The 121,612-nt window shown below is 43.5% G+C and overlaps 2 protein-coding genes, 134 non-coding genes and 1 pseudogene across 136 annotated transcripts; 120 read left to right on the top strand and 17 right to left on the bottom strand.

Annotated features, from left to right (window-relative positions):
• Positions 1-13,263: 13,263 nt before the first annotated feature.
• LOC127519376 (uncharacterized) lies at positions 13,264-14,937 on the bottom strand. The gene is made up of 3 exons (XM_051907022.1): positions 13,941-14,937; positions 13,726-13,797; positions 13,264-13,618 (listed from the first exon to the last, which is right to left on the bottom strand). The coding sequence occupies exons 1-3, from the start codon at positions 14,626-14,628 to the stop codon at positions 13,548-13,550; spliced, it is 831 nt and encodes a 276-aa protein (XP_051762982.1). The 5' UTR covers positions 14,629-14,937; the 3' UTR covers positions 13,264-13,547.
• A 4,590-nt stretch (positions 14,938-19,527) lies between these two features.
• Positions 19,528-22,481, top strand: LOC127518911 (uncharacterized). Its single transcript, XM_051906141.1, has 2 exons — positions 19,528-19,833; positions 21,516-22,481. The coding sequence occupies exons 1-2, from the start codon at positions 19,586-19,588 to the stop codon at positions 22,090-22,092; spliced, it is 825 nt and encodes a 274-aa protein (XP_051762101.1). The 5' UTR covers positions 19,528-19,585; the 3' UTR covers positions 22,093-22,481.
• Positions 22,482-22,876: 395 nt separating this feature from the next.
• On the bottom strand, positions 22,877-22,998 carry LOC127519462 (uncharacterized; annotated as a pseudogene).
• Positions 22,999-23,473: 475 nt separating this feature from the next.
• trnar-ccu (transfer RNA arginine (anticodon CCU)) lies at positions 23,474-23,546 on the top strand. The gene has a single exon. It is a non-coding gene; the product is annotated as a tRNA-Arg (tRNA).
• Positions 23,547-23,710: 164 nt separating this feature from the next.
• trnav-aac (transfer RNA valine (anticodon AAC)) lies at positions 23,711-23,783 on the top strand. The gene has a single exon. It is a non-coding gene; the product is annotated as a tRNA-Val (tRNA).
• A 123-nt stretch (positions 23,784-23,906) lies between these two features.
• Positions 23,907-23,979, top strand: trnav-cac (transfer RNA valine (anticodon CAC)). Its single transcript has one exon. It is a non-coding gene; the product is annotated as a tRNA-Val (tRNA).
• A 263-nt stretch (positions 23,980-24,242) lies between these two features.
• Positions 24,243-24,315, top strand: trnav-uac (transfer RNA valine (anticodon UAC)). The gene has a single exon. It is a non-coding gene; the product is annotated as a tRNA-Val (tRNA).
• A 1,116-nt stretch (positions 24,316-25,431) lies between these two features.
• trnas-gcu (transfer RNA serine (anticodon GCU)) lies at positions 25,432-25,513 on the top strand. Its single transcript has one exon. It is a non-coding gene; the product is annotated as a tRNA-Ser (tRNA).
• A 124-nt stretch (positions 25,514-25,637) lies between these two features.
• On the top strand, positions 25,638-25,719 carry trnas-gcu (transfer RNA serine (anticodon GCU)). Its single transcript has one exon. It is a non-coding gene; the product is annotated as a tRNA-Ser (tRNA).
• A 1,068-nt stretch (positions 25,720-26,787) lies between these two features.
• Positions 26,788-26,928, bottom strand: LOC127519452 (U4 spliceosomal RNA). Its single transcript, XR_007931850.1, has one exon. It is a non-coding gene; the product is annotated as a U4 spliceosomal RNA (small nuclear RNA).
• Positions 26,929-27,843: 915 nt separating this feature from the next.
• Positions 27,844-27,916, top strand: trnar-ccu (transfer RNA arginine (anticodon CCU)). The gene has a single exon. It is a non-coding gene; the product is annotated as a tRNA-Arg (tRNA).
• Positions 27,917-28,326: 410 nt separating this feature from the next.
• trnav-aac (transfer RNA valine (anticodon AAC)) lies at positions 28,327-28,399 on the top strand. Its single transcript has one exon. It is a non-coding gene; the product is annotated as a tRNA-Val (tRNA).
• A 123-nt stretch (positions 28,400-28,522) lies between these two features.
• Positions 28,523-28,595, top strand: trnav-cac (transfer RNA valine (anticodon CAC)). The gene has a single exon. It is a non-coding gene; the product is annotated as a tRNA-Val (tRNA).
• Positions 28,596-28,858: 263 nt separating this feature from the next.
• trnav-uac (transfer RNA valine (anticodon UAC)) lies at positions 28,859-28,931 on the top strand. The gene has a single exon. It is a non-coding gene; the product is annotated as a tRNA-Val (tRNA).
• A 1,116-nt stretch (positions 28,932-30,047) lies between these two features.
• trnas-gcu (transfer RNA serine (anticodon GCU)) lies at positions 30,048-30,129 on the top strand. Its single transcript has one exon. It is a non-coding gene; the product is annotated as a tRNA-Ser (tRNA).
• Positions 30,130-30,253: 124 nt separating this feature from the next.
• On the top strand, positions 30,254-30,335 carry trnas-gcu (transfer RNA serine (anticodon GCU)). Its single transcript has one exon. It is a non-coding gene; the product is annotated as a tRNA-Ser (tRNA).
• Positions 30,336-31,403: 1,068 nt separating this feature from the next.
• LOC127519451 (U4 spliceosomal RNA) lies at positions 31,404-31,544 on the bottom strand. The gene has a single exon (XR_007931849.1). It is a non-coding gene; the product is annotated as a U4 spliceosomal RNA (small nuclear RNA).
• Positions 31,545-32,460: 916 nt separating this feature from the next.
• Positions 32,461-32,533, top strand: trnar-ccu (transfer RNA arginine (anticodon CCU)). Its single transcript has one exon. It is a non-coding gene; the product is annotated as a tRNA-Arg (tRNA).
• Positions 32,534-32,943: 410 nt separating this feature from the next.
• Positions 32,944-33,016, top strand: trnav-aac (transfer RNA valine (anticodon AAC)). The gene has a single exon. It is a non-coding gene; the product is annotated as a tRNA-Val (tRNA).
• Positions 33,017-33,139: 123 nt separating this feature from the next.
• trnav-cac (transfer RNA valine (anticodon CAC)) lies at positions 33,140-33,212 on the top strand. Its single transcript has one exon. It is a non-coding gene; the product is annotated as a tRNA-Val (tRNA).
• Positions 33,213-33,475: 263 nt separating this feature from the next.
• trnav-uac (transfer RNA valine (anticodon UAC)) lies at positions 33,476-33,548 on the top strand. Its single transcript has one exon. It is a non-coding gene; the product is annotated as a tRNA-Val (tRNA).
• Positions 33,549-34,664: 1,116 nt separating this feature from the next.
• Positions 34,665-34,746, top strand: trnas-gcu (transfer RNA serine (anticodon GCU)). The gene has a single exon. It is a non-coding gene; the product is annotated as a tRNA-Ser (tRNA).
• A 124-nt stretch (positions 34,747-34,870) lies between these two features.
• Positions 34,871-34,952, top strand: trnas-gcu (transfer RNA serine (anticodon GCU)). The gene has a single exon. It is a non-coding gene; the product is annotated as a tRNA-Ser (tRNA).
• Positions 34,953-36,020: 1,068 nt separating this feature from the next.
• On the bottom strand, positions 36,021-36,161 carry LOC127519450 (U4 spliceosomal RNA). The gene has a single exon (XR_007931848.1). It is a non-coding gene; the product is annotated as a U4 spliceosomal RNA (small nuclear RNA).
• Positions 36,162-37,076: 915 nt separating this feature from the next.
• trnar-ccu (transfer RNA arginine (anticodon CCU)) lies at positions 37,077-37,149 on the top strand. Its single transcript has one exon. It is a non-coding gene; the product is annotated as a tRNA-Arg (tRNA).
• A 410-nt stretch (positions 37,150-37,559) lies between these two features.
• Positions 37,560-37,632, top strand: trnav-aac (transfer RNA valine (anticodon AAC)). Its single transcript has one exon. It is a non-coding gene; the product is annotated as a tRNA-Val (tRNA).
• Positions 37,633-37,755: 123 nt separating this feature from the next.
• On the top strand, positions 37,756-37,828 carry trnav-cac (transfer RNA valine (anticodon CAC)). Its single transcript has one exon. It is a non-coding gene; the product is annotated as a tRNA-Val (tRNA).
• A 263-nt stretch (positions 37,829-38,091) lies between these two features.
• Positions 38,092-38,164, top strand: trnav-uac (transfer RNA valine (anticodon UAC)). The gene has a single exon. It is a non-coding gene; the product is annotated as a tRNA-Val (tRNA).
• Positions 38,165-39,280: 1,116 nt separating this feature from the next.
• Positions 39,281-39,362, top strand: trnas-gcu (transfer RNA serine (anticodon GCU)). The gene has a single exon. It is a non-coding gene; the product is annotated as a tRNA-Ser (tRNA).
• Positions 39,363-39,486: 124 nt separating this feature from the next.
• Positions 39,487-39,568, top strand: trnas-gcu (transfer RNA serine (anticodon GCU)). Its single transcript has one exon. It is a non-coding gene; the product is annotated as a tRNA-Ser (tRNA).
• Positions 39,569-40,636: 1,068 nt separating this feature from the next.
• Positions 40,637-40,777, bottom strand: LOC127519449 (U4 spliceosomal RNA). Its single transcript, XR_007931847.1, has one exon. It is a non-coding gene; the product is annotated as a U4 spliceosomal RNA (small nuclear RNA).
• Positions 40,778-41,692: 915 nt separating this feature from the next.
• Positions 41,693-41,765, top strand: trnar-ccu (transfer RNA arginine (anticodon CCU)). Its single transcript has one exon. It is a non-coding gene; the product is annotated as a tRNA-Arg (tRNA).
• A 252-nt stretch (positions 41,766-42,017) lies between these two features.
• Positions 42,018-42,089, top strand: trnam-cau (transfer RNA methionine (anticodon CAU)). Its single transcript has one exon. It is a non-coding gene; the product is annotated as a tRNA-Met (tRNA).
• An 86-nt stretch (positions 42,090-42,175) lies between these two features.
• Positions 42,176-42,248, top strand: trnav-aac (transfer RNA valine (anticodon AAC)). Its single transcript has one exon. It is a non-coding gene; the product is annotated as a tRNA-Val (tRNA).
• Positions 42,249-42,371: 123 nt separating this feature from the next.
• Positions 42,372-42,444, top strand: trnav-cac (transfer RNA valine (anticodon CAC)). The gene has a single exon. It is a non-coding gene; the product is annotated as a tRNA-Val (tRNA).
• Positions 42,445-42,707: 263 nt separating this feature from the next.
• Positions 42,708-42,780, top strand: trnav-uac (transfer RNA valine (anticodon UAC)). The gene has a single exon. It is a non-coding gene; the product is annotated as a tRNA-Val (tRNA).
• Positions 42,781-43,897: 1,117 nt separating this feature from the next.
• On the top strand, positions 43,898-43,979 carry trnas-gcu (transfer RNA serine (anticodon GCU)). The gene has a single exon. It is a non-coding gene; the product is annotated as a tRNA-Ser (tRNA).
• Positions 43,980-44,103: 124 nt separating this feature from the next.
• On the top strand, positions 44,104-44,185 carry trnas-gcu (transfer RNA serine (anticodon GCU)). Its single transcript has one exon. It is a non-coding gene; the product is annotated as a tRNA-Ser (tRNA).
• A 1,068-nt stretch (positions 44,186-45,253) lies between these two features.
• On the bottom strand, positions 45,254-45,394 carry LOC127519448 (U4 spliceosomal RNA). Its single transcript, XR_007931846.1, has one exon. It is a non-coding gene; the product is annotated as a U4 spliceosomal RNA (small nuclear RNA).
• Positions 45,395-46,309: 915 nt separating this feature from the next.
• Positions 46,310-46,382, top strand: trnar-ccu (transfer RNA arginine (anticodon CCU)). The gene has a single exon. It is a non-coding gene; the product is annotated as a tRNA-Arg (tRNA).
• Positions 46,383-46,388: 6 nt separating this feature from the next.
• On the top strand, positions 46,389-46,460 carry trnam-cau (transfer RNA methionine (anticodon CAU)). Its single transcript has one exon. It is a non-coding gene; the product is annotated as a tRNA-Met (tRNA).
• A 174-nt stretch (positions 46,461-46,634) lies between these two features.
• On the top strand, positions 46,635-46,706 carry trnam-cau (transfer RNA methionine (anticodon CAU)). The gene has a single exon. It is a non-coding gene; the product is annotated as a tRNA-Met (tRNA).
• Positions 46,707-46,792: 86 nt separating this feature from the next.
• trnav-aac (transfer RNA valine (anticodon AAC)) lies at positions 46,793-46,865 on the top strand. The gene has a single exon. It is a non-coding gene; the product is annotated as a tRNA-Val (tRNA).
• A 123-nt stretch (positions 46,866-46,988) lies between these two features.
• trnav-cac (transfer RNA valine (anticodon CAC)) lies at positions 46,989-47,061 on the top strand. The gene has a single exon. It is a non-coding gene; the product is annotated as a tRNA-Val (tRNA).
• A 263-nt stretch (positions 47,062-47,324) lies between these two features.
• On the top strand, positions 47,325-47,397 carry trnav-uac (transfer RNA valine (anticodon UAC)). Its single transcript has one exon. It is a non-coding gene; the product is annotated as a tRNA-Val (tRNA).
• Positions 47,398-48,513: 1,116 nt separating this feature from the next.
• Positions 48,514-48,595, top strand: trnas-gcu (transfer RNA serine (anticodon GCU)). Its single transcript has one exon. It is a non-coding gene; the product is annotated as a tRNA-Ser (tRNA).
• Positions 48,596-48,719: 124 nt separating this feature from the next.
• On the top strand, positions 48,720-48,801 carry trnas-gcu (transfer RNA serine (anticodon GCU)). Its single transcript has one exon. It is a non-coding gene; the product is annotated as a tRNA-Ser (tRNA).
• A 923-nt stretch (positions 48,802-49,724) lies between these two features.
• LOC127519447 (U4 spliceosomal RNA) lies at positions 49,725-49,865 on the bottom strand. The gene has a single exon (XR_007931845.1). It is a non-coding gene; the product is annotated as a U4 spliceosomal RNA (small nuclear RNA).
• Positions 49,866-50,780: 915 nt separating this feature from the next.
• Positions 50,781-50,853, top strand: trnar-ccu (transfer RNA arginine (anticodon CCU)). Its single transcript has one exon. It is a non-coding gene; the product is annotated as a tRNA-Arg (tRNA).
• A 6-nt stretch (positions 50,854-50,859) lies between these two features.
• Positions 50,860-50,931, top strand: trnam-cau (transfer RNA methionine (anticodon CAU)). Its single transcript has one exon. It is a non-coding gene; the product is annotated as a tRNA-Met (tRNA).
• A 174-nt stretch (positions 50,932-51,105) lies between these two features.
• Positions 51,106-51,177, top strand: trnam-cau (transfer RNA methionine (anticodon CAU)). The gene has a single exon. It is a non-coding gene; the product is annotated as a tRNA-Met (tRNA).
• An 86-nt stretch (positions 51,178-51,263) lies between these two features.
• On the top strand, positions 51,264-51,336 carry trnav-aac (transfer RNA valine (anticodon AAC)). The gene has a single exon. It is a non-coding gene; the product is annotated as a tRNA-Val (tRNA).
• Positions 51,337-51,459: 123 nt separating this feature from the next.
• Positions 51,460-51,532, top strand: trnav-cac (transfer RNA valine (anticodon CAC)). The gene has a single exon. It is a non-coding gene; the product is annotated as a tRNA-Val (tRNA).
• A 263-nt stretch (positions 51,533-51,795) lies between these two features.
• On the top strand, positions 51,796-51,868 carry trnav-uac (transfer RNA valine (anticodon UAC)). Its single transcript has one exon. It is a non-coding gene; the product is annotated as a tRNA-Val (tRNA).
• Positions 51,869-52,984: 1,116 nt separating this feature from the next.
• Positions 52,985-53,066, top strand: trnas-gcu (transfer RNA serine (anticodon GCU)). Its single transcript has one exon. It is a non-coding gene; the product is annotated as a tRNA-Ser (tRNA).
• Positions 53,067-53,190: 124 nt separating this feature from the next.
• trnas-gcu (transfer RNA serine (anticodon GCU)) lies at positions 53,191-53,272 on the top strand. The gene has a single exon. It is a non-coding gene; the product is annotated as a tRNA-Ser (tRNA).
• Positions 53,273-54,345: 1,073 nt separating this feature from the next.
• LOC127519446 (U4 spliceosomal RNA) lies at positions 54,346-54,486 on the bottom strand. Its single transcript, XR_007931844.1, has one exon. It is a non-coding gene; the product is annotated as a U4 spliceosomal RNA (small nuclear RNA).
• A 915-nt stretch (positions 54,487-55,401) lies between these two features.
• trnar-ccu (transfer RNA arginine (anticodon CCU)) lies at positions 55,402-55,474 on the top strand. Its single transcript has one exon. It is a non-coding gene; the product is annotated as a tRNA-Arg (tRNA).
• A 6-nt stretch (positions 55,475-55,480) lies between these two features.
• trnam-cau (transfer RNA methionine (anticodon CAU)) lies at positions 55,481-55,552 on the top strand. Its single transcript has one exon. It is a non-coding gene; the product is annotated as a tRNA-Met (tRNA).
• Positions 55,553-55,726: 174 nt separating this feature from the next.
• On the top strand, positions 55,727-55,798 carry trnam-cau (transfer RNA methionine (anticodon CAU)). The gene has a single exon. It is a non-coding gene; the product is annotated as a tRNA-Met (tRNA).
• Positions 55,799-55,884: 86 nt separating this feature from the next.
• trnav-aac (transfer RNA valine (anticodon AAC)) lies at positions 55,885-55,957 on the top strand. Its single transcript has one exon. It is a non-coding gene; the product is annotated as a tRNA-Val (tRNA).
• A 123-nt stretch (positions 55,958-56,080) lies between these two features.
• Positions 56,081-56,153, top strand: trnav-cac (transfer RNA valine (anticodon CAC)). Its single transcript has one exon. It is a non-coding gene; the product is annotated as a tRNA-Val (tRNA).
• Positions 56,154-56,416: 263 nt separating this feature from the next.
• trnav-uac (transfer RNA valine (anticodon UAC)) lies at positions 56,417-56,489 on the top strand. The gene has a single exon. It is a non-coding gene; the product is annotated as a tRNA-Val (tRNA).
• A 1,116-nt stretch (positions 56,490-57,605) lies between these two features.
• Positions 57,606-57,687, top strand: trnas-gcu (transfer RNA serine (anticodon GCU)). Its single transcript has one exon. It is a non-coding gene; the product is annotated as a tRNA-Ser (tRNA).
• Positions 57,688-57,811: 124 nt separating this feature from the next.
• trnas-gcu (transfer RNA serine (anticodon GCU)) lies at positions 57,812-57,893 on the top strand. The gene has a single exon. It is a non-coding gene; the product is annotated as a tRNA-Ser (tRNA).
• A 1,070-nt stretch (positions 57,894-58,963) lies between these two features.
• LOC127519445 (U4 spliceosomal RNA) lies at positions 58,964-59,104 on the bottom strand. The gene has a single exon (XR_007931843.1). It is a non-coding gene; the product is annotated as a U4 spliceosomal RNA (small nuclear RNA).
• Positions 59,105-60,019: 915 nt separating this feature from the next.
• trnar-ccu (transfer RNA arginine (anticodon CCU)) lies at positions 60,020-60,092 on the top strand. The gene has a single exon. It is a non-coding gene; the product is annotated as a tRNA-Arg (tRNA).
• Positions 60,093-60,098: 6 nt separating this feature from the next.
• Positions 60,099-60,170, top strand: trnam-cau (transfer RNA methionine (anticodon CAU)). Its single transcript has one exon. It is a non-coding gene; the product is annotated as a tRNA-Met (tRNA).
• A 174-nt stretch (positions 60,171-60,344) lies between these two features.
• On the top strand, positions 60,345-60,416 carry trnam-cau (transfer RNA methionine (anticodon CAU)). Its single transcript has one exon. It is a non-coding gene; the product is annotated as a tRNA-Met (tRNA).
• An 86-nt stretch (positions 60,417-60,502) lies between these two features.
• Positions 60,503-60,575, top strand: trnav-aac (transfer RNA valine (anticodon AAC)). The gene has a single exon. It is a non-coding gene; the product is annotated as a tRNA-Val (tRNA).
• Positions 60,576-60,698: 123 nt separating this feature from the next.
• Positions 60,699-60,771, top strand: trnav-cac (transfer RNA valine (anticodon CAC)). Its single transcript has one exon. It is a non-coding gene; the product is annotated as a tRNA-Val (tRNA).
• A 263-nt stretch (positions 60,772-61,034) lies between these two features.
• On the top strand, positions 61,035-61,107 carry trnav-uac (transfer RNA valine (anticodon UAC)). The gene has a single exon. It is a non-coding gene; the product is annotated as a tRNA-Val (tRNA).
• A 1,116-nt stretch (positions 61,108-62,223) lies between these two features.
• Positions 62,224-62,305, top strand: trnas-gcu (transfer RNA serine (anticodon GCU)). The gene has a single exon. It is a non-coding gene; the product is annotated as a tRNA-Ser (tRNA).
• Positions 62,306-62,429: 124 nt separating this feature from the next.
• trnas-gcu (transfer RNA serine (anticodon GCU)) lies at positions 62,430-62,511 on the top strand. Its single transcript has one exon. It is a non-coding gene; the product is annotated as a tRNA-Ser (tRNA).
• A 1,068-nt stretch (positions 62,512-63,579) lies between these two features.
• On the bottom strand, positions 63,580-63,720 carry LOC127519444 (U4 spliceosomal RNA). Its single transcript, XR_007931842.1, has one exon. It is a non-coding gene; the product is annotated as a U4 spliceosomal RNA (small nuclear RNA).
• Positions 63,721-64,635: 915 nt separating this feature from the next.
• Positions 64,636-64,708, top strand: trnar-ccu (transfer RNA arginine (anticodon CCU)). Its single transcript has one exon. It is a non-coding gene; the product is annotated as a tRNA-Arg (tRNA).
• A 6-nt stretch (positions 64,709-64,714) lies between these two features.
• trnam-cau (transfer RNA methionine (anticodon CAU)) lies at positions 64,715-64,786 on the top strand. Its single transcript has one exon. It is a non-coding gene; the product is annotated as a tRNA-Met (tRNA).
• Positions 64,787-64,960: 174 nt separating this feature from the next.
• Positions 64,961-65,032, top strand: trnam-cau (transfer RNA methionine (anticodon CAU)). Its single transcript has one exon. It is a non-coding gene; the product is annotated as a tRNA-Met (tRNA).
• Positions 65,033-65,118: 86 nt separating this feature from the next.
• Positions 65,119-65,191, top strand: trnav-aac (transfer RNA valine (anticodon AAC)). Its single transcript has one exon. It is a non-coding gene; the product is annotated as a tRNA-Val (tRNA).
• A 123-nt stretch (positions 65,192-65,314) lies between these two features.
• On the top strand, positions 65,315-65,387 carry trnav-cac (transfer RNA valine (anticodon CAC)). Its single transcript has one exon. It is a non-coding gene; the product is annotated as a tRNA-Val (tRNA).
• Positions 65,388-65,650: 263 nt separating this feature from the next.
• Positions 65,651-65,723, top strand: trnav-uac (transfer RNA valine (anticodon UAC)). Its single transcript has one exon. It is a non-coding gene; the product is annotated as a tRNA-Val (tRNA).
• A 1,116-nt stretch (positions 65,724-66,839) lies between these two features.
• trnas-gcu (transfer RNA serine (anticodon GCU)) lies at positions 66,840-66,921 on the top strand. Its single transcript has one exon. It is a non-coding gene; the product is annotated as a tRNA-Ser (tRNA).
• A 124-nt stretch (positions 66,922-67,045) lies between these two features.
• trnas-gcu (transfer RNA serine (anticodon GCU)) lies at positions 67,046-67,127 on the top strand. The gene has a single exon. It is a non-coding gene; the product is annotated as a tRNA-Ser (tRNA).
• Positions 67,128-68,195: 1,068 nt separating this feature from the next.
• On the bottom strand, positions 68,196-68,336 carry LOC127519443 (U4 spliceosomal RNA). The gene has a single exon (XR_007931841.1). It is a non-coding gene; the product is annotated as a U4 spliceosomal RNA (small nuclear RNA).
• Positions 68,337-69,251: 915 nt separating this feature from the next.
• trnar-ccu (transfer RNA arginine (anticodon CCU)) lies at positions 69,252-69,324 on the top strand. Its single transcript has one exon. It is a non-coding gene; the product is annotated as a tRNA-Arg (tRNA).
• A 6-nt stretch (positions 69,325-69,330) lies between these two features.
• trnam-cau (transfer RNA methionine (anticodon CAU)) lies at positions 69,331-69,402 on the top strand. The gene has a single exon. It is a non-coding gene; the product is annotated as a tRNA-Met (tRNA).
• A 174-nt stretch (positions 69,403-69,576) lies between these two features.
• trnam-cau (transfer RNA methionine (anticodon CAU)) lies at positions 69,577-69,648 on the top strand. The gene has a single exon. It is a non-coding gene; the product is annotated as a tRNA-Met (tRNA).
• Positions 69,649-69,734: 86 nt separating this feature from the next.
• Positions 69,735-69,807, top strand: trnav-aac (transfer RNA valine (anticodon AAC)). Its single transcript has one exon. It is a non-coding gene; the product is annotated as a tRNA-Val (tRNA).
• A 123-nt stretch (positions 69,808-69,930) lies between these two features.
• On the top strand, positions 69,931-70,003 carry trnav-cac (transfer RNA valine (anticodon CAC)). The gene has a single exon. It is a non-coding gene; the product is annotated as a tRNA-Val (tRNA).
• Positions 70,004-70,266: 263 nt separating this feature from the next.
• trnav-uac (transfer RNA valine (anticodon UAC)) lies at positions 70,267-70,339 on the top strand. The gene has a single exon. It is a non-coding gene; the product is annotated as a tRNA-Val (tRNA).
• Positions 70,340-71,455: 1,116 nt separating this feature from the next.
• On the top strand, positions 71,456-71,537 carry trnas-gcu (transfer RNA serine (anticodon GCU)). The gene has a single exon. It is a non-coding gene; the product is annotated as a tRNA-Ser (tRNA).
• A 124-nt stretch (positions 71,538-71,661) lies between these two features.
• Positions 71,662-71,743, top strand: trnas-gcu (transfer RNA serine (anticodon GCU)). The gene has a single exon. It is a non-coding gene; the product is annotated as a tRNA-Ser (tRNA).
• A 1,068-nt stretch (positions 71,744-72,811) lies between these two features.
• On the bottom strand, positions 72,812-72,952 carry LOC127519442 (U4 spliceosomal RNA). The gene has a single exon (XR_007931840.1). It is a non-coding gene; the product is annotated as a U4 spliceosomal RNA (small nuclear RNA).
• A 915-nt stretch (positions 72,953-73,867) lies between these two features.
• On the top strand, positions 73,868-73,940 carry trnar-ccu (transfer RNA arginine (anticodon CCU)). The gene has a single exon. It is a non-coding gene; the product is annotated as a tRNA-Arg (tRNA).
• A 6-nt stretch (positions 73,941-73,946) lies between these two features.
• On the top strand, positions 73,947-74,018 carry trnam-cau (transfer RNA methionine (anticodon CAU)). Its single transcript has one exon. It is a non-coding gene; the product is annotated as a tRNA-Met (tRNA).
• Positions 74,019-74,192: 174 nt separating this feature from the next.
• On the top strand, positions 74,193-74,264 carry trnam-cau (transfer RNA methionine (anticodon CAU)). The gene has a single exon. It is a non-coding gene; the product is annotated as a tRNA-Met (tRNA).
• Positions 74,265-74,350: 86 nt separating this feature from the next.
• On the top strand, positions 74,351-74,423 carry trnav-aac (transfer RNA valine (anticodon AAC)). The gene has a single exon. It is a non-coding gene; the product is annotated as a tRNA-Val (tRNA).
• A 123-nt stretch (positions 74,424-74,546) lies between these two features.
• On the top strand, positions 74,547-74,619 carry trnav-cac (transfer RNA valine (anticodon CAC)). Its single transcript has one exon. It is a non-coding gene; the product is annotated as a tRNA-Val (tRNA).
• Positions 74,620-74,882: 263 nt separating this feature from the next.
• Positions 74,883-74,955, top strand: trnav-uac (transfer RNA valine (anticodon UAC)). Its single transcript has one exon. It is a non-coding gene; the product is annotated as a tRNA-Val (tRNA).
• Positions 74,956-76,071: 1,116 nt separating this feature from the next.
• Positions 76,072-76,153, top strand: trnas-gcu (transfer RNA serine (anticodon GCU)). The gene has a single exon. It is a non-coding gene; the product is annotated as a tRNA-Ser (tRNA).
• A 124-nt stretch (positions 76,154-76,277) lies between these two features.
• trnas-gcu (transfer RNA serine (anticodon GCU)) lies at positions 76,278-76,359 on the top strand. The gene has a single exon. It is a non-coding gene; the product is annotated as a tRNA-Ser (tRNA).
• A 1,068-nt stretch (positions 76,360-77,427) lies between these two features.
• LOC127519441 (U4 spliceosomal RNA) lies at positions 77,428-77,568 on the bottom strand. The gene has a single exon (XR_007931839.1). It is a non-coding gene; the product is annotated as a U4 spliceosomal RNA (small nuclear RNA).
• Positions 77,569-78,483: 915 nt separating this feature from the next.
• trnar-ccu (transfer RNA arginine (anticodon CCU)) lies at positions 78,484-78,556 on the top strand. Its single transcript has one exon. It is a non-coding gene; the product is annotated as a tRNA-Arg (tRNA).
• Positions 78,557-78,562: 6 nt separating this feature from the next.
• On the top strand, positions 78,563-78,634 carry trnam-cau (transfer RNA methionine (anticodon CAU)). Its single transcript has one exon. It is a non-coding gene; the product is annotated as a tRNA-Met (tRNA).
• A 174-nt stretch (positions 78,635-78,808) lies between these two features.
• trnam-cau (transfer RNA methionine (anticodon CAU)) lies at positions 78,809-78,880 on the top strand. The gene has a single exon. It is a non-coding gene; the product is annotated as a tRNA-Met (tRNA).
• An 86-nt stretch (positions 78,881-78,966) lies between these two features.
• trnav-aac (transfer RNA valine (anticodon AAC)) lies at positions 78,967-79,039 on the top strand. Its single transcript has one exon. It is a non-coding gene; the product is annotated as a tRNA-Val (tRNA).
• Positions 79,040-79,162: 123 nt separating this feature from the next.
• trnav-cac (transfer RNA valine (anticodon CAC)) lies at positions 79,163-79,235 on the top strand. Its single transcript has one exon. It is a non-coding gene; the product is annotated as a tRNA-Val (tRNA).
• Positions 79,236-79,498: 263 nt separating this feature from the next.
• On the top strand, positions 79,499-79,571 carry trnav-uac (transfer RNA valine (anticodon UAC)). The gene has a single exon. It is a non-coding gene; the product is annotated as a tRNA-Val (tRNA).
• A 1,116-nt stretch (positions 79,572-80,687) lies between these two features.
• On the top strand, positions 80,688-80,769 carry trnas-gcu (transfer RNA serine (anticodon GCU)). Its single transcript has one exon. It is a non-coding gene; the product is annotated as a tRNA-Ser (tRNA).
• Positions 80,770-80,893: 124 nt separating this feature from the next.
• trnas-gcu (transfer RNA serine (anticodon GCU)) lies at positions 80,894-80,975 on the top strand. The gene has a single exon. It is a non-coding gene; the product is annotated as a tRNA-Ser (tRNA).
• Positions 80,976-82,043: 1,068 nt separating this feature from the next.
• On the bottom strand, positions 82,044-82,184 carry LOC127519440 (U4 spliceosomal RNA). The gene has a single exon (XR_007931838.1). It is a non-coding gene; the product is annotated as a U4 spliceosomal RNA (small nuclear RNA).
• A 915-nt stretch (positions 82,185-83,099) lies between these two features.
• On the top strand, positions 83,100-83,172 carry trnar-ccu (transfer RNA arginine (anticodon CCU)). The gene has a single exon. It is a non-coding gene; the product is annotated as a tRNA-Arg (tRNA).
• A 6-nt stretch (positions 83,173-83,178) lies between these two features.
• trnam-cau (transfer RNA methionine (anticodon CAU)) lies at positions 83,179-83,250 on the top strand. Its single transcript has one exon. It is a non-coding gene; the product is annotated as a tRNA-Met (tRNA).
• Positions 83,251-83,424: 174 nt separating this feature from the next.
• trnam-cau (transfer RNA methionine (anticodon CAU)) lies at positions 83,425-83,496 on the top strand. Its single transcript has one exon. It is a non-coding gene; the product is annotated as a tRNA-Met (tRNA).
• An 86-nt stretch (positions 83,497-83,582) lies between these two features.
• Positions 83,583-83,655, top strand: trnav-aac (transfer RNA valine (anticodon AAC)). Its single transcript has one exon. It is a non-coding gene; the product is annotated as a tRNA-Val (tRNA).
• Positions 83,656-83,778: 123 nt separating this feature from the next.
• On the top strand, positions 83,779-83,851 carry trnav-cac (transfer RNA valine (anticodon CAC)). Its single transcript has one exon. It is a non-coding gene; the product is annotated as a tRNA-Val (tRNA).
• Positions 83,852-84,114: 263 nt separating this feature from the next.
• On the top strand, positions 84,115-84,187 carry trnav-uac (transfer RNA valine (anticodon UAC)). The gene has a single exon. It is a non-coding gene; the product is annotated as a tRNA-Val (tRNA).
• A 1,116-nt stretch (positions 84,188-85,303) lies between these two features.
• Positions 85,304-85,385, top strand: trnas-gcu (transfer RNA serine (anticodon GCU)). Its single transcript has one exon. It is a non-coding gene; the product is annotated as a tRNA-Ser (tRNA).
• Positions 85,386-85,509: 124 nt separating this feature from the next.
• trnas-gcu (transfer RNA serine (anticodon GCU)) lies at positions 85,510-85,591 on the top strand. Its single transcript has one exon. It is a non-coding gene; the product is annotated as a tRNA-Ser (tRNA).
• Positions 85,592-86,659: 1,068 nt separating this feature from the next.
• LOC127519439 (U4 spliceosomal RNA) lies at positions 86,660-86,800 on the bottom strand. The gene has a single exon (XR_007931837.1). It is a non-coding gene; the product is annotated as a U4 spliceosomal RNA (small nuclear RNA).
• Positions 86,801-87,715: 915 nt separating this feature from the next.
• Positions 87,716-87,788, top strand: trnar-ccu (transfer RNA arginine (anticodon CCU)). The gene has a single exon. It is a non-coding gene; the product is annotated as a tRNA-Arg (tRNA).
• A 6-nt stretch (positions 87,789-87,794) lies between these two features.
• On the top strand, positions 87,795-87,866 carry trnam-cau (transfer RNA methionine (anticodon CAU)). The gene has a single exon. It is a non-coding gene; the product is annotated as a tRNA-Met (tRNA).
• A 174-nt stretch (positions 87,867-88,040) lies between these two features.
• On the top strand, positions 88,041-88,112 carry trnam-cau (transfer RNA methionine (anticodon CAU)). The gene has a single exon. It is a non-coding gene; the product is annotated as a tRNA-Met (tRNA).
• An 86-nt stretch (positions 88,113-88,198) lies between these two features.
• trnav-aac (transfer RNA valine (anticodon AAC)) lies at positions 88,199-88,271 on the top strand. The gene has a single exon. It is a non-coding gene; the product is annotated as a tRNA-Val (tRNA).
• A 123-nt stretch (positions 88,272-88,394) lies between these two features.
• Positions 88,395-88,467, top strand: trnav-cac (transfer RNA valine (anticodon CAC)). Its single transcript has one exon. It is a non-coding gene; the product is annotated as a tRNA-Val (tRNA).
• A 263-nt stretch (positions 88,468-88,730) lies between these two features.
• Positions 88,731-88,803, top strand: trnav-uac (transfer RNA valine (anticodon UAC)). Its single transcript has one exon. It is a non-coding gene; the product is annotated as a tRNA-Val (tRNA).
• Positions 88,804-89,919: 1,116 nt separating this feature from the next.
• Positions 89,920-90,001, top strand: trnas-gcu (transfer RNA serine (anticodon GCU)). The gene has a single exon. It is a non-coding gene; the product is annotated as a tRNA-Ser (tRNA).
• A 124-nt stretch (positions 90,002-90,125) lies between these two features.
• Positions 90,126-90,207, top strand: trnas-gcu (transfer RNA serine (anticodon GCU)). The gene has a single exon. It is a non-coding gene; the product is annotated as a tRNA-Ser (tRNA).
• A 1,068-nt stretch (positions 90,208-91,275) lies between these two features.
• LOC127519438 (U4 spliceosomal RNA) lies at positions 91,276-91,416 on the bottom strand. Its single transcript, XR_007931836.1, has one exon. It is a non-coding gene; the product is annotated as a U4 spliceosomal RNA (small nuclear RNA).
• Positions 91,417-92,331: 915 nt separating this feature from the next.
• Positions 92,332-92,404, top strand: trnar-ccu (transfer RNA arginine (anticodon CCU)). The gene has a single exon. It is a non-coding gene; the product is annotated as a tRNA-Arg (tRNA).
• A 6-nt stretch (positions 92,405-92,410) lies between these two features.
• trnam-cau (transfer RNA methionine (anticodon CAU)) lies at positions 92,411-92,482 on the top strand. The gene has a single exon. It is a non-coding gene; the product is annotated as a tRNA-Met (tRNA).
• A 174-nt stretch (positions 92,483-92,656) lies between these two features.
• Positions 92,657-92,728, top strand: trnam-cau (transfer RNA methionine (anticodon CAU)). The gene has a single exon. It is a non-coding gene; the product is annotated as a tRNA-Met (tRNA).
• Positions 92,729-92,814: 86 nt separating this feature from the next.
• Positions 92,815-92,887, top strand: trnav-aac (transfer RNA valine (anticodon AAC)). The gene has a single exon. It is a non-coding gene; the product is annotated as a tRNA-Val (tRNA).
• A 123-nt stretch (positions 92,888-93,010) lies between these two features.
• Positions 93,011-93,083, top strand: trnav-cac (transfer RNA valine (anticodon CAC)). Its single transcript has one exon. It is a non-coding gene; the product is annotated as a tRNA-Val (tRNA).
• A 263-nt stretch (positions 93,084-93,346) lies between these two features.
• On the top strand, positions 93,347-93,419 carry trnav-uac (transfer RNA valine (anticodon UAC)). Its single transcript has one exon. It is a non-coding gene; the product is annotated as a tRNA-Val (tRNA).
• A 10,389-nt stretch (positions 93,420-103,808) lies between these two features.
• trnas-uga (transfer RNA serine (anticodon UGA)) lies at positions 103,809-103,898 on the top strand. The gene has a single exon. It is a non-coding gene; the product is annotated as a tRNA-Ser (tRNA).
• A 521-nt stretch (positions 103,899-104,419) lies between these two features.
• On the top strand, positions 104,420-104,501 carry trnas-aga (transfer RNA serine (anticodon AGA)). The gene has a single exon. It is a non-coding gene; the product is annotated as a tRNA-Ser (tRNA).
• Positions 104,502-121,612: the final 17,111 nt, after the last annotated feature.

Raw genomic sequence — 121,612 nt, 5'->3', positions numbered from 1 at the left:
CGCCGTTTCGGGGTCCAAGCCTCGACTCGTTTCACTTGAGAATGGCATCTCCACGGCCGTTTATGAGCGCTATTTATTCATATTAAACATTTAACATTTTAAAGTTAAACATTTAAAATACTTACAGTCTACACAACAGTCTCCGTGCTCACAGCGTCACAGACATTAATATTTTAACGATTTGTAAAAGATGAATCACTGTCTGGCCATCTGGGATTTTGTTATGGAGAGAAAGTTTATGATTATAATTTATGATTATGAATAAATAGCGCTCGTAAACAGCCGTCGAGATGGCATTCTCAAGTGAAACGAGTCGAGGCTTGGACCCGGAAACGGCGTTCCTTACATCACGACTTAACAAGCGGATGTCCTACTTTAGGTGACCAGAGACACCAGAGGCACTCGGACTCGAGTCGTATTTTAACATACTTCAGACTTGACTCGGACTCGACCTGAAATGACTTCAGACTTGACTCGACACAGAAGACTATTGAATATCTCGAAGTCTTTTACTGATATAATAAATAACGAATTTTTGTTGTGTTTGAATGGTTTTATAATATCTGCGTCACATATATTTCCTTACGTGTCATGGTAGATTGGACTCTTGTCATAGAATTTGATTACTGTCCGTGTATTGCGCGTAAACTCCGAAATGTCATAGGAGTCCTATAAACATGACGGGAGCCACCGTGATATGTTCTTTCGTTTGGGTTTATTATCATGTCGGCTAGATACACGGGATGTGGGAAAACAATTAAAGACACCGGAACAACATCATCAAATTTTATGAGACATCGCATCCACAAAGGTTAGTCACATTAACTCACACAGCTAGCTATTATTACTGAGGTGTAGCTGCATGGCTCATTTGGATTGCCAGCCTGTTAAAATATGAACAAAAAAAAAAAAAATCTAGACTTTAAACCTAGCACTACGTTTTATCAATCTTTTCGTATTATATGCAGCTTTTCTCTTTCTTAATGTGTGTCCATAAGAGAGATAGTTAATCCGTTTATTACTTAAAGCTCATATTTTAACATATCGCAGCATGTGTAGAGTTTTCAACTGACATTCTTAAACATTCCGAGGTTTGATATTTTCTGATAATGACTGTCGTCAATAACAACGAAGCTGTACAAACTGCTGTATAACAAACCGACTCACTGGCGCCATCTTGCGTCCACTTAGCGACTATATTGAAAATCACTACTCGTGTTGCCAGGACGACTGTTTTGTACATTGTAATGGATAAAGTAACAAGCTGGATGTACATTAACCCTTACATCATAGGACCTTAATTTTAAATAAAACAGATGATAGAAAGATCATATTATTTTGTCTATAATACAACTAGGATAAAAATAGGATTTGATTATGAGATTTTTTTTTTTTTTTTTTTTTTTTAATGACTCGAGACTCGACTCGGACTCGTGACAAAAGACTCCAGACTTGACTCAGACTCCAGTGATAAAGACTTCAGACTCGACTCGGACTCCAGATAAAAGACTTGTGAACATCTCTGCTGTGCTTTTAACTTTGTATAGCAGTCGTTCATTATAAAGTTTAAATGTAGAAGATACATATAACTGTATGAAATGTAGAGTATATGTTAGATAGTATATAGCGACCATAAGACATTTAGAGGGACTCCCCAAAGTATCCCCAAAAATGAGAAATGGCCAAATTGTCCCTCAGTATTTGATATTCTTGCTGCTGCTCTGCTGCACTTCATTACGCGCAGCTCTGTTTGTTATTTGGATGACAAAAAGTTTTGAAAGTTTTTAGTTGCTCTGTCTCATTAGTCTAACAGCGCTCGTCAATGTTAAAATGAGTGAGATGGCCAATCAAATCAAAAAAGGCGGGTCTTACAGAAGATGAGTATTTCAGCGCAACGCATTAGTTTTAACTTGAGGCTCGCCGCGTTTCGACTATGCCGGTGAGTGTATCACAAACCCCTATAGCGTCTGCCTGTTCCACATCCCCCAAGTACGGGTGAGTTTGATATCGGTAGGCAGATTGGTTTAGCCCCTGCTTTTAAGGAAACTGAGATTGATTTTTACTTCAGTGCGTTTGAGCGTATAGCTGTCACATTTGCACTGGCCAAGAGAGATTTGGTCAGTCTTGCTGCAATGCAAACTGACTGCTAAAGCTCAAGAAGTTTGTGCAGCTTTGTCTATCGAGGAGAGTTTAGATTATGATGTTTTGAAGGCCCCGGTTCTTAGGACATACGAGCTTGTTCCCGAAGCCTACCGTCAAAAATTCCGTGGACATTTAAAAGCCGCCAACCAGACTTTTGTTGAGTTCGCCCGTGAAAAGGGAACTCTTTTTGATAAATGGTGCCAGTCCAGCAAGGTAAATAATTTTGAACAACTTCACGAGCTTGTGTTGTTGGAAGATTTTAAAAACACGTTATCGGACAAGATTGTTGTACATCTGAATGAGCAAAAAGTAAACACGCTTGCGCAAGCAGCTGTTTCAGCTGATGAATTTGTAATGACTCATAAAAATGTTTTCGTTTCGTCTGTGCGCCGTGAATCTTCTCAATTTGGAGCTGAAAAGAATTCGAAAACTGTAAAAACTACTATACCGATTCAGGGTGAATCACGTGAGTGTTTCTATTGTCACGAGGCTGGTCACCTCATTGCTGGTTGCCCAGCTTTGAAAAAGAACAACCAGTCCCCAAAACGTCAGGCGCCAAAGAGTGTTGGATTTGTTTGCATTACGAGTCCGCCAGTTGATTTTGATGAGCAAGGAGTTGATTCTGGATATGACCCGTCTGTTTCTAGCGATTTTTTTTACTGGACAAGAGGGAAATAAAGTTCCTATTCGCATGCTCTGAGATACTGGTTTGGCCCAATCATTTGTGCTTGGCAGCATTTTACCGTTTACTAGGGATTCGTATTGTGGTTCTGATGTGCTGGTTCAAGGAATTGAATTAGGAATAGAGTTCCTTTACATTATGTAAACATTCAGTCTGACCTCGTTTCCGGTCTCGTTAAGATCGCTGTTCATTCGCAACTGCCTATTAAAGGGGTTGACTTGATTCTCGGTAATGACCTCGCAGGTGGAAAGGTATTGCCGTTTCCTAAAGTAATTGAGGATCCACTTTCTGAACCACGAGATGTTGTAGACTTAGTTTAGAACCTAACTTCCGTATTTCCTGCATGCGTGATTACGCGAGCGCAGTCACGTAAATATAGTGACGTGGTTGAACTTTCAGACAGCTTCTTGGCTTCCCCTGATAGCGCTGACGTTTGCCAGGAATTCCCTGTACAGGTAGAATGTAAGCACTCTGAGTCGCTGTCCACCATACCTGGTGCAGAAATTGATCTGTCTTCGACTATTGATAGGGTCACATTAGCGAACGCGCAAAAGCATGATAATTCACTGGCTCGCTGCAGAGCTGCCGTTGTGAAAAAGGAAGATGTGTTTGAGAGACCTGTTGCTTATTTTTGGGATGACAGGTTATTGATGCAAAAAAGAACACCAGCGATTTCGGAACGTGAAGCTGATGCAGTTGCCCACTCAGTTTCGCTCTCACGTGTTGATGTTAGCTCACGACCACAGTTTTTCAGGTCATTTGGGCATTGCGAAAACATACCACCTCATCTTACGTCATTTCTTTTGGCCCGGTTTAAGATCAGACGTGGTGAAATATTGCCGGTCATGTCATACCTGCCAGATTGTGGGCAAGCCAAATCAGTCGATTTCCCCAGCGCCTCTTTGCCCCATTCCTGTTATTGGTGAGCCGTGTAAGCGGGTGATATTAGACTGTGTTGGTCCTCTGCCACGGACTAAGTCCGGACATAAGTTCATATTAACTATGATGTGCTCTAACACCCGTTTCCCAGAAGCTGTGCCTTTACGCACTATAAAAACCAAGGGAATCTTGCGAGCTTTAACGAAGTTCTTCTCTACCTTTGGTTTACCAAAGGTTGTGCAGACTGATCAGGGCACAAACTTTCTGTCACGGTCATTTAAACAAGTGCTATCACAGCTCGATATGAAACATGGAAGTCTCTAGCGCGTACCATCCAGAATTGCAGGGCGCGTTAGAACGGTTTCACCAAACCCTGAAGTCAATGCTGCGTACCTTTTGTGCTCAGTCCAAAAATGAATGGGATGAGGGTCTACCACTATTATTGTTTGCTGTGTGAGACTCCACAAGAATCGCCCGGCTTTAGCCCTGCTGAATTAGTTTTCGGCCATACTGTGAGAGGTCCGCTGAAGTTATTGAAAGAAAAAATGTTGGGTTGTAAATCCAGTGATGCCACCAATATCTTGGATTATGTTATTATCATTTCGTGAACGTCTGCATCGTGTGTGTGAATTAGCTCGTGCCTCCATGGCCTCTGTTCAAGCAAAAATGAAGACCCGATTTGACAAAAAAGCTGTTGCACGTTCTTTTAATCAGGGCGACATGGTATTGGTTTTACTCCCTGTCCCTGGTTCAGCCTTGCAGATGAAGTTTTCTGGCCCGTATGTGATTGATGCCAAACTTAGTGAAATGGATTATGTAATTCATACACCTGACCGTAAGAGGAAAACTCGTGTCTGTCACATAAATATGTTGAAGTTATATGTTCCGCGTGACAGCGAAGTGAAAAGTTCTCTTGTTCCAGCTGTACTTGTGTCTGTTATATCTGTACCTGTTTCTGATTGCCCTGATACAGATGGGTTGACCATACGAAGTGTCTCTGTCACTGGTGCCCGTTTGCAAAACTCAGAGATTCTTAAAGATTTGAAGTCTCATTTGTCATATTTGTCTGAAGCCCCTCGAGCAGATATTTGTCAGTTAATCCAGTCATATTTAACTCTGTTTTCTGATGTACCATCTTGAACAACTGCAGTGTGCCATGACATTGACGTTGGAGACTACCCACCAATAAAGCAGCATGCTTATAGAGTGAATCCGACTAAGCGTCAGGTAATGCAGGATGAGGTGAAGTATCTGCTGGAAAACGGATTGGCTGTTCCGAGCTCCAGCGCTTGGAGTTCTCCCTGTCTTATCGTTCCGAAAAGTGATGGTACTGCCCGTTTTTGCACTGATTATAGAAAAGTCAATGCGATTACGAAGCCGGATTCATTCGCTCTGCCTCGTATGGAGGATTGTGTAGCCAGGGTGGGGTCAGCTACTTTTGTTTCGAAGCTGGATTTACTCAAGGGCTATTGGCAGGTGCCCTTGACTCCTCGCGCAGCCGAAGTCTCAGCTTTCGTTACGCCTGATAACCTGCTACAGTACACCGTTATGGCGTTCGGATTGCGAAACGCTCCAGCCACGTTTCCTTGGTCTGGCAGGATACTATCGGGGATTCTGTAAAAAATTTTCTGATGTGGTGTTGCCTTTGACCAATTTGCTTTGTCAAAACAGAGATTGTGTTTTCTGATGAATGTCAGATAGCCTTTGAGGCTGTCAAATCATTACTGTGCAGCACGCCGGTACTCTCTGCCCCTAATTTCTCGACATCATTCAAGCTGGACGTGGATGCGAGCGCTACTGGTGCTGGTGCCGTCCTCCTACAGGAGGATGCGCATGGAGTTGATCATCCTGTGTGCTATTTTTTGAGAAAATTTCTGAAGCATCAGTTGAATTATAGCACAATCGAGAAGGAAGCTTTGGCGTTACTGCTGGCGTTCAGTATTTTGAGGTGTATGTGGGGTCAAGTTCATTACCTCTTGTGGTTACAGATCATAACCCGTTGGTTTTTCTGTCCCGCATGTGTAACTCTAACCAACGTATTATGCGCTGGGCATGAATCATACAGGAGTTTAATTTAGAAATTCGCTACAAGAAAGGAAAAGAAAATGTTTTGGCCGATACTTGGCCAGTCGCGAATAGCATTTCAACTGCTGGTCTAAGAGCGGAAATGTCGTCACAGCCAATCAGTTTTTTTTCACGCATTTTTTTTTTGCTTTTTACTTGGACCTGGGTTCGAATCCCACTCATGCAAGACTAAATTATAACATTTAACAATGCAGTACAGCTGCAAAGTATTTTTAATGTTTTTTTCTTTTGGATTACAAGGCAATGTGTTGAATAAATTATTATTAAAATACAGTGAAATAATAGAAGTAAATGCTTATAAACACCTTTTAAGATTTACTCATTTTAATTAATAGTGAAATAAAAATGAATTTGAATAATCCTTAATTTTTTATTGAATTAAGGATTATTCAATTCGAATTCAATTCGGTTAATTGAAATGCGTAAATCTTAAAAAAGGGGGGAAAATAAGTATTAAAAACATGAATTGTTATTAAATATCAAATTGTTTTTGCTATGTAAATAAGCAACATTTAAACTTAACTTGCGTAATATTAAAATATTGAATGCAAATTCTTTGAGTGAATGAATAGTTTGTCACACTTAAGTTAAATGCCCAATTAAAGGTTTCAAAAACCATAGAAACTGTAAAATGAGTTCTACAAATAGGAACACACAGCACTCATGATAGTGATTTTTAATTGTTTTTATTAAATGCTTTAAGCACTTTTTAAGAATAGTAAATATCAATACAAAAAAACAATATAGACAGGAAGACAATATATACCTTTTGCAATCTCACACTGAATAATAAAATTAAAACATGGCCCCTCTATACAAATATTTAGATGTTTTTACATGTCTCAGGATTTACACAAATGTGAGAACTATAATTAAAGAGTATTAATTAATATGGAACATTTTAAGGACAACATTCAAAGCCAGTTACAATGCCTAAATAAAAAACGACAAGCAAACACCTATTAAGAAGGACCAATTATACTTTAAAAAGACAAAATAAACTTGACCCAAAAGGGGGCATCTGGGTGACAGCAGGAATGCTGAGCGGGGAGCAGATCTATAGGATACAGGGTATAAGGAGACAAATATATAGCATTATTATTATTATTATTATTATTATTATTTTACACAAATGTAAAAGTGGGAAATGTAATCATAAAATGTTTTTTAGAAATAAAACGGAACATTTAAGGTCTTCAAATACACATGTAGAAATAACAAGCATGACTGTAAACAAGAGAGCATTATGTATAAACATGCAGAACAATAAAACAATTTACCCTTTTGAAGTATATACACATGTAAATCATTTCTTCCTTTCTTCCACCCATCTCTGCCTCTCTGCCTCATAGTAAGGAGACTTCTGAAACTCATTCCAGTTCATCTCCTTGGCCATGCCCTTATCTCAGTATAGAGAGTACACTTTAGATGGGCAGTAAATGTATTTTCCTGCCACTCCAGGGAAGCCCGTATGGATGTGTGGGCTGTTTGGTCCCTGTTTAAGGACCATGTGGCAGAATCTGCAAAGGCGGCCTGCTTGCTGGGTGTCTGGCATTTTCCTCTTTTTCTGCATCTTCTCCTCCACCCGTTTCTTGGTGTCCTCCAGCTCTCTCTGGAAGAATTCTGTCTTTGCAAATTCTTCAAAAGGCATTTTGGGGTTAGAAAGTCCCTCAGCAGCATAACTTTGATGCACCTTCTTAGAACAATAGAAATAGCGCACAGGCTCTTGCTGGTGGAAAAAGTGGACGGAGGATCCATCAGTCTCATATCGAGACTTGGGCTGTCCACAAGCAAGACATGTCTTTGTCTGCCTTCTTTTCTGCTCTGGCTGATGCTGTTGCTTCTCCAAGATGCTCTCCACAATCTTCTCTACGGGCTCAATGGTGACCACAGGGACAAAAGCCGTCTCACTCCCTTTTGTTAAAGAGTGCCACAGCTGCTGAGTCTCCAGAAGTTTTTCCTGGCTTGTGTTCAAAGAAGAACTGGTGTTGAGAAGTTTTGCCAGGTGCTTCACATAGCGGGATATGTGCAGCTTAGTTGTGGGGTGCAGCAAGCTATTGGGATCTGTGGCAGACTGATGGACCATGTCTGCATAGTCTTGATCCACAAGCTTCAGAATGTCCTTCTCCCCATGGTACTTCTGCAGCAAGCTGTCGATAGCTTCTTTCATGGGTGGCGTCCAGCGTGTGTGGTCCAACACAAAAACCCGTCCACCCGTCTTTATGGGCCCTGTGCGAGCGCTCCTCGGTGAGGACCTCATTGGAAGGGGCAAGGCATGTGAGGTTTCTGGAACACAATAAAGCAATAATAGTTCTTCAATTGATCATGTTATTACATTAAAATGTATGTCTAAAAAGAATATGTTAACTTACCCATCGCTGCAGGAGGTTCTCGGATGTCGACTGACGGCATCTCCTGTTTTAGAAGTGCACCAGCAGACAGCGAATGACCGATGGATGGTGCTGGTCTAGGGGATGCTGTGCTGGAGAGTGGTGTCTGACTGAAGGAGGGTGCTGCGTCTGGAGGTTGAGCTTGGGCAGTAGTGGGTGTCTGCACAGGAAGTAGAGGCACAAGAGCAGCTGGTTCATCTCTCTTTTGGGTTCGATGTTTGTCCCAATCCAGAGGGACTGGACAGCAGCCTGGCTCTGTGTACTCTAGGCCAAACCTCTCTCCGATGTCTCTGTAAGAGAGATGAAGCATAGGGTACTTCTCCTGCTCAGTCACTCTCTTGGAGGCAGAATTTAACTCAACCATTAGAGCTGGATCAAACACAGCAGGGAGGATGACACCTGGCTGCTTAAGGTCCAGCAGCCATTGGTGGTTCCACCGTGCCACCCCTGTCATGCCTTGGGCCTGGAACAATTTAGTGGAGACATGAGTCCCTGTGATCCACTGGGCCTGGTGGAAGTGGTACCCTTCCTGCTGTGACGTACCTCTGACAGGGATCCAAATGGGGACTTTGGCGCCTTCACCAGGTACGTGATTTAGCTGAAGAGTTCCACCATACCGGTACATTATGCCCTCTGAGAGTTCAGGGTCACTGAGGCAACCTCGGAGAATGTGCACTCTCTGTATGCGCCACATCTTCAGCATGGATGGCTTGAAGAGTGGGACATTGTCGGGGTCCATGGACAGGTGAAAATGCTTCTGGACTTTCTCCACTCTGTCCAGCAGCTCTGTGGGTTGTGGTATTTTGGTCCTGCAGTGCTCTCGTATATGCTGTTTGGTGGGATTGGCTCGATTGATACCACAGAACCGATAGGCGTCCTGGAGCCTACTTAGGTCCTTCTGATCCACCACAAAGAAGGCTGCAGAGAGGAGCTGGCAGAACGTGCTGAACAGAGGGTGATGCTCAGAGGTGCACTCCCATGAAAAATGGCTCATGCAGTGGAACAAGTCCAGCTTCACCACGATGTTGTTGTTGAAATGTAACCGAGAGGCACAGGTGTTCTCCAGCGGTCCAGAGATGGCCCCAGCAACAATGGAAGGGGTAGTCTTCCAGGCATCCCAGTTTAGATGTTCACCAGGGATGCAGTCTGGGATCTTAAATGGAGCACAGCAGTCCCTAAATGCAAGACACGAAGATGTAGAACAATTTAGATTTAGAAAGAAACAGCATTTTTTTATAAAGCAAAGAATGCAAAAAGTGCTGTGCGGGGTGTAAAATCCATATCTTGGTGCTCTTTGGGCAATTGAAAATTTAAGGAAAATTATATAAAAAGCCTTTATTCAATCATGGTTTAAATATTTAAACAAATAACAAATAACCACACACCAACACGTTACGGCTAATGAGCATTCATCAGGGTGTGAACAAAATAAATATTGCCTTTTATATAGCAAACAATTAGTCACATGACAGTCACCTGACTACGTAATATAAAACAATCACAAGAGAGCAAATTGAAATAATATAAAGAAAACGTCACATCAAAATGTAATTTAACATATTGCAATATATTATGATATGACACCCTGATGAAGGCTCATTAGCTGCAACGTGTTGGTGTGTGGTTATTTGTTATTAAATATTTAAACCGTGATTGAATAAAGGCTTTTTATATCTTTTTCCTTCAATTCTCAAGTGCCGTGGATTGATATGTTTTTTTAAAAACAGAATTTTTTATTAGACATGACACTGGCGGTTTGCATGGCAGTGATAAGAGAAGATTGCTGTTCTCACCTGTCCATCCAGTGGAAGCCTGCCTTTTCCACTCCAGCATTGCTATACCGCTTGGCCAGTCCCTGGTACATTGGCTCCAAGGACCTCTCAGTCTCAGACTGAACCATAACCCAGGAAACAATCAGCCAGTTCTCATTCATGATGGCATAACTGGACATGACCCCAGATGCCAGTGTTACTTTTCTTGCAACTTTCCTGGTATGGTCAGACCTGAAGACCTGCCCAAAAGTGCCCTGGAGGAGTTTGGTCATGGCTGGCTTTTGACGTTTGAACTCATCCAGCAGGCAGTCGGTCAGGTAGAAGCTGGACACAGAGACTCCATACCAGCCATCATGATCATCATATGACCCGAAAGCACGTGCCGTGTTTTCCTTCCTCAGGAACTGCCCAATGGTCCTCTGACCATATACGCCAGCCTCAGCATCCCTGACGTTTTCTATGGCATGCAGGTATGCCAGGTGAGCTCGCTCATACTTGAGGTGCATGAGCTCATTCACCTGGTTTGCCATGTCTGTTGGTGACTTGCCAGTGCGCCTCAGCTCATCCATCACAGACTTGCAGATGGCCTTCTTGTAGGTCAGGAATGCAGGCAGAATGTTGGTGAACCGCTTGGGCAGCTTCTCAAGCCATCGTGGATTGTCAGCAAACCAGTTCTTCCGACATGCCTTGCAGCAGAGTCGTGAAAAGAAGATGTAATATTGACCACTGGTGCCAACAATCACCCGAGGCCTGCCCACTCCTGCAGAGACCACCTGTGGATGAAGACATCCATGCAGACATGGCAGGATGTAATTATTTCTCAACCTGACCATGACTTGACTCTCGGGCTTCCAGATGAAAAATGGGTGGAGCTGGAAGAAGTTGGGGGATGGGAGCTCAGCCACCGTATCGACAAGCTCGGGTTGTGGAGGAAGACGCCACAGGGAAATTGTGTTCCCTAGGTTTCGCACTGAACTAGACCTAGGCCACAGCCCGAGATCCTGAAGCTCCATCTTCATCCACATCTTCTGGTGTTGAGAACAGCTCCAGTTGCCCATGTCATGGTCATGCCTCGGCAGGAGAACAGGAACAGGTGGCTGAGCTGAGGGAACTGGGATTTACAAGGGCAAAAAGAATGTAAATCCCTGATTAATATTATAGATTGCATAGTTAATATGGAAATAATGTAAATAAATAAAATGTTTAAAGCAGAGTTAAGACAACATCTTAGTGTCAGCAGTTCACAAAACAGAGGGTTTGTCTACATGCAGTTCATTCTTACCTTTTTCACCACTGTCCTCAAAGGCATGCACTTTGCGTGCAGAGGTGCCAGCAGCACTTGTGCGGAGTTCTGAAACAAAGTGCAGTCTTTATGTTTTGCATCTGTAGAGGGGCCTGTTTCAATAACGAGGTTTAAACTACTCTGAGTTAAAACTTGAACTCTGAGCTGACTAACTCTGAGAAAATACTTCAAGTAGGCTACAGTATGTGTAGTTGTGAAGTTGTGTGACAGTTTTATCATTTTAATTTGCACTACAAAAAGAGTAAGTATATTTTTTATTATTATTTATTTATTTTTGGTTCATTTCTTAAGAAGCATAATTTATTGTTAGACTTATTTGTTGGCCAGTTGTGGTCTGTGCAATAAATATTAAAGGTTCTAAACCATCTATTGTGTTTTATTGTTCCACTATAGTAATAATAATATTTACAATAATATATTGAATTTGATAGGTGTCTCTCACATTGTCCCACAGCAACATTAAAATGGTGTAGACTAGTGTACTAGTAATGTTTTATAATAATAATTTATTCTACTTAGTGTCCATTTCATTCATTTAACATATTTAATATTGGGGGCATATTTAAGAAAAATAAAATAAAAAAAATAAAAGTAACAATAGTTACTTTCCCTGGTAATTAGTTACTTTTATACTGCTGTAAATTACTACTCAGTTACTAACTCAGTTACTATTTGTGTGAAGTAACTATAACTAATTACTTTTTTAAAGTAATGTGCCCAACACTGGTGATATGTGATGGGAAAAGGGAGAAGAGCGAGATTGGCAACAGCTCTTAAGCAAACTTAAGTAAAATGCACTTAATTTAGATTCCCCCCCAGGAAACAAGACTGAATATCTTCTATCATTTTTTTTGTTAAATAGAAAATGCTATATATACAGTCAAGTTCAAGCTCAATAAGAATTTTTTGAATATTTGTACTTTAAATATTTTTGCAGCGTGAATGAAGTATTTAAACATCTCTTGCAGTTTAAAAAGGGGGAGGAGACTGAAATAAACTCTGGGTTTTACCAAAGAAAACCTGCTCCCTACCAGGTTAGGTTCACAGAGTAAGTTACAATGGTAACTGACTGAGTATAAGTTAATTCCCTTTCAGAAACGAGCTTGACTTACCCTGCTTTCTCGGGTTTGATATACCTGCATTTCTGAAATGGAAAACCCAGAGTTTCCCTCATTTCAGGGTTAACATACTCAGAGTTTTCACTTAACCTCCTTTCTGAAACGAGCCCCAGGTTGTTAGAATCATGATACGATAAATTTTGGTTGTGTTTGTGAAAATGATACCGAGTTAAATATGCTATGCATTAAAGAAGATATGTAATTGAGCATCGGCCCAACACTAAAATGGCAACATACCTAGAGTTGACTCAGGCCTCTCTGCTGTTGTCTCCTTCACTAAGAAGGTCAGCTCTGCTGGAAGGGGCACAGGTGTCTTCCTCTTCAGGCCTGGAGAGGCTGGAGCTACACGAACATAAATAGACCAATTACTATTATTATATAACCAAAATTAACTCAACATTTGATTACATGAACAGTGTTTTTACCATCAACTGGTGATGCCTGCAATTCAGCAGTTGGTTTGGACAGTGCTGCAGATGGAACTATAACAGACAAAATCATAAGTCATTTCAGAATTCAGAATATATGCAAGTGTTGGTGTTAGTTGGAACTCAAACAGCCATACGTTTCCTTCTCCTGCTTATCATAATTTTTGAAACACTTATGCTACATTTACATACTGTGTGCCAACCTATGTACCTGTAATATTAATGTATGCCATTATTGACACTGCTGTATTATTTTTCTCTACCTATCCCTGTAATAGTAACCTTATGAGCACACTGAAAGCTGTGTTCTTTGGAATCATAGAAATTATATAAATATATATATATATATATATATATATATATATATATATATAAAATTTAATTAATTCCAACAGACACACCAAAAAAACATACTATCCTAATCACTACTCACTAATCTTAAGCAGGAGGAGCAAAATGACTTGAACAAGCATGCATTCAAGTGTTAGTACCAAATGCTACTTAAAAGTTGTTTTTAAATAACATTAATGGAGAAAAAAAATGCATTCTTACCCTCATTGTGGTTGAAATCAGTTCATCGTGGCAGGAATTCATAGTCCCTTAGGACTGTTAGTATAATGCCAGCAAACAACCATATTGTTGGAGGAACATGACCGGAACATGGCCAGAACGTAAACAATAGAACAGTTTAAGTCAAGGTTCAGTTTTGGAGGGCAATTCATCATACTCCAGTCCTGAAACCTCGTATTCAAAAACCTGTCTTTGCTTCTGGTGACACTCCGGGTATGGCAGCAACTGCTACTGCTGCTGGCACAGCAACTGGTTACACACAAACAGAGATGTAAATGGGGAGACAGCAGATACAAAATAGACCATAGGTCATCGTCAATTCTGACATTTGGACAGTGTAATAACAGTGTACTTACAGCTCTGCACTTGTAGCTTAGAGGGTGAGATGCTCAACATCGCCTTCTCCAGTTCTTCATCGTCATCCATCACTGTGACACAGACCAGAAATTGTTTGCACAATTTAGGATGAATCAAAAGCAGGAAATATTTAAAATATTATTTCTGGTCATACATAAATGGTCATTTTAATCTTTAAAAACATTTTAATGAAAATATTAATAGGATAACTTACCCAGGGGTTTAGCTGGGGCCCTTGAGGCAATAGGTGTGGAAGCAGTGGCAGATTGCTGCCTCTTCCGCAGGTACTGCTGCAGCTTGTACATGCGTGTCCCTGGGACGCAGCTCTTCCTTATGATGAAGTCTGCGTAGCCATCAGCTCTACTATCCCATATCTCCTTCCAGGTGCTCTTGGCCCGGGAACCAAAGCCAACCAGCTGGTCATCTTCCGATGAGGCTGCCACAACACCCACTCCACTGGCCTCATAGGTGAGAAGAGACTGGATCTCTTCAAAGCTAAGAGCATAATTAACAAATGACAGAAGGCTGTCCTTGCTATGCCCTTCGGCCATAGGGATGCCTGATGCCTCCTCCTTCTGAAGGTTCTTGATGAGATACATAGTGTACCCTACATCATTCTCTAAAAGCCACCTGAAGGGCTTCCCTTTATACTTTCCAAACTGCAGGATGTAGTCTCCCAGGACCTCCGTCCTGTCAGAGACATCCCCTCCTCTCTGACGGACCACAGTCAGAGCATTCTGCCGCACAATGTCCTCCCTCATGGGCGCAGACTTGTCCTGCAGAGTGGGGTCATCCTTAATCCGTCTGGCTTCTTTAGACGGCTCCTGGAGGAGAAATCCGAGTGGTCCCTTGCGGAACACAACACAGATTCTCCCTGGGAAAAACAGCACTTTCTTTTGCATCTTGATCTACCACAAGATCTGTCCACAAGATCTGTCTGCACATACACATTTTTGTTTTTGTTTGTGTGTGTGTTCTTGTATACATTGTTTATGAGGACACTTCCTGTGTCATTGTAGACAGACTTCAATTAACTCTCTGAAAGCCTACTATAATGGTAATACCATAGTCCTGCTAAAAGCTTAATTCTTAATTACTTTTAATTCATGGTTGAGTCTGAGATGGTATATATAGCTTGGTAGTCAAGCTATTTTGGTCAGTGGAATGTATAATTGGTCAGACAGTAAGACAGTATCTGAAAAAAAAAAAAAATACTATAGTAATTGATAGTAAATACTATAGTATTTTTGAACCATAATATAGTAAAGTACTTGACTTAATTTGTGGTAATTCTGTAGTTGCTGTGGTAATATAACAACTATAGTAAACAAATTACTTTACCCAATACTGTACTAAGTTTTCTACAGCTATAGGGTATATAGTACTACAATACACTACAGTTTACTGTGGTAAAAAAACAAAAATAAAGTATACTACAGTATTCTTTACAGTTTATCAGTTCACTGTAGTTAATACTACAGTATGCTATAGCATTCATTAACAAAGTATTAATACTATAATATATACAGTACTAGTATGGTTCAAAACACTATAGTATTTACTATAAATTACTATAGTATTTTTTCATGTGAGCGTTGCTAGCAGTCTCCGAGCACCTCTCTGACCACCATGCTGAAGAGAGGTGTGACACCTGTGGGGCCAGGGTGCTGTTGGACTCCTTCAACACATTGAGTCCAACCATTATGGGGCCCTGTTGGCTCCACATGTCAGCCCTTCAAAAAGTCCCACACCATCTCCACAGCTGGCGCCACCTCCGCAGCACTTGCCGTCTCCACTGCCAGCATCAGTGTCTCCATCCCCGCAGCCCACTCCATCCCCACGCCTCTACAGCCCTCACCACCACCACCACCACTGCTCACTCCATCCCCACGCCACTCTCCAGCTCTACAGCCCTCACCACCACCACAGCCTACTCCATCCCCATGCCCACTCCGTTCCTGCGGCCCACTCCATCCCCACACCACTCTCCAGTTCTACAGCCCTCACCACCACCACCACGGCCCACTCCATCCCCGCGGCCATCTCCATCCCCACGCCAATCTCCAGCTCCACAGCCCTCACCACCACGGCCCACTCCGTCCCTGCAGCCCACTCCATCCTCACATCCAGCACCCTCACTGCCCACACCACCTCTGCCTCAGGCTGTTACTGATTGGGAAAGCTTTCTTCCCAGTCAGTTCAAGAGAGTCCTCCAGCCAGCAGATTGGGTGTGGATTGCCAAGTGCCTCTATGAGCCCACAGGACAGCTGAGGCAGAAGATCCAGGAGAACTGGTTTTATCCACCGATGCAGCCCAAGCCGTCTCCTCCTGAGCCCGGGTGGTACTTCTGACAGAGGATGTTCTTGTGGGCACCAATGAGGATGTGGGGCATTCCTCTTAAATGTCCACAGTGTGGCCGTAAGATGCACCATTCAGGGATCTACCTGAAGGTCAGGGAGGTGATCAACATTGATAGCCGCTACTACCTGGTGGGTGGAGACTATCCACGCTGCAGTGTATGCAGGTTGCCAGTATGCCCATGGAGCCAGGACATCCTTTTACAACTGGATGTGGCACACAGGACACTGTTTCCAGCAGTGCTGACCACTCAGCTAGCCCTGGACAGGGCATGTGTAACCTTTCTCAGGCCAAGGACCAGCGGCAACAGTTCCTCCTACCTCCAGTCAGCAGTAGAGGAAGTCCACAGTGAGGAGTGGGCACGACAGACCATCCAGTACCTCTCTGACTGTGAGCATAATTTTAGAAAGGTTGCCCTGGTCCAATCTGCAACGGCACCTTCCTTTTCTGCACCTGCACCCTTCAGGCCGCTTCCACTCGCCCAGTGGTTTGAGACTGTCCACTCCAACGACATCCTCAGCCATGTGGACGAGATGAAGGGGGTGATTACCTCCACCTATGGCTGAATCCTAAAGATGGATTCTACTAAGAAGGTACAGTACATGAAGGATTGAGCATGAGTTTTATTTTCAGCCATCCATGTTAAGTAATTGGAATAGATATAATTTCATCATAATGATACAAAAGTGTGCATTTGTGTTATATATGCTGTAATGGACCGTAACAAAAAGAAGAAAATGTATAATTAAGTCTCATAATGTCTTTATGTTTTCTTATGCTTGTTTTTCAGATCACCAAAAAGCTGGCTGGTGGCATTGGGGACACGGCTGCATGGATGACCAACATTGGCAATGAGCTCGGCCAGGTTCTGAACAGTGTTTTGACAACAGCTGAAGGTGCGGGACTGGAGGAGCTGTGCCAGGGCATCGTCAGACGCTACCAGAATGCTGGCGAGCCAGAGCCGGAGGTCATCTATGTTGACCGGGATTGCTGCAGTCAGTCAGGTGGGATTTTCAGATTACTAACTTTATCAAATGTGGATAAAGACCTTGGACCACAAAACCAAGTCTTAATGGTCAGTTTTTTAAATTAAGATGTAGACATCATCTGAAAGGCAAGCTTATTCTGAGTAAGTAATCTTTCCATTTGATGTATGGTTTGTTAGGATAGGACAATATTTGGCCCAGATATAACTATTTGAAAATCTGGACTCTGAGGGTGCAAAAAAATAAAAATATTGAGAAAATCGCCTTTAAAGTTGCCTAAATGAAGTCCTTAGCAATGCATATCCACTCACAAAAATAAATGTTTTATATATTTATGTTAGGAAATTTACAAAATATCCTCATGGAACATGATCTTTACTTAATATCCTAATGATTTTTGGCATTAAAAAAAATCAATAATTTTGACCCATACAATGTATTGTTGGCTATTTCTACAAATATTCCTGTGTGACTTATGATTGGTTTTGTGGTCCAGGGTCACAAATGTGCATTGCAATATATTTTACAAAAGTTAATAGTGGTGTAAAAAAAATCCCCTTTCCCTATTGGTGGTAATTAGTATTATTATTACCATCAATGTAATGTAATTGTAATTAATTATAATGACTGAAAAGTATGTTGAAATTAAATCAAATGCATGCTTTTTGATTATTTATTTTCCCTATCCACAGGTGCACCTGCGGTGCTAAAACTTTTTCGGCCATGGAAGTGTATCGTAAGGCTAGATATCTTCCATTTTATGAGAAGATTCAACTGCGGCCTTACTACAGAGCGCCACCCTCTCTATGGTACCTTTTGTTCTAAACTTTCCTCCTGTTTCTTTGAGTGGGATCAGGAGGATGTGAAAGAACTTAAGGCAGCCAAGAGAGGGGAGTGGAAAAACAGACATGGTGGACAGGCTCCCACTGAGGCACAGCTCATGGCCAGCATCAGCCCAGGTGAACTGGCAAAGCACTGTAGGCGGCGGACGCGCGGGGCTGAGGAGATCCGGGCCATGATTTCAGGGCTGCTGGAATCAGTGTGGGAGCTAACCGACACTACAGGGCTTCGCCTGGTTAACCCTGACAGCATGCGCCATGTTTGGGAGATGCAGCAAAAACACCTCGAGTGCATCCAGGACCCTCCACATGTAGACTTGTATACAAAGACGGGGACACTCCAGAAGGGTGGCAAAGTCCTAAATGTGCTTAGGTGTGGCAGGGGGTCATCCTCTCTGGAGAGTTTTCACCGCCACCAGTGTGCCTTCATTCCTGGTAAATTCTGAATGTTAAATTGCATAATGTTCTGTAGATTTTTAAGTTGTAAAGATTGCTATTGTTTCAACATTATAGATGTTTGAAATAATTGCTGACTGAGTCTGTACATTTTCATTCTTAGGATGGAGATGCAATGCCATGCACACACAAATGTACATGTTAGAGGGGGCCTCGAGGTGGAACATGAGCCGGGCAAAAGAAGCTGTATCTGTGGTGGGGGCCTCAACCGTCAGGACATTTGATGTCTGCTTAATGTCTCATCTTAACAACATGAGCCAACGGGTCCTTGGTTGTGCTTTGATGCCAGAATTCACCCCTCCAGGAAAACCCACTGGTAAGATATCTCTCAGGGAAATGCTGAGCATTGGAGTATTCCTCTCTCTCTCCTGTGTTTGTGTGTGTGTGTCCTCTCCCCATTAACAATGTGTTAAAAATTATTGCAGAGGAGCGTATTGCAGTGGAGTACTTGTTGGCCCAGTCTAATAGAGGCGACCAGTTGATTGGTGACATTGGTGACCACAGTGACATGCCTGAAGTCCCCTCAGAGGAGCCCGAAGATGACAATGGTTTTGACACGACTGTGTGCCATGCAGCTGATCTTAGGGCTGGTGACTCTGACCCTTCAGTAGCTGCCGTGGAGGCCCAGGTGACCAGTCAGGTGGGTGACACTGGACCCAAATCCCCTGATGAGGAGGTCAGTGAGGAAGAGGAGGATGACACTGCGAGTCCTAGCACATCCGGCCAGGTAATGTTGCTATCCTGTACTATCTTTTACTTTTAAAAAAATGTATCTGGTGAAGTGCGAAACACTTATTGTCAACCATTTGTAAAGTTAAAATTTTTACTACAACACCATATATATTTATTGGACTGTGGCTGACTTTTTTTCTCAGTGTGATTCTAGAGGTGTCTTGGGCTGGGAGGCAGTTGATGCCCTGGCAGCCTACCTGGTTGGCCTAAACCGAACAATCACTGCCTTGTCATCACAAGAGGAGGCCAACATAGTCCAGCTGTACATGGCTCTGCATGCCATGGACAAGGTGCCATCAAAATATAGCCAGAGGGTAAAGAAGAAGACTTTGCCAGGACCATGGAGAGCATCCAGGAAGCGGAGTGGCTCTGCTCCAGGACAGCAGGCAGCAGAGAGGTAATTTGACTATTTGGATCTTCACTAGTTTATAACCCACTATACAGTCCAGATTATATCATCCTTCTTTTCCATAGACTGTTCATGACTCATGGGCAGGCGGCTCAGGACCCTGAAGTCCACAGGGTCAGTGAATGTGTTTGCCTACGGCTTTAAGCACTTTAAGTTTAAGCAAGCACGGAACAGGCCCAAGGACACAAGAGGAAAAACTCTGCCAATTCCACAATCTATTGTGATGGTATACAGCCACTTAAAACAGCTGCTGGAGGACAGCAGAGCAGTTCTAGGACAGACTAACCTGGTTCTGGTCCCGATAAATACCACTACTGTCTCCTCGTGGTGAGTCTTCTTTTGTGCAATACTTTTATACAATCACAATAGTATATCAAGATTGTACTTATAAAACCTTCCTGTAAATGTTTCTTTTAAAAATTATACTAAGTAAAGACAATGGGCTTTAGTTTTAGTTTAGTTTATTTAACCTTTATTTAACCAGACATTTTTTTAAGTCATTACAGTTTTTCTGAATTGCTAAAACACATTTCTTGAAACCATCACTCATTTTCCCAAAACATTAAACATAAATCCAAATGTTCAAACTAAATTCACAAAACCTCTGACTCTTATGGCAAAATCAAACAATTGCTTCAAAACACTTTCACCTGTACTCAAGATCATTCATTAGACACTAAATCAACAAAATGGAGAACACAACATCCAGAGCATGTAGTTACAGAAAAAAAAAGTATATTGTATCACAGTAAACAAATTTGCAATTACATAAAAGTATAGAAAACACAACTAAGTAAGGTGAATATATTGTATACTGTATGTACTGCAAGTACAGTATTATATTGAATATTATATAGCAGTGAATCTCAACCTTTTTTGAGTAATGGACCCCCATCATATTTAGAACCGTCCTCAAGGACCCCAGAATAATAATAATATAATAATAATAATAATAATAATAATATTGGCTCAATGGGATCATTAATGTCTTTGTGATGACTATATGCAATCAAGTATAATTTAATACCACGTTAGTTGACTTGTCCAATATTCAGTCATATCGTCAGTTATATTATACATATACATGTATATATTATATTCTTCTTTTATGGGAACATGTCAAATGTCAAAATATACAAATATTCATATTCAGACATTTTATAAGGACCCCCTGGCATTACGTCAAGGACCACTAGGGGTCCACAGACCCCTGGTTGAGAAACACTGTTATATAGTATTGAATGACTGTATATTCAGCACTTGCATGCTGTAAAAATACAGTAGTCTGAATGCAAAAGCCTTAAAGGTCAAGAAAGCTCTAAATGAAAAACATGTTATAGTACACACACACAAAAAAAAAAGAAGAAAAAAACTGCAAAATCAAAGTCAGTGAGAGATTCATTCTACTTCAGCATCACGTCTTCATGTTGGGTCCAGCCTGAGTCAAGTCAAGTCACCTTTATTTCTATTGCACTTTATTACAATACAGATTGTTTCAAAGCAGCTTTACATTGATAACAGGTACATGATGATCAGTAATACAGCATCTCTAAAAGAAAATAGTGTCATTGTTCAGCTGAAGTCAATTCAGTGTCAATTCACTTCCGTTGTAAAGATCATCAATTATTATTGTTTCCATCTATTGTTGGTATCATCATTCAGCACCTGTGCCACCTGTGCATTCTGAACTGGCCTGTATTTCATACAGTTGGTTTCACATCATTAGAAACAAGTGTGAACAATTGTGAGTCGTTGTGTAAAGGATGACAACTGTGTTGTAGTTGTGCTTAACTTTTGGTGCTTTTACCATTTTGCAACACAAGTGCATCACAGTGCGAAATGTGTTTTATTGAGTGTTGTAATAAAAGCACTCACTAGGAATTTTTTAAATGCACATACTGAAATATTTGTCTCAAATTTTAATAATTTCTGTAGCACATTCCAATAATTTAGGGCAGTAAATTCAAAACCAATTTTAATAAATTGCTTGAACAATGTTTCTCTTGCAGGCTACTAAGAAGACAGAAACGTGTGGACAGAGACATGCTGCTGCAGGGTACTGCACTGCCTAAACAATTATATTTGGCAAAGGAGCCTCTTCCTGAAGTGCGTGAACTTCCAGCTGCTCCTGCACAGCATGGGCATGAGGCCATGGAATTCAAGGAGCCAGAAAATCAGGAGGGAGAGGCCTTCATTCGCAAACGCATCTCCAACAGGTGCCCACTGCCCACCCCTCCTCCTGGATCTTACTCTGCATTTCCCATATACCCACCAGCACCACACTTTGCATTCTCCCCTTTTGGGTCCTACCCACCCTTTCCCAGCTACACACCAGGTCTACCAGTGCCTCATTCTTCCCAGTGTATGCCCCCTTCCCAGTGTATGCCCCCTCCCCAGTTCCAGCTGCCTCCACAGCCGCCTCCCCAGTTCCAGCCGCCACCCCAGCCGCCTCTCCAGTTCCCCAGTAACCTGCCACCACAAACTTGTCCTCTAATCAGCCCAGGCAGCGCACCTGGAGAAGGCAGAAAGCTGCCCAAGAGGATGAGGAACGAGCAGCTAGAGGGGAACCACCATGGAAACGCCTAGCAAAGGATATATACCACTATATCTGCAAACACTGTGGGCTGTCAGAAAACAAGACAACTGGCCACACTCAGCTGAAGGGTCGGTGGTATTGCCCAGCCTCAGGCCTCTCTGTTGCACAGTGGAAGGAGATTGTACAGGGAGCTCTTTGATTTGTTTTAATTGGTGTATATAGTAGTTATGTATATAGTTAGGTTTTTATTTAGTTATTTTTTATAGTTGTATATATTTCAGTTTTTAATTGTTTGCTGTGCTGTGTGTTGTGCTGTGAACATTTATGTTTTTAGTTGCTGTGTTTGCAGTGCTTAATTTGCAGCGTTTGTAAAAAAAAAAAAAGAAAAAAAAAGACAACTCTTGTGGTGCAATAGTAACACATCCATCCTTTGGGTGGAAGATTCCAGGTGCAAGTCCTGGCAAGAGTGTGTGGTGTTGGTCAGATCAGTATTTTATTTTTTAAAGTTTTTATTATAAATTGTATAGTCAAAAATCAATCAAACCCTTTACTTAAATCCTTTGTGTTCATGAGCGTTCAGTTTTTTTTTCTTTCCTTGAATCACGTTTTAATAATAGCTGCAGAAAAAGCTTGTGTTCATGTCTGAAACCATTGTTGAGATCAGGATCATTACAACAAGCCAGCTGGTGCTAGAATACGACCATTAAGAAAACAAAGACACTCCAAAAATGCTCTGAGGGAGACCTTCACCAGACTCGGGCTTTCACCGCTACAACAAAAGCAACACATGGAAGAAACCAAAACACAACTCCTTTTTTTCAACCAATTATTAAGCCTCCTAAGAGGCTGACTGTATTTCAAGTCATCCCAGCAGGGTATTGGGTAAAGTTTTCAACCAGCAATGATCGCACCTCGGATAAACCTCATAGGCTACAATATTGCCTCTGCGAAAGAACGCCAGAGAAAGTCGCAACGTCTTCTGTGCACCTATCTGCACATGGAACGACAGGGTGGTATCAAGCTTTAAACTACCATTCAATCAGCATTTTGGCCCTAATGGATGAATGGTGTGTCCACGAAACACTAAACTATAACCATTCTCAACAGATCTCATCTGTTGCAGAGGAGCATTTAATGTATGCCTAAATGCAAGTCATTTTGAAAACGCCTGTGAATAGGAGCTTTTCTCTAACAAGCAGAGTTGCGCAGCGGAAGTGTGCGGGGCCCATAACTCAGAGGTCAATGGATCGAGACCATCCTCTACTAAAGCGGTTTTATTTATATTCATGTCCTGTTCCTACTCAAAGAAAAGCTAGCAAAACACTGTGCTGAATCCATAAACCTTTACTCTGTTTGCCTTTTTTAAACACCAAGCCTATTGTTGTCACTGAAGCAGAAGTAATGGGGGCAGGTGGGTGCTGGCCTTTTACAGCCTCAGTGGCCTAATGGATAAGGCACTGGCCTCCTAAGCCAGGGATTGTGGGTTCGAGTCCCATCTGGGGTGGTTTAAAGCAGAGTGGCGCAGCGGAAGCGTGCTGGGCCCATAACCCAGAGGTCGATGGATCGAAACCATCCTCTGCTAAAACTCTTTCATTTACATACATGTCGTGTTCCTACTCAAAGTAAGGCTACCAAAACGCTATTCTGAAAGCATAGCTATTGTGAGAGGTTTCTGTAGTGTAGTGGTCATCACGTTCGCCTAACACGCGAAAGGTCCTCGGTTCGAAACCGAGCAGAAACAGCGGTTAGCTTTTGACCGAAAATATAAACTGTTTGCAACACCAGTAGGAATTAGCTCCTCTTCCTTTTACGCCTTTTAAGAGGCATGCGCCAAATGGTTTCTGTCTCCGTCCGAAAGTGACAGGTTTCCGTAGTGTAGTGGTTATCACGTTCGCCTCACACGCGAAAGGTCCCCAGTTCGAAACTGGGCGGAAACAGGGAGTTGCTTTTGCCAACATTTCCTAAGGGATTTTCTTTTGAGCAGATCAGTACACCTGCTGCGCAATTTGCGGTGTAAACTCTTCAAAGAAAAGGCACAAAAATAAAACAAGCGACCAGTGAGGTTTCCTGTAATGGCAAACAGTTGGTTTGCTACTAAAAGTAGCAGCTTTTTGCCATTTTAAGAGCACTGCGCAGTCTGCCGTTTCAGTCGTCGTCAACAAGCGTGCGCTAAAAACGATCGGAATGCCTTAGTCCCCGCGTTTCCGTGGTGTAGCGGTTATCACGTTCGCTTTACACGCGAAAGGTCCCCAGTTCGAAACTGGGCGGAAACAGGTGAGGCTTTTGTAATATACATGCCGAACTGGCTCTCCAGTAAGAGGATGTCCACGCTGCAAAGTTCCTACTTTTGAGCTAGGTGAAGGCAATCGTACTAAGGAGCTCTAGGCAGACTGCCATGCCGAAGGAGCTCTGTCCTGTTTGTGGAATTTACATTGACTGTCACTCTTAGCACTCTTTTCCTTATAAGCCTTTTATGAAGCGTACACCAGAAGATTTCTCTCTTTGTCCACAAGACAGGTTTCCGTAGTGTAGTGGTTATCACGTTCACCTCGCACGTGTGGGATTACAAATTTAAGAATCTGTTTAAGATCTGCTGATCCTACATCCTGACATAACATCACATGGAATACTATGGTGAAGTACATTGTATTTAGCATTTTAAGGTAAAAAGGATGACTTTCTAAGAAAGTCATATACTCTTGAAAGATGTCCCAACGTCTCCTGGTCTCTGCTTCGGCGAGGAAAAAGTTTCCTACAGTTTTGGTGCCGTGACCCGGATAGAGCTTCTCACCTCAATCCAGATTGAAACTTCAAGCACAACAAAGATCTGATCCAAAAGAAGATCCAGGCTGAATTTCCCTGTACACCCAAGGGTTGGTGAGTGATTCTCTATCCAAAAGAACCTTTAAGACCAGTACAAATGTGTTATCCTCTGCACCGTCAGAGAAGAGTTAACAGACAGCTGTAGGGTTTGGTTAACCACATGGACTCAAAAGTTACTGAGTCAGTCAGATTGGATTTGACAAAGAAATCTGGGATTCAACCAGAAAAAGTTTGGTCCATTGAAGAATGCAAAAAGGTACTTGGTGCTTGTATTCGGAAGAAAAATATGAAGGGCATGATCTGCTGCCACAGAGAATTTACTCTATCCATTGCACAAGAACAGGGTGATAGAGGGCCGAGTGGTTAAGGCGATGGACTGCTAATTCCTTGTCCTCTGCACGCGTGGGTTCGAATCCCATCCTCGTCGTCCGACGGCTTTAGTGTTTCGGAGAGCCCCGTGCACCTGGCCTAGCCGCTCAAAGCACCTTGCTGTCAACTTTAATGTCCTCTTTCTAAAAATAGCTGCAGAAAAACACCACAGCCAAACTTCAAGCAGAACGCCAAGTGACGAGGTGGCCGAGTGGTTAAGGCGATGGACTGCTAATCCATTGTGCTCTGCACGCGTGGGTTCGAATCCCATCCTCGTCGTTTGCTGGCTTTAGCGCTTGAGAGAACGCATCTCGTCTGGCAAAGCTGCTCAAAGCCCCTTGCTAACAACTTTACTGTCCTCGCACTAAAAATAGCTGCAATAGCTTCAAGCAGCGTGCCAAGTGATGAGGTGGCCGAGTGGTTAAGGCGATGGACTGCTGATCCATTGTGCTCTGCACGCGTGGGTTCGAATCCCGTCCTCGTCGACCAATGGCTTTAGTGTTTCAGAGAGCCTAGTGCACCTGGCATAGCTGCTCAAAGCACCTCGCTGCCAACTTCAATGTCCTCGTTCGAAAAATAGCTGCAGAAAAACACCACAGCCAAACTTCAGACGGAACACCAAGTGACGAGGTGGCCGAGTGGTTAAGGCGATGGACTGCTAATCCATTGTGCTCTGCTTCATGAAGCTCTGAATCTTTTGTTTCGAATCAGTGGTTCGAAGCGTGTATCAAACTGCCAAAGTCACATGATTTCACTAAAAGAGGCTTTGTTACGACATAACTGTTTTGAAACGTTTCGAAATGTCAGTGGTTCACCGCTGGGGGCCATCTCTGTGAACCCATGAATCATGCGGATTCACTGAGAACCATTGAACAAGTGTCTATGGTTTTTACCTGATCTCTGATCAGCTTTATACATTTGTAGACGTTTTAATTAGACATTAGTATAATTAGAAAGAGTAATAGTAGCCAATAGTGTTTTATCAGCCTGTTTAGCTGAGCCATCCATGGAACAAACAAAACAAGACCTGAAAATTGATAAAAGAACACATATTACACAGACACTTGACATGTAATATTATTTGATTATAAGTTAATTGCATTTGATAGATTTTACTTCCAATAAAACATTGGCAATGTGTTTGTAAAAGGTCTTTTTATGCACGTTTGGCCTGAGTTTTTGTGGCAGCGTGTGGCGTCTCGAAAGCTTGCAAACAGTGAATCATTTTGTGAAGTAATTGGTTCAATTGATTCGGAGCTTTGAAAAGCTTCGTTTCTCCCATCACTGCTTACGACACACCATGGTGTTCTCTAACTGAATCACGTTTTAAGAATAGCTGCAGAAAAAGCTTGTGTTCATGTCTGAAACCATTGTTGAGACCAGGATCATTACAACAAGCCAGCTGGTGCTAGAATACGACCATTAAGAAAACAAAGACACTCCAAACATGCACTGAGGAAGGCCTTCATCAGACTCGGGCTTTCACTGCTACAACGAATGCAACACACGGCAGAAACCAAAACACAACTCTTTTTTTTCAACCAATTATTAAGCCTCCTAAGAGGCTGACAAAAATTGCCAAGGCTGACTGTATTTCAAGTCATCCCAGCGGGGTATTGGGTAAAGTTTTCAACCAGCAATGATCACGCCTCGGATAAACCTCATAGGCTACGATATTGCCTCTGCGAAAGAATGCCGGAGAAAGTCGCAACGTCTTCTGTGCACCTATCTGCACATGGAACGACAGGGTGGTATCAAGCTTTAAACTACCATTCAATCAGCATTTTGGCCCTGATGGATGAATGGTGTGTCTACGAAACAGGCAAGCGATGTGCACAAAAAGGTTTATTCCTTGTACTCTCTTCACTTAAAGAAAAAAAGTGTGCTGTTTCCTTAAATCTAAGGGGGAGAGAATTATGGGTATCCTGGCAGCAAAGGGCAGGAGTCATAATCCTCAATCTCCAAGAACATGTTTGAGTTCGGGATCGATTCAACGAGCCCCCTACGAGGTTGGGTAGGATAATGAAGAGTGCAAGGACACTGCAAACATATTCTGAGGGAGGTCCAATGCCAGCTTTGTTACCTTTTTCTAGACTCTGGCGTTCTCCCTAGGTTCTTCTAGGACTGCTAATTCATTGTGCTGAGGTAAAGCTACCAAAATCTGGGCCTATAACCCAGATTGAAACCATCCTCTGCTGTAACTCCTTTACTTATAAACACGTTCTGTTCCTACTTGAAGAAAAGCTACCACAGCGCTATGCTGAAACTATAACCATTCTCAACAGATCTCATCTGCTGCAGAGGAGCATTTAATGTATGCCTAAATGCAAGTCATTTTGAAAACGCCCGTGAATAGGAGCTTTTCTCTAACAAGCAGAGTTGCGCAGCGGAAGTGTGCGGGGCCCATAACTCAGAGGTCAATGGATCGAGACCATCCTCTACTAAAGCGGTTTTATTTATATTCATGTCCTGTTCCTACTCAAAGAAAAGCTAGCAAAACACTGTGCTGAATCCATAAACCTTTACTCTGTTTGCCTTTTTTAAACACCAAGCCTATTGTTGTCACTGAAGCAGAAGTAATGGGGGCAGGTGGGTGCTGGCCTTTTACAGCCTCAGTGGCCTAATGGATAAGGCACTGGCCTCCTAAGCCAGGGATTGTGGGTTCGAGTCCCATCTGGGGTGGTTTAAAGCAGAGTGGCGCAGCGGAAGCGTGCTGGGCCCATAACCCAGAGGTCGATGGATCGAAACCATCCTCTGCTAAAACTGTTTTACTTATAAACACGTTCTGTTCCTACTTGAGGTAAAGCTACCAAAACGCTATTCTGAAACCATAACCATTTTCAACAGATCTCATCTGTGACAGCGGAGCATTCAATGTACGCCTAAACGCAAGTCATTTTGAAAAAACCTGTGAATGGACGGTTGCTCACAGCAAGCAGAGTGGCGCAGCGGAAGCGTGCTGGGCCCATAACCCAGAGGTCGATGGATCGAAACCATCCTCTGCTAAAACTCTTTCATTTACATACATGTCGTGTTCCTACTCAAAGTAAGGCTACCAAAACGCTATTCTGAAAGCATAGCTATTGTGAGAGGTTTCTGTAGTGTAGTGGTCATCACGTTCGCCTAACACGCGAAAGGTCCTCGGTTCGAAACCGAGCAGAAACAGCGGTTAGCTTTTGACCGAAAATATAAACTGTTTGCAACACCAGTAGGAATTAGCTCCTCTTCCTTTTACGCCTTTTAAGAGGCATGCGCCAAATGGTTTCTGTCTCCGTCCGAAAGTGACAGGTTTCCGTAGTGTAGTGGTTATCACGTTCGCCTCACACGCGAAAGGTCCCCAGTTCGAAACTGGGCGGAAACAGGGAGTTGCTTTTGCCAACATTTCCTAAGGGATTTTCTTTTGAGCAGATCAGTACACCTGCTGCGCAATTTGCGGTGTAAACTCTTCAAAGAAAAGGCACAAAAATAAAACAAGCGACCAGTGAGGTTTCCTGTAATGGCAAACAGTTGGTTTGCTACTAAAAGTAGCAGCTTTTTGCCATTTTAAGAGCACTGCGCAGTCTGCCGTTTCAGTCGTCGTCAACAAGCGTGCGCTAAAAACGATCGGAATGCCTTAGTCCCCGCGTTTCCGTGGTGTAGCGGTTATCACGTTCGCTTTACACGCGAAAGGTCCCCAGTTCGAAACTGGGCGGAAACAGGTGAGGCTTTTGTAATATACATGCCGAACTGGCTCTCCAGTAAGAGGATGTCCACGCTGCAAAGTTCCTACTTTTGAGCTAGGTGAAGGCAATCGTACTAAGGAGCTCTAGGCAGACTGCCATGCCGAAGGAGCTCTGTCCTGTTTGTGGAATTTACATTGACTGTCACTCTTAGCACTCTTTTCCTTATAAGCCTTTTATGAAGCGTACACCAGAAGATTTCTCTCTTTGTCCACAAGACAGGTTTCCGTAGTGTAGTGGTTATCACGTTCACCTCGCACGTGTGGGATTACAAATTTAAGAATCTGTTTAAGATCTGCTGATCCTACATCCTGACATAACATCACATGGAATACTATGGTGAAGTACATTGTATTTAGCATTTTAAGGTAAAAAGGATGACTTTCTAAGAAAGTCATATACTCTTGAAAGATGTCCCAACGTCTCCTGGTCTCTGCTTCGGCGAGGAAAAAGTTTCCTACAGTTTTGGTGCCGTGACCCGGATAGAGCTTCTCACCTCAATCCAGATTGAAACTTCAAGCACAACAAAGATCTGATCCAAAAGAAGATCCAGGCTGAATTTCCCTGTACACCCAAGGGTTGGTGAGTGATTCTCTATCCAAAAGAACCTTTAAGACCAGTACAAATGTGTTATCCTCTGCACCGTCAGAGAAGAGTTAACAGACAGCTGTAGGGTTTGGTTAACCACATGGACTCAAAAGTTACTGAGTCAGTCAGATTGGATTTGACAAAGAAATTTGGGATTCAACCAGAAAAAGTTTGGTCCATTGAAGAATGCAAAAAGGTACTTGGTGCTTGTATTCGGAAGAAAAATATGAAGGGCATGATCTGCTGCCACAGAGAATTTACTCTATCCATTGCACAAGAACAGGGTGATAGAGGGCCGAGTGGTTAAGGCGATGGACTGCTAATTCCTTGTCCTCTGCACGCGTGGGTTCGAATCCCATCCTCGTCGTCCGATGGCTTTAGTGTTTCGGAGAGCCCCGTGCACCTGGCCTAGCCGCTCAAAGCACCTTGCTGTCAACTTTAATGTCCTCTTTCTAAAAATAGCTGCAGAAAAACACCACAGCCAAACTTCAAGCAGAACGCCAAGTGACGAGGTGGCCGAGTGGTTAAGGCGATGGACTGCTAATCCATTGTGCTCTGCACGCGTGGGTTCGAATCCCATCCTCGTCGTTTGCTGGCTTTAGCGCTTGAGAGAACGCATCTCGTCTGGCAAAGCTGCTCAAAGCCCCTTGCTAACAACTTTACTGTCCTCGCACTAAAAATAGCTGCAATAGCTTCAAGCAGCGTGCCAAGTGATGAGGTGGCCGAGTGGTTAAGGCGATGGACTGCTGATCCATTGTGCTCTGCACGCGTGGGTTCGAATCCCGTCCTCGTCGACCAATGGCTTTAGTGTTTCAGAGAGCCTAGTGCACCTGGCATAGCTGCTCAAAGCACCTCGCTGCCAACTTCAATGTCCTCGTTCGAAAAATAGCTGCAGAAAAACACCACAGCCAAACTTCAGACGGAACACCAAGTGACGAGGTGGCCGAGTGGTTAAGGCGATGGACTGCTAATCCATTGTGCTCTGCTTCATGAAGCTCTGAATCTTTTGTTTCGAATCAGTGGTTCGAAGCGTGTATCAAACTGCCAAAGTCACATGATTTCACTAAAAGAGGCTTTGTTACGACATAACTGTTTTGAAACGTTTCGAAATGTCAGTGGTTCACCGCTGGGGGCCATCTCTGTGAACCCATGAATCATGCGGATTCACTGAGAACCATTGAACAAGTGTCTATGGTTTTTACCTGATCTCTGATCAGCTTTATACATTTGTAGACGTTTTAATTAGACATTAGTATAATTAGAAAGAGTAATAGTAGCCAATAGTGTTTTATCAGCCTGTTTAGCTGAGCCATCCATGGAACAAACAAAACAAGACCTGAAAATTGATAAAAGAACACATATTACACAGACACTTGACATGTAATATTATTTGATTATAAGTTAATTGCATTTGATAGATTTTACTTCCAATAAAACATTGGCAATGTGTTTGTAAAAGGTCTTTTTATGCACGTTTGGCCTGAGTTTTTGTGGCAGCGTGTGGCGTCTCGAAAGCTTGCAAACAGTGAATCATTTTGTGAAGTAATTGGTTCAATTGATTCGGAGCTTTGAAAAGCTTCGTTTCTCCCATCACTGCTTACGACACACCATGGTGTTCTCTAACTGAATCACGTTTTAAGAATAGCTGCAGAAAAAGCTTGTGTTAATGTCTGAAACCATTGTTGAGACCAGGATCATTACAACAAGCCAGCTGGTGCTAGAATACGACCATTAAGAAAACAAAGACACTCCAAACATGCTCTGAGGAAGGCCTTCATCAGACTCGGGCTTTCACTGCTACAACGAATGCAACACACGGCAGAAACCAAAACACAACTCTTTTTTTTCAACCAATTATTAAGCCTCCTAAGAGGCTGACAAAAATTGCCAAGGCTGACTGTATTTCAAGTCATCCCAGCGGGGTATTGGGTAAAGTTTTCAACCAGCAATGATCACGCCTCGGATAAACCTCATAGGCTACGATATTGCCTCTGCGAAAGAATGCCGGAGAAAGTCGCAACGTCTTCTGTGCACCTATCTGCACATGGAACGACAGGGTGGTATCAAGCTTTAAACTACCATTCAATCAGCATTTTGGCCCTGATGGATGAATGGTGTGTCTACGAAACAGGCAAGCGATGTGCACAAAAAGGTTTATTCCTTGTACTCTCTTCACTTAAAGAAAAAAAGTGTGCTGTTTCCTTAAATCTAAGGGGGAGAGAATTATGGGTATCCTGGCAGCAAAGGGCAGGAGTCATAATCCTCAATCTCCAAGAACATGTTTGAGTTCGGGATCGATTCAACGAGCCCCCTACGAGGTTGGGTAGGATAATGAAGAGTGCAAGGACACTGCAAACATATTCTGAGGGAGGTCCAATGCCAGCTTTGTTACCTTTTTCTAGACTCTGGCGTTCTCCCTAGGTTCTTCTAGGACTGCTAATTCATTGTGCTGAGGTAAAGCTACCAAAATCTGGGCCTATAACCCAGATTGAAACCATCCTCTGCTGTAACTCCTTTACTTATAAACACGTTCTGTTCCTACTTGAAGAAAAGCTACCACAGCGCTATGCTGAAACTATAACCATTCTCAACAGATCTCATCTGTTGCAGAGGAGCATTTAATGTATGCCTAAATGCAAGTCATTTTGAAAACGCCCTGTGAATAGGAGCTTTTCTCTAACAAGCAGAGTTGCGCAGCGGAAGTGTGCGGGGCCCATAACTCAGAGGTCAATGGATCGAGACCATCCTCTACTAAAGCGGTTTTATTTATATTCATGTCCTGTTCCTACTCAAAGAAAAGCTAGCAAAACACTGTGCTGAATCCATAAACCTTTACTCTGTTTGCCTTTTTTAAACACCAAGCCTATTGTTGTCACTGAAGCAGAAGTAATGGGGGCAGGTGGGTGCTGGCCTTTTACAGCCTCAGTGGCCTAATGGATAAGGCACTGGCCTCCTAAGCCAGGGATTGTGGGTTCGAGTCCCATCTGGGGTGGTTTAAAGCAGAGTGGCGCAGCGGAAGCGTGCTGGGCCCATAACCCAGAGGTCGATGGATCGAAACCATCCTCTGCTAAAACTGTTTTACTTATAAACACGTTCTGTTCCTACTTGAGGTAAAGCTACCAAAACGCTATTCTGAAACCATAACCATTTTCAACAGATCTCATCTGTGACAGCGGAGCATTCAATGTACGCCTAAACGCAAGTCATTTTGAAAAAACCTGTGAATGGACGGTTGCTCACAGCAAGCAGAGTGGCGCAGCGGAAGCGTGCTGGGCCCATAACCCAGAGGTCGATGGATCGAAACCATCCTCTGCTAAAACTCTTTCATTTACATACATGTCGTGTTCCTACTCAAAGTAAGGCTACCAAAACGCTATTCTGAAAGCATAGCTATTGTGAGAGGTTTCTGTAGTGTAGTGGTCATCACGTTCGCCTAACACGCGAAAGGTCCTCGGTTCGAAACCGAGCAGAAACAGCGGTTAGCTTTTGACCGAAAATATAAACTGTTTGCAACACCAGTAGGAATTAGCTCCTCTTCCTTTTACGCCTTTTAAGAGGCATGCGCCAAATGGTTTCTGTCTCCGTCCGAAAGTGACAGGTTTCCGTAGTGTAGTGGTTATCACGTTCGCCTCACACGCGAAAGGTCCCCAGTTCGAAACTGGGCGGAAACAGGGAGTTGCTTTTGCCAACATTTCCTAAGGGATTTTCTTTTGAGCAGATCAGTACACCTGCTGCGCAATTTGCGGTGTAAACTCTTCAAAGAAAAGGCACAAAAATAAAACAAGCGACCAGTGAGGTTTCCTGTAATGGCAAACAGTTGGTTTGCTACTAAAAGTAGCAGCTTTTTGCCATTTTAAGAGCACTGCGCAGTCTGCCGTTTCAGTCGTCGTCAACAAGCGTGCGCTAAAAACGATCGGAATGCCTTAGTCCCCGCGTTTCCGTGGTGTAGCGGTTATCACGTTCGCTTTACACGCGAAAGGTCCCCAGTTCGAAACTGGGCGGAAACAGGTGAGGCTTTTGTAATATACATGCCGAACTGGCTCTCCAGTAAGAGGATGTCCACGCTGCAAAGTTCCTACTTTTGAGCTAGGTGAAGGCAATCGTACTAAGGAGCTCTAGGCAGACTGCCATGCCGAAGGAGCTCTGTCCTGTTTGTGGAATTTACATTGACTGTCACTCTTAGCACTCTTTTCCTTATAAGCCTTTTATGAAGCGTACACCAGAAGATTTCTCTCTTTGTCCACAAGACAGGTTTCCGTAGTGTAGTGGTTATCACGTTCACCTCGCACGTGTGGGATTACAAATTTAAGAATCTGTTTAAGATCTGCTGATCCTACATCCTGACATAACATCACATGGAATACTATGGTGAAGTACATTGTATTTAGCATTTTAAGGTAAAAAGGATGACTTTCTAAGAAAGTCATATACTCTTGAAAGATGTCCCAACGTCTCCTGGTCTCTGCTTCGGCGAGGAAAAAGTTTCCTACAGTTTTGGTGCCGTGACCCGGATAGAGCTTCTCACCTCAATCCAGATTGAAACTTCAAGCACAACAAAGATCTGATCCAAAAGAAGATCCAGGCTGAATTTCCCTGTACACCCAAGGGTTGGTGAGTGATTCTCTATCCAAAAGAACCTTTAAGACCAGTACAAATGTGTTATCCTCTGCACCGTCAGAGAAGAGTTAACAGACAGCTGTAGGGTTTGGTTAACCACATGGACTCAAAAGTTACTGAGTCAGTCAGATTGGATTTGACAAAGAAATTTGGGATTCAACCAGAAAAAGTTTGGTCCATTGAAGAATGCAAAAAGGTACTTGGTGCTTGTATTCGGAAGAAAAATATGAAGGGCATGATCTGCTGCCACAGAGAATTTACTCTATCCATTGCACAAGAACAGGGTGATAGAGGGCCGAGTGGTTAAGGCGATGGACTGCTAATTCCTTGTCCTCTGCACGCGTGGGTTCGAATCCCATCCTCGTCGTCCGATGGCTTTAGTGTTTCGGAGAGCCCCGTGCACCTGGCCTAGCCGCTCAAAGCACCTTGCTGTCAACTTTAATGTCCTCTTTCTAAAAATAGCTGCAGAAAAACACCACAGCCAAACTTCAAGCAGAACGCCAAGTGACGAGGTGGCCGAGTGGTTAAGGCGATGGACTGCTAATCCATTGTGCTCTGCACGCGTGGGTTCGAATCCCATCCTCGTCGTTTGCTGGCTTTAGCGCTTGAGAGAACGCATCTCGTCTGGCAAAGCTGCTCAAAGCCCCTTGCTAACAACTTTACTGTCCTCGCACTAAAAATAGCTGCAATAGCTTCAAGCAGCGTGCCAAGTGATGAGGTGGCCGAGTGGTTAAGGCGATGGACTGCTGATCCATTGTGCTCTGCACGCGTGGGTTCGAATCCCGTCCTCGTCGACCAATGGCTTTAGTGTTTCAGAGAGCCTAGTGCACCTGGCATAGCTGCTCAAAGCACCTCGCTGCCAACTTCAATGTCCTCGTTCGAAAAATAGCTGCAGAAAAACACCACAGCCAAACTTCAGACGGAACACCAAGTGACGAGGTGGCCGAGTGGTTAAGGCGATGGACTGCTAATCCATTGTGCTCTGCTTCATGAAGCTCTGAATCTTTTGTTTCGAATCAGTGGTTCGAAGCGTGTATCAAACTGCCAAAGTCACATGATTTCACTAAAAGAGGCTTTGTTACGACATAACTGTTTTGAAACGTTTCGAAATGTCAGTGGTTCACCGCTGGGGGCCATCTCTGTGAACCCATGAATCATGCGGATTCACTGAGAACCATTGAACAAGTGTCTATGGTTTTTACCTGATCTCTGATCAGCTTTATACATTTGTAGACGTTTTAATTAGACATTAGTATAATTAGAAAGAGTAATAGTAGCCAATAGTGTTTTATCAGCCTGTTTAGCTGAGCCATCCATGGAACAAACAAAACAAGACCTGAAAATTGATAAAAGAACACATATTACACAGACACTTGACATGTAATATTATTTGATTATAAGTTAATTGCATTTGATAGATTTTACTTCCAATAAAACATTGGCAATGTGTTTGTAAAAGGTCTTTTTATGCACGTTTGGCCTGAGTTTTTGTGGCAGCGTGTGGCGTCTCGAAAGCTTGCAAACAGTGAATCATTTTGTGAAGTAATTGGTTCAATTGATTCGGAGCTTTGAAAAGCTTCGTTTCTCCCATCACTGCTTACGACACACCATGGTGTTCTCTAACTGAATCACGTTTTAAGAATAGCTGCAGAAAAAGCTTGTGTTCATGTCTGAAACCATTGTTGAGACCAGGATCATTACAACAAGCCAGCTGGTGCTAGAATACGACCATTAAGAAAACAAAGACACTCCAAACATGCTCTGAGGAAGGCCTTCATCAGACTCGGGCTTTCACTGCTACAACGAATGCAACACACGGCAGAAACCAAAACACAACTCTTTTTTTTCAACCAATTATTAAGCCTCCTAAGAGGCTGACAAAAATTGCCAAGGCTGACTGTATTTCAAGTCATCCCAGCGGGGTATTGGGTAAAGTTTTCAACCAGCAATGATCACGCCTCGGATAAACCTCATAGGCTACGATATTGCCTCTGCGAAAGAATGCCGGAGAAAGTCGCAACGTCTTCTGTGCACCTATCTGCACATGGAACGACAGGGTGGTATCAAGCTTTAAACTACCATTCAATCAGCATTTTGGCCCTGATGGATGAATGGTGTGTCTACGAAACAGGCAAGCGATGTGCACAAAAAGGTTTATTCCTTGTACTCTCTTCACTTAAAGAAAAAAAGTGTGCTGTTTCCTTAAATCTAAGGGGGAGAGAATTATGGGTATCCTGGCAGCAAAGGGCAGGAGTCATAATCCTCAATCTCCAAGAACATGTTTGAGTTCGGGATCGATTCAACGAGCCCCCTACGAGGTTGGGTAGGATAATGAAGAGTGCAAGGACACTGCAAACATATTCTGAGGGAGGTCCAATGCCAGCTTTGTTACCTTTTTCTAGACTCTGGCGTTCTCCCTAGGTTCTTCTAGGACTGCTAATTCATTGTGCTGAGGTAAAGCTACCAAAATCTGGGCCTATAACCCAGATTGAAACCATCCTCTGCTGTAACTCCTTTACTTATAAACACGTTCTGTTCCTACTTGAAGAAAAGCTACCACAGCGCTATGCTGAAACTATAACCATTCTCAACAGATCTCATCTGTTGCAGAGGAGCATTTAATGTATGCCTAAATGCAAGTCATTTTGAAAACGCCTGTGAATAGGAGCTTTTCTCTAACAAGCAGAGTTGCGCAGCGGAAGTGTGCGGGGCCCATAACTCAGAGGTCAATGGATCGAGACCATCCTCTACTAAAGCGGTTTTATTTATATTCATGTCCTGTTCCTACTCAAAGAAAAGCTAGCAAAACACTGTGCTGAATCCATAAACCTTTACTCTGTTTGCCTTTTTTAAACACCAAGCCTATTGTTGTCACTGAAGCAGAAGTAATGGGGGCAGGTGGGTGCTGGCCTTTTACAGCCTCAGTGGCCTAATGGATAAGGCACTGGCCTCCTAAGCCAGGGATTGTGGGTTCGAGTCCCATCTGGGGTGGTTTAAAGCAGAGTGGCGCAGCGGAAGCGTGCTGGGCCCATAACCCAGAGGTCGATGGATCGAAACCATCCTCTGCTAAAACTGTTTTACTTATAAACACGTTCTGTTCCTACTTGAGGTAAAGCTACCAAAACGCTATTCTGAAACCATAACCATTTTCAACAGATCTCATCTGTGACAGCGGAGCATTCAATGTACGCCTAAACGCAAGTCATTTTGAAAAAACCTGTGAATGGACGGTTGCTCACAGCAAGCAGAGTGGCGCAGCGGAAGCGTGCTGGGCCCATAACCCAGAGGTCGATGGATCGAAACCATCCTCTGCTAAAACTCTTTCATTTACATACATGTCGTGTTCCTACTCAAAGTAAGGCTACCAAAACGCTATTCTGAAAGCATAGCTATTGTGAGAGGTTTCTGTAGTGTAGTGGTCATCACGTTCGCCTAACACGCGAAAGGTCCTCGGTTCGAAACCGAGCAGAAACAGCGGTTAGCTTTTGACCGAAAATATAAACTGTTTGCAACACCAGTAGGAATTAGCTCCTCTTCCTTTTACGCCTTTTAAGAGGCATGCGCCAAATGGTTTCTGTCTCCGTCCGAAAGTGACAGGTTTCCGTAGTGTAGTGGTTATCACGTTCGCCTCACACGCGAAAGGTCCCCAGTTCGAAACTGGGCGGAAACAGGGAGTTGCTTTTGCCAACATTTCCTAAGGGATTTTCTTTTGAGCAGATCAGTACACCTGCTGCGCAATTTGCGGTGTAAACTCTTCAAAGAAAAGGCACAAAAATAAAACAAGCGACCAGTGAGGTTTCCTGTAATGGCAAACAGTTGGTTTGCTACTAAAAGTAGCAGCTTTTTGCCATTTTAAGAGCACTGCGCAGTCTGCCGTTTCAGTCGTCGTCAACAAGCGTGCGCTAAAAACGATCGGAATGCCTTAGTCCCCGCGTTTCCGTGGTGTAGCGGTTATCACGTTCGCTTTACACGCGAAAGGTCCCCAGTTCGAAACTGGGCGGAAACAGGTGAGGCTTTTGTAATATACATGCCGAACTGGCTCTCCAGTAAGAGGATGTCCACGCTGCAAAGTTCCTACTTTTGAGCTAGGTGAAGGCAATCGTACTAAGGAGCTCTAGGCAGACTGCCATGCCGAAGGAGCTCTGTCCTGTTTGTGGAATTTACATTGACTGTCACTCTTAGCACTCTTTTCCTTATAAGCCTTTTATGAAGCGTACACCAGAAGATTTCTCTCTTTGTCCACAAGACAGGTTTCCGTAGTGTAGTGGTTATCACGTTCACCTCGCACGTGTGGGATTACAAATTTAAGAATCTGTTTAAGATCTGCTGATCCTACATCCTGACATAACATCACATGGAATACTATGGTGAAGTACATTGTATTTAGCATTTTAAGGTAAAAAGGATGACTTTCTAAGAAAGTCATATACTCTTGAAAGATGTCCCAACGTCTCCTGGTCTCTGCTTCGGCGAGGAAAAAGTTTCCTACAGTTTTGGTGCCGTGACCCGGATAGAGCTTCTCACCTCAATCCAGATTGAAACTTCAAGCACAACAAAGATCTGATCCAAAAGAAGATCCAGGCTGAATTTCCCTGTACACCCAAGGGTTGGTGAGTGATTCTCTATCCAAAAGAACCTTTAAGACCAGTACAAATGTGTTATCCTCTGCACCGTCAGAGAAGAGTTAACAGACAGCTGTAGGGTTTGGTTAACCACATGGACTCAAAAGTTACTGAGTCAGTCAGATTGGATTTGACAAAGAAATTTGGGATTCAACCAGAAAAAGTTTGGTCCATTGAAGAATGCAAAAAGGTACTTGGTGCTTGTATTCGGAAGAAAAATATGAAGGGCATGATCTGCTGCCACAGAGAATTTACTCTATCCATTGCACAAGAACAGGGTGATAGAGGGCCGAGTGGTTAAGGCGATGGACTGCTAATTCCTTGTCCTCTGCACGCGTGGGTTCGAATCCCATCCTCGTCGTCCGATGGCTTTAGTGTTTCGGAGAGCCCCGTGCACCTGGCCTAGCCGCTCAAAGCACCTTGCTGTCAACTTTAATGTCCTCTTTCTAAAAATAGCTGCAGAAAAACACCACAGCCAAACTTCAAGCAGAACGCCAAGTGACGAGGTGGCCGAGTGGTTAAGGCGATGGACTGCTAATCCATTGTGCTCTGCACGCGTGGGTTCGAATCCCATCCTCGTCGTTTGCTGGCTTTAGCGCTTGAGAGAACGCATCTCGTCTGGCAAAGCTGCTCAAAGCCCCTTGCTAACAACTTTACTGTCCTCGCACTAAAAATAGCTGCAATAGCTTCAAGCAGCGTGCCAAGTGATGAGGTGGCCGAGTGGTTAAGGCGATGGACTGCTGATCCATTGTGCTCTGCACGCGTGGGTTCGAATCCCGTCCTCGTCGACCAATGGCTTTAGTGTTTCAGAGAGCCTAGTGCACCTGGCATAGCTGCTCAAAGCACCTCGCTGCCAACTTCAATGTCCTCGTTCGAAAAATAGCTGCAGAAAAACACCACAGCCAAACTTCAGACGGAACACCAAGTGACGAGGTGGCCGAGTGGTTAAGGCGATGGACTGCTAATCCATTGTGCTCTGCTTCATGAAGCTCTGAATCTTTTGTTTCGAATCAGTGGTTCGAAGCGTGTATCAAACTGCCAAAGTCACATGATTTCACTAAAAGAGGCTTTGTTACGACATAACTGTTTTGAAACGTTTCGAAATGTCAGTGGTTCACCGCTGGGGGCCATCTCTGTGAACCCATGAATCATGCGGATTCACTGAGAACCATTGAACAAGTGTCTATGGTTTTTACCTGATCTCTGATCAGCTTTATACATTTGTAGACGTTTTAATTAGACATTAGTATAATTAGAAAGAGTAATAGTAGCCAATAGTGTTTTATCAGCCTGTTTAGCTGAGCCATCCATGGAACAAACAAAACAAGACCTGAAAATTGATAAAAGAACACATATTACACAGACACTTGACATGTAATATTATTTGATTATAAGTTAATTGCATTTGATAGATTTTACTTCCAATAAAACATTGGCAATGTGTTTGTAAAAGGTCTTTTTATGCACGTTTGGCCTGAGTTTTTGTGGCAGCGTGTGGCGTCTCGAAAGCTTGCAAACAGTGAATCATTTTGTGAAGTAATTGGTTCAATTGATTCGGAGCTTTGAAAAGCTTCGTTTCTCCCATCACTGCTTACGACACACCATGGTGTTCTCTAACTGAATCACGTTTTAAGAATAGCTGCAGAAAAAGCTTGTGTTCATGTCTGAAACCATTGTTGAGACCAGGATCATTACAACAAGCCAGCTGGTGCTAGAATACGACCATTAAGAAAACAAAGACACTCCAAACATGCTCTGAGGAAGGCCTTCATCAGACTCGGGCTTTCACTGCTACAACGAATGCAACACACGGCAGAAACCAAAACACAACTCTTTTTTTTCAACCAATTATTAAGCCTCCTAAGAGGCTGACAAAAATTGCCAAGGCTGACTGTATTTCAAGTCATCCCAGCGGGGTATTGGGTAAAGTTTTCAACCAGCAATGATCACGCCTCGGATAAACCTCATAGGCTACGATATTGCCTCTGCGAAAGAATGCCGGAGAAAGTCGCAACGTCTTCTGTGCACCTATCTGCACATGGAACGACAGGGTGGTATCAAGCTTTAAACTACCATTCAATCAGCATTTTGGCCCTGATGGATGAATGGTGTGTCTACGAAACAGGCAAGCGATGTGCACAAAAAGGTTTATTCCTTGTACTCTCTTCACTTAAAGAAAAAAAGTGTGCTGTTTCCTTAAATCTAAGGGGGAGAGAATTATGGGTATCCTGGCAGCAAAGGGCAGGAGTCATAATCCTCAATCTCCAAGAACATGTTTGAGTTCGGGATCGATTCAACGAGCCCCCTACGAGGTTGGGTAGGATAATGAAGAGTGCAAGGACACTGCAAACATATTCTGAGGGAGGTCCAATGCCAGCTTTGTTACCTTTTTCTAGACTCTGGCGTTCTCCCTAGGTTCTTCTAGGACTGCTAATTCATTGTGCTGAGGTAAAGCTACCAAAATCTGGGCCTATAACCCAGATTGAAACCATCCTCTGCTGTAACTCCTTTACTTATAAACACGTTCTGTTCCTACTTGAAGAAAAGCTACCACAGCGCTATGCTGAAACTATAACCATTCTCAACAGATCTCATCTGCTGCAGAGGAGCATTTAATGTATGCCTAAATGCAAGTCATTTTGAAAACGCCCGTGAATAGGAGCTTTTCTCTAACAAGCAGAGTTGCGCAGCGGAAGTGTGCGGGGCCCATAACTCAGAGGTCAATGGATCGAGACCATCCTCTACTAAAGCGGTTTTATTTATATTCATGTCCTGTTCCTACTCAAAGAAAAGCTAGCAAAACACTGTGCTGAATCCATAAACCTTTACTCTGTTTGCCTTTTTTAAACACCAAGCCTATTGTTGTCACTGAAGCAGAAGTAATGGGGGCAGGTGGGTGCTGGCCTTTTACAGCCTCAGTGGCCTAATGGATAAGGCACTGGCCTCCTAAGCCAGGGATTGTGGGTTCGAGTCCCATCTGGGGTGGTTTAAAGCAGAGTGGCGCAGCGGAAGCGTGCTGGGCCCATAACCCAGAGGTCGATGGATCGAAACCATCCTCTGCTAAAACTGTTTTACTTATAAACACGTTCTGTTCCTACTTGAGGTAAAGCTACCAAAACGCTATTCTGAAACCATAACCATTTTCAACAGATCTCATCTGTGACAGCGGAGCATTCAATGTACGCCTAAACGCAAGTCATTTTGAAAAAACCTGTGAATGGACGGTTGCTCACAGCAAGCAGAGTGGCGCAGCGGAAGCGTGCTGGGCCCATAACCCAGAGGTCGATGGATCGAAACCATCCTCTGCTAAAACTCTTTCATTTACATACATGTCGTGTTCCTACTCAAAGTAAGGCTACCAAAACGCTATTCTGAAAGCATAGCTATTGTGAGAGGTTTCTGTAGTGTAGTGGTCATCACGTTCGCCTAACACGCGAAAGGTCCTCGGTTCGAAACCGAGCAGAAACAGCGGTTAGCTTTTGACCGAAAATATAAACTGTTTGCAACACCAGTAGGAATTAGCTCCTCTTCCTTTTACGCCTTTTAAGAGGCATGCGCCAAATGGTTTCTGTCTCCGTCCGAAAGTGACAGGTTTCCGTAGTGTAGTGGTTATCACGTTCGCCTCACACGCGAAAGGTCCCCAGTTCGAAACTGGGCGGAAACAGGGAGTTGCTTTTGCCAACATTTCCTAAGGGATTTTCTTTTGAGCAGATCAGTACACCTGCTGCGCAATTTGCGGTGTAAACTCTTCAAAGAAAAGGCACAAAAATAAAACAAGCGACCAGTGAGGTTTCCTGTAATGGCAAACAGTTGGTTTGCTACTAAAAGTAGCAGCTTTTTGCCATTTTAAGAGCACTGCGCAGTCTGCCGTTTCAGTCGTCGTCAACAAGCGTGCGCTAAAAACGATCGGAATGCCTTAGTCCCCGCGTTTCCGTGGTGTAGCGGTTATCACGTTCGCTTTACACGCGAAAGGTCCCCAGTTCGAAACTGGGCGGAAACAGGTGAGGCTTTTGTAATATACATGCCGAACTGGCTCTCCAGTAAGAGGATGTCCACGCTGCAAAGTTCCTACTTTTGAGCTAGGTGAAGGCAATCGTACTAAGGAGCTCTAGGCAGACTGCCATGCCGAAGGAGCTCTGTCCTGTTTGTGGAATTTACATTGACTGTCACTCTTAGCACTCTTTTCCTTATAAGCCTTTTATGAAGCGTACACCAGAAGATTTCTCTCTTTGTCCACAAGACAGGTTTCCGTAGTGTAGTGGTTATCACGTTCACCTCGCACGTGTGGGATTACAAATTTAAGAATCTGTTTAAGATCTGCTGATCCTACATCCTGACATAACATCACATGGAATACTATGGTGAAGTACATTGTATTTAGCATTTTAAGGTAAAAAGGATGACTTTCTAAGAAAGTCATATACTCTTGAAAGATGTCCCTAACGTCTCCTGGTCTCTGCTTCGGCGAGGAAAAAGTTTCCTACAGTTTCGGTGCCGTGACCCGGATAGAGCTTCTCACCTCAATCCAGATTGAAACTTCAAGCACAACAAAGATCTGATCCAAAAGAAGATCCAGGCTGAATTTCCCTGTACACCCAAGGGTTGGTGAGTGATTCTCTATCCAAAAGAACCTTTAAGACCAGTACAAATGTGTTATCCTCTGCACCGTCAGAGAAGAGTTAACAGACAGCTGTAGGGTTTGGTTAACCACATGGACTCAAAAGTTACTGAGTCAGTCAGATTGGATTTGACAAAGAAATTTGGGATTCAACCAGAAAAAGTTTGGTCCATTGAAGAATGCAAAAAGGTACTTGGTGCTTGTATTCGGAAGAAAAATATGAAGGGCATGATCTGCTGCCACAGAGAATTTACTCTATCCATTGCACAAGAACAGGGTGATAGAGGGCCGAGTGGTTAAGGCGATGGACTGCTAATTCCTTGTCCTCTGCACGCGTGGGTTCGAATCCCATCCTCGTCGTCCGATGGCTTTAGTGTTTCGGAGAGCCCCGTGCACCTGGCCTAGCCGCTCAAAGCACCTTGCTGTCAACTTTAATGTCCTCTTTCTAAAAATAGCTGCAGAAAAACACCACAGCCAAACTTCAAGCAGAACGCCAAGTGACGAGGTGGCCGAGTGGTTAAGGCGATGGACTGCTAATCCATTGTGCTCTGCACGCGTGGGTTCGAATCCCATCCTCGTCGTTTGCTGGCTTTAGCGCTTGAGAGAACGCATCTCGTCTGGCAAAGCTGCTCAAAGCCCCTTGCTAACAACTTTACTGTCCTCGCACTAAAAATAGCTGCAATAGCTTCAAGCAGCGTGCCAAGTGATGAGGTGGCCGAGTGGTTAAGGCGATGGACTGCTGATCCATTGTGCTCTGCACGCGTGGGTTCGAATCCCGTCCTCGTCGACCAATGGCTTTAGTGTTTCAGAGAGCCTAGTGCACCTGGCATAGCTGCTCAAAGCACCTCGCTGCCAACTTCAATGTCCTCGTTCGAAAAATAGCTGCAGAAAAACACCACAGCCAAACTTCAGACGGAACACCAAGTGACGAGGTGGCCGAGTGGTTAAGGCGATGGACTGCTAATCCATTGTGCTCTGCTTCATGAAGCTCTGAATCTTTTGTTTCGAATCAGTGGTTCGAAGCGTGTATCAAACTGCCAAAGTCACATGATTTCACTAAAAGAGGCTTTGTTACGACATAACTGTTTTGAAACGTTTCGAAATGTCAGTGGTTCACCGCTGGGGGCCATCTCTGTGAACCCATGAATCATGCGGATTCACTGAGAACCATTGAACAAGTGTCTATGGTTTTTACCTGATCTCTGATCAGCTTTATACATTTGTAGACGTTTTAATTAGACATTAGTATAATTAGAAAGAGTAATAGTAGCCAATAGTGTTTTATCAGCCTGTTTAGCTGAGCCATCCATGGAACAAACAAAACAAGACCTGAAAATTGATAAAAGAACACATATTACACAGACACTTGACATGTAATATTATTTGATTATAAGTTAATTGCATTTGATAGATTTTACTTCCAATAAAACATTGGCAATGTGTTTGTAAAAGGTCTTTTTATGCACGTTTGGCCTGAGTTTTTGTGGCAGCGTGTGGCGTCTCGAAAGCTTGCAAACAGTGAATCATTTTGTGAAGTAATTGGTTCAATTGATTCGGAGCTTTGAAAAGCTTCGTTTCTCCCATCACTGCTTACGACACACCATGGTGTTCTCTAACTGAATCACGTTTTAAGAATAGCTGCAGAAAAAGCTTGTGTTCATGTCTGAAACCATTGTTGAGACCAGGATCATTACAACAAGCCAGCTGGTGCTAGAATACGACCATTAAGAAAACAAAGACACTCCAAACATGCTCTGAGGAAGGCCTTCATCAGACTCGGGCTTTCACTGCTACAACGAATGCAACACACGGCAGAAACCAAAACACAACTCTTTTTTTTCAACCAATTATTAAGCCTCCTAAGAGGCTGACAAAAATTGCCAAGGCTGACTGTATTTCAAGTCATCCCAGCGGGGTATTGGGTAAAGTTTTCAACCAGCAATGATCACGCCTCGGATAAACCTCATAGGCTACGATATTGCCTCTGCGAAAGAATGCCGGAGAAAGTCGCAACGTCTTCTGTGCACCTATCTGCACATGGAACGACAGGGTGGTATCAAGCTTTAAACTACCATTCAATCAGCATTTTGGCCCTGATGGATGAATGGTGTGTCTACGAAACAGGCAAGCGATGTGCACAAAAAGGTTTATTCCTTGTACTCTCTTCACTTAAAGAAAAAAAGTGTGCTGTTTCCTTAAATCTAAGGGGGAGAGAATTATGGGTATCCTGGCAGCAAAGGGCAGGAGTCATAATCCTCAATCTCCAAGAACATGTTTGAGTTCGGGATCGATTCAACGAGCCCCCTACGAGGTTGGGTAGGATAATGAAGAGTGCAAGGACACTGCAAACATATTCTGAGGGAGGTCCAATGCCAGCTTTGTTACCTTTTTCTAGACTCTGGCGTTCTCCCTAGGTTCTTCTAGGACTGCTAATTCATTGTGCTGAGGTAAAGCTACCAAAATCTGGGCCTATAACCCAGATTGAAACCATCCTCTGCTGTAACTCCTTTACTTATAAACACGTTCTGTTCCTACTTGAAGAAAAGCTACCACAGCGCTATGCTGAAACTATAACCATTCTCAACAGATCTCATCTGCTGCAGAGGAGCATTTAATGTATGCCTAAATGCAAGTCATTTTGAAAACGCCCGTGAATAGGAGCTTTTCTCTAACAAGCAGAGTTGCGCAGCGGAAGTGTGCGGGGCCCATAACTCAGAGGTCAATGGATCGAGACCATCCTCTACTAAAGCGGTTTTATTTATATTCATGTCCTGTTCCTACTCAAAGAAAAGCTAGCAAAACACTGTGCTGAATCCATAAACCTTTACTCTGTTTGCCTTTTTTAAACACCAAGCCTATTGTTGTCACTGAAGCAGAAGTAATGGGGGCAGGTGGGTGCTGGCCTTTTACAGCCTCAGTGGCCTAATGGATAAGGCACTGGCCTCCTAAGCCAGGGATTGTGGGTTCGAGTCCCATCTGGGGTGGTTTAAAGCAGAGTGGCGCAGCGGAAGCGTGCTGGGCCCATAACCCAGAGGTCGATGGATCGAAACCATCCTCTGCTAAAACTGTTTTACTTATAAACACGTTCTGTTCCTACTTGAGGTAAAGCTACCAAAACGCTATTCTGAAACCATAACCATTTTCAACAGATCTCATCTGTGACAGCGGAGCATTCAATGTACGCCTAAACGCAAGTCATTTTGAAAAAACCTGTGAATGGACGGTTGCTCACAGCAAGCAGAGTGGCGCAGCGGAAGCGTGCTGGGCCCATAACCCAGAGGTCGATGGATCGAAACCATCCTCTGCTAAAACTCTTTCATTTACATACATGTCGTGTTCCTACTCAAAGTAAGGCTACCAAAACGCTATTCTGAAAGCATAGCTATTGTGAGAGGTTTCTGTAGTGTAGTGGTCATCACGTTCGCCTAACACGCGAAAGGTCCTCGGTTCGAAACCGAGCAGAAACAGCGGTTAGCTTTTGACCGAAAATATAAACTGTTTGCAACACCAGTAGGAATTAGCTCCTCTTCCTTTTACGCCTTTTAAGAGGCATGCGCCAAATGGTTTCTGTCTCCGTCCGAAAGTGACAGGTTTCCGTAGTGTAGTGGTTATCACGTTCGCCTCACACGCGAAAGGTCCCCAGTTCGAAACTGGGCGGAAACAGGGAGTTGCTTTTGCCAACATTTCCTAAGGGATTTTCTTTTGAGCAGATCAGTACACCTGCTGCGCAATTTGCGGTGTAAACTCTTCAAAGAAAAGGCACAAAAATAAAACAAGCGACCAGTGAGGTTTCCTGTAATGGCAAACAGTTGGTTTGCTACTAAAAGTAGCAGCTTTTTGCCATTTTAAGAGCACTGCGCAGTCTGCCGTTTCAGTCGTCGTCAACAAGCGTGCGCTAAAAACGATCGGAATGCCTTAGTCCCCGCGTTTCCGTGGTGTAGCGGTTATCACGTTCGCTTTACACGCGAAAGGTCCCCAGTTCGAAACTGGGCGGAAACAGGTGAGGCTTTTGTAATATACATGCCGAACTGGCTCTCCAGTAAGAGGATGTCCACGCTGCAAAGTTCCTACTTTTGAGCTAGGTGAAGGCAATCGTACTAAGGAGCTCTAGGCAGACTGCCATGCCGAAGGAGCTCTGTCCTGTTTGTGGAATTTACATTGACTGTCACTCTTAGCACTCTTTTCCTTATAAGCCTTTTATGAAGCGTACACCAGAAGATTTCTCTCTTTGTCCACAAGACAGGTTTCCGTAGTGTAGTGGTTATCACGTTCACCTCGCACGTGTGGGATTACAAATTTAAGAATCTGTTTAAGATCTGCTGATCCTACATCCTGACATAACATCACATGGAATACTATGGTGAAGTACATTGTATTTAGCATTTTAAGGTAAAAAGGATGACTTTCTAAGAAAGTCATATACTCTTGAAAGATGTCCCAACGTCTCCTGGTCTCTGCTTCGGCGAGGAAAAAGTTTCCTACAGTTTTGGTGCCGTGACCCGGATAGAGCTTCTCACCTCAATCCAGATTGAAACTTCAAGCACAACAAAGATCTGATCCAAAAGAAGATCCAGGCTGAATTTCCCTGTACACCCAAGGGTTGGTGAGTGATTCTCTATCCAAAAGAACCTTTAAGACCAGTACAAATGTGTTATCCTCTGCACCGTCAGAGAAGAGTTAACAGACAGCTGTAGGGTTTGGTTAACCACATGGACTCAAAAGTTACTGAGTCAGTCAGATTGGATTTGACAAAGAAATTTGGGATTCAACCAGAAAAAGTTTGGTCCATTGAAGAATGCAAAAAGGTACTTGGTGCTTGTATTCGGAAGAAAAATATGAAGGGCATGATCTGCTGCCACAGAGAATTTACTCTATCCATTGCACAAGAACAGGGTGATAGAGGGCCGAGTGGTTAAGGCGATGGACTGCTAATTCCTTGTCCTCTGCACGCGTGGGTTCGAATCCCATCCTCGTCGTCCGATGGCTTTAGTGTTTCGGAGAGCCCCGTGCACCTGGCCTAGCCGCTCAAAGCACCTTGCTGTCAACTTTAATGTCCTCTTTCTAAAAATAGCTGCAGAAAAACACCACAGCCAAACTTCAAGCAGAACGCCAAGTGACGAGGTGGCCGAGTGGTTAAGGCGATGGACTGCTAATCCATTGTGCTCTGCACGCGTGGGTTCGAATCCCATCCTCGTCGTTTGCTGGCTTTAGCGCTTGAGAGAACGCATCTCGTCTGGCAAAGCTGCTCAAAGCCCCTTGCTAACAACTTTACTGTCCTCGCACTAAAAATAGCTGCAATAGCTTCAAGCAGCGTGCCAAGTGATGAGGTGGCCGAGTGGTTAAGGCGATGGACTGCTGATCCATTGTGCTCTGCACGCGTGGGTTCGAATCCCGTCCTCGTCGACCAATGGCTTTAGTGTTTCAGAGAGCCTAGTGCACCTGGCATAGCTGCTCAAAGCACCTCGCTGCCAACTTCAATGTCCTCGTTCGAAAAATATCAAACTGCCAAAGTCACATGATTTCACTAAAAGAGGCTTTGTTACGACATAACTGTTTTGAAACGTTTCGAAATGTCAGTGGTTCACCGCTGGGGGCCATCTCTGTGAACCCATGAATCATGCGGATTCACTGAGAACCATTGAACAAGTGTCTATGGTTTTTACCTGATCTCTGATCAGCTTTATACATTTGTAGACGTTTTAATTAGACATTAGTATAATTAGAAAGAGTAATAGTAGCCAATAGTGTTTTATCAGCCTGTTTAGCTGAGCCATCCATGGAACAAACAAAACAAGACCTGAAAATTGATAAAAGAACACATATTACACAGACACTTGACATGTAATATTATTTGATTATAAGTTAATTGCATTTGATAGATTTTACTTCCAATAAAACATTGGCAATGTGTTTGTAAAAGGTCTTTTTATGCACGTTTGGCCTGAGTTTTTGTGGCAGCGTGTGGCGTCTCGAAAGCTTGCAAACAGTGAATCATTTTGTGAAGTAATTGGTTCAATTGATTCGGAGCTTTGAAAAGCTTCGTTTCTCCCATCACTGCTTACGACACACCATGGTGTTCTCTAACTGAATCACGTTTTAAGAATAGCTGCAGAAAAAGCTTGTGTTCATGTCTGAAACCATTGTTGAGACCAGGATCATTACAACAAGCCAGCTGGTGCTAGAATACGACCATTAAGAAAACAAAGACACTCCAAACATGCTCTGAGGAAGGCCTTCATCAGACTCGGGCTTTCACTGCTACAACGAATGCAACACACGGCAGAAACCAAAACACAACTCTTTTTTTTTTTCAACCAATTATTAAGCCTCCTAAGAGGCTGACAAAAATTGCCAAGGCTGACTGTATTTCAAGTCATCCCAGCGGGGTATTGGGTAAAGTTTTCAACCAGCAATGATCACGCCTCGGATAAACCTCATAGGCTACGATATTGCCTCTGCGAAAGAATGCCGGAGAAAGTCGCAACGTCTTCTGTGCACCTATCTGCACATGGAACGACAGGGTGGTATCAAGCTTTAAACTACCATTCAATCAGCATTTTGGCCCTGATGGATGAATGGTGTGTCTACGAAACAGGCAAGCGATGTGCACAAAAAGGTTTATTCCTTGTACTCTCTTCACTTAAAGAAAAAAAGTGTGCTGTTTCCTTAAATCTAAGGGGGAGAGAATTATGGGTATCCTGGCAGCAAAGGGCAGGAGTCATAATCCTCAATCTCCAAGAACATGTTTGAGTTCGGGATCGATTCAACGAGCCCCCTACGAGGTTGGGTAGGATAATGAAGAGTGCAAGGACACTGCAAACATATTCTGAGGGAGGTCCAATGCCAGCTTTGTTACCTTTTTCTAGACTCTGGCGTTCTCCCTAGGTTCTTCTAGGACTGCTAATTCATTGTGCTGAGGTAAAGCTACCAAAATCTGGGCCTATAACCCAGATTGAAACCATCCTCTGCTGTAACTCCTTTACTTATAAACACGTTCTGTTCCTACTTGAAGAAAAGCTACCACAGCGCTATGCTGAAACTATAACCATTCTCAACAGATCTCATCTGTTGCAGAGGAGCATTTAATGTATGCCTAAATGCAAGTCATTTTGAAAACGCCTGTGAATAGGAGCTTTTCTCTAACAAGCAGAGTTGCGCAGCGGAAGTGTGCGGGGCCCATAACTCAGAGGTCAATGGATCGAGACCATCCTCTACTAAAGCGGTTTTATTTATATTCATGTCCTGTTCCTACTCAAAGAAAAGCTAGCAAAACACTGTGCTGAATCCATAAACCTTTACTCTGTTTGCCTTTTTTAAACACCAAGCCTATTGTTGTCACTGAAGCAGAAGTAATGGGGGCAGGTGGGTGCTGGCCTTTTACAGCCTCAGTGGCCTAATGGATAAGGCACTGGCCTCCTAAGCCAGGGATTGTGGGTTCGAGTCCCATCTGGGGTGGTTTAAAGCAGAGTGGCGCAGCGGAAGCGTGCTGGGCCCATAACCCAGAGGTCGATGGATCGAAACCATCCTCTGCTAAAACTGTTTTACTTATAAACACGTTCTGTTCCTACTTGAGGTAAAGCTACCAAAACGCTATTCTGAAACCATAACCATTTTCAACAGATCTCATCTGTGACAGCGGAGCATTCAATGTACGCCTAAACGCAAGTCATTTTGAAAAAACCTGTGAATGGACGGTTGCTCACAGCAAGCAGAGTGGCGCAGCGGAAGCGTGCTGGGCCCATAACCCAGAGGTCGATGGATCGAAACCATCCTCTGCTAAAACTCTTTCATTTACATACATGTCGTGTTCCTACTCAAAGTAAGGCTACCAAAACGCTATTCTGAAAGCATAGCTATTGTGAGAGGTTTCTGTAGTGTAGTGGTCATCACGTTCGCCTAACACGCGAAAGGTCCTCGGTTCGAAACCGAGCAGAAACAGCGGTTAGCTTTTGACCGAAAATATAAACTGTTTGCAACACCAGTAGGAATTAGCTCCTCTTCCTTTTACGCCTTTTAAGAGGCATGCGCCAAATGGTTTCTGTCTCCGTCCGAAAGTGACAGGTTTCCGTAGTGTAGTGGTTATCACGTTCGCCTCACACGCGAAAGGTCCCCAGTTCGAAACTGGGCGGAAACAGGGAGTTGCTTTTGCCAACATTTCCTAAGGGATTTTCTTTTGAGCAGATCAGTACACCTGCTGCGCAATTTGCGGTGTAAACTCTTCAAAGAAAAGGCACAAAAATAAAACAAACGACCAGTGAGGTTTCCTGTAATGGCAAACAGTTGGTTTGCTACTAAAAGTAGCAGCTTTTTGCCATTTTAAGAGCACTGCGCAGTCTGCCGTTTCAGTCGTCGTCAACAAGCGTGCGCTAAAAACGATCGGAATGCCTTAGTCCCCGCGTTTCCGTGGTGTAGCGGTTATCACGTTCGCTTTACACGCGAAAGGTCCCCAGTTCGAAACTGGGCGGAAACAGGTGAGGCTTTTGTAATATACATGCCGAACTGGCTCTCCAGTAAGAGGATGTCCACGCTGCAAAGTTCCTACTTTTGAGCTAGGTGAAGGCAATCGTACTAAGGAGCTCTAGGCAGACTGCCATGCCGAAGGAGCTCTGTCCTGTTTGTGGAATTTACATTGACTGTCACTCTTAGCACTCTTTTCCTTATAAGCCTTTTATGAAGCGTACACCAGAAGATTTCTCTCTTTGTCCACAAGACAGGTTTCCGTAGTGTAGTGGTTATCACGTTCACCTCGCACGTGTGGGATTACAAATTTAAGAATCTGTTTAAGATCTGCTGATCCTACATCCTGACATAACATCACATGGAATACTATGGTGAAGTACATTGTATTTAGCATTTTAAGGTAAAAAGGATGACTTTCTAAGAAAGTCATATACTCTCGAAAGATGTCCTAACGTCTCCTGGTCTCTGCTTCGGCGAGGAAAAAGTTTCCTACAGTTTCGGTGCCGTGACCCGGATAGAGCTTCTCACCTCAATCCAGATTGAAACTTCAAGCACAACAAAGATCTGATCCAAAAGAAGATCCAGGCTGAATTTCCCTGTACACCCAAGGGTTGGTGAGTGATTCTCTATCCAAAAGAACCTTTAAGACCAGTACAAATGTGTTATCCTCTGCACCGTCAGAGAAGAGTTAACAGACAGCTGTAGGGTTTGGTTAACCACATGGACTCAAAAGTTACTGAGTCAGTCAGATTGGATTTGACAAAGAAATTTGGGATTCAACCAGAAAAAGTTTGGTCCATTGAAGAATGCAAAAAGGTACTTGGTGCTTGTATTCGGAAGAAAAATATGAAGGGCATGATCTGCTGCCACAGAGAATTTACTCTATCCATTGCACAAGAACGGGGTGATAGAGGGCCGAGTGGTTAAGGCGATGGACTGCTAATTCCTTGTCCTCTGCACGCGTGGGTTCGAATCCCGTCCTCGTCGTCCGATGGCTTTAGTGTTTCGGAGAGCCCCGTGCACCTGGCCTAGCCGCTCAAAGCACCTTGCTGTCAACTTTAATGTCCTCTTTCTAAAAATAGCTGCAGAAAAACACCACAGCCAAACTTCAAGCAGAACGCCAAGTGACGAGGTGGCCGAGTGGTTAAGGCGATGGACTGCTAATCCATTGTGCTCTGCACGCGTGGGTTCGAATCCCATCCTCGTCGTTTGCTGGCTTTAGCGCTTGAGAGAACGCATCTCGTCTGGCAAATCTGCTCAAAGCCCCTTGCTAACAACTTTACTGTCCTCGCACTAAAAATAGCTGCAATAGCTTCAAGCAGCGTGCCAAGTGATGAGGTGGCCGAGTGGTTAAGGCGATGGACTGCTGATCCATTGTGCTCTGCACGCGTGGGTTCGAATCCCGTCCTCGTCGACCAATGGCTTTAGTGTTTCAGAGAGCCTAGTGCACCTGGCATAGCTGCTCAAAGCACCTCGCTGCCAACTTCAATGTCCTCGTTCGAAAAATAGCTGCAGAAAAACACCACAGCCAAACTTCAGACGGAACACCAAGTGACGAGGTGGCCGAGTGGTTAAGGCGATGGACTGCTAATCCATTGTGCTCTGCTTCATGAAGCTCTGAATCTTTTGTTTCGAATCAGTGGTTCGAAGCGTGTATCAAACTGCCAAAGTCACATGATTTCACTAAAAGAGGCTTTGTTACGACATAACTGTTTTGAAACGTTTCGAAATGCCAGTGGTTCACCGCTGGGGGCCATCTCTGTGAACCCATGAATCATGCGGATTCACTGAGAACCATTGAACAAGTGTCTATGGTTTTTACCTGATCTCTGATCAGCTTTATACATTTGTAGACGTTTTAATTAGACATTAGTATAATTAGAAAGAGTAATAGTAGCCAATAGTGTTTTATCAGCCTGTTTAGCTGAGCCATCCATGGAACAAACAAAACAAGACCTGAAAATTGATAAAAGAACACATATTACACAGACACTTGACATGTAATATTATTTGATTATAAGTTAATTGCATTTGATAGATTTTACTTCCAATAAAACATTGGCAATGTGTTTGTAAAAGGTCTTTTTATGCACGTTTGGCCTGAGTTTTTGTGGCAGCGTGTGGCGTCTCGAAAGCTTGCAAACAGTGAATCATTTTGTGAAGTAATTGGTTCAATTGATTCGGAGCTTTGAAAAGCTTCGTTTCTCCCATCACTGCTTACGACACACCATGGTGTTCTCTAACTGAATCACGTTTTAAGAATAGCTGCAGAGAAAGCTTGTGTTCATGTCTGAAACCATTGTTGAGACCAGGATCATTACAACAAGCCAGCTGGTGCTAGAATACGACCATTAAGAAAACAAAGACACTCCAAACATGCTCTGAGGAAGGCCTTCATCAGACTCGAGCTTTCACTGCTACAACGAATGCAACACACGGCAGAAACCAAAACACAACTCTTTTTTTTTTTTTCAACCAATTATTAAGCCTCCTAAGAGGCTGACAAAAATTGCCAAGGCTGACTGTATTTCAAGTCATCCCAGCGGGGTATTGGGTAAAGTTTTCAACCAGCAATGATCACGCCTCGGATAAACCTCATAGGCTACGATATTGCCTCTGCGAAAGAATGCCGGAGAAAGTCGCAACGTCTTCTGTGCACCTATCTGCACATGGAACGACAGGGTGGTATCAAGCTTTAAACTACCATTCAATCAGCATTTTGGCCCTGATGGATGAATGGTGTGTCTACGAAACAGGCAAGCGATGTGCACAAAAAGGTTTATTCCTTGTACTCTCTTCACTTAAAGAAAAAAAGTGTGCTGTTTCCTTAAATCTAAGGGGGAGAGAATTATGGGTATCCTGGCAGCAAAGGGCAGGAGTCATAATCCTCAATCTCCAAGAACATGTTTGAGTTCGGGATCGATTCAACGAGCCCCCTACGAGGTTGGGTAGGATAATGAAGAGTGCAAGGACACTGCAAACATATTCTGAGGGAGGTCCAATGCCAGCTTTGTTACCTTTTTCTAGACTCTGGCGTTCTCCCTAGGTTCTTCTAGGACTGCTAATTCATTGTGCTGAGGTAAAGCTACCAAAATCTGGGCCTATAACCCAGATTGAAACCATCCTCTGCTGTAACTCCTTTACTTATAAACACGTTCTGTTCCTACTTGAAGAAAAGCTACCACAGCGCTATGCTGAAACTATAACCATTCTCAACAGATCTCATCTGTTGCAGAGGAGCATTTAATGTATGCCTAAATGCAAGTCATTTTGAAAACGCCTGTGAATAGGAGCTTTTCTCTAACAAGCAGAGTTGCGCAGCGGAAGTGTGCGGGGCCCATAACTCAGAGGTCAATGGATCGAGACCATCCTCTACTAAAGCGGTTTTATTTATATTCATGTCCTGTTCCTACTCAAAGAAAAGCTAGCAAAACACTGTGCTGAATCCATAAACCTTTACTCTGTTTGCCTTTTTTAAACACCAAGCCTATTGTTGTCACTGAAGCAGAAGTAATGGGGGCAGGTGGGTGCTGGCCTTTTACAGCCTCAGTGGCCTAATGGATAAGGCACTGGCCTCCTAAGCCAGGGATTGTGGGTTCGAGTCCCATCTGGGGTGGTTTAAAGCAGAGTGGCGCAGCGGAAGCGTGCTGGGCCCATAACCCAGAGGTCGATGGATCGAAACCATCCTCTGCTAAAACTGTTTTACTTATAAACACGTTCTGTTCCTACTTGAGGTAAAGCTACCAAAACGCTATTCTGAAACCATAACCATTTTCAACAGATCTCATCTGTGACAGCGGAGCATTCAATGTACGCCTAAACGCAAGTCATTTTGAAAAAACCTGTGAATGGACGGTTGCTCACAGCAAGCAGAGTGGCGCAGCGGAAGCGTGCTGGGCCCATAACCCAGAGGTCGATGGATCGAAACCATCCTCTGCTAAAACTCTTTCATTTACATACATGTCGTGTTCCTACTCAAAGTAAGGCTACCAAAACGCTATTCTGAAAGCATAGCTATTGTGAGAGGTTTCTGTAGTGTAGTGGTCATCACGTTCGCCTAACACGCGAAAGGTCCTCGGTTCGAAACCGAGCAGAAACAGCGGTTAGCTTTTGACCGAAAATATAAACTGTTTGCAACACCAGTAGGAATTAGCTCCTCTTCCTTTTACGCCTTTTAAGAGGCATGCGCCAAATGGTTTCTGTCTCCGTCCGAAAGTGACAGGTTTCCGTAGTGTAGTGGTTATCACGTTCGCCTCACACGCGAAAGGTCCCCAGTTCGAAACTGGGCGGAAACAGGGAGTTGCTTTTGCCAACATTTCCTAAGGGATTTTCTTTTGAGCAGATCAGTACACCTGCTGCGCAATTTGCGGTGTAAACTCTTCAAAGAAAAGGCACAAAAATAAAACAAACGACCAGTGAGGTTTCCTGTAATGGCAAACAGTTGGTTTGCTACTAAAAGTAGCAGCTTTTTGCCATTTTAAGAGCACTGCGCAGTCTGCCGTTTCAGTCGTCGTCAACAAGCGTGCGCTAAAAACGATCGGAATGCCTTAGTCCCCGCGTTTCCGTGGTGTAGCGGTTATCACGTTCGCTTTACACGCGAAAGGTCCCCAGTTCGAAACTGGGCGGAAACAGGTGAGGCTTTTGTAATATACATGCCGAACTGGCTCTCCAGTAAGAGGATGTCCACGCTGCAAAGTTCCTACTTTTGAGCTAGGTGAAGGCAATCGTACTAAGGAGCTCTAGGCAGACTGCCATGCCGAAGGAGCTCTGTCCTGTTTGTGGAATTTACATTGACTGTCACTCTTAGCACTCTTTTCCTTATAAGCCTTTTATGAAGCGTACACCAGAAGATTTCTCTCTTTGTCCACAAGACAGGTTTCCGTAGTGTAGTGGTTATCACGTTCACCTCGCACGTGTGGGATTACAAATTTAAGAATCTGTTTAAGATCTGCTGATCCTACATCCTGACATAACATCACATGGAATACTATGGTGAAGTACATTGTATTTAGCATTTTAAGGTAAAAAGGATGACTTTCTAAGAAAGTCATATACTCTCGAAAGATGTCCTAACGTCTCCTGGTCTCTGCTTCGGCGAGGAAAAAGTTTCCTACAGTTTCGGTGCCGTGACCCGGATAGAGCTTCTCACCTCAATCCAGATTGAAACTTCAAGCACAACAAAGATCTGATCCAAAAGAAGATCCAGGCTGAATTTCCCTGTACACCCAAGGGTTGGTGAGTGATTCTCTATCCAAAAGAACCTTTAAGACCAGTACAAATGTGTTATCCTCTGCACCGTCAGAGAAGAGTTAACAGACAGCTGTAGGGTTTGGTTAACCACATGGACTCAAAAGTTACTGAGTCAGTCAGATTGGATTTGACAAAGAAATTTGGGATTCAACCAGAAAAAGTTTGGTCCATTGAAGAATGCAAAAAGGTACTTGGTGCTTGTATTCGGAAGAAAAATATGAAGGGCATGATCTGCTGCCACAGAGAATTTACTCTATCCATTGCACAAGAACGGGGTGATAGAGGGCCGAGTGGTTAAGGCGATGGACTGCTAATTCCTTGTCCTCTGCACGCGTGGGTTCGAATCCCGTCCTCGTCGTCCGATGGCTTTAGTGTTTCGGAGAGCCCCGTGCACCTGGCCTAGCCGCTCAAAGCACCTTGCTGTCAACTTTAATGTCCTCTTTCTAAAAATAGCTGCAGAAAAACACCACAGCCAAACTTCAAGCAGAACGCCAAGTGACGAGGTGGCCGAGTGGTTAAGGCGATGGACTGCTAATCCATTGTGCTCTGCACGCGTGGGTTCGAATCCCATCCTCGTCGTTTGCTGGCTTTAGCGCTTGAGAGAACGCATCTCGTCTGGCAAATCTGCTCAAAGCCCCTTGCTAACAACTTTACTGTCCTCGCACTAAAAATAGCTGCAATAGCTTCAAGCAGCGTGCCAAGTGATGAGGTGGCCGAGTGGTTAAGGCGATGGACTGCTGATCCATTGTGCTCTGCACGCGTGGGTTCGAATCCCGTCCTCGTCGACCAATGGCTTTAGTGTTTCAGAGAGCCTAGTGCACCTGGCATAGCTGCTCAAAGCACCTCGCTGCCAACTTCAATGTCCTCGTTCGAAAAATAGCTGCAGAAAAACACCACAGCCAAACTTCAGACGGAACACCAAGTGACGAGGTGGCCGAGTGGTTAAGGCGATGGACTGCTAATCCATTGTGCTCTGCTTCATGAAGCTCTGAATCTTTTGTTTCGAATCAGTGGTTCGAAGCGTGTATCAAACTGCCAAAGTCACATGATTTCACTAAAAGAGGCTTTGTTACGACATAACTGTTTTGAAACGTTTCGAAATGTCAGTGGTTCACCGCTGGGGGCCATCTCTGTGAACCCATGAATCATGCGGATTCACTGAGAACCATTGAACAAGTGTCTATGGTTTTTACCTGATCTCTGATCAGCTTTATACATTTGTAGACGTTTTAATTAGACATTAGTATAATTAGAAAGAGTAATAGTAGCCAATAGTGTTTTATCAGCCTGTTTAGCTGAGCCATCCATGGAACAAACAAAACAAGACCTGAAAATTGATAAAAGAACACATATTACACAGACACTTGACATGTAATATTATTTGATTATAAGTTAATTGCATTTGATAGATTTTACTTCCAATAAAACATTGGCAATGTGTTTGTAAAAGGTCTTTTTATGCACGTTTGGCCTGAGTTTTTGTGGCAGCGTGTGGCGTCTCGAAAGCTTGCAAACAGTGAATCATTTTGTGAAGTAATTGGTTCAATTGATTCGGAGCTTTGAAAAGCTTCGTTTCTCCCATCACTGCTTACGACACACCATGGTGTTCTCTAACTGAATCACGTTTTAAGAATAGCTGCAGAAAAGCTTGTGTTCATGTCTGAAACCATTGTTGAGACCAGGATCATTACAACAAGCCAGCTGGTGCTAGAATACGACCATTAAGAAAACAAAGACACTCCAAACATGCTCTGAGGAAGGCCTTCATCAGACTCGGGCTTTCACTGCTACAACGAATGCAACACACGGCAGAAACCAAAACACAACTCTTTTTTTTTTTCAACCAATTATTAAGCCTCCTAAGAGGCTGACAAAAATTGCCAAGGCTGACTGTATTTCAAGTCATCCCAGCGGGGTATTGGGTAAAGTTTTCAACCAGCAATGATCACGCCTCGGATAAACCTCATAGGCTACGATATTGCCTCTGCGAAAGAATGCCGGAGAAAGTCGCAACGTCTTCTGTGCACCTATCTGCACATGGAACGACAGGGTGGTATCAAGCTTTAAACTACCATTCAATCAGCATTTTGGCCCTGATGGATGAATGGTGTGTCTACGAAACAGGCAAGCGATGTGCACAAAAAGGTTTATTCCTTGTACTCTCTTCACTTAAAGAAAAAAAGTGTGCTGTTTCCTTAAATCTAAGGGGGAGAGAATTATGGGTATCCTGGCAGCAAAGGGCAGGAGTCATAATCCTCAATCTCCAAGAACATGTTTGAGTTCGGGATCGATTCAACGAGCCCCCTACGAGGTTGGGTAGGATAATGAAGAGTGCAAGGACACTGCAAACATATTCTGAGGGAGGTCCAATGCCAGCTTTGTTACCTTTTTCTAGACTCTGGCGTTCTCCCTAGGTTCTTCTAGGACTGCTAATTCATTGTGCTGAGGTAAAGCTACCAAAATCTGGGCCTATAACCCAGATTGAAACCATCCTCTGCTGTAACTCCTTTACTTATAAACACGTTCTGTTCCTACTTGAAGAAAAGCTACCACAGCGCTATGCTGAAACTATAACCATTCTCAACAGATCTCATCTGCTGCAGAGGAGCATTTAATGTATGCCTAAATGCAAGTCATTTTGAAAACGCCCGTGAATAGGAGCTTTTCTCTAACAAGCAGAGTTGCGCAGCGGAAGTGTGCGGGGCCCATAACTCAGAGGTCAATGGATCGAGACCATCCTCTACTAAAGCGGTTTTATTTATATTCATGTCCTGTTCCTACTCAAAGAAAAGCTAGCAAAACACTGTGCTGAATCCATAAACCTTTACTCTGTTTGCCTTTTTTAAACACCAAGCCTATTGTTGTCACTGAAGCAGAAGTAATGGGGGCAGGTGGGTGCTGGCCTTTTACAGCCTCAGTGGCCTAATGGATAAGGCACTGGCCTCCTAAGCCAGGGATTGTGGGTTCGAGTCCCATCTGGGGTGGTTTAAAGCAGAGTGGCGCAGCGGAAGCGTGCTGGGCCCATAACCCAGAGGTCGATGGATCGAAACCATCCTCTGCTAAAACTGTTTTACTTATAAACACGTTCTGTTCCTACTTGAGGTAAAGCTACCAAAACGCTATTCTGAAACCATAACCATTTTCAACAGATCTCATCTGTGACAGCGGAGCATTCAATGTACGCCTAAACGCAAGTCATTTTGAAAAAACCTGTGAATGGACGGTTGCTCACAGCAAGCAGAGTGGCGCAGCGGAAGCGTGCTGGGCCCATAACCCAGAGGTCGATGGATCGAAACCATCCTCTGCTAAAACTCTTTCATTTACATACATGTCGTGTTCCTACTCAAAGTAAGGCTACCAAAACGCTATTCTGAAAGCATAGCTATTGTGAGAGGTTTCTGTAGTGTAGTGGTCATCACGTTCGCCTAACACGCGAAAGGTCCTCGGTTCGAAACCGAGCAGAAACAGCGGTTAGCTTTTGACCGAAAATATAAACTGTTTGCAACACCAGTAGGAATTAGCTCCTCTTCCTTTTACGCCTTTTAAGAGGCATGCGCCAAATGGTTTCTGTCTCCGTCCGAAAGTGACAGGTTTCCGTAGTGTAGTGGTTATCACGTTCGCCTCACACGCGAAAGGTCCCCAGTTCGAAACTGGGCGGAAACAGGGAGTTGCTTTTGCCAACATTTCCTAAGGGATTTTCTTTTGAGCAGATCAGTACACCTGCTGCGCAATTTGCGGTGTAAACTCTTCAAAGAAAAGGCACAAAAATAAAACAAGCGACCAGTGAGGTTTCCTGTAATGGCAAACAGTTGGTTTGCTACTAAAAGTAGCAGCTTTTTGCCATTTTAAGAGCACTGCGCAGTCTGCCGTTTCAGTCGTCGTCAACAAGCGTGCGCTAAAAACGATCGGAATGCCTTAGTCCCCGCGTTTCCGTGGTGTAGCGGTTATCACGTTCGCTTTACACGCGAAAGGTCCCCAGTTCGAAACTGGGCGGAAACAGGTGAGGCTTTTGTAATATACATGCCGAACTGGCTCTCCAGTAAGAGGATGTCCACGCTGCAAAGTTCCTACTTTTGAGCTAGGTGAAGGCAATCGTACTAAGGAGCTCTAGGCAGACTGCCATGCCGAAGGAGCTCTGTCCTGTTTGTGGAATTTACATTGACTGTCACTCTTAGCACTCTTTTCCTTATAAGCCTTTTATGAAGCGTACACCAGAAGATTTCTCTCTTTGTCCACAAGACAGGTTTCCGTAGTGTAGTGGTTATCACGTTCACCTCGCACGTGTGGGATTACAAATTTAAGAATCTGTTTAAGATCTGCTGATCCTACATCCTGACATAACATCACATGGAATACTATGGTGAAGTACATTGTATTTAGCATTTTAAGGTAAAAAGGATGACTTTCTAAGAAAGTCATATACTCTTGAAAGATGTCCCAACGTCTCCTGGTCTCTGCTTCGGCGAGGAAAAAGTTTCCTACAGTTTTGGTGCCGTGACCCGGATAGAGCTTCTCACCTCAATCCAGATTGAAACTTCAAGCACAACAAAGATCTGATCCAAAAGAAGATCCAGGCTGAATTTCCCTGTACACCCAAGGGTTGGTGAGTGATTCTCTATCCAAAAGAACCTTTAAGACCAGTACAAATGTGTTATCCTCTGCACCGTCAGAGAAGAGTTAACAGACAGCTGTAGGGTTTGGTTAACCACATGGACTCAAAAGTTACTGAGTCAGTCAGATTGGATTTGACAAAGAAATTTGGGATTCAACCAGAAAAAGTTTGGTCCATTGAAGAATGCAAAAAGGTACTTGGTGCTTGTATTCGGAAGAAAAATATGAAGGGCATGATCTGCTGCCACAGAGAATTTACTCTATCCATTGCACAAGAACAGGGTGATAGAGGGCCGAGTGGTTAAGGCGATGGACTGCTAATTCCTTGTCCTCTGCACGCGTGGGTTCGAATCCCATCCTCGTCGTCCGATGGCTTTAGTGTTTCGGAGAGCCCCGTGCACCTGGCCTAGCCGCTCAAAGCACCTTGCTGTCAACTTTAATGTCCTCTTTCTAAAAATAGCTGCAGAAAAACACCACAGCCAAACTTCAAGCAGAACGCCAAGTGACGAGGTGGCCGAGTGGTTAAGGCGATGGACTGCTAATCCATTGTGCTCTGCACGCGTGGGTTCGAATCCCATCCTCGTCGTTTGCTGGCTTTAGCGCTTGAGAGAACGCATCTCGTCTGGCAAAGCTGCTCAAAGCCCCTTGCTAACAACTTTACTGTCCTCGCACTAAAAATAGCTGCAATAGCTTCAAGCAGCGTGCCAAGTGATGAGGTGGCCGAGTGGTTAAGGCGATGGACTGCTGATCCATTGTGCTCTGCACGCGTGGGTTCGAATCCCGTCCTCGTCGACCAATGGCTTTAGTGTTTCAGAGAGCCTAGTGCACCTGGCATAGCTGCTCAAAGCACCTCGCTGCCAACTTCAATGTCCTCGTTCGAAAAATAGCTGCAGAAAAACACCACAGCCAAACTTCAGACGGAACACCAAGTGACGAGGTGGCCGAGTGGTTAAGGCGATGGACTGCTAATCCATTGTGCTCTGCTTCATGAAGCTCTGAATCTTTTGTTTCGAATCAGTGGTTCGAAGCGTGTATCAAACTGCCAAAGTCACATGATTTCACTAAAAGAGGCTTTGTTACGACATAACTGTTTTGAAACGTTTCGAAATGTCAGTGGTTCACCGCTGGGGGCCATCTCTGTGAACCCATGAATCATGCGGATTCACTGAGAACCATTGAACAAGTGTCTATGGTTTTTACCTGATCTCTGATCAGCTTTATACATTTGTAGACGTTTTAATTAGACATTAGTATAATTAGAAAGAGTAATAGTAGCCAATAGTGTTTTATCAGCCTGTTTAGCTGAGCCATCCATGGAACAAACAAAACAAGACCTGAAAATTGATAAAAGAACACATATTACACAGACACTTGACATGTAATATTATTTGATTATAAGTTAATTGCATTTGATAGATTTTACTTCCAATAAAACATTGGCAATGTGTTTGTAAAAGGTCTTTTTATGCACGTTTGGCCTGAGTTTTTGTGGCAGCGTGTGGCGTCTCGAAAGCTTGCAAACAGTGAATCATTTTGTGAAGTAATTGGTTCAATTGATTCGGAGCTTTGAAAAGCTTCGTTTCTCCCATCACTGCTTACGACACACCATGGTGTTCTCTAACTGAATCACGTTTTAAGAATAGCTGCAGAAAAAGCTTGTGTTCATGTCTGAAACCATTGTTGAGACCAGGATCATTACAACAAGCCAGCTGGTGCTAGAATACGACCATTAAGAAAACAAAGACACTCCAAACATGCACTGAGGAAGGCCTTCATCAGACTCGGGCTTTCACTGCTACAACGAATGCAACACACGGCAGAAACCAAAACACAACTCTTTTTTTTCAACCAATTATTAAGCCTCCTAAGAGGCTGACAAAAATTGCCAAGGCTGACTGTATTTCAAGTCATCCCAGCGGGGTATTGGGTAAAGTTTTCAACCAGCAATGATCACGCCTCGGATAAACCTCATAGGCTACGATATTGCCTCTGCGAAAGAATGCCGGAGAAAGTCGCAACGTCTTCTGTGCACCTATCTGCACATGGAACGACAGGGTGGTATCAAGCTTTAAACTACCATTCAATCAGCATTTTGGCCCTGATGGATGAATGGTGTGTCTACGAAACAGGCAAGCGATGTGCACAAAAAGGTTTATTCCTTGTACTCTCTTCACTTAAAGAAAAAAAGTGTGCTGTTTCCTTAAATCTAAGGGGGAGAGAATTATGGGTATCCTGGCAGCAAAGGGCAGGAGTCATAATCCTCAATCTCCAAGAACATGTTTGAGTTCGGGATCGATTCAACGAGCCCCCTACGAGGTTGGGTAGGATAATGAAGAGTGCAAGGACACTGCAAACATATTCTGAGGGAGGTCCAATGCCAGCTTTGTTACCTTTTTCTAGACTCTGGCGTTCTCCCTAGGTTCTTCTAGGACTGCTAATTCATTGTGCTGAGGTAAAGCTACCAAAATCTGGGCCTATAACCCAGATTGAAACCATCCTCTGCTGTAACTCCTTTACTTATAAACACGTTCTGTTCCTACTTGAAGAAAAGCTACCACAGCGCTATGCTGAAACTATAACCATTCTCAACAGATCTCATCTGCTGCAGAGGAGCATTTAATGTATGCCTAAATGCAAGTCATTTTGAAAACGCCCGTGAATAGGAGCTTTTCTCTAACAAGCAGAGTTGCGCAGCGGAAGTGTGCGGGGCCCATAACTCAGAGGTCAATGGATCGAGACCATCCTCTACTAAAGCGGTTTTATTTATATTCATGTCCTGTTCCTACTCAAAGAAAAGCTAGCAAAACACTGTGCTGAATCCATAAACCTTTACTCTGTTTGCCTTTTTTAAACACCAAGCCTATTGTTGTCACTGAAGCAGAAGTAATGGGGGCAGGTGGGTGCTGGCCTTTTACAGCCTCAGTGGCCTAATGGATAAGGCACTGGCCTCCTAAGCCAGGGATTGTGGGTTCGAGTCCCATCTGGGGTGGTTTAAAGCAGAGTGGCGCAGCGGAAGCGTGCTGGGCCCATAACCCAGAGGTCGATGGATCGAAACCATCCTCTGCTAAAACTGTTTTACTTATAAACACGTTCTGTTCCTACTTGAGGTAAAGCTACCAAAACGCTATTCTGAAACCATAACCATTTTCAACAGATCTCATCTGTGACAGCGGAGCATTCAATGTACGCCTAAACGCAAGTCATTTTGAAAAAACCTGTGAATGGACGGTTGCTCACAGCAAGCAGAGTGGCGCAGCGGAAGCGTGCTGGGCCCATAACCCAGAGGTCGATGGATCGAAACCATCCTCTGCTAAAACTCTTTCATTTACATACATGTCGTGTTCCTACTCAAAGTAAGGCTACCAAAACGCTATTCTGAAAGCATAGCTATTGTGAGAGGTTTCTGTAGTGTAGTGGTCATCACGTTCGCCTAACACGCGAAAGGTCCTCGGTTCGAAACCGAGCAGAAACAGCGGTTAGCTTTTGACCGAAAATATAAACTGTTTGCAACACCAGTAGGAATTAGCTCCTCTTCCTTTTACGCCTTTTAAGAGGCATGCGCCAAATGGTTTCTGTCTCCGTCCGAAAGTGACAGGTTTCCGTAGTGTAGTGGTTATCACGTTCGCCTCACACGCGAAAGGTCCCCAGTTCGAAACTGGGCGGAAACAGGGAGTTGCTTTTGCCAACATTTCCTAAGGGATTTTCTTTTGAGCAGATCAGTACACCTGCTGCGCAATTTGCGGTGTAAACTCTTCAAAGAAAAGGCACAAAAATAAAACAAGCGACCAGTGAGGTTTCCTGTAATGGCAAACAGTTGGTTTGCTACTAAAAGTAGCAGCTTTTTGCCATTTTAAGAGCACTGCGCAGTCTGCCGTTTCAGTCGTCGTCAACAAGCGTGCGCTAAAAACGATCGGAATGCCTTAGTCCCCGCGTTTCCGTGGTGTAGCGGTTATCACGTTCGCTTTACACGCGAAAGGTCCCCAGTTCGAAACTGGGCGGAAACAGGTGAGGCTTTTGTAATATACATGCCGAACTGGCTCTCCAGTAAGAGGATGTCCACGCTGCAAAGTTCCTACTTTTGAGCTAGGTGAAGGCAATCGTACTAAGGAGCTCTAGGCAGACTGCCATGCCGAAGGAGCTCTGTCCTGTTTGTGGAATTTACATTGACTGTCACTCTTAGCACTCTTTTCCTTATAAGCCTTTTATGAAGCGTACACCAGAAGATTTCTCTCTTTGTCCACAAGACAGGTTTCCGTAGTGTAGTGGTTATCACGTTCACCTCGCACGTGTGGGATTACAAATTTAAGAATCTGTTTAAGATCTGCTGATCCTACATCCTGACATAACATCACATGGAATACTATGGTGAAGTACATTGTATTTAGCATTTTAAGGTAAAAAGGATGACTTTCTAAGAAAGTCATATACTCTTGAAAGATGTCCCAACGTCTCCTGGTCTCTGCTTCGGCGAGGAAAAAGTTTCCTACAGTTTTGGTGCCGTGACCCGGATAGAGCTTCTCACCTCAATCCAGATTGAAACTTCAAGCACAACAAAGATCTGATCCAAAAGAAGATCCAGGCTGAATTTCCCTGTACACCCAAGGGTTGGTGAGTGATTCTCTATCCAAAAGAACCTTTAAGACCAGTACAAATGTGTTATCCTCTGCACCGTCAGAGAAGAGTTAACAGACAGCTGTAGGGTTTGGTTAACCACATGGACTCAAAAGTTACTGAGTCAGTCAGATTGGATTTGACAAAGAAATTTGGGATTCAACCAGAAAAAGTTTGGTCCATTGAAGAATGCAAAAAGGTACTTGGTGCTTGTATTCGGAAGAAAAATATGAAGGGCATGATCTGCTGCCACAGAGAATTTACTCTATCCATTGCACAAGAACAGGGTGATAGAGGGCCGAGTGGTTAAGGCGATGGACTGCTAATTCCTTGTCCTCTGCACGCGTGGGTTCGAATCCCATCCTCGTCGTCCGATGGCTTTAGTGTTTCGGAGAGCCCCGTGCACCTGGCCTAGCCGCTCAAAGCACCTTGCTGTCAACTTTAATGTCCTCTTTCTAAAAATAGCTGCAGAAAAACACCACAGCCAAACTTCAAGCAGAACGCCAAGTGACGAGGTGGCCGAGTGGTTAAGGCGATGGACTGCTAATCCATTGTGCTCTGCACGCGTGGGTTCGAATCCCATCCTCGTCGTTTGCTGGCTTTAGCGCTTGAGAGAACGCATCTCGTCTGGCAAAGCTGCTCAAAGCCCCTTGCTAACAACTTTACTGTCCTCGCACTAAAAATAGCTGCAATAGCTTCAAGCAGCGTGCCAAGTGATGAGGTGGCCGAGTGGTTAAGGCGATGGACTGCTGATCCATTGTGCTCTGCACGCGTGGGTTCGAATCCCGTCCTCGTCGACCAATGGCTTTAGTGTTTCAGAGAGCCTAGTGCACCTGGCATAGCTGCTCAAAGCACCTCGCTGCCAACTTCAATGTCCTCGTTCGAAAAATAGCTGCAGAAAAACACCACAGCCAAACTTCAGACGGAACACCAAGTGACGAGGTGGCCGAGTGGTTAAGGCGATGGACTGCTAATCCATTGTGCTCTGCTTCATGAAGCTCTGAATCTTTTGTTTCGAATCAGTGGTTCGAAGCGTGTATCAAACTGCCAAAGTCACATGATTTCACTAAAAGAGGCTTTGTTACGACATAACTGTTTTGAAACGTTTCGAAATGTCAGTGGTTCACCGCTGGGGGCCATCTCTGTGAACCCATGAATCATGCGGATTCACTGAGAACCATTGAACAAGTGTCTATGGTTTTTACCTGATCTCTGATCAGCTTTATACATTTGTAGACGTTTTAATTAGACATTAGTATAATTAGAAAGAGTAATAGTAGCCAATAGTGTTTTATCAGCCTGTTTAGCTGAGCCATCCATGGAACAAACAAAACAAGACCTGAAAATTGATAAAAGAACACATATTACACAGACACTTGACATGTAATATTATTTGATTATAAGTTAATTGCATTTGATAGATTTTACTTCCAATAAAACATTGGCAATGTGTTTGTAAAAGGTCTTTTTATGCACGTTTGGCCTGAGTTTTTGTGGCAGCGTGTGGCGTCTCGAAAGCTTGCAAACAGTGAATCATTTTGTGAAGTAATTGGTTCAATTGATTCGGAGCTTTGAAAAGCTTCGTTTCTCCCATCACTGCTTACGACACACCATGGTGTTCTCTAACTGAATCACGTTTTAAGAATAGCTGCAGAAAAAGCTTGTGTTCATGTCTGAAACCATTGTTGAGACCAGGATCATTACAACAAGCCAGCTGGTGCTAGAATACGACCATTAAGAAAACAAAGACACTCCAAACATGCACTGAGGAAGGCCTTCATCAGACTCGGGCTTTCACTGCTACAACGAATGCAACACACGGCAGAAACCAAAACACAACTCTTTTTTTTCAACCAATTATTAAGCCTCCTAAGAGGCTGACAAAAATTGCCAAGGCTGACTGTATTTCAAGTCATCCCAGCGGGGTATTGGGTAAAGTTTTCAACCAGCAATGATCACGCCTCGGATAAACCTCATAGGCTACGATATTGCCTCTGCGAAAGAATGCCGGAGAAAGTCGCAACGTCTTCTGTGCACCTATCTGCACATGGAACGACAGGGTGGTATCAAGCTTTAAACTACCATTCAATCAGCATTTTGGCCCTGATGGATGAATGGTGTGTCTACGAAACAGGCAAGCGATGTGCACAAAAAGGTTTATTCCTTGTACTCTCTTCACTTAAAGAAAAAAAGTGTGCTGTTTCCTTAAATCTAAGGGGGAGAGAATTATGGGTATCCTGGCAGCAAAGGGCAGGAGTCATAATCCTCAATCTCCAAGAACATGTTTGAGTTCGGGATCGATTCAACGAGCCCCCTACGAGGTTGGGTAGGATAATGAAGAGTGCAAGGACACTGCAAACATATTCTGAGGGAGGTCCAATGCCAGCTTTGTTACCTTTTTCTAGACTCTGGCGTTCTCCCTAGGTTCTTCTAGGACTGCTAATTCATTGTGCTGAGGTAAAGCTACCAAAATCTGGGCCTATAACCCAGATTGAAACCATCCTCTGCTGTAACTCCTTTACTTATAAACACGTTCTGTTCCTACTTGAAGAAAAGCTACCACAGCGCTATGCTGAAACTATAACCATTCTCAACAGATCTCATCTGCTGCAGAGGAGCATTTAATGTATGCCTAAATGCAAGTCATTTTGAAAACGCCCGTGAATAGGAGCTTTTCTCTAACAAGCAGAGTTGCGCAGCGGAAGTGTGCGGGGCCCATAACTCAGAGGTCAATGGATCGAGACCATCCTCTACTAAAGCGGTTTTATTTATATTCATGTCCTGTTCCTACTCAAAGAAAAGCTAGCAAAACACTGTGCTGAATCCATAAACCTTTACTCTGTTTGCCTTTTTTAAACACCAAGCCTATTGTTGTCACTGAAGCAGAAGTAATGGGGGCAGGTGGGTGCTGGCCTTTTACAGCCTCAGTGGCCTAATGGATAAGGCACTGGCCTCCTAAGCCAGGGATTGTGGGTTCGAGTCCCATCTGGGGTGGTTTAAAGCAGAGTGGCGCAGCGGAAGCGTGCTGGGCCCATAACCCAGAGGTCGATGGATCGAAACCATCCTCTGCTAAAACTGTTTTACTTATAAACACGTTCTGTTCCTACTTGAGGTAAAGCTACCAAAACGCTATTCTGAAACCATAACCATTTTCAACAGATCTCATCTGTGACAGCGGAGCATTCAATGTACGCCTAAACGCAAGTCATTTTGAAAAAACCTGTGAATGGACGGTTGCTCACAGCAAGCAGAGTGGCGCAGCGGAAGCGTGCTGGGCCCATAACCCAGAGGTCGATGGATCGAAACCATCCTCTGCTAAAACTCTTTCATTTACATACATGTCGTGTTCCTACTCAAAGTAAGGCTACCAAAACGCTATTCTGAAAGCATAGCTATTGTGAGAGGTTTCTGTAGTGTAGTGGTCATCACGTTCGCCTAACACGCGAAAGGTCCTCGGTTCGAAACCGAGCAGAAACAGCGGTTAGCTTTTGACCGAAAATATAAACTGTTTGCAACACCAGTAGGAATTAGCTCCTCTTCCTTTTACGCCTTTTAAGAGGCATGCGCCAAATGGTTTCTGTCTCCGTCCGAAAGTGACAGGTTTCCGTAGTGTAGTGGTTATCACGTTCGCCTCACACGCGAAAGGTCCCCAGTTCGAAACTGGGCGGAAACAGGGAGTTGCTTTTGCCAACATTTCCTAAGGGATTTTCTTTTGAGCAGATCAGTACACCTGCTGCGCAATTTGCGGTGTAAACTCTTCAAAGAAAAGGCACAAAAATAAAACAAGCGACCAGTGAGGTTTCCTGTAATGGCAAACAGTTGGTTTGCTACTAAAAGTAGCAGCTTTTTGCCATTTTAAGAGCACTGCGCAGTCTGCCGTTTCAGTCGTCGTCAACAAGCGTGCGCTAAAAACGATCGGAATGCCTTAGTCCCCGCGTTTCCGTGGTGTAGCGGTTATCACGTTCGCTTTACACGCGAAAGGTCCCCAGTTCGAAACTGGGCGGAAACAGGTGAGGCTTTTGTAATATACATGCCGAACTGGCTCTCCAGTAAGAGGATGTCCACGCTGCAAAGTTCCTACTTTTGAGCTAGGTGAAGGCAATCGTACTAAGGAGCTCTAGGCAGACTGCCATGCCGAAGGAGCTCTGTCCTGTTTGTGGAATTTACATTGACTGTCACTCTTAGCACTCTTTTCCTTATAAGCCTTTTATGAAGCGTACACCAGAAGATTTCTCTCTTTGTCCACAAGACAGGTTTCCGTAGTGTAGTGGTTATCACGTTCACCTCGCACGTGTGGGATTACAAATTTAAGAATCTGTTTAAGATCTGCTGATCCTACATCCTGACATAACATCACATGGAATACTATGGTGAAGTACATTGTATTTAGCATTTTAAGGTAAAAAGGATGACTTTCTAAGAAAGTCATATACTCTTGAAAGATGTCCCAACGTCTCCTGGTCTCTGCTTCGGCGAGGAAAAAGTTTCCTACAGTTTTGGTGCCGTGACCCGGATAGAGCTTCTCACCTCAATCCAGATTGAAACTTCAAGCACAACAAAGATCTGATCCAAAAGAAGATCCAGGCTGAATTTCCCTGTACACCCAAGGGTTGGTGAGTGATTCTCTATCCAAAAGAACCTTTAAGACCAGTACAAATGTGTTATCCTCTGCACCGTCAGAGAAGAGTTAACAGACAGCTGTAGGGTTTGGTTAACCACATGGACTCAAAAGTTACTGAGTCAGTCAGATTGGATTTGACAAAGAAATTTGGGATTCAACCAGAAAAAGTTTGGTCCATTGAAGAATGCAAAAAGGTACTTGGTGCTTGTATTCGGAAGAAAAATATGAAGGGCATGATCTGCTGCCACAGAGAATTTACTCTATCCATTGCACAAGAACAGGGTGATAGAGGGCCGAGTGGTTAAGGCGATGGACTGCTAATTCCTTGTCCTCTGCACGCGTGGGTTCGAATCCCATCCTCGTCGTCCGATGGCTTTAGTGTTTCGGAGAGCCCCGTGCACCTGGCCTAGCCGCTCAAAGCACCTTGCTGTCAACTTTAATGTCCTCTTTCTAAAAATAGCTGCAGAAAAACACCACAGCCAAACTTCAAGCAGAACGCCAAGTGACGAGGTGGCCGAGTGGTTAAGGCGATGGACTGCTAATCCATTGTGCTCTGCACGCGTGGGTTCGAATCCCATCCTCGTCGTTTGCTGGCTTTAGCGCTTGAGAGAACGCATCTCGTCTGGCAAAGCTGCTCAAAGCCCCTTGCTAACAACTTTACTGTCCTCGCACTAAAAATAGCTGCAATAGCTTCAAGCAGCGTGCCAAGTGATGAGGTGGCCGAGTGGTTAAGGCGATGGACTGCTGATCCATTGTGCTCTGCACGCGTGGGTTCGAATCCCGTCCTCGTCGACCAATGGCTTTAGTGTTTCAGAGAGCCTAGTGCACCTGGCATAGCTGCTCAAAGCACCTCGCTGCCAACTTCAATGTCCTCGTTCGAAAAATAGCTGCAGAAAAACACCACAGCCAAACTTCAGACGGAACACCAAGTGACGAGGTGGCCGAGTGGTTAAGGCGATGGACTGCTAATCCATTGTGCTCTGCTTCATGAAGCTCTGAATCTTTTGTTTCGAATCAGTGGTTCGAAGCGTGTATCAAACTGCCAAAGTCACATGATTTCACTAAAAGAGGCTTTGTTACGACATAACTGTTTTGAAACGTTTCGAAATGTCAGTGGTTCACCGCTGGGGGCCATCTCTGTGAACCCATGAATCATGCGGATTCACTGAGAACCATTGAACAAGTGTCTATGGTTTTTACCTGATCTCTGATCAGCTTTATACATTTGTAGACGTTTTAATTAGACATTAGTATAATTAGAAAGAGTAATAGTAGCCAATAGTGTTTTATCAGCCTGTTTAGCTGAGCCATCCATGGAACAAACAAAACAAGACCTGAAAATTGATAAAAGAACACATATTACACAGACACTTGACATGTAATATTATTTGATTATAAGTTAATTGCATTTGATAGATTTTACTTCCAATAAAACATTGGCAATGTGTTTGTAAAAGGTCTTTTTATGCACGTTTGGCCTGAGTTTTTGTGGCAGCGTGTGGCGTCTCGAAAGCTTGCAAACAGTGAATCATTTTGTGAAGTAATTGGTTCAATTGATTCGGAGCTTTGAAAAGCTTCGTTTCTCCCATCACTGCTTACGACACACCATGGTGTTCTCTAACTGAATCACGTTTTAAGAATAGCTGCAGAAAAAGCTTGTGTTCATGTCTGAAACCATTGTTGAGACCAGGATCATTACAACAAGCCAGCTGGTGCTAGAATACGACCATTAAGAAAACAAAGACACTCCAAACATGCACTGAGGAAGGCCTTCATCAGACTCGGGCTTTCACTGCTACAACGAATGCAACACACGGCAGAAACCAAAACACAACTCTTTTTTTTCAACCAATTATTAAGCCTCCTAAGAGGCTGACAAAAATTGCCAAGGCTGACTGTATTTCAAGTCATCCCAGCGGGGTATTGGGTAAAGTTTTCAACCAGCAATGATCACGCCTCGGATAAACCTCATAGGCTACGATATTGCCTCTGCGAAAGAATGCCGGAGAAAGTCGCAACGTCTTCTGTGCACCTATCTGCACATGGAACGACAGGGTGGTATCAAGCTTTAAACTACCATTCAATCAGCATTTTGGCCCTGATGGATGAATGGTGTGTCTACGAAACAGGCAAGCGATGTGCACAAAAAGGTTTATTCCTTGTACTCTCTTCACTTAAAGAAAAAAAGTGTGCTGTTTCCTTAAATCTAAGGGGGAGAGAATTATGGGTATCCTGGCAGCAAAGGGCAGGAGTCATAATCCTCAATCTCCAAGAACATGTTTGAGTTCGGGATCGATTCAACGAGCCCCCTACGAGGTTGGGTAGGATAATGAAGAGTGCAAGGACACTGCAAACATATTCTGAGGGAGGTCCAATGCCAGCTTTGTTACCTTTTTCTAGACTCTGGCGTTCTCCCTAGGTTCTTCTAGGACTGCTAATTCATTGTGCTGAGGTAAAGCTACCAAAATCTGGGCCTATAACCCAGATTGAAACCATCCTCTGCTGTAACTCCTTTACTTATAAACACGTTCTGTTCCTACTTGAAGAAAAGCTACCACAGCGCTATGCTGAAACTATAACCATTCTCAACAGATCTCATCTGCTGCAGAGGAGCATTTAATGTATGCCTAAATGCAAGTCATTTTGAAAACGCCCGTGAATAGGAGCTTTTCTCTAACAAGCAGAGTTGCGCAGCGGAAGTGTGCGGGGCCCATAACTCAGAGGTCAATGGATCGAGACCATCCTCTACTAAAGCGGTTTTATTTATATTCATGTCCTGTTCCTACTCAAAGAAAAGCTAGCAAAACACTGTGCTGAATCCATAAACCTTTACTCTGTTTGCCTTTTTTAAACACCAAGCCTATTGTTGTCACTGAAGCAGAAGTAATGGGGGCAGGTGGGTGCTGGCCTTTTACAGCCTCAGTGGCCTAATGGATAAGGCACTGGCCTCCTAAGCCAGGGATTGTGGGTTCGAGTCCCATCTGGGGTGGTTTAAAGCAGAGTGGCGCAGCGGAAGCGTGCTGGGCCCATAACCCAGAGGTCGATGGATCGAAACCATCCTCTGCTAAAACTGTTTTACTTATAAACACGTTCTGTTCCTACTTGAGGTAAAGCTACCAAAACGCTATTCTGAAACCATAACCATTTTCAACAGATCTCATCTGTGACAGCGGAGCATTCAATGTACGCCTAAACGCAAGTCATTTTGAAAAAACCTGTGAATGGACGGTTGCTCACAGCAAGCAGAGTGGCGCAGCGGAAGCGTGCTGGGCCCATAACCCAGAGGTCGATGGATCGAAACCATCCTCTGCTAAAACTCTTTCATTTACATACATGTCGTGTTCCTACTCAAAGTAAGGCTACCAAAACGCTATTCTGAAAGCATAGCTATTGTGAGAGGTTTCTGTAGTGTAGTGGTCATCACGTTCGCCTAACACGCGAAAGGTCCTCGGTTCGAAACCGAGCAGAAACAGCGGTTAGCTTTTGACCGAAAATATAAACTGTTTGCAACACCAGTAGGAATTAGCTCCTCTTCCTTTTACGCCTTTTAAGAGGCATGCGCCAAATGGTTTCTGTCTCCGTCCGAAAGTGACAGGTTTCCGTAGTGTAGTGGTTATCACGTTCGCCTCACACGCGAAAGGTCCCCAGTTCGAAACTGGGCGGAAACAGGGAGTTGCTTTTGCCAACATTTCCTAAGGGATTTTCTTTTGAGCAGATCAGTACACCTGCTGCGCAATTTGCGGTGTAAACTCTTCAAAGAAAAGGCACAAAAATAAAACAAGCGACCAGTGAGGTTTCCTGTAATGGCAAACAGTTGGTTTGCTACTAAAAGTAGCAGCTTTTTGCCATTTTAAGAGCACTGCGCAGTCTGCCGTTTCAGTCGTCGTCAACAAGCGTGCGCTAAAAACGATCGGAATGCCTTAGTCCCCGCGTTTCCGTGGTGTAGCGGTTATCACGTTCGCTTTACACGCGAAAGGTCCCCAGTTCGAAACTGGGCGGAAACAGGTGAGGCTTTTGTAATATACATGCCGAACTGGCTCTCCAGTAAGAGGATGTCCACGCTGCAAAGTTCCTACTTTTGAGCTAGGTGAAGGCAATCGTACTAAGGAGCTCTAGGCAGACTGCCATGCCGAAGGAGCTCTGTCCTGTTTGTGGAATTTACATTGACTGTCACTCTTAGCACTCTTTTCCTTATAAGCCTTTTATGAAGCGTACACCAGAAGATTTCTCTCTTTGTCCACAAGACAGGTTTCCGTAGTGTAGTGGTTATCACGTTCACCTCGCACGTGTGGGATTACAAATTTAAGAATCTGTTTAAGATCTGCTGATCCTACATCCTGACATAACATCACATGGAATACTATGGTGAAGTACATTGTATTTAGCATTTTAAGGTAAAAAGGATGACTTTCTAAGAAAGTCATATACTCTTGAAAGATGTCCCAACGTCTCCTGGTCTCTGCTTCGGCGAGGAAAAAGTTTCCTACAGTTTTGGTGCCGTGACCCGGATAGAGCTTCTCACCTCAATCCAGATTGAAACTTCAAGCACAACAAAGATCTGATCCAAAAGAAGATCCAGGCTGAATTTCCCTGTACACCCAAGGGTTGGTGAGTGATTCTCTATCCAAAAGAACCTTTAAGACCAGTACAAATGTGTTATCCTCTGCACCGTCAGAGAAGAGTTAACAGACAGCTGTAGGGTTTGGTTAACCACATGGACTCAAAAGTTACTGAGTCAGTCAGATTGGATTTGACAAAGAAATTTGGGATTCAACCAGAAAAAGTTTGGTCCATTGAAGAATGCAAAAAGGTACTTGGTGCTTGTATTCGGAAGAAAAATATGAAGGGCATGATCTGCTGCCACAGAGAATTTACTCTATCCATTGCACAAGAACAGGGTGATAGAGGGCCGAGTGGTTAAGGCGATGGACTGCTAATTCCTTGTCCTCTGCACGCGTGGGTTCGAATCCCATCCTCGTCGTCCGATGGCTTTAGTGTTTCGGAGAGCCCCGTGCACCTGGCCTAGCCGCTCAAAGCACCTTGCTGTCAACTTTAATGTCCTCTTTCTAAAAATAGCTGCAGAAAAACACCACAGCCAAACTTCAAGCAGAACGCCAAGTGACGAGGTGGCCGAGTGGTTAAGGCGATGGACTGCTAATCCATTGTGCTCTGCACGCGTGGGTTCGAATCCCATCCTCGTCGTTTGCTGGCTTTAGCGCTTGAGAGAACGCATCTCGTCTGGCAAAGCTGCTCAAAGCCCCTTGCTAACAACTTTACTGTCCTCGCACTAAAAATAGCTGCAATAGCTTCAAGCAGCGTGCCAAGTGATGAGGTGGCCGAGTGGTTAAGGCGATGGACTGCTGATCCATTGTGCTCTGCACGCGTGGGTTCGAATCCCGTCCTCGTCGACCAATGGCTTTAGTGTTTCAGAGAGCCTAGTGCACCTGGCATAGCTGCTCAAAGCACCTCGCTGCCAACTTCAATGTCCTCGTTCGAAAAATAGCTGCAGAAAAACACCACAGCCAAACTTCAGACGGAACACCAAGTGACGAGGTGGCCGAGTGGTTAAGGCGATGGACTGCTAATCCATTGTGCTCTGCTTCATGAAGCTCTGAATCTTTTGTTTCGAATCAGTGGTTCGAAGCGTGTATCAAACTGCCAAAGTCACATGATTTCACTAAAAGAGGCTTTGTTACGACATAACTGTTTTGAAACGTTTCGAAATGTCAGTGGTTCACCGCTGGGGGCCATCTCTGTGAACCCATGAATCATGCGGATTCACTGAGAACCATTGAACAAGTGTCTATGGTTTTTACCTGATCTCTGATCAGCTTTATACATTTGTAGACGTTTTAATTAGACATTAGTATAATTAGAAAGAGTAATAGTAGCCAATAGTGTTTTATCAGCCTGTTTAGCTGAGCCATCCATGGAACAAACAAAACAAGACCTGAAAATTGATAAAAGAACACATATTACACAGACACTTGACATGTAATATTATTTGATTATAAGTTAATTGCATTTGATAGATTTTACTTCCAATAAAACATTGGCAATGTGTTTGTAAAAGGTCTTTTTATGCACGTTTGGCCTGAGTTTTTGTGGCAGCGTGTGGCGTCTCGAAAGCTTGCAAACAGTGAATCATTTTGTGAAGTAATTGGTTCAATTGATTCGGAGCTTTGAAAAGCTTCGTTTCTCCCATCACTGCTTACGACACACCATGGTGTTCTCTAACTGAATCACGTTTTAAGAATAGCTGCAGAAAAAGCTTGTGTTCATGTCTGAAACCATTGTTGAGACCAGGATCATTACAACAAGCCAGCTGGTGCTAGAATACGACCATTAAGAAAACAAAGACACTCCAAACATGCACTGAGGAAGGCCTTCATCAGACTCGGGCTTTCACTGCTACAACGAATGCAACACACGGCAGAAACCAAAACACAACTCTTTTTTTTCAACCAATTATTAAGCCTCCTAAGAGGCTGACAAAAATTGCCAAGGCTGACTGTATTTCAAGTCATCCCAGCGGGGTATTGGGTAAAGTTTTCAACCAGCAATGATCACGCCTCGGATAAACCTCATAGGCTACGATATTGCCTCTGCGAAAGAATGCCGGAGAAAGTCGCAACGTCTTCTGTGCACCTATCTGCACATGGAACGACAGGGTGGTATCAAGCTTTAAACTACCATTCAATCAGCATTTTGGCCCTGATGGATGAATGGTGTGTCTACGAAACAGGCAAGCGATGTGCACAAAAAGGTTTATTCCTTGTACTCTCTTCACTTAAAGAAAAAAAGTGTGCTGTTTCCTTAAATCTAAGGGGGAGAGAATTATGGGTATCCTGGCAGCAAAGGGCAGGAGTCATAATCCTCAATCTCCAAGAACATGTTTGAGTTCGGGATCGATTCAACGAGCCCCCTACGAGGTTGGGTAGGATAATGAAGAGTGCAAGGACACTGCAAACATATTCTGAGGGAGGTCCAATGCCAGCTTTGTTACCTTTTTCTAGACTCTGGCGTTCTCCCTAGGTTCTTCTAGGACTGCTAATTCATTGTGCTGAGGTAAAGCTACCAAAATCTGGGCCTATAACCCAGATTGAAACCATCCTCTGCTGTAACTCCTTTACTTATAAACACGTTCTGTTCCTACTTGAAGAAAAGCTACCACAGCGCTATGCTGAAACTATAACCATTCTCAACAGATCTCATCTGCTGCAGAGGAGCATTTAATGTATGCCTAAATGCAAGTCATTTTGAAAACGCCCGTGAATAGGAGCTTTTCTCTAACAAGCAGAGTTGCGCAGCGGAAGTGTGCGGGGCCCATAACTCAGAGGTCAATGGATCGAGACCATCCTCTACTAAAGCGGTTTTATTTATATTCATGTCCTGTTCCTACTCAAAGAAAAGCTAGCAAAACACTGTGCTGAATCCATAAACCTTTACTCTGTTTGCCTTTTTTAAACACCAAGCCTATTGTTGTCACTGAAGCAGAAGTAATGGGGGCAGGTGGGTGCTGGCCTTTTACAGCCTCAGTGGCCTAATGGATAAGGCACTGGCCTCCTAAGCCAGGGATTGTGGGTTCGAGTCCCATCTGGGGTGGTTTAAAGCAGAGTGGCGCAGCGGAAGCGTGCTGGGCCCATAACCCAGAGGTCGATGGATCGAAACCATCCTCTGCTAAAACTGTTTTACTTATAAACACGTTCTGTTCCTACTTGAGGTAAAGCTACCAAAACGCTATTCTGAAACCATAACCATTTTCAACAGATCTCATCTGTGACAGCGGAGCATTCAATGTACGCCTAAACGCAAGTCATTTTGAAAAAACCTGTGAATGGACGGTTGCTCACAGCAAGCAGAGTGGCGCAGCGGAAGCGTGCTGGGCCCATAACCCAGAGGTCGATGGATCGAAACCATCCTCTGCTAAAACTCTTTCATTTACATACATGTCGTGTTCCTACTCAAAGTAAGGCTACCAAAACGCTATTCTGAAAGCATAGCTATTGTGAGAGGTTTCTGTAGTGTAGTGGTCATCACGTTCGCCTAACACGCGAAAGGTCCTCGGTTCGAAACCGAGCAGAAACAGCGGTTAGCTTTTGACCGAAAATATAAACTGTTTGCAACACCAGTAGGAATTAGCTCCTCTTCCTTTTACGCCTTTTAAGAGGCATGCGCCAAATGGTTTCTGTCTCCGTCCGAAAGTGACAGGTTTCCGTAGTGTAGTGGTTATCACGTTCGCCTCACACGCGAAAGGTCCCCAGTTCGAAACTGGGCGGAAACAGGGAGTTGCTTTTGCCAACATTTCCTAAGGGATTTTCTTTTGAGCAGATCAGTACACCTGCTGCGCAATTTGCGGTGTAAACTCTTCAAAGAAAAGGCACAAAAATAAAACAAGCGACCAGTGAGGTTTCCTGTAATGGCAAACAGTTGGTTTGCTACTAAAAGTAGCAGCTTTTTGCCATTTTAAGAGCACTGCGCAGTCTGCCGTTTCAGTCGTCGTCAACAAGCGTGCGCTAAAAACGATCGGAATGCCTTAGTCCCCGCGTTTCCGTGGTGTAGCGGTTATCACGTTCGCTTTACACGCGAAAGGTCCCCAGTTCGAAACTGGGCGGAAACAGGTGAGGCTTTTGTAATATACATGCCGAACTGGCTCTCCAGTAAGAGGATGTCCACGCTGCAAAGTTCCTACTTTTGAGCTAGGTGAAGGCAATCGTACTAAGGAGCTCTAGGCAGACTGCCATGCCGAAGGAGCTCTGTCCTGTTTGTGGAATTTACATTGACTGTCACTCTTAGCACTCTTTTCCTTATAAGCCTTTTATGAAGCGTACACCAGAAGATTTCTCTCTTTGTCCACAAGACAGGTTTCCGTAGTGTAGTGGTTATCACGTTCACCTCGCACGTGTGGGATTACAAATTTAAGAATCTGTTTAAGATCTGCTGATCCTACATCCTGACATAACATCACATGGAATACTATGGTGAAGTACATTGTATTTAGCATTTTAAGGTAAAAAGGATGACTTTCTAAGAAAGTCATATACTCTTGAAAGATGTCCCAACGTCTCCTGGTCTCTGCTTCGGCGAGGAAAAAGTTTCCTACAGTTTTGGTGCCGTGACCCGGATAGAGCTTCTCACCTCAATCCAGATTGAAACTTCAAGCACAACAAAGATCTGATCCAAAAGAAGATCCAGGCTGAATTTCCCTGTACACCCAAGGGTTGGTGAGTGATTCTCTATCCAAAAGAACCTTTAAGACCAGTACAAATGTGTTATCCTCTGCACCGTCAGAGAAGAGTTAACAGACAGCTGTAGGGTTTGGTTAACCACATGGACTCAAAAGTTACTGAGTCAGTCAGATTGGATTTGACAAAGAAATTTGGGATTCAACCAGAAAAAGTTTGGTCCATTGAAGAATGCAAAAAGGTACTTGGTGCTTGTATTCGGAAGAAAAATATGAAGGGCATGATCTGCTGCCACAGAGAATTTACTCTATCCATTGCACAAGAACAGGGTGATAGAGGGCCGAGTGGTTAAGGCGATGGACTGCTAATTCCTTGTCCTCTGCACGCGTGGGTTCGAATCCCATCCTCGTCGTCCGATGGCTTTAGTGTTTCGGAGAGCCCCGTGCACCTGGCCTAGCCGCTCAAAGCACCTTGCTGTCAACTTTAATGTCCTCTTTCTAAAAATAGCTGCAGAAAAACACCACAGCCAAACTTCAAGCAGAACGCCAAGTGACGAGGTGGCCGAGTGGTTAAGGCGATGGACTGCTAATCCATTGTGCTCTGCACGCGTGGGTTCGAATCCCATCCTCGTCGTTTGCTGGCTTTAGCGCTTGAGAGAACGCATCTCGTCTGGCAAAGCTGCTCAAAGCCCCTTGCTAACAACTTTACTGTCCTCGCACTAAAAATAGCTGCAATAGCTTCAAGCAGCGTGCCAAGTGATGAGGTGGCCGAGTGGTTAAGGCGATGGACTGCTGATCCATTGTGCTCTGCACGCGTGGGTTCGAATCCCGTCCTCGTCGACCAATGGCTTTAGTGTTTCAGAGAGCCTAGTGCACCTGGCATAGCTGCTCAAAGCACCTCGCTGCCAACTTCAATGTCCTCGTTCGAAAAATAGCTGCAGAAAAACACCACAGCCAAACTTCAGACGGAACACCAAGTGACGAGGTGGCCGAGTGGTTAAGGCGATGGACTGCTAATCCATTGTGCTCTGCTTCATGAAGCTCTGAATCTTTTGTTTCGAATCAGTGGTTCGAAGCGTGTATCAAACTGCCAAAGTCACATGATTTCACTAAAAGAGGCTTTGTTACGACATAACTGTTTTGAAACGTTTCGAAATGTCAGTGGTTCACCGCTGGGGGCCATCTCTGTGAACCCATGAATCATGCGGATTCACTGAGAACCATTGAACAAGTGTCTATGGTTTTTACCTGATCTCTGATCAGCTTTATACATTTGTAGACGTTTTAATTAGACATTAGTATAATTAGAAAGAGTAATAGTAGCCAATAGTGTTTTATCAGCCTGTTTAGCTGAGCCATCCATGGAACAAACAAAACAAGACCTGAAAATTGATAAAAGAACACATATTACACAGACACTTGACATGTAATATTATTTGATTATAAGTTAATTGCATTTGATAGATTTTACTTCCAATAAAACATTGGCAATGTGTTTGTAAAAGGTCTTTTTATGCACGTTTGGCCTGAGTTTTTGTGGCAGCGTGTGGCGTCTCGAAAGCTTGCAAACAGTGAATCATTTTGTGAAGTAATTGGTTCAATTGATTCGGAGCTTTGAAAAGCTTCGTTTCTCCCATCACTGCTTACGACACACCATGGTGTTCTCTAACTGAATCACGTTTTAAGAATAGCTGCAGAAAAAGCTTGTGTTCATGTCTGAAACCATTGTTGAGACCAGGATCATTACAACAAGCCAGCTGGTGCTAGAATACGACCATTAAGAAAACAAAGACACTCCAAACATGCACTGAGGAAGGCCTTCATCAGACTCGGGCTTTCACTGCTACAACGAATGCAACACACGGCAGAAACCAAAACACAACTCTTTTTTTTCAACCAATTATTAAGCCTCCTAAGAGGCTGACAAAAATTGCCAAGGCTGACTGTATTTCAAGTCATCCCAGCGGGGTATTGGGTAAAGTTTTCAACCAGCAATGATCACGCCTCGGATAAACCTCATAGGCTACGATATTGCCTCTGCGAAAGAATGCCGGAGAAAGTCGCAACGTCTTCTGTGCACCTATCTGCACATGGAACGACAGGGTGGTATCAAGCTTTAAACTACCATTCAATCAGCATTTTGGCCCTGATGGATGAATGGTGTGTCTACGAAACAGGCAAGCGATGTGCACAAAAAGGTTTATTCCTTGTACTCTCTTCACTTAAAGAAAAAAAGTGTGCTGTTTCCTTAAATCTAAGGGGGAGAGAATTATGGGTATCCTGGCAGCAAAGGGCAGGAGTCATAATCCTCAATCTCCAAGAACATGTTTGAGTTCGGGATCGATTCAACGAGCCCCCTACGAGGTTGGGTAGGATAATGAAGAGTGCAAGGACACTGCAAACATATTCTGAGGGAGGTCCAATGCCAGCTTTGTTACCTTTTTCTAGACTCTGGCGTTCTCCCTAGGTTCTTCTAGGACTGCTAATTCATTGTGCTGAGGTAAAGCTACCAAAATCTGGGCCTATAACCCAGATTGAAACCATCCTCTGCTGTAACTCCTTTACTTATAAACACGTTCTGTTCCTACTTGAAGAAAAGCTACCACAGCGCTATGCTGAAACTATAACCATTCTCAACAGATCTCATCTGCTGCAGAGGAGCATTTAATGTATGCCTAAATGCAAGTCATTTTGAAAACGCCCGTGAATAGGAGCTTTTCTCTAACAAGCAGAGTTGCGCAGCGGAAGTGTGCGGGGCCCATAACTCAGAGGTCAATGGATCGAGACCATCCTCTACTAAAGCGGTTTTATTTATATTCATGTCCTGTTCCTACTCAAAGAAAAGCTAGCAAAACACTGTGCTGAATCCATAAACCTTTACTCTGTTTGCCTTTTTTAAACACCAAGCCTATTGTTGTCACTGAAGCAGAAGTAATGGGGGCAGGTGGGTGCTGGCCTTTTACAGCCTCAGTGGCCTAATGGATAAGGCACTGGCCTCCTAAGCCAGGGATTGTGGGTTCGAGTCCCATCTGGGGTGGTTTAAAGCAGAGTGGCGCAGCGGAAGCGTGCTGGGCCCATAACCCAGAGGTCGATGGATCGAAACCATCCTCTGCTAAAACTGTTTTACTTATAAACACGTTCTGTTCCTACTTGAGGTAAAGCTACCAAAACGCTATTCTGAAACCATAACCATTTTCAACAGATCTCATCTGTGACAGCGGAGCATTCAATGTACGCCTAAACGCAAGTCATTTTGAAAAAACCTGTGAATGGACGGTTGCTCACAGCAAGCAGAGTGGCGCAGCGGAAGCGTGCTGGGCCCATAACCCAGAGGTCGATGGATCGAAACCATCCTCTGCTAAAACTCTTTCATTTACATACATGTCGTGTTCCTACTCAAAGTAAGGCTACCAAAACGCTATTCTGAAAGCATAGCTATTGTGAGAGGTTTCTGTAGTGTAGTGGTCATCACGTTCGCCTAACACGCGAAAGGTCCTCGGTTCGAAACCGAGCAGAAACAGCGGTTAGCTTTTGACCGAAAATATAAACTGTTTGCAACACCAGTAGGAATTAGCTCCTCTTCCTTTTACGCCTTTTAAGAGGCATGCGCCAAATGGTTTCTGTCTCCGTCCGAAAGTGACAGGTTTCCGTAGTGTAGTGGTTATCACGTTCGCCTCACACGCGAAAGGTCCCCAGTTCGAAACTGGGCGGAAACAGGGAGTTGCTTTTGCCAACATTTCCTAAGGGATTTTCTTTTGAGCAGATCAGTACACCTGCTGCGCAATTTGCGGTGTAAACTCTTCAAAGAAAAGGCACAAAAATAAAACAAGCGACCAGTGAGGTTTCCTGTAATGGCAAACAGTTGGTTTGCTACTAAAAGTAGCAGCTTTTTGCCATTTTAAGAGCACTGCGCAGTCTGCCGTTTCAGTCGTCGTCAACAAGCGTGCGCTAAAAACGATCGGAATGCCTTAGTCCCCGCGTTTCCGTGGTGTAGCGGTTATCACGTTCGCTTTACACGCGAAAGGTCCCCAGTTCGAAACTGGGCGGAAACAGGTGAGGCTTTTGTAATATACATGCCGAACTGGCTCTCCAGTAAGAGGATGTCCACGCTGCAAAGTTCCTACTTTTGAGCTAGGTGAAGGCAATCGTACTAAGGAGCTCTAGGCAGACTGCCATGCCGAAGGAGCTCTGTCCTGTTTGTGGAATTTACATTGACTGTCACTCTTAGCACTCTTTTCCTTATAAGCCTTTTATGAAGCGTACACCAGAAGATTTCTCTCTTTGTCCACAAGACAGGTTTCCGTAGTGTAGTGGTTATCACGTTCACCTCGCACGTGTGGGATTACAAATTTAAGAATCTGTTTAAGATCTGCTGATCCTACATCCTGACATAACATCACATGGAATACTATGGTGAAGTACATTGTATTTAGCATTTTAAGGTAAAAAGGATGACTTTCTAAGAAAGTCATATACTCTTGAAAGATGTCCCAACGTCTCCTGGTCTCTGCTTCGGCGAGGAAAAAGTTTCCTACAGTTTTGGTGCCGTGACCCGGATAGAGCTTCTCACCTCAATCCAGATTGAAACTTCAAGCACAACAAAGATCTGATCCAAAAGAAGATCCAGGCTGAATTTCCCTGTACACCCAAGGGTTGGTGAGTGATTCTCTATCCAAAAGAACCTTTAAGACCAGTACAAATGTGTTATCCTCTGCACCGTCAGAGAAGAGTTAACAGACAGCTGTAGGGTTTGGTTAACCACATGGACTCAAAAGTTACTGAGTCAGTCAGATTGGATTTGACAAAGAAATTTGGGATTCAACCAGAAAAAGTTTGGTCCATTGAAGAATGCAAAAAGGTACTTGGTGCTTGTATTCGGAAGAAAAATATGAAGGGCATGATCTGCTGCCACAGAGAATTTACTCTATCCATTGCACAAGAACAGGGTGATAGAGGGCCGAGTGGTTAAGGCGATGGACTGCTAATTCCTTGTCCTCTGCACGCGTGGGTTCGAATCCCATCCTCGTCGTCCGATGGCTTTAGTGTTTCGGAGAGCCCCGTGCACCTGGCCTAGCCGCTCAAAGCACCTTGCTGTCAACTTTAATGTCCTCTTTCTAAAAATAGCTGCAGAAAAACACCACAGCCAAACTTCAAGCAGAACGCCAAGTGACGAGGTGGCCGAGTGGTTAAGGCGATGGACTGCTAATCCATTGTGCTCTGCACGCGTGGGTTCGAATCCCATCCTCGTCGTTTGCTGGCTTTAGCGCTTGAGAGAACGCATCTCGTCTGGCAAAGCTGCTCAAAGCCCCTTGCTAACAACTTTACTGTCCTCGCACTAAAAATAGCTGCAATAGCTTCAAGCAGCGTGCCAAGTGATGAGGTGGCCGAGTGGTTAAGGCGATGGACTGCTGATCCATTGTGCTCTGCACGCGTGGGTTCGAATCCCGTCCTCGTCGACCAATGGCTTTAGTGTTTCAGAGAGCCTAGTGCACCTGGCATAGCTGCTCAAAGCACCTCGCTGCCAACTTCAATGTCCTCGTTCGAAAAATAGCTGCAGAAAAACACCACAGCCAAACTTCAGACGGAACACCAAGTGACGAGGTGGCCGAGTGGTTAAGGCGATGGACTGCTAATCCATTGTGCTCTGCTTCATGAAGCTCTGAATCTTTTGTTTCGAATCAGTGGTTCGAAGCGTGTATCAAACTGCCAAAGTCACATGATTTCACTAAAAGAGGCTTTGTTACGACATAACTGTTTTGAAACGTTTCGAAATGTCAGTGGTTCACCGCTGGGGGCCATCTCTGTGAACCCATGAATCATGCGGATTCACTGAGAACCATTGAACAAGTGTCTATGGTTTTTACCTGATCTCTGATCAGCTTTATACATTTGTAGACGTTTTAATTAGACATTAGTATAATTAGAAAGAGTAATAGTAGCCAATAGTGTTTTATCAGCCTGTTTAGCTGAGCCATCCATGGAACAAACAAAACAAGACCTGAAAATTGATAAAAGAACACATATTACACAGACACTTGACATGTAATATTATTTGATTATAAGTTAATTGCATTTGATAGATTTTACTTCCAATAAAACATTGGCAATGTGTTTGTAAAAGGTCTTTTTATGCACGTTTGGCCTGAGTTTTTGTGGCAGCGTGTGGCGTCTCGAAAGCTTGCAAACAGTGAATCATTTTGTGAAGTAATTGGTTCAATTGATTCGGAGCTTTGAAAAGCTTCGTTTCTCCCATCACTGCTTACGACACACCATGGTGTTCTCTAACTGAATCACGTTTTAAGAATAGCTGCAGAAAAAGCTTGTGTTCATGTCTGAAACCATTGTTGAGACCAGGATCATTACAACAAGCCAGCTGGTGCTAGAATACGACCATTAAGAAAACAAAGACACTCCAAACATGCTCTGAGGAAGGCCTTCATCAGACTCGGGCTTTCACTGCTACAACGAATGCAACACACGGCAGAAACCAAAACACAACTCTTTTTTTTCAACCAATTATTAAGCCTCCTAAGAGGCTGACAAAAATTGCCAAGGCTGACTGTATTTCAAGTCATCCCAGCGGGGTATTGGGTAAAGTTTTCAACCAGCAATGATCACGCCTCGGATAAACCTCATAGGCTACGATATTGCCTCTGCGAAAGAATGCCGGAGAAAGTCGCAACGTCTTCTGTGCACCTATCTGCACATGGAACGACAGGGTGGTATCAAGCTTTAAACTACCATTCAATCAGCATTTTGGCCCTGATGGATGAATGGTGTGTCTACGAAACAGGCAAGCGATGTGCACAAAAAGGTTTATTCCTTGTACTCTCTTCACTTAAAGAAAAAAAGTGTGCTGTTTCCTTAAATCTAAGGGGGAGAGAATTATGGGTATCCTGGCAGCAAAGGGCAGGAGTCATAATCCTCAATCTCCAAGAACATGTTTGAGTTCGGGATCGATTCAACGAGCCCCCTACGAGGTTGGGTAGGATAATGAAGAGTGCAAGGACACTGCAAACATATTCTGAGGGAGGTCCAATGCCAGCTTTGTTACCTTTTTCTAGACTCTGGCGTTCTCCCTAGGTTCTTCTAGGACTGCTAATTCATTGTGCTGAGGTAAAGCTACCAAAATCTGGGCCTATAACCCAGATTGAAACCATCCTCTGCTGTAACTCCTTTACTTATAAACACGTTCTGTTCCTACTTGAAGAAAAGCTACCACAGCGCTATGCTGAAACTATAACCATTCTCAACAGATCTCATCTGTTGCAGAGGAGCATTTAATGTATGCCTAAATGCAAGTCATTTTGAAAACGCCCGTGAATAGGAGCTTTTCTCTAACAAGCAGAGTTGCGCAGCGGAAGTGTGCGGGGCCCATAACTCAGAGGTCAATGGATCGAGACCATCCTCTACTAAAGCGGTTTTATTTATATTCATGTCCTGTTCCTACTCAAAGAAAAGCTAGCAAAACACTGTGCTGAATCCATAAACCTTTACTCTGTTTGCCTTTTTTAAACACCAAGCCTATTGTTGTCACTGAAGCAGAAGTAATGGGGGCAGGTGGGTGCTGGCCTTTTACAGCCTCAGTGGCCTAATGGATAAGGCACTGGCCTCCTAAGCCAGGGATTGTGGGTTCGAGTCCCATCTGGGGTGGTTTAAAGCAGAGTGGCGCAGCGGAAGCGTGCTGGGCCCATAACCCAGAGGTCGATGGATCGAAACCATCCTCTGCTAAAACTGTTTTACTTATAAACACGTTCTGTTCCTACTTGAGGTAAAGCTACCAAAACGCTATTCTGAAACCATAACCATTTTCAACAGATCTCATCTGTGACAGCGGAGCATTCAATGTACGCCTAAACGCAAGTCATTTTGAAAAAACCTGTGAATGGACGGTTGCTCACAGCAAGCAGAGTGGCGCAGCGGAAGCGTGCTGGGCCCATAACCCAGAGGTCGATGGATCGAAACCATCCTCTGCTAAAACTCTTTCATTTACATACATGTCGTGTTCCTACTCAAAGTAAGGCTACCAAAACGCTATTCTGAAAGCATAGCTATTGTGAGAGGTTTCTGTAGTGTAGTGGTCATCACGTTCGCCTAACACGCGAAAGGTCCTCGGTTCGAAACCGAGCAGAAACAGCGGTTAGCTTTTGACCGAAAATATAAACTGTTTGCAACACCAGTAGGAATTAGCTCCTCTTCCTTTTACGCCTTTTAAGAGGCATGCGCCAAATGGTTTCTGTCTCCGTCCGAAAGTGACAGGTTTCCGTAGTGTAGTGGTTATCACGTTCGCCTCACACGCGAAAGGTCCCCAGTTCGAAACTGGGCGGAAACAGGGAGTTGCTTTTGCCAACATTTCCTAAGGGATTTTCTTTTGAGCAGATCAGTACACCTGCTGCGCAATTTGCGGTGTAAACTCTTCAAAGAAAAGGCACAAAAATAAAACAAACGACCAGTGAGGTTTCCTGTAATGGCAAACAGTTGGTTTGCTACTAAAAGTAGCAGCTTTTTGCCATTTTAAGAGCACTGCGCAGTCTGCCGTTTCAGTCGTCGTCAACAAGCGTGCGCTAAAAACGATCGGAATGCCTTAGTCCCCGCGTTTCCGTGGTGTAGCGGTTATCACGTTCGCTTTACGCGCGAAAGGTCCCCAGTTCGAAACTGGGCGGAAACAGGTGAGGCTTTTGTAATATACATGCCGAACTGGCTCTCCAGTAAGAGGATGTCCACGCTGCAAAGTTCCTACTTTTGAGCTAGGTGAAGGCAATCGTACTAAGGAGCTCTAGGCAGACTGCCATGCCGAAGGAGCTCTGTCCTGTTTGTGGAATTTACATTGACTGTCACTCTTAGCACTCTTTTCCTTATAAGCCTTTTATGAAGCGTACACCAGAAGATTTCTCTCTTTCTCCACAAGACAGGTTTCCGTAGTGTAGTGGTTATCACGTTCACCTCGCACGTGTGGGATTACAAATTTAAGAATCTGTTTAAGATCTGCTGATCCTACATCCTGACATAACATCACATGGAATACTATGGTGAAGTACATTGTATTTAGCATTTTAAGGTAAAAAGGATGACTTTCTAAGAAAGTCATATACTCTTGAAAGATGTCCTAACGTCTCCTGGTCTCTGCTTCGGCGAGGAAAAAGTTTCCTACAGTTTCGGTGCCGTGACCCGGATAGAGCTTCTCACCTCAATCCAGATTGAAACTTCAAGCACAACAAAGATCTGATCCAAAAGAAGATCCAGGCTGAATTTCCCTGTACACCCAAGGGTTGGTGAGTGATTCTCTATCCAAAAGAACCTTTAAGACCAGTACAAATGTGTTATCCTCTGCACCGTCAGAGAAGAGTTAACAGACAGCTGTAGGGTTTGGTTAACCACATGGACTCAAAAGTTACTGAGTCAGTCAGATTGGATTTGACAAAGAAATTTGGGAATCAACCAGAAAAAGTTTGGTCCATTGAAGAATGCAAAAAGGTACTTGGTGCTTGTATTCGGAAGAAAAATATGAAGGGCATGATCTGCTGCCACAGAGAATTTACTCTATCCATTGCACAAGAACAGGGTGATAGAGGGCCGAGTGGTTAAGGCGATGGACTGCTAATTCCTTGTCCTCTGCACGCGTGGGTTCGAATCCCATCCTCGTCGTCCGATGGCTTTAGTGTTTCGGAGAGCCCCGTGCACCTGGCCTAGCCGCTCAAAGCACCTTGCTGTCAACTTTAATGTCCTCTTTCTAAAAATAGCTGCAGAAAAACACCACAGCCAAACTTCAAGCAGAACGCCAAGTGACGAGGTGGCCGAGTGGTTAAGGCGATGGACTGCTAATCCATTGTGCTCTGCACGCGTGGGTTCGAATCCCATCCTCGTCGTTTGCTGGCTTTAGCGCTTGAGAGAACGCATCTCGTCTGGCAAAGCTGCTCAAAGCCCCTTGCTAGCAACTTTACTGTCCTCGCACTAAAAATAGCTGCAATAGCTTCAAGCAGCGTGCCAAGTGATGAGGTGGCCGAGTGGTTAAGGCGATGGACTGCTGATCCATTGTGCTCTGCACGCGTGGGTTCGAATCCCGTCCTCGTCGACCAATGGCTTCAGTGTTTCAGAGAGCCTAGTGCACCTGGCATAGCTGCTCAAAGCACCTCGCTGCCAACTTCAATGTCCTCGTTCGAAAAATAGCTGCAGAAAAACACCACAGCCAAACTTCAGACGGAACACCAAGTGACGAGGTGGCCGAGTGGTTAAGGCGATGGACTGCTAATCCATTGTGCTCTGCTTCATGAAGCTCTGAATCTTTTGTTTCGAATCAGTGGTTCGAAGCGTGTATCAAACTGCCAAAGTCACATGATTTCACTAAAAGAGGCTTTGTTACGACATAACTGTTTTGAAACGTTTCGAAATGTCAGTGGTTCACCGCTGGGGGCCATCTCTGTGAACCCATGAATCATGCGGATTCACTGAGAACCATTGAACAAGTGTCTATGGTTTTTACCTGATCTCTGATCAGCTTTATACATTTGTAGACGTTTTAATTAGACATTAGTATAATTAGAAAGAGTAATAGTAGCCAATAGTGTTTTATCAGCCTGTTTAGCTGAGCCATCCATGGAACAAACAAAACAAGACCTGAAAATTGATAAAAGAACACATATTACACAGACACTTGACATGTAATATTATTTGACTATAAGTTAATTGCATTTGATAGATTTTACTTCCAATAAAACATTGGCAATGTGTTTGTAAAAGGTCTTTTTATGCACGTTTGGCCTGAGTTTTTGTGGCAGCGTGTGGCGTCTCGAAAGCTTGCAAACAGTGAATCATTTTGTGAAGTAATTGGTTCAATTGATTCGGAGCTTTGAAAAGCTTCGTTTCTCCCATCACTGCTTACGACACACCATGGTGTTCTCTAACTGAATCACGTTTTAAGAATAGCTGCAGAAAAAGCTTGTGTTCATGTCTGAAACCATTGTTGAGACCAGGATCATTACAACAAGCCAGCTGGTGCTAGAATACGACCATTAAGAAAACAAAGACACTCCAAACATGCTCTGAGGAAGGCCTTCATCAGACTCGGGCTTTCACTGCTACAACGAATGCAACACATGGCAGAAACCAAAACGCAACTCTTTTTTTTCAACCAATTATTAAGCCTCCTAAGAGGCTGACAAAAATTGCCAAGGCTGACTGTATTTCAAGTCATCCCAGCGGGGTATTGGGTAAAGTTTTCAACCAGCAATGATCACGCCTCGGATAAACCTCATAGGCTACGATATTGCCTCTGCGAAAGAATGCCGGAGAAAGTCGCAACGTCTTCTGTGCACCTATCTGCACATGGAACGACAGGGTGGTATCAAGCTTTAAACTACCATTCAATCAGCATTTTGGCCCTGATGGATGAATGGTGTGTCTACGAAACAGGCAAGCGATGTGCACAAAAAGGTTTATTCCTTGTACTCTCTTCACTTAAAGAAAAAAAGTGTGCTGTTTCCTTAAATCTAAGGGGGAGAGAATTATGGGTATCCTGGCAGCAAAGGGCAGGAGTCATAATCCTCAATCTCCAAGAACATGTTTGAGTTCGGGATCGATTCAACGAGCCCCCTACGAGGTTGGGTAGGATAATGAAGAGTGCAAGGACACTGCAAACATATTCTGAGGGAGGTCCAATGCCAGCTTTGTTACCTTTTTCTAGACTCTGGCGTTCTCCCTAGGTTCTTCTAGGACTGCTAATTCATTGTGCTGAGGTAAAGCTACCAAAATCTGGGCCTATAACCCAGATTGAAACCATCCTCTGCTGTAACTCCTTTACTTATAAACACGTTCTGTTCCTACTTGAAGAAAAGCTACCACAGCGCTATGCTGAAACTATAACCATTCTCAACAGATCTCATCTGTTGCAGAGGAGCATTTAATGTATGCCTAAATGCAAGTCATTTTGAAAACGCCCGTGAATAGGAGCTTTTCTCTAACAAGCAGAGTTGCGCAGCGGAAGTGTGCGGGGCCCATAACTCAGAGGTCAATGGATCGAGACCATCCTCTACTAAAGCGGTTTTATTTATATTCATGTCCTGTTCCTACTCAAAGAAAAGCTAGCAAAACACTGTGCTGAATCCATAAACCTTTACTCTGTTTGCCTTTTTTAAACACCAAGCCTATTGTTGTCACTGAAGCAGAAGTAATGGGGGCAGGTGGGTGCTGGCCTTTTACAGCCTCAGTGGCCTAATGGATAAGGCACTGGCCTCCTAAGCCAGGGATTGTGGGTTCGAGTCCCATCTGGGGTGGTTTAAAGCAGAGTGGCGCAGCGGAAGCGTGCTGGGCCCATAACCCAGAGGTCGATGGATCGAAACCATCCTCTGCTAAAACTGTTTTACTTATAAACACGTTCTGTTCCTACTTGAGGTAAAGCTACCAAAACGCTATTCTGAAACCATAACCATTTTCAACAGATCTCATCTGTGACAGCGGAGCATTCAATGTACGCCTAAACGCAAGTCATTTTGAAAAAACCTGTGAATGGACGGTTGCTCACAGCAAGCAGAGTGGCGCAGCGGAAGCGTGCTGGGCCCATAACCCAGAGGTCGATGGATCGAAACCATCCTCTGCTAAAACTCTTTCATTTACATACATGTCGTGTTCCTACTCAAAGTAAGGCTACCAAAACGCTATTCCGAAAGCATAGCTATTGTGAGAGGTTTCTGTAGTGTAGTGGTCATCACGTTCGCCTAACACGCGAAAGGTCCTCGGTTCGAAACCGAGCAGAAACAGCGGTTAGCTTTTGACCGAAAATATAAACTGTTTGCAACACCAGTAGGAATTAGCTCCTCTTCCTTTTACGCCTTTTAAGAGGCATGCGCCAAATGGTTTCTGTCTCCGTCCGAAAGTGACAGGTTTCCGTAGTGTAGTGGTTATCACGTTCGCCTCACACGCGAAAGGTCCCCAGTTCGAAACTGGGCGGAAACAGGGAGTTGCTTTTGCCAACATTTCCTAAGGGATTTTCTTTTGAGCAGATCAGTACACCTGCTGCGCAATTTGCGGTGTAAACTCTTCAAAGAAAAGGCACAAAAATAAAACAAACGACCAGTGAGGTTTCCTGTAATGGCAAACAGTTGGTTTGCTACTAAAAGTAGCAGCTTTTTGCCATTTTAAGAGCACTGCGCAGTCTGCCGTTTCAGTCGTCGTCAACAAGCGTGCGCTAAAAACGATCGGAATGCCTTAGTCCCCGCGTTTCCGTGGTGTAGCGGTTATCACGTTCGCTTTACGCGCGAAAGGTCCCCAGTTCGAAACTGGGCGGAAACAGGTGAGGCTTTTGTAATATACATGCCGAACTGGCTCTCCAGTAAGAGGATGTCCACGCTGCAAAGTTCCTACTTTTGAGCTAGGTGAAGGCAATCGTACTAAGGAGCTCTAGGCAGACTGCCATGCCGAAGGAGCTCTGTCCTGTTTGTGGAATTTACATTGACTGTCACTCTTAGCACTCTTTTCCTTATAAGCCTTTTATGAAGCGTACACCAGAAGATTTCTCTCTTTCTCCACAAGACAGGTTTCCGTAGTGTAGTGGTTATCACGTTCACCTCGCACGTGTGGGATTACAAATTTAAGAATCTGTTTAAGATCTGCTGATCCTACATCCTGACATAACATCACATGGAATACTATGGTGAAGTACATTGTATTTAGCATTTTAAGGTAAAAAGGATGACTTTCTAAGAAAGTCATATACTCTTGAAAGATGTCCTAACGTCTCCTGGTCTCTGCTTCGGCGAGGAAAAAGTTTCCTACAGTTTCGGTGCCGTGACCCGGATAGAGCTTCTCACCTCAATCCAGATTGAAACTTCAAGCACAACAAAGATCTGATCCAAAAGAAGATCCAGGCTGAATTTCCCTGTACACCCAAGGGTTGGTGAGTGATTCTCTATCCAAAAGAACCTTTAAGACCAGTACAAATGTGTTATCCTCTGCACCGTCAGAGAAGAGTTAACAGACAGCTGTAGGGTTTGGTTAACCACATGGACTCAAAAGTTACTGAGTCAGTCAGATTGGATTTGACAAAGAAATTTGGGAATCAACCAGAAAAAGTTTGGTCCATTGAAGAATGCAAAAAGGTACTTGGTGCTTGTATTCGGAAGAAAAATATGAAGGGCATGATCTGCTGCCACAGAGAATTTACTCTATCCATTGCACAAGAACAGGGTGATAGAGGGCCGAGTGGTTAAGGCGATGGACTGCTAATTCCTTGTCCTCTGCACGCGTGGGTTCGAATCCCATCCTCGTCGTCCGATGGCTTTAGTGTTTCGGAGAGCCCCGTGCACCTGGCCTAGCCGCTCAAAGCACCTTGCTGTCAACTTTAATGTCCTCTTTCTAAAAATAGCTGCAGAAAAACACCACAGCCAAACTTCAAGCAGAACGCCAAGTGACGAGGTGGCCGTTACTTCCAGCCATCGGCCGGCTAAACACTTCCTAACACTTCCTAACAATATTTGAATACCTCCGAACTAGTTCAGAACACTTCCGAACGAAAGTCCGAACGAGTTGCGAACACCTCCAAAGTAAATCCGAACAGGTCCTAACGCACATCCGAAAACTCCGAACTGATGGGGCAAAGGAGCCAATCAAGTCCTACCGAAAAAGAGCCAATCAGCAATCGAGTTGACATGCAGGCCAATCTCGCCGCTGATTGGCTGATTGGTTGTCGTGACATTCCCGCTGTTTGCAACTCACGGGACATAGTCTGCTATGGGGAGATTCAAGGTAAGCGTTATCAAATTACAAATTCTTGTTAACCTATTTGTTTAAACATTAATTCATGATTTGGAATAAAGATTATTTGGTTCGGTACACTTATGGCAAGTTAACTTAACATTGACGTGTGACAGTTAGTGCTAACTAACGCTAGTTAACCCTCTATGGCATGTCATTTTATTTTTTGGGGGGAAAATAATTTTTTAATATTTTCTTGGGGATCCCTGATAATATATCCATCATAAAATGTGTCGACCCCCCACCCCAGATCCAGATGTTGGTTTGTTGCCTCAGGGCAACAATGTGTTAAAGAAAAAAATACTATAGTAATTTATAGTAAATACTATAGTGTTTTTGAACCATACTATAGTAAAGTATTTGAATTAATTTGTTGTGGTAATTTTGTGGTAATTTTACAGTTGCTGTGGTAATATAACAACTATAGTAATATAAACAAATTACTTCACCCAATACTGTACTAAGTTTTCTACAACAGGGTATATTATACTACAATACACTACAGTTTATTGTAGTAAAAACTAAACTATACTACAGTATTTATTACAGTGGTAACACTTTACAATAATGTTCATTAGTTAAACATTAGTTAATGTATTAACTAACATGAACTAACCATGAGAAATACATTTGTTACTGTGTTTACTAATCTTCGTTAATGTTAGTTAATGAAAATACAGTTGTTCGTTGTTTGTTCATGTTAGTTCACAGCTAACACGATTTTAATAATGTATTAGTAAATGTTGAAATTAACATTACCAAAGATTAATAAATCCTGTATAAGTGTAGTTCATTATTAGTTCATGTTAACTAATGTAGTTAACTAATGTTAACTAATTAACCTAAAGTGTTACCATTACAGTTTATCAGTTTACTATAGTTAATACTACAATTTATACGGTATATTATAATATATACAGAATACTACAATTTACTATAGTATGGTTCAAAAACACTGTTGTATTTACTGTGGGTGTGCCAATATATGCATTAGAAAATGTTATTAGTTTTTATTTTTTTACATAGGAGGACTTGAATGCACCATATGGTTCTAATATGCATCCACACTTTAGCATGATAGGCCTATTGCCCTAAGGCAAAAAAAAAAAAAAAACAGTTTAACAATTCTACTGTTGCTATATTAACATAGCCAAAAGACACTGCCAAGAAATGCTCAACTACATTGATTTGTTCCACAATATTTTTCAGATATGACCAAAACAGGCAAATCCTCCGCCTATTGGAATGACGTCTGCTATAGGTATGCCCAGGGCACCTTCCAGTTCAGTACAGGCAAAAGGCCTGGAAGCAGAAAATGGAAGGAGGCCCTGGAGCGGATTGATGCCTGTCCCCTGCAAAGGGGGAATAAGGTGGACCTGTTTGGCAGGCATATAGTGTGCACTTGTGGGTTCCATAAGGTAGGTATATGAAATAATATATCAAAGGCATGATAAGTCCCTGTATCATGTAATAGACTATTTTATGGACCATCCCCTGATCTGTTATCAGAGTGCACAGTTCTGCAGAATAATTGGTGAAATTATTTAACATGAAGAGTATGGCCTTCTTTTGTTCCTAATTTTTGTTTTCTCCTAGTCAACAGATAAGGCAGGGCCTAATGTAGTGGCAGGCAGCAGCTCAGAGGAGGCAGGGACATCACAGGGAGAACAGGGGGTGAAGTGTTCTCTGTGTAGTGTGGTTGTGGAGGCAGAGAAGTTCTCCGAGCACCTCTCTGACCACCACGCTGAAGAGAGGTGTGACACCTGTGGGGCCAGGGTCCAGGGTGCTGTTGGACTCCTCCAACACATTGAGTCCAACCATTATGGGGCCCTGTTGGCTCCACGTGTCAGCCCATCAAAAAGTCCCACACCATCTCCACAGCTGGCGCCACCTCCGCAGCACTTGCCGTCTCCACTGCCAGCATCAGTGTCTCCATCCCCGCAGCCCACTCCATCCCCACGCCACTCTCCAGCTCTACAGCCCTCACCACCACCACCACCACAGCCCACTCCATCCCCACGCCACTCTCCAGCTCTACAGCCCTCACCACCACCACAGCCTACTTCATCCCCATGGCCCACTCCGTTCCTGCGGCCCACTCCATCCCCACACCACTCTCCAGTTCTACAGCCCTCACCACCACCACCACCACGGCCCACTCCATCCCCGCGGCCATCTCCATCCCCACGCCAATCTCCAGCTCCACAGCCCTCACCACCACGGCCCACTCCGTCCCTGCAGCCCACTCCATCCTCACATCCAGCACCCTCACTGCCCACACCACCTCTGCCTCAGGCTGTTACTGATTGGGAAAGCTTTCTTCCTAGTCAGTTCAAGAGAGTTCTCCAGCCAGCAGATTGGGTGTGGATTGCCAAGTGCCTCTATGAGCCCACAGGACAGCTGAGGCAGAAGATCCAGGAGAACTGGTTTTATCCACCGATGCAGCCCAAGCCGTCTCCTCCTGAGCCCGGGTGGTACTTCCGACAGAGGATGTTCTTGTGGGCACCAATGAGGATGTGGGGCATTCCTCTTAAATGTCCACAGTGTGGCCGTAAGATGCACCATTCAGGGATCTACCCGAAGGTCAGGGAGGTGATCGACATGGATAGCCGCTACTACCTGGTGGGTGGAGACTATCCACGCTGCAGTGTATGCAGGTTGCCAGTATGCCCATGGAGCCAGGACATCCTTTTACAACTGGATGTGGCACACAGGACACTGTTTCCAGCAGTGCTGACCACTCAGCTAGCCCTAGACAGGACATGTGTGACCTTCCTCAGGCCAAGGACCAGCGGCAACAGTTCCTCCTACCTCCAGTCAGCAGTAGAGGAAGTCCACAGTGAGGAGTGGGCACGACGGACCATCCAGTACCTCTCTGACTGTGAGCATCATTTTAGAAAGGTTGCCCTGGTCCAATCTGCAACGGCACCTTCCTTTTCTGCACCTGCACCCTTCAGGCCGCTTCCACTCGCCCAGTGGTTTGAGACTGTCCACTCCAACGACATCCTCAGCCATGTGGACGAGATGAAGGGGGTGATTACCTCCACCTATGGCCGAATCCTAAAGATGGATTCTACTAAGAAGGTACAGTACATGAAGGATTGAGCATGAGTTTTATTTTCAGCCATCCATGTTAAGTAATTGGAATAGATATAATTTCATCATAATGATGAAAAAGTGTGCATTTGTGTTATATATGCTGTAATGGACCGTAACAAGAAGAAAATGTATAATTAAGTCTCATAATGTCTTTATGTTTTCTTATGCTTGTTTTTCAGATCACCAAAAAGCTGGCTGGTGGCATTGGGGACACGGCTGCATGGATGACCAACATTGGCAATGAGCTCGGCCAGGTTCTGAACAGTGTTTTAACAACAGCTGAAGGTGCAGGACTGGAGGAGCTGTGCCAGGCCGTCGTCAGACGCTACCAGAATGCTGGCGAGCCAGAGCCGGAGGTCATCTATGTTTACCGGGATTGCTGCAGTCAGTCAGGTGGGATTTTCAGATTACTAACTTTATCAAATGTGGATAAAGACCCTGGACCACAAAACCAAGTCTTAATGGTCAGTTTTTTTTTAATTAAGATGTAGACATCATCTGAAAGGCAAGCTTATTCTGAGTAAATAATCTTTCCATTTGATGTATGGTTTGTTAGGATAGGACAATATTTGGCCCAGATATAACTATTTGAAAATCTGGAATCTGAGGGTGCAAAAAAATCAAAATATTGAGAAAATCGCCTTTAAAGTTGCCTAAATGAAGTCCTTAGCAATGCATATCCACTCACAAAAATAAATGTTTTATATATTTATGGTAGGAAATTTACAAAATATCCTCATGGAACATGATCTTTACTTAATATCCTAATGATTTTTGGCATTAAAAAAAATCAATAATTTTGACCCATACAATGTATTGTTGGCTATTGCTACAAATATTCCTGTGTGACTTATGATTGGTTTTGTGGTCCAGGGTCACAAATGTGCATTGCAATATATTTTACAAAAGTTAATAGTGGTGTAAAAAAAATCCCCTTTCCCTATTGGTGGTAATTAGTATTATTATTACCATCAATGTAATGTAATTGTAATTAATTATAATGACTGAAAAGTATGTTGAAATTAAATCAAATGCATGCTTTTTGATTATTTATTTTCCCTATCTACAGGTGCACCTGCGGTGCTAAATCTTTTTCGGCCATGGAAGTGTATCGTAAGCCTAGATATCTTCCATTTTATGAGAAGATTCAACTGCGGCCTTACTACAGAGCACCACCCTCTCTATGGTACCTTTTGTTCTAAACTTTCCTCCTGTATCTTTGAGTGGGATCAGGAGGATGTGAAAGAACTTAAGGCGGCCAAGAGAGGGGAGTGGAAAAACAGACATGGTGGACAGGCTCCCACTGAGGCACAGCTCATGGCCAGCATCAGCCCAGGTGAACTGGCAAAGCACTGTAGGCGGCGGACGCGCGGGGCTGAGGAGATCCGGGCCATGATTTCAGGGCTGCTGGAATCAGTGTGGGAGCTAACCGACACTACAGGGCTGACAGCATGCGCCATGTTTGGGAGATGCAGCAAAAACACCTCGAGTGCATCCAGGACCCCCCACATGTAGACTTGTATACAAAGACGGGGACACTCCAGAAGGGTGGCAAAGTCCTAAATGTGCTTAGGTGTGGCAGGGGGTCATCCTCTCTGGAGAGTTTTCACCGCCACCAGTGTGCCTTCATTCCTGGTAAATTCTGAATGTTAAATTGCATAATGTTCTGTAGATTTTTAAGTTGTAAAGATTGCTATTGTTTCAACATTACAGATATAGAACCCTGGGTACTACCTGGATTTGGCTTGTTTTCATGGAATTTACCAGCTTATTATTCTATGTTACTGTTCTATAACTGTGTCATTAAATTTGTATGTCCTCAGTTTGAAATAATTGCTGACTGAATCTGTACATTTTCATTCTTAGGATGGAGATGCAATGCCATGCACACACAAATGTACATGTTAGAGGGGGCCTCGAGGTGGAACATGAGCCGGGCAAAAGAAGCTGTATCTGTGGTGGGGGCCTCAACCGTCAGGACATTTGATGTCTGCTTAATGTCTCATCTTAACAACATGAGCCAACGGGTCCTTGGTAGTGCTTTGATGCCAGAATTCACCCCTCCAGGAAAACCCACTGGTAAGATATCTCTCAGGGAAATGCTGAGCATTGGAGTATTCCTCTCTCTCTCCTGTGTTTGTGTGTGTGTGTCCTCTCCCCATTAACAATGTGTTAAAAATTATTGCAGAGGAGCGTATTGCAGTGGAGTACTTGTTGGCCCAGTCCAATAGAGGCGACCAGTTGATTGGTGACGTTGGTGATCACAGTGACATGCCTGAAGTCCCCTCAGAGGAGCCCGAAGATGACAGTGGTTTTGACACGACTGTGTGCCATGCAGCTGATCTTAGGGCTGGTGACTCTGACCCTTCAGTAGCTGTCGTGGAGGCCCAGGTGACCAGTCAGGTGGGTGACACTGGACCCAAATCCCCTGATGAGGAGGTCAGTGAGGAAGAGGAGGATGACACTGCAAGTCCTAGCACATCCGGCAGGTAATGTTGCTATCCTGTACTATCTTTTACTTTTAAAAAAAATGTATCTGGTGAAGTGCGAAACACTTATTGTCAACCATTTGTAAAGTTAAAATATTTACTACAACACCATATATATTTATTGGACTGTGGCTGACTTTTTTTCTCAGTGTGATTCTAGAGGTGTCTTGGGCTGGGAGGCAGTTGATGCCCTGGCAGCCTACCTGGTTGGCCTAAACCGAACAATCACTGCCTTGTCATCACAAGAGGAGGCCAACATAGTCCAGCTGTACATGGCTCTGCATGCCATGGACAAGGTGCCATCAAAATATAGCCAGCGGGTAAAGAAGAAGACTTTGCCAGGACCATGGAGAGCATCCAGGAAGCGGAGTGGCTCTACTCCAGGACAGCAGGCAGCAGAGAGGTAATTTGACTATTTGGATCTTCACTAGTTTATAACCCACTATACAGTCCAGATTATATCTTCCTTCTTTTCCATAGACTGTTCATGACTCATGGGCAGGCGGCTCAGGACCCTGAAGTCCACAGGGTCAGTGAATGTGTTTGCCTACGGCTTTTTAAAGAGTTTAAGCAAGCACGGAACAGGCCCAAGGACACAAGAGGAAAAACTCTGCCAATTCCACAATCTATTGTGATGGTATACAGCCACTTAAAACAGCTGCTGGAGGACAGCAGAGCAGTTCTAGGACAGACTAACCTGGTTCTGGTCCCGATAAACACCACTACTGTCTCCTCGTGGTGAGTCTTCTTTTGTGCAATACTTTTATACAATCACAATAGTATATCAAGATTGTACTTATAAAACCTTCCTGTAAATGTTTCTTTTAAAAATTATACTAAGTAAAGACAATGGGCTTTAGTTTTAGTTTAGTTTATTTAACCTTTATTTAACCAGGCATTTTTTTTTAAGTCATTACAGTTTTTCTGAATTGCTAAAACACATTTCTTGAAACCATCACTCATTTTCCCTAAACATTAAACATAAATCCAAATCTTCAAACTAAATTCACAAAACCTCTGACTCTTATGGCAAAATCAAACAATTGCTTCAAAACACTTTCACCTGTACTCAAGATCATTAGACACTACATCAACAAAATGGAGAATACAACATCCAGAGCATGTAGTTACAGAAAAAAAAAGCATATTGTATCACAGTAAACAAATTTGCAATTACATAAAAGTATAGAAATCACAACTATGTAAGGTGAATATATTGTATACTGTATGTACTGCAAGTACATTATTATATTGAATATTATATAGCAGTGAATCTCAACCTTTTTTGAGTAATGGACCCCCGTCATATTTAGAACCGTCCTCAAGGACCCCAGAATAATAATAATATAATAATAATAATAATATTGGCTCATTGGTATCATTAATGTCTTTGTGATGACTATATGCAATCAAGTATAATTTAATACCACGTTAGTTGACTTGTCCAATATTCAGTCATATCACCAGTTATACTATACATATACATGTACATATTATATTCTTCTTTTATGGGAACATGTCAAATGTCAAAATATACAAATATTCATATTCAGACATTTTATAAGGACCCCCTGGCATTACGTCAAGGACCACTAGGGGTCCACAGACCCCTGGTTGAGAAACACTGTTATATAGTATTGAATGACTGTATATTCAGCACTTGCATGCTGTAAAAATACAGTAGTCTGAATGCAAAAGCCTTAAAGGTCAAGAAAACTCTAAATGAAAAGCATGTTACAGTACACACAAAAAAAAAAAAAAAAAAAGAACAAGAAAAAAACTGCAAAATCAAAGTCAGTGAGAGATTCATTCTGCTTCAGCATCACGTCTTCATGTTGGGTCCAGCCTGAGTCAAGTCAAGTCACCTTTATTTCTATTGCACTTTATTACAATACAGATTGTTTCAAAGCAGCTTTACATTGATAACAGGTACATGATGATCAGTAATACAAAGAGAGTTCATTTTGGCTGTACAGCATCTCTAAAAGAAAATAGTGTCATTGTTCAGCTGAAGTCAATTCAGTGTCAATTCAGTTCCGTTGTAAAGATCATCAATTATTATTGTTTCCATCTATTGTTGATATCATCATTCAGCACCTGTGCCACCTGTGCACTCTGAACTGGCCTGTATTTTTCATACAGTTGGTTTCACATCATTAGAAACAAGTGTGAACAATTTTGAGTCGTTGTGTAAAGGATGACAACTGTGTTGTAGTTGTGCTTAACTTTTGGTGCTTTTACCATTTTGCAACACAAGTGCATCACAGTGCGAAATGTGTTTTATTGAGTGTTGTAATAAAAGCACTCACTAGGAATTTTTTAAATGCACATACTGAAATATTTGTCTCAAATTTTAATAATTTCTGTAGCACATTCCCATATACCCACCAGCACCACACTTTGCATTCTCCCCTTTTGGGGCCTACCCACCCTTTCCCAGCTACCCACCAGGTCTACCAGTGCCTCAGTCTTCCCAGTGTATGCCCCCTCCCCAGTTCCAGCTGCCTCCACAGCCGCCTCCCCAGTTCCAGCCGCCTGATAACCTGCCACCACAAACTTGTCCCTCTACTCAGCCCAGGCAGCGCACCTGGAGAATGCAGAAAGCTGCCCGAGAGGATGAGGAACGAGCAGCTAGAGGGGAACCACCACGGAGACGCCTAGCAAAGGATATATACCACTATATCTGCAAACACTGTGGGCTGTTAAAAAAACAAGACAACTGGCCACACTCAGCTGAAGGGTCGGTGGTATTGCCCAGCCTCAGGCCTCTCTGTTGCACAGTGGAAGGAGATTGTACAGGGAGCTCTTTGATTTGTTTTAATTGGTGTATATAGTAGTTATGTATATAGTTAGGTTTTTATTTAGTTTTTTTTTTTTTATATAGTTGTATATAGTTCAGTTTTTAATTGTTTGCTGTGCTATGTGTTGTGCTGTGAACATTTTGTTTTTAGTTGCTGTGTTTGCAGTGCTTAATTTGCAGCGTTTGTAAAAAAAAAAAAGAAAGAAAGAAAGAAAAAAAAGACAACTCTTGTGGTGTGATAGTAAAAAAAAGAAAAAAAAAAAAAACACAACTCTTGTGGTGTAATAGTAACACATCCATCCTTTGGGTGGAAGATTCCAGGTGCAAGTCCTGGCAAGAGTGTGTGGTGTGTTTGTCAGATCAGTATTTTATTTTTTTAAAGTTTTTATTATAAATTGTATAGTCAAACATCAATCAAACCCTTTACTTAAATCCTTTGTGTGTTCATGTGTGTTCAATTTTTTCCTTTCCATTCCCCCCCTTTTCCCCTCTCTTTTCCCTTTCTTTTCCCTTTCTTTCCCCCTTGTGGCAGTCCCTTTTGCCCTGTTTTTGGCCGAGAGGTTAAGGCGATGGATTTGAAATCCATTGGGGTCTCCCCGCGCAGGTTCGAACCCTGCCGACTACGGGCCAACTTGCCCCTGTTGCTTTAGCTTTCTGTGATGAGATTTGTGCCTTCCGAGGCCTTTGGCCATCCCTTTGGTAGCCCCCGATGACCTCACGGCCTTTGCTTGGCACAGCGTTATGGTTTGCAGAGAAATATGCATAGCGGAGCTATGAAACGCTGCATTTCTGGAGGACCACTGGTTCTGATTTCACAAGATCAGACTTTTAATCTGAGGGTCCAGGGCTCAAGTCCCTGTTTGGGCGAAGGGGCTGTCGCTTTGTTGGAGGCCTCAGTCTGCTGTGACTCTCCGCAAGAGCGCTTTTCAAACCTGGCGAGCCTCTGCATGTTTTGTGAACCTCCCTTATTCAACGCACCTGATTCAGATCATCAACTCATTGGGAAAGAGCGCCTGTGAAGTCAACTGGGTGTGCCGAATATGAGAGACATACAAAATGTCCGGTACTGTGGGTCCAGAGACGTGGCAGCTTGGTTTCTCCTTGTTGGGACCGTGTTGCACGAAAACTGCCAGGAGGACACCACACTTGCTGTAGTCGTGGCCGAGTGGTTAAGGCGATGGACTAGAAATCCATTGGGGTCTCCCCGCGCAGGTTCGAATCCTGCCAACTATGTTCTCCTGTGACACCTTTGCGCTGGAAGTCGTGAGGGCTTAAGAAACATGGCTGTGTTGTTTGTTTCTGTGTTTTCCATATCCCTCGCATGGAATAGCGGTCTATCTGTTCATCGGACAAACAAGCCATTGTCCTTTTGTACTCAGGCAGCTGTCACCCACAGGAGCGAGCCAGTGCTACATTGTGATTGTATAGTGCAGGGATTCCCAAAGTGTGCTACACGCACCCCCAGGGGTACGCGAGCTGCCACCAGGGGGTGCGCGAGAGGAAAAATGTAATGGCGGTCTTTTTTTTTAAGTGGGATTTTTCCATACAATAAAAAAAACATGAACAGTAAACATTTCCTTTGTAATCGCTTTTATTTTAAATAAAAAATTATAATTTATTAGTTTTTGATAGAAACGTAGAAGAAGACAGCTGCTGTCTTCTTCTACGCACTGCTCTTCTTTTATGCACTGCAGGCTAGGCTATATGCGTGCCAACTCATTTCATTCATTCCATATATATATTATAAATATGCTTAACTGGCTGAAATCAGGGAAACTGTCAAGTGGGACGTCTTATCTATTTCGGAGCTTATTCTCTTTAATGTTGTGGATCGTTTGTAACTTCATTGCAATTTAATTCAATGTAATGTCGTTCTAATTTCCATAACCGTTGTGTTATGATGATGATGATGCTAGCTCCACGGTCATTTAATAGGCCTAGCCTATTGCTGCAATGTTTCTTTTACGCGGCTGAAAATAACCGTGCTTTCTGTTACTGAGCCTGTGTCTGTCACTCGTCCTCTTAAAAGTGGAAGCTTGTGCGTAGCTTTGTTGCATTATATTGAAACTTTGTTGATGTTGTTATTGTCATGCGTGTTCTGGTTATTTGCGCATGATTAAACATGAGTTTTATATGGCGATAAAACAAAGCTTTGTTGCGGTTTTTTTGAAGGTGGGATTGGGGGTGCGCCTACCCGGTTGGGACATAGAAGGGGGTGCGCAAGAAAAAAAGTTTGGGAACCGCTGGTATAGTGGTTAGTACTCTGCGTTGTGGCCGCAGTAACCCCGGTTTGAGTCCAGATCAAGGTAGGCCTTTTCTGTTAGGCAAAGCTGACGTCGAGCTCCTTTTCATCTTCCATCTCTTACGACGAGCTAGGGACATACCCTCACTTCCTGTGAGTACAGATGTCGTTGCAGCTAAGCATTGGTGGTTCAGTGGTAGAATTCTCGCCTGCCACGCGGGAGAATCGGGTCCGATTCCTGGCCAATGCAGAGAGTGTCTTTTGGTGTGCCAGAAGTCTGATTCTTTAAAGCTTTGTTACGAATTTCCAGTAAGACTACGTTCTCCCGCGACACCCCTGCGCTAGAAGTTGTGAGGGCTTAAGAAAGATGGCTGTGTTGTTTGTTTTTGTGTTTTCCACATCCCTCGCATGGAATAGTGTTCTATCTGTTCATTGGACAAACAAGCCATTGTTCTTTTGTACTCAGGCAGCTGTCACCCACAGGGGCAAGCCAGTGGTATGCCTTGATCGTATAGTGGTTAGTACTCTGCGTTGTGGCCGCAGCAACCCCGGTTCGAATCCGGGTTTGTATATGCTCGAATCTTCGTTTGTATATGCTGTCAATTATAGTTCTTAAAAAGAAAATCGGAATCAGCAAAAATTGCTGTTGGCAGGTCATACTCTCTTGGCAGGTGCATCTCTTCTTTTTAGCCCTATGAGGTGCACAGTATGCTTCACCTCTATGCACTAAGGGGGACTACATTCTTGGAGAAATATTCTAAGATTGTGCCCTTTCAGTTTACCTGTGGGACGTGCAATACACTGAAAAAAAGTGTGTGCCTTGTCATTACTCTAAAGAACTTTTTATATTTGATCTGACTTGATAAATTTACTTTCCTGTCTTGTTATTGGTCTAACGTAAATTAGTTTACTTGACCGGAAGTAAAAGTTTTGTTGGTGTAATTTAAACTTTGCTTCAAACCAAATTACTGTGTTTGCTTTCCATGCAAGCCACGTGACCACTGACATCATCAAGAATTAGTTTGAGAATTTTCTGATCGACGGCCATCTTGTTTTGCCGAAGACTGTTCCATACAATCGGTGAGTATTTCTACAAATAAGGTTGATTTTATTGTTACTACATATAATGTATATTTATATGATCTCAAAGTTGGCGTTAACGGATTAATGCATGTTTTGTTGAGTATTTGTTTTGTTTTTAAAGGCTGGTCAGAGACCTCAAGAGCTTACCAATTAATATCAGTAAATGATAGATGCTCTGCTTTCAGGCGAACTGCTAAAAGTTATTAAAACTTTAGAGTGATTAAGAAGCACAGATAGATGAACATTAAGTAATGGGATGTGCTTGATGATTTGAAAGCACATTAAGACTCAAATCGGCATTCGCTAAACGGCTTCTTGTGAGCGCGCTCTGCCGCCTGTCTGCATACGTGGGAGTAACGTTACTGAAATGTGTTCCGTTTCGTGGCATTTGATCCTTCAGAAGGCGCTGCTCATGCGGCGACTCGCAACAGGTGTCTGCAGTTGAGTGTGATAACGTCTTGTGTCTCGTTTGTTGGAGTATGTTCTTTGCTTGTTTGCAGTTCTTTCTGGTTTATTTTTTATTTTTATTAAAAAAAAAAAAAAAAAAAAACTTTTTTTAGCCGGCGGTGGTTTTAAGGAAGATGGGTGCCATATTTTTGATGGTTTTATTACTTTTATTCAAACTTGGCGTTGGAACATTATCAAATAGGATTAAGTATACCCGAGACTTTCTCCTTGGATTGAACGCTGGCAGCTTGGTGCCAAGGCAACTCGAAAACTTTTCCCTGTTTAAGGACACTACTACGGCTTATAACAACCAGCTCTTTAGTCCTGAAGAAAATTGCAGGACTAGTAGGAAAATTCGGAAAAGAGGCAAGAAGGGTGGCGTGAGACAGCGCGTGAGAACTTTAACAAGGAAGAAACGTCTGCCCCTACCCTCAATAGTCCTTGCCAATGTCCAGTCGCTTAAAAACAAGGTGGACGAACTTCAGGCACAAGTACTTTACACACGTGATTTCAGAGATGAGTGTGTGTTGGCCTTCACAGAGACGTGCCTGACGGACGCAGACACGGATTCTGCTTTTAACCCTCTGGGGTCTGAGGATTTTCGGGGCCCTGGAGAAGTTTTGACATGCCCTGACATTTGTGCTTTTTTCAGTTGTTCATAAACATATTAATGGAAAAAGTGTCATTACACTGTATTCAGCACAAACGAGGTTACCATAATATGTGAGGAACATGTATGTACATGTTTGTGTTTTTGAAGGAATAATGTTTATGCGTGGTTATTGAAAAAACAAAAAACCTAAGTCACTGAAATAAAGCCAAAAATATATATTAAATCTGTGTTCACAAGACTTCTGGGTATTGGAGGTTGTAGACTAGAGTTTTTGCTTCAAAATGATGTAAAAAATTATCCTGCATACTCGTTCATTTATAACAATATATTGATTTAGTTTTTGTAAGACACTTTTTGTCAAGAAACACAGTATGCGTGGAGGCGTGAATCATCATGAATAATGGGTGATTTACACCTGAGAAGACAAAAGAATCGCATAAAGAACCTCTAATGAGCTGCATATTAATGAGGCCTTTCAGTCAGGTAAGCTGTGAAAAAACCCTTTGTGATCATGTCTCAAGCTCATCATGGTGTATATCAAACATACAGAAAAAACAGCAATACTGTGAAATATTATTACAATTTAAAATAATGGTATTCTATTATATACTTTAAAATATAATGTATTTCTGTGATGCAAAGCGTCTGAACATTCATGTTACCTCTATGGCATTTCATATAGTCTTTTAGCTTAAAAGCATGCACATTTGGAGAAATATTGATGGATTCTCATATGTTTATGTCAATTTTCTATACAGAGGAGTAATATTTATTCAATATTTATTGTCATCACTAGGAACGCTGGATACTGTGTTTTCAATTCATACTTGCAGCCGGAGGGCGCTATGTACACCTTTAGTCCACAAATTACTCTAAAGAATAACAGGACATTCAGGAACTAACGGCATGTCTTCCAGAGATCGCTAACTATGGCTTTAACATCCAGATAAACACTTTTCAAGACAATAAATGCACGACTGAGATGATATATACATGTATTGCCTCAGAATTTGCGTCTGAATAGCGCTCGCTCCGTGGGCGTGGCCGCATTAGCGGATAATGAGCTGAATCACGGGCGTCTGTCATGTGTCTCTTTTCATACAGATTACATAAACACAGAATATTTGTTTTCGATTTGACTTACACGATTTAAAACCTGACATTGCAACGTTTTTTTAGACATAAGTCTCATTTTTGTGTCATTAGTATTCACTAAGTTACAGTTCATTTTCTGAGAACTATATTAAACTTCGTTCAGAGAGAGACGAGAGATCACGCATCATGTTAGTTTTCTTTATTTTGCAAAAAGCACATCATTTTGTTTTTACTCTAAGTGTACACAAATAAAAGAAGATATTACACAAATTTTAATGGTGTATAACTCTTAATTGTATGTGCAACATTGACGGAGTATTTCGAGTCTCTTTCACACTGGTAAGAAAAAAACCGAGGTGGTATCGCCGGCGTGACCGCCGACCCGAGGGAGTTCAACGGATTTGGTGTGCCAGTACGTCTTGATCGCGACCCAGGCACGACAGGGAAGCGACAGGGAGGTGGAGTATGCTTTTATGTTAGTCCACAGTGGTGTAATAATGTGACTGTATGGGAGAAAATTTGCTTACCCGACATTGAGCTACTGACAATTTCCGTGAGACCATATTATTTGCCCAGGGAAAATCCTCAAGTGTTCCTGACTGTTGTATATATTCACCCTAAAGCCAATGCTAAAAATGCCAATGAAGTGTTGTTCTCTGTGTTACAAAGACTTCAGTCCATCTCACCTGAGGCCCCGTGTCTCATTATAGGTGATTTTAATCACAGTAACTGCAATAAAACTCTAAGCCACTTTCATCACTTATATTACTTGTAACACTTGTGGAAATAAGACTCTTGACTTACCTGCCATTCGAATAATAAGCCCTGGTTTAATGCAGAATTGAAAAATCTTTTAAAGAAAAAAAGGGTGGTTTTTAAAAGTGGTGATAAAGTTGCTTATTCTGTTATTAGGAAGGAAGGAAGAGCAGCTATTGCGAAGGCAAAACATAATTACAAAGAAAAAATATAATATAATATATATATATTATAATGTAATATAATATTTTTTCAAATTCAGATCAAAGTGCGGTGTGGGATGGAATGAAATTAATGACAGGTTTGCAGGAAAGTAGCAGGACTATGGTATCTTTAAATGGGTATACTTCTAATGTATCCCCAGGTGAAAAAAAAAAGTACACTTCTATAATGTACTTAAAGTGCTCTATTTTCGCGCACTAATTTTGTACTCAATATACTAAAAATTGTTCTTTAGTACTTCTTAAGATAATCTTAAGAACATCTAAGTGTACTCAACTGTGCTATTTTGAGACACCATGAAATATGAACTAAAATGTTTAACATTATCTTTAACATACTATCTCTGTATTTAAAAAAAATATATTTAGTTACAACTTGTAGTACACTATGGGTTCAAATGTACTATAAGTGGTAACTAAATACATTTTTAAATACAGAGATAGTATATTAAAAGCACATTTTAGTTCATATTTCATGGTGTCTGAAAATAGCACAGTTGAGTACACTTAGATGTTCTTAAGATTATCTTAAGAAGTACTAAAGAAGACTTTTTAGTATATTGAGTACAAAATTAGTGCACAAAAATAGAGCACTTTAAGTACATTATAGAAGTGTACTTTTTTTTTTCACCTGGGTCTTTAGCTAATGAACTAAACAAATTTTATTTAAGATTTAATGTGGATCTCCCCATCTACCTCTTTTTTTCCCCCCCTTACTCATGTTTTTTATTTTGTTTTTTCTTTAATGAATGTTTATGTGTGAGACTGTATAAATGTGATGTGTGCCATCTGTTCAAACTAAATTTCCTAAAGGATGAATAAACTGAACTGTGGCATTTGAATGTTCAAATACACAAAATTACATAAGAAAACACCCATCTTGCCGAGTATTCACAAACACAGTCGGTTATGTCTTAAGCGAACGTAAACCGTTGGGAAAATCAGGCGTGTATCATATTCATATTAGTATCTCATGATAGATCCGTGCATTCTGTCTCAAGGTGACCTCAGTCAAATAAACCTGCTGTCATCTGTCATGAATCAAACAACAGAGAGAAAAATCTCTCACTAGCTTTAAAAAGAGTCAGTGTATGTTTAATTCAAAAAGTAAATAGAGGTATTTTTGCACTGTTTGTGTTTTACCGTCTGTTTACTTGTCTATGCTTTTTTATTTATTAATTTTTTTATTTATATATATTTTTTTTAAATCCAGTTGGTAATGCTCTCATTGTCTTTTTTAGGAAAGAGATTTTTTTAATGACTTTTCACAATGATTTGGATATGTTGTAATCGAGTCACATGAGAACGTTAAGTGCTTACAATCTTATATATTAAGATATTAAGTATTTCTTATGGATTTATGTATTAAGAGTTGGTTTTATCTGCACCATCATACTACAGACAACTGTTGGTATAATTATGCAGATGGGGAGAGGCGAATGATGATTCCAAAGCAATACATGCAAATATGAGATTAGTTTCTTTAATATACTACAAAGTGCACGAGTAAAAATTATGCTGAAAGTATCGATCTCAGACATTTATGTGTTATAAGTTGTACTACAACTAATAACTTTTCTTTTTCTCAAAATCACTTAAGCATGGCAGGAAAAAGACAATTTGGAGAAGGTATGTGATGAGCCCTACACCCCTGCTTGGCAGAAAAAGGATCTTGTAAAAGAAGACTTCTTTCAAAAATAAAAATTCTCCGATCATGTACTCATTCTCATGCTGTCTCAGATGTATTTGACTTTCTTTTTTCATTTGTACACAAACAAAGATTTTTAGAAAAATATTGTTTCTGTCATTCCATATAACACAAGTGTATGAAATCCACAAAGTTGATGCTTCAAAAACCCACACAAAGTGAACAATGGTAATTCACATGACGCAAGTTGATGAATCAATGTGTTCTGAAGTGAAACGACAGGTGTGTGTAAGGAAAAACTAATATTTTAAACTTTTTAAGTTTATAACACTCACTTCCAGTCAATGGTCATAAACAGGTTAATAAGATCGTTGTGAAGCGTGACACAAGTGCATTCTGAAGCTCCCACGAGAAGTGATGCGGAAACAGAGGAGAGGCATTCCTGTAAGTTTCACAATTTGCTCAACTTACGCTTCACAACGTGCTGACGTTTAAGTCAAACATGAACTCACGAATGTGTGCATGTTGGCCAGAAGCGATGTTTTATATTGTAAAGTTTTAAAACGGGTTGTATGGATTACCGTTGTGTTCGCTTTGTCTGGTTTTTGAAGCATCAACTTCAAGGGGCCACTCCACTTGCATTATATGGACTCACAGAGATGGATTATTTGGTAACACTTTACAATAAGGTTTCATTTTTTACACATTAGTTAACTACATTAGTTAACAAGAACTAACCATGAACAATACTTCTACAGCATTATTAATCTTAGTTCATGTTCATTTCAACATTTATTAATACATTTTTTAAATCAAAAGTTGTATTTGTTAACATTAGTTAATGCACTGTGAGCTAACATGAACAAACAATGAACAATGTTAACACTAACAAAGATTAATGAATGTTGTAAGAAATACATTGCTCACTGTTTGTTAGTTAATACATTAACTAATATTAACAAATGAGACCTTATTGTAAAGTGTTACCGATTATTTTTCAAAAACCTTGACCTGTGTTCATCTGAAGAAAGTAAGTCATACACATCTGGGATGGAATGAATATGCGTAAATGATCAGAGAATTTTAATTTTCGGATAAAGTATCCCTTTAACGGCTGCTGTGGATGGACACAGACACTTCAAATGAAGATGGGGAAACCTCGTACACACTTGAAAATCTTTGGATACACTGAGTATGCTGTTAATCTCATAAAAAAAGCTACAGATGATGATTTTCCAGCAAATAATAATAATAAAAAACTATCTACAGCACCAATTATCAGAAGTATTATTTTGGATATTTCTGCTTTTTTTTTTTTTTTTTTTGCTTTTATGCTTCAATGTCAGTGACTGACTGACAAATGCAAGGAATGCCTTGCAGTTTAAAGCAGTTTTCACTATTAACTGTTGTAAATCCAAATGAACTGTTCCTCAAATTTCTAGGCAATATTATAAGAGGAATTTGTGTCATTGAGTTTATGTTGAATATTGCACTGTGATGTAATAAACATTGTAAAATGTGTGAGCCTTGAGTGTAAAAAGTTTCTTTTTTTTTTTTTCAGGCAGTAATTTAGTGACATTTGACACAGTAAAATCACATTCTTAAGGTGAAGAAATTGTTCTTTGTAGTTACTTGGATTTTTGATTTAAAAAGATGTATATATTAAAAAAAATTAAAAAATTAAGTTAATCCAAAAAGATTGTAATAATTTGTGATTTAATCATGTAAAAAACATCTTTGGTTCAAAGAGTATTTTTAGTTTCAACTGACCATAGAAATTTTATTTGTTCAGTTCAGAAAAAGTAAATCGATTACTTGTAACGAGTTGAAGTAAGTACTTTGATCCAACAACATTTTTTTCAGTGTAGGCTTCGTCTTTTGCTACTGGGGCCCACTCCACCTGGTTAATAGGCCTTCTATAAGTTTGTTGCAGCAGGCTGGCCCTTTCCACATACATTCATTGGTATTTATTTGTTTAATTGGATTGTCTCCAGGCTTTGACTTAGATCAAAGGGTTCGTGCTTTTGCATTCTTCACCTTCAACCTTGTTGGTCAGGCTTTTTTTATTCAGTATGGCGATGTGGGTATTAACGTTCCCATAGCGTCAACATCATGACAGTGTTGATTTCCACTCGAAAGGGACTTGCATTTCAGGAGTCTATTTATGGTCTCAGTGACACGCTGATGCTATGTCACTTGACCACGCTGTTGGCCAATAAATTTGGTGTGTTTCCACACGTCCTTCAGACACCAGCAGCTTATGGTGTGGTTTACAGTGCCCTCCACCCTTAGTAAAAATGAGCAAAGGCGGCTGTGAAAATAAATCTGCATTGTTTATCCTTTTGATCTTTCATTCAAAAAAAACACAAAATTCTAACCTTTCATCAAAGTAAAACAACTGAAAGTGGGGGGAAAAGCTCATTATGAAATAAATGTTTTTCAATACATGTTGGCCACAATTATTGGCACCCCTTGAAATTCTTATGAGTAAAATATCTCTGAAGTATATTCCCATTCATATTTACATTTTTTAGCACACCAGGGTGATGTTACGATAGCTGTGTAGCTGCAGCAGGGATGAGGCGAAATACGGACTTCTAACAAAGATAGAGTATTTATTAAACAAGGAACAGAACAGCGACACAATACTTAACTTAGAATAACATTAAGAACGGACAGGGAGTGCAAGGAGTGAGTCCAACTTAAAGGGAGTGCTAATGACGAGGAACAGGTGCCGGGAATCCAGGGAGAAGAGGGAAGCTGAAGAAGGAAGTGAAAACAGGTGTGGAGCAAGGAGGATTCTGGGAACTGGAGTCCGGAAAGGCGTAGATGTGACATTACCTCCCCCTCCCCGGAAGGCGTGTCCTCACGCCTCAGATGAAACAACGGGGGGGGGGGGTGGGCGCCCTGGAGACCTACAGGCAGGTGCGGGGGGTGCAGGCGGGTGCGGAGGTCTCCAGGGCGGTACTAGGTCCTCGGCCGTCATGGCGGGACTGGAGCCATGCAGGGATGGCCACGGCGGGTCTGGAGCCATGCAGGGATGGCCACGGCGGGTCTGGAGCCATGCAGGGATGGCCACGGCGGAGCCAGGGATGGCCACGGCGGGTCAAGAGTCTCAGGTGGCCGAGACGGGTCAGAGACCGTGGTCGGCCATGGCAGGTCTCCGAGCCCACCCTCATCTTTCCCACCCACGGGTACCCTCCCCCACCCCAAAAAAAAATTCTTTGGGAGACTCAGGGGTTCAAAGGGCTCGTGGGCTACTGGAGTGGGTTCAGCGGCGGTTGGGGCGGGCTCGGCAGCGGCGACTGGAGCTGGAGCGGGCTCGGCGGCGGCTGGAGCGGGCCCGTGACAGGCCGAAGCGGGCCTGTGACAGGCCGGAGCGGGCTCGTGGGAGCATGGATCGGGCTCGTGGAAGCATGGAGCGTGGAAGAGGGGACTTGGAGTAATTTCAGTCCAAAAGTCTATCAACCATTCTTCTTCCACAATTGTTGGCGTTTTGGGCTGCTTGGCGTTAGAAAACTCAGGAGATTGGGGCTGCACGGAGGCAGGAAACTCAGGAGACTGGGGTTGTATAACGGCCCTCTTTCTTTTCCTTCTCGGCCGTTTAGGCCCAGCGGAGGATCTTTCTTTGGCCTTCTGGGGTTTTGGGTCTGGCAGGACACCAGGGGAATGCTCACTGGAGGGGCAGGCGGAGGGAAGCGGCGATTGGCGAACTGGCCAGGCCGCCGGTGTTTCTGAGGAAACTGGACGAGGATCACACGACTTATCAAGAACCTCCTCAATGACAAAATCAGAACAATTCAGAAAGAGAATCAGATTAATTGTCTCGACTAAGGAAAAAAAGCACGCAGGTTCACTAAAACGAATCGTGTCCTCGTCCAGCCCCGCCAGAAAACAAGCGTTTAAAGGGGCATCTGGCCAGTTCACCAAATAAGCAAGCTCTGTAAATTCCTCCACATACCTCTCCAGCAGGCGACCATCCTGCCGGAACCCACACAGGCGATCCTCCGCTGAGGCCTGCTTGAGAGACGCGGGAGACACGGGAGACTCAGGCAACAGAAATAATCCCATGTTTTAGTTGTTGAAGTCCTTTGGTTAGGTCCGTTCTTCTGTTACGATAGCTGTGTAGCTGCAGCAGGGATGAGGTGAAATACGGACTTCTAACAAAGATAGAGTATTTATTAAACAAGGAACAGAACAGCGACACAATACTTAGAATAACATTAAGAACGGACAGGGAGTGCAAAGAGTGAGTCCAACTTAAAGGGAGTGCTAATGACGAGGAACAGGTGCCGGGAATCCAGGGAGAAGAGGGAAGCTGAAGAGGGAAGTGAAAACAGGTGTGGAGCAAGGAGGATTCTGGCAACTGGAGTCCGGGAAGGCGTGGATGTGACAAGTGACTATGAGCATGAAATTGTCCAGCCATGACTTCCTGTTCCACAGGAGTACAAATATGTGTAAACACAAAGGACAAATTCCCTTAATCATTCATCACAATGAGTAAAACCAAAGAATATAGTTCTGATGTGCAGCAAAAGATTGTTGAGCATCACAAAATAGAAAATGGCTATAAGAAAAAAGCTAAAGCATTGAAAATCCTCATTTCCACTATCAGGACAATAATTAAGAAGTTCCAATCAACTAAAGATGTTACGAATCTGCCTGGAAGAGGACGTGTGTCTAATTCATCCTAATGCACAGTAAGGAGGAGAGTTTGAGTGGACAAAGACTCTCCAAGGATCACAGCTGGAGAATTACAGATATTAGTTGAGTCTTGGGGTCAGAAAGCCTAAAAAAAATTTTACCAAACAGCACCTACATCACCAAAAGTTGTTTGGGAGGGTTTCAAGAAAAATCCTTGTAACACAGTTCGTATGATGGGGGAAGAAGGAGGCGGGAACCGGCGAACGTTCAAACAATAAACTTTAATAAAATAAACAAAGAACAAAACGAAAGTAATGCCGGCAGACCCTCGCGGACGTCTGCCGGCCATACAAACATAATAAAACAAAATAAAGTCCAGGCCTGGTCCTCTCTCGTCCTTCACTGTCGTCGCTCCTCCTTTTATGCTTCCGGAGCTCCTCCGTGAGAGACTCAAGGCCGGTGCGCCTCACAGGTGGAGCTCGTTAACCCTCGCGTCACCGGCCTCGCGCCGTTCCCTCACGGCTCTCGCCCGCCCTGCTCGTCACATACCCCCATCGCCCCTCGCAGGCCGGGGGGTACTCCCGAGACTGCGCTCTACTCCCCCCCGGGGCCTGTCTCGGCGGCCGCAGCACCTGGGGGTAAGGACAGACGAGACGAGAGAAAGGAGACGGAAGCAAGGGGAGCGACAGAACGAGAGAGGGAAGAGAGGAAAAAAAAATAAAAAATCTTGATCCGGTTCCCTGACACACTGCCGCTCGGTCCTCAGCCCGCCGAGAGGCTCTTCCTCGCGGTGCCATGCGATGGCACTGGACGCTCGGTGGACGGCCCGATCCTCGACCGCCTCCTGGCGGCCGGCGATGGCTCCTCCGGCTGAGGGCAGCCGGCAGCGAATCCGCCGTTCCCTGCTCCTCCCCTTCATGGCGGACGGCAGCAGGCTCCGGCCCACGGCAAACGACGGCATTCCTCCGCTCCCTCCAGGACGGCAGCCACCCCACCTCGTCCCAGGAGCACGGCATCCGGGTCTCCGTCCCACCTTTCACAAGGCTCCAGTACCACCGCCTCGGGCAGCCTCTCGCGGTCTTCACTCCCGCGCTGCCCGAACTCCGCAGCACCGCGATCCCCCTCAGCAGCGAGGGCTCTCCGACAGCATGTCCCTCCTTCCTCCCGGGTTTCGGCACCAATGTAACACAGTTCGTATGATGGGGGAAGAAGGAGGCGGGAACCGGCGAACGTTCAAACAATAAACTTTAATAAAATAAACAAAGAACAAAACGAAAGTAATGCCGGCAGACCCTCGCGGACGTCTGCCGGCCATACAAACATAATAAAACAAAATAAAGTCCAGGCCTGGTCCTCTCTCGTCCTTCACTGTCGTCGCTCCTCCTTTTATGCTTCCGGAGCTCCTCCGTGAGAGACTCAAGGCCGGTGCGCCTCACAGGTGGAGCTCGTTAACCCTCGCGTCACCGGCCTCGCGCCGTTCCCTCACGGCTCTCGCCCGCCCTGCTCGTCACAATCCTCCTCGCTCATCCATAAACGATCTCCAGCATATTCAGTTGTCAGACACGACTGGTTCTATGGTCAGATGAAACTAAAAAAAAAAAAAAAAAAAAAGAGCTTTTTGGCAGCAAACCCACCAGATGGGTTTGGTACAAACAGGGATAAAAAGTACCCCATGCCCACTGTTAAATATGCTGTTGGATCTTTAATGCTGTGGGCCTATTTTTCTGCTGGAGGTCCTGGACATCTTGTTCAGATACATGGTATCATGGATTCTATCAAATACCAACAGATAAAAAAATCAAAACCTGACCGCTTCTGCTAGAAATCTTATAATGGGCCGTGGTTGGATCTTCCATCAGGACAATGATCCAAAATGATCATTGAGCACAAAATGAAGCTTATTCCATGGTCATCCCAGTCCCCTGACCTGAACCCTAAAGAAAATGAGTGGAGTGAACTGAAGAGAAGAAGCACCAACATGGAGCTGGAATCTGAAGGATCTGGAGAGATTCTGTATGAAGGAATGGTCTCTGATCTCTTGTCAGGTGTTCTCCAAACTCATCAGGCATTATAGGTGAAGACTCAGAGCTGTTATCTTGGGAAAAGAACATTGCAATAATTGGGTGCCAATAATTGTGGCCAACGTGAACTAGAGAAAAACATTTATTTCATAATGAGCTTTTCCCCCATTTTCAATTGTTTTACTTAAATAAAAGGTTAGAATTTTGTGAATATTTTGAATGAAAGATCAAAAGGATAAACAATGCAGATTTATTTTCACAGCCACCTTTGCTCATATTTACTAAGGGTGCCAATATTTGTGGACGGCACTGTATATATGGTTAACCATACCATAATTGTTGCAACATGATTTTTCAACTGAATTATTTAAAGAAACCAATTCAAAAGAACGAGCAGGAGTGATGCTGCTCCCCCTGCTGTTTTACCTAGTATTGTTTTATCAACAGACATGGAGCTACTCATCCCATACCTCAATGAGTGTGTTAACTATTGCTCACTTATCATATTGTTTTCTCAACCATGAGCTTTAGCCTGACTAGACTGAGAGGGACTAAACAGAGTGTGGCTTTACTGACCTTTTCAGTGTTTCTGGGCGAGTGCATCTTCAGTTTGTTGAGACTGCCAGCGCCCCAGTCACTGTAATACATGTCAAACCAAATCATTTTAGCTGAGTCACCAGCACCAATGTGAGTTACCATATTATTGCTTTCAGACTCATTTTAAACTTTGAATAATTTAAGGACATAAACAATCAATACACCTGTTGAAATTGCATTGTGTGTTGTAATGGCAGTAATGAGATATATTTTCTCAACCTTCAGGACGTGATTTCTAACTGTCTTTTGTTGATTGCATAATTATTTAACAACAGGTAAATTAAATCTAGCATTATCACAAGGGATCTTAACATATAACCAAGCAATTTCCAAAAGAAGATCCATAAAATTCTTTGGTCAAAAATAACCATTACTTCAGCCTACACATAACACACCTTGCACCTCTTTTTAGTCTTGTTGTATTCAACAGACTCTTTAGTATATTTACTTTTATTCAACGGCAGGAAATGAGAGCTGAACAATAAATGTAGTGTCAGGGGCTCAAGTCCTCTGAGCATAACCACTGGGTGGCTATTGTCTGAATTTCCTGTTAATGTGTGTACTCACTTAAACTTCTGTCAGTTCAGGGTGACACGACCATCTGGGAAACATATTGGAGAGTTTGTTTTACTTTAAACCAATGCAAGGTACAAGCCTTAGCAGAGCTTCAAAAGCTTTGCAATGTAGCATATAGTGATATTATTTAGTTGTATTATTTGGGGAAAAGTACAAAGAGTACATATTTTATACAAATGTACTGGCATAATTGTGTAAATTATAAACCAAATAAACATAAGAATTTATTAGTATTCTACTTTGGCAATGTTTTAACCATTTTGTACTACAACATCTACCTCAACTGAAATAAAGCTCATATCTTCTGAATGTACAACACGATAAAGAAGTCATATTTTTTTGTCACTGAATGTGATAAGATAATGAATGACAGGGTACAGCAAAAAAAAAAAATGGCAAGAAAAAGACAGCGTATCACAAAAAAATAGAAAGAAATAATAGCGCATTACCAGTGTCCGAATCACAAACAAATTACTCTTTTAAAAAGGTTTTTAAAAGATACCTGTTTAAAAGAAAACTTGACAATACTTAAACATTTTTGCTCTACAGTGTAAACTAAACTCACCCACACCACAAATGTTCTTATCTAGTTATTTTTTTAAAAACAAACATAATAGCTTCAAAAAAAAAAAAAAATTGTGATATGGGTGTGATTTATGTTCTTAGAGTACATTCAAGTATCGTTACGTTATGTTTACCACAGAGCTTATTTCACTTATAAATTGAAAACCCCCATTATAAAAACACATAGGAAACTCTCGAAAGAACCAGTGGTGAATTATTCTTCCAGGTATTTTGATATCATCCCTGCAACACTCTATTCCATCCCAGGAAATCAAATCTTCAGAAGAGCCTCATTTCATTCAACAAATTCAGAAAAAGCTAATCCAGACATAATTTGTTCTTTTTGTCCTAAATTTAGCACTATGGAATGAAATTATGACTGGAGAAATGAACCATCCATCCATTTTCCAAACCGCTTGTCCTATGTAGGGTTGCAGGGATGCTTGAGTCTGTCCCAGCATCTAGGGTCGAAGGCAGGGAACACCTTGGATGTGTGGCAAGTCCACCACAGGGCTCACACACACACACATAGGCCAATTTAGTGTCTCCAGTTCACTTATCCTGAATGTGTTTGGATTGGAAGAAACCGCACCTAGAAACCCATGCTAACATGCGCATTAAAGGAATAGTTCACTTTCAAATAAAAATTTCCTGATAATTTACTCACCCCCATGTCATCCAAGATGTCCATGTCCTTCTTTCTTCAGTCGAAAAGAAATTAAGGTTTTTAATGAAAACATTCCAGGATTATCCTCCTTATAGTGGACTTCAATGGCCTCCAAATGGTTGAAGGTCAAAATTACAGTTTTAGTGCAGCTTCAAAGGGCTTTAAACGATACCAGACGAGGAATAAGGGTCTTATCTAGCGAAACGATAGGTCATTTTCTAAAGAAAAAAAAAATCAAAATGTATATGCTTTATAGGCACAAATGATCGCATCACAAGTGCTTCCACCAGAACGCGATTCCGTATTCTTCCGTATTCAGCTTACGGGAAAAAACGGAACTGGCGCTGCATTCAGCATAAGCTTTTTGAAGAATACGGAAGGCGTTCTGGTGGAAGCAGTTGTGATGCGATCATTTGTGCCTATAAAGCATATACATTTTGATTTTTTTTAGAAAATGACCGATCGTTTCTCTAGATAAGACCCTTATTCCTCATCTGGTATCGTTTAAAGCTCTTTGAAGCTGCACTAAAACTGTAATTTTGACCTTCAACTGTTTGGACGCCATTGAAGGCCACTATAAGGAGAATAATCCTGGAATGTTTTCATCAAAAACCTTAATTTCTTTTCGACTGAAGAAAGAAAGACAAGAACATCTTGGATGACATGGGGGTGAGTAAATTATCAGGAAATTTTTATTTGAAAGTGGACTAATCCTTTAAGGTAACCAAAGGCCCCAGGGCAACAGCATTACGGTAGGCCCCCCTACCCCAGATAAAAAATTGTTTAGCTTCCGGTCAATCATTTATGTAGAAATGTATATTGTCGATAACATTTAACATTTACAACACTGTATGCATGCAGCGTAAAACATGAGTCAAATAAAGGTGAATATTCAAATTCACTCTTTGCCAGTAGGTGGCGCCAGTGGCGCAAAAATGGGGTATGCAGTATATGCAGTGCATAGGGGCGCCGCGCGGAGGGGGGCCAATCAGTGGACCAATCAGAAGAACTCGGAGGCGGGGCAAGCGTTGCGAGCTTCTGTTTACACTAGCAAGTTGACATTACAACTGTTTTATTTGACGGCAACATGGCGGAGGAGGCGCTCATTATTATCTTATTTTCTTTTTTTCCATGTCAAAACTCGTATCTATCAATTCTGCTGTTTGCCTA

This window comes from Ctenopharyngodon idella, chromosome 9 (genome assembly GCF_019924925.1).
Source record: "Ctenopharyngodon idella isolate HZGC_01 chromosome 9, HZGC01, whole genome shotgun sequence".
Taxonomy (NCBI): domain Eukaryota; kingdom Metazoa; phylum Chordata; class Actinopteri; order Cypriniformes; family Xenocyprididae; genus Ctenopharyngodon; species Ctenopharyngodon idella.
The sequence above is the reverse complement of the archived record's forward strand: the minus strand, read 5'-3'. Positions and strand labels throughout refer to the sequence as shown.

Excerpts from the sequence above, each read along its gene's own strand:
- LOC127519376 (XM_051907022.1), bottom strand. The coding sequence starts at position 14,628 with ATGCAAAAGAAAGTGCTGTTTTTCCCAGGGAGAATCTGTGTTGTGTTC. Across the intron at positions 13,798-13,940 it reads GGCCCCAGCTAAACCCCTGG|TGATGGATGACGATGAAGAA; the intron begins GTAAGTTATCCT and ends TCTGTGTCACAG. Across the intron at positions 13,619-13,725 it reads TAAGCTACAAGTGCAGAGCT|TTGCTGTGCCAGCAGCAGTA; the intron begins GTAAGTACACTG and ends GTGTGTAACCAG.
- LOC127518911 (XM_051906141.1), top strand. The coding sequence starts at position 19,586 with ATGGGCAGGCGGCTCAGGACCCTGAAGTCCACAGGGTCAGTGAATGTG. Across the intron at positions 19,834-21,515 it reads ACCACTACTGTCTCCTCGTG|GCTACTAAGAAGACAGAAAC; the intron begins GTGAGTCTTCTT and ends TTTCTCTTGCAG.